Source organism: Equus asinus, chromosome 3 (genome assembly GCF_041296235.1).
Source record: "Equus asinus isolate D_3611 breed Donkey chromosome 3, EquAss-T2T_v2, whole genome shotgun sequence".
NCBI classification, from domain to species: domain Eukaryota; kingdom Metazoa; phylum Chordata; class Mammalia; order Perissodactyla; family Equidae; genus Equus; species Equus asinus.
In genome coordinates this window covers 3,681,646-3,825,824 of record NC_091792.1, presented here as the reverse complement: position 1 = coordinate 3,825,824, position 144,179 = coordinate 3,681,646, and the positions used below count along the sequence as shown (strand labels likewise).

Below are 144,179 nucleotides of genomic sequence, written 5' to 3'. Positions count from 1 at the left end.
TAATTGCCTGCCTCTGCCCCACTACCCAACTCGGCCCCATTGCTCCTTTCCGCATGTCAAAATCCCGACTGAAGATGGGCGAGTTTACATACCCTCTCTAGGCCTCGGTTTTCTCGAAAGTCTTAGAATAAAGGTAATGAGCTTGTTTTGCTTCAGGTAGCTTGAGTTGATTCTGCAACTTAGAAGGAGTCTAGTTAATAAATAAATTAGGATGTATTCATATGATGGAATATATAGAATTTAAATGATGCAATATAACCAAAAATGTCTTAAGACATGGGGAAAATATTACACCGTGCTTGTTAAGTGAAAAGAGCAAAGATTTTGAAGAGTCAATGAGACAATCCATGTCAAATGATTAGGATAGTGTACCCCATGGGCAGCGCTTAAAACATTTAGGTCATTATCACTCTTACCTCTCCTTTGTGCCCAGATCAAATCCATTGCCCCTGAGAAGCTTTATCCAGTGTCCCAGACAGAGATCTTCTCTTCCTACAGCTCCACACAGTCACCTGTCTTTGGGGCCTACCACCATATAACTTGGGTTAAACTCATTTCTGTCATGCTTTATAGAGCCTTATAATAAGTAGTCCCCCTTCTTGTTTTGCTTCGGTTAGGTTAAGCTGGACATGCAACTTGAAAGGGAACCTAACTAATAAACACAGTAAGGTGTAGTCACATGATGGAATAGAATATAACCAAAAATGTCTTAAGACATGGGGGAAATGTTATATTGTAACTGTTAAGTGAAAAAAGTGGCATGGAAAACTAATGCAGTATGTTTGCAAGCAGTAAAACAGACGCCCCCCAATTGTGTGTGTATACACACACACAGACACACATGCACAGAAAAAGCACTGCAAGGAAACATGCCAAATACTAATGGTGGATATTATTTGGGCATAAGTTTGTGGCTGATTTTTTTATTGCTTTGCTTCATATTTTTTTGAATTTTCCCATTTCTACTAATCAGGAAAACAAAAAGTAATATGCTCTTTTTTAAAGGACAAAGTGTGAGATACGAATATGGGGTAAAAAGGAAAGCAAGGAGTTTGGGAGAATTTCATCAGTTTCCAACTTCATCTGTTCATCAAAAAAACATTTTTAGAACGAGAAGTCTACATATGAGGCTCTGATAAATAGTACAGGAGAGAACAGATGGGAGACAAGTCTTGACCTCAAGAGACTTCACATTTAACCGGGGAGATGAGACATACAGATGGGATGATGTCTAAGGAGCAGCAGAGGAAGAGATGAGAGGGACGATTTGACAGCAGGCATGGCCTGCGGGGTCCCCACGTGTCCACTGTGCTGGGGTGTGGGTCACAAAGAGGAGTCTTGAGGGTTCCTTAAAGGTGGGACAGGCTCCTTGGCCACGCTGATTCCTACCCGACTGAAGAAGTCAGGGATGAAATGACTAAATTAAATCCATATAATCTAACATCTTTATTTAAATCACTGATTTCAAATATTTTCCCCACTGATTTTTTTCCAGAGTTGCTAGCAAATAGCAAAATAGCTTGAGCGTGAATTCCATCAACTTTTCGTTGACTTACAGTGACATGCCAAAAAGGCAGCAGCAGACGGAGGAAAAGGAGGCCTGAACATCCTCAACTAGATTCTTCCCCTCAAAGACCACTAAGAGTTACAAAATTTGATTTTCTTAAATGCCAAAATATTTTCAATTCTGGGTGAATTTTATGGAAGTTAAACTTTTCCTGTATTGTTTCTGAATAGGACATTTATCTGATTTTCTCAAGGCTAGTAGAAGTAATTTAATCCTCTACTTCATTCTAGCCAAAAATCTCCATAGTCTCTGCAAAGCTCCTTAGTGGAATTTAGTGTCAAGATATCCAAATTTACCTCATATATAAAGGTGAAGAAACACAACGGTTTCACCTTGGTGGAAATGTTGTCCATGTCTAAAGTGTCTAGAGTCTTCATTCTACTAACAAATGGACAAGTTGATCATCTCAAACCATGGCAAATCCAAACAGGAGGTTATTCCGTGTGAACATACATAGGTAGGGTGATCAGGCTGAGGCAGGGATCCTAAGGAGCCGTCAGAAAGGAGAAATCGCATCAGCGCCGCGCTGTCAGAGGTGGGCACAGGGTGCAGAGCAAACATACAGGTCAGTTAGAAACCTTACCTAACATGACCTCCTACATCAAATTAGTCAAAGGTGACATTCAGGCCAGAACTTCACTGTCGAGAAAGTAAGAGGCTTCCTTGGCCAAGGCCGGAACTTTTTGATACTTCCCACTAACTCTCAAAACAGAGACTGGATCTCAGAAGGCTCTCCACAGCAAGCAGTTTACCAAGGAAACACGTATTTCTGGGTTCTGGAGAAAACCCAGCTCCAAGGCTTAAATGAAGTCATTGATGCCACCATGAGCAACGGTTTTTTTCACATTCTTAGATGCAATATTCGAAGGTGGGTACTCTCCATGAAGCCTCATCTTTATGTGTAGTCAGGGGTCAACAATGACATTCCAATGCTGAATTTACTCCAGCCCACAGTGCCAAACGGCCTCCAAACAGATTTAGGCCATGGAGGCCAATGCCAGCAACAGCCGAATCCTGGCTGCGCTTCAGGACCAGTCCAGCTTTTTGCGCTTCCTGGGGCTTCCCCAAAACTTCTGTTTCAAAGACAAGGACAGAGGCTGCCTAGCACTCAGCCAGAAGCTTGGCAGATGCTGGAGGTGTCTCAGACCAAGAAAGCATGGATTTGCCGGGTTTAATCTTAGCACCCCTTGACTTATGGAACTGGAACTGGAGCCTCCAACGCAGTTTTCGGAAGACATGTTTTCAAGTCATTAAAAATACGCATAATATTATCAGTTACCATTTATAGCTTCTGCATTTCTAGTAACTGGCATTGTTGTTACTTCAGGCAAGCAAGAAAGTAAGCCTGCCAGGAACTGACAAGGTGTGTTATGTCACCAAAACAAAAAGAGCTCACGCTGATAAATGTCAGGCCGGCCTCTTTGTGGGTTTCCCCCTTCCTTCTGCAAGGTGTAGCTTTTGTCTTCTTTTCCACTCAACACGGGGTGAGGGCCTGAGCAATGCAAGAAGCTGGAGTCTCTTTCAAAGATATCTGTGTTCTTAAGGTGGTAGGTTTATCAAATGGCCGTCCACCACTTAAGCAGATGCAGGAGCTGCAGCCATGTCCTTTGTCTTAGATCTAGTGACCTAGTTATGTCCTAAATAATTGATATTCCTGGGACTCGTGCTCATCTGGCATATTCATCATGCAGAGAGGAAAACACATGATCTTTTCTTGCCGCTAGAGCCCTGGGTGGTCAGCGCTGCTTGAAGGAAGGGAGGCCGGACAGACTTGCTCAAGTGGCAACGAACAACCGGAAATGGATGTTCAAGGAGGACCCGTGGACAAAACTCAGGAAGGCAAGGGGCAGGAGCCCTCTCCCTTCAGTTTTCTCACCCACTGATCGCTCTCTCTTGGCATCTGTTTCTTTTCCTGGCTGATTTAAAGCTAATACAGGCAAAATCGGAAAAGGCGTTCTCTGCTGGGGCCATTTTCACGGGTTTTCGTCTGCCCTAAACCTAGTACACATTACTGCTTTTGTAAAAGGGGAGCTAGTATTATTCTCGGGTTTACATATGTGTGTGTGTGATCTGTTTATACTGATTTCTGCTCTGGGCAGAGGTCCGAGTGCTGCCTGCAGTGTAAATGAGTGTGCACATATGTTAGACGCCACTTCCCAAGGCCGTAGCCTGCGGGATATTGACCCCGAATCTCTTTGCTCTTGTTTCTGGACACACAGCTAGAATCCCTTTGGAGGAAAGCCACTCACTGATAGGGACACTCACCTTAGTCTCCCACAAGAGCAAGAAATTAACTCCCATTGTATTTAAACCATAAGACATTTTTGGTTCTACTTGTGACGGCAGCTTAGACTAACGAACATACCCACGGCCACGTTTTAGATGAACACACACACACACACTCCCCCATCACATAGGCACAGTTACCTTCAAAGATTAAGCAAGTTCTTTTGAAAGTTAGAAAAACATTTAGTGCTCTAAGGATGCATTACATCTGAGGAGTATTTTTCAGTTGTCAAAGCGCTTTCATGTATATTCTCGCATATAATCTTTCTAGCAATTTTGCAAGGCAGGGATTACAGTTTACAGGTGAGAAAATTTGGCTACAGTAGTGAAGTGGCTCTCCCAACGTCACCCAGCCGGTGGGAGACCGTTCCAGGTGGGGCCTCCATCAGCTCCCCCTCTGGATGCCCCCTTCCCCCGGCGACCAGTGAACGTCTGCATGTCTTCGCAAAGCTCGGCTCCAGCTCACCTCCTGCAGACTTTCCTGGCCGCCTCCACCCCAGTCAGAACTGACTGCCTGTTCTTTGGGACCCACCCAGCCCTGTTCAGACGTCCAGTGAGGGGCTCCCCACATTTTATTCAACCTCTTTGTTTACGTGCACTCGAAGCCTCTGAGTGAAGGAAGCAGGTCTTATTCCTTCTCAGACCCACCGCAGCACCTGACTGCAAGTCCAGCCATGAGCACAGCAAGATGGTAATTTATGTGGCTCCAAAAGCATGAGAACAGTCTGTAAGGAGGCTTGTAATGGTGCAAAAGCAACGTTTCCTCTGATAGAATTGAAGCATGATTAATAAGCCAAGGAAATTTTTAGAAGTTACATATGAATCAACTAGGCCTTCCTCATTTTGAAACCTAGCTGGAGCACGGGTAATTCCCGTTTAGGCCAGAATTGTTTTAACCTGCTTAGATCAAGTAAGTTGTGACAATGGGAATGATATTAAATATTCCTAAATAATTCCAAAATGCAACTCTGAGTGAGCAAAAGTGACATAATACACATAAACACATCTAGCCACATATTAATGAGGAGAAAAAGACACTGTCTATTCTCTCCATTTTTTCTTCTAATCTCACTCTTTTAATATGTTTATGTCTGTTAAAGGAGCCAAGTGAAGATGGAAACGGGATGCTGCACGTGGCCCCACACCTGCGCAAGTCTGGAGCAATGGGATTAACGCAGTGTCCACTTGCCTATATAGTAATGCACTTGGGTAGAGACTCATTATGGCTCCATGAGCCAGGCAAACAGTCAGGCTTCAATCCTGTAGGCTTCAATCGCGGCAGCAAATTATCAGAAATGACTCGCACCTCCTCCCGTCGGAGATCTAAGACTTTGAAGTAAGGCTCCAGCTCCGTGAAGGCAGAGGAGAGTGGAGGAGGGGTACCTGTCCGCTGGAACTACACGGGGAATTCTAAAAGACCCACCGTTTGTCATGCCCAGGAATAAAGCTGGGAAGGGGGAACAGAACTCTTGCCAATGTTAGTTTTCTAGAACATGCCTCAGGCATAGTTAGTGAGAAAGAAAGAGGGAGAAAAATCAAGTGGTGAGCATTCCTGGCCAAGAGACAAGATTGAAATAAGCTGTGTAGCTTTTGGTTTCAGCGTTCCCAAACACCATAAAGATTTCAGCTCTTGTAAAAGGGGAGCCAGTTGTTTACAATGGACTCTTCTGGAGGGGGTGGGTGTGTCTCACAAGGCAAATGTCTGCCCATAGGAGGTAATAAAATTGTTTTAAGCTCCTACCCCACTGCTGTACGTGGTCATCAATGCAATTAGCTCACTCGAATCTATTTTCAGATCCTGTCAGGCACAAACATTAACAAGAACCTGGCATTTCTCCTTAAGAATATATCATCGACCTTTCAAGTCTGTAATCTCGTTTATCAGAGCGGATGGCAGGGATTTATGCAGAGTAGTTTGCACACCTCTTTGATTTCAGCCCCCTGAGAACCCAAATATGCATCCCACCCAATCCTGTTTGATTTTCGCCATATCCTGTGTTGCTGAATGGGCCTCTTGTACAGATGCAGAGTAATCGCCCCCAACTCTAGTTTTTTCTGAAGTTCTAAACAAATCTCACATCAGTTTTGTAAAACGTGCAGGTCTCTTACTTTCCTCAGCGTACGTTAAAGGTCACGGTTCTGAAGAGTTGGGGAGATCCGTTTGCATAGACAAGGACCCGCAAGGGTGAAAGCAAGAGATCAGTTTAACTGATGGTTGAGCAAGCTGTTCTGGCAAACTCGCCCTCCAGAAAAGGAAGGATGGAGGTGGGCAGGCATACACAGAGCTGGAGTTTTCTCCGTCAGTCACCCTCGGCTACGTTACATCTTTCAGCTAAACCTTCTTGCAAAAAGGGTGCCGACCAACAGTGCTCTTTCTCATCACAGCAACGGTGAAGTGAGCCAGGGAAATGCTGGCCAGCTATTCAGGATGAACCAAAGGACAGCGGAAGAGCTGGAAAGCAAAACAAGATGGGGGCCTCATGGCCCCAGCAAAGCTGAATCCAGACATTAAAACTCCCCTCAGCATTTTCAACTCTGTGCTTTAGCTGAGCTCCACTCTTCTGCTCTCCGAGTCTCTCCAAGCACCACCATGAGAAATACTTGTCTCTGTTCAAAAACATTCATGAAATGGTGTCCGTTAACATCCACGCTTTCCCTCTAAATTACTTTCTAGTCAGTTCAGGCGCTAACAAGAATCCCAACCACTCTTTGTGTGGGGCTGAGGGACGTGCACCGTCCACAGAAAGACACCACAGACGCGCTCGGCTCTGCTGCTATAAAACTAATAAACAGTGCAATAAACACAGAAGGCATTCCAGAGGAAGCCTGTGCTCGGAGGCAGGACGCACGACTCAAAGCAGCAGGCTCCCAATATCAAGAGTCGTCGGAAGATTGGGGTGTGAGGCTCGGAAAAGGATTACATGTCGTAAGAAAAAGGAAATTATGTTGATAATGATTCCTGGAGTCACTGCCAGCAACTTCAGCCAACTTGCCTGCAGCTTCATCAAAATGTGCCAAACTCAGGTCCAAGGCTGTCAGGACTGAGAGCATTCTTCATGCAGATCAAAGGAAGACCCTCAGAATATACTTTCTTTTTTTATTCAGTACAAATATAGCCCCCCAAATATGAGATCTCCAGACTGTTGGACTTAACACATATTAGAACAATTTCCCAGGTTACTGTTTTTATATGAACCTGAGCCTGATCCTTAATGTCACCTGAGGCTCACTCATTCATTCATTCATTGACTGTATTTGTTGGGCGCTTACACTGTGCAATGCATTATGCTATGTCTGTGCAGGATCCAGAGTGGGGAGGCAGGATAGCCTCATGCTGAAAAACACAGGCTCTGGCGGAGTTCAGATCTTCACCTGGTCTTGGCTAGGTGTGTCATTTAACCTCTCGAAGCCACACCCACCTCACAGGGTCGTGGTAAAGATTAAATGATAATGCGTGTAAAGACCTGGCAGAGCCCCTGCACACAGCAGTGCCCAGTCCATGCTGGCCATTATTTAAAACCAAACTCTCTAGAGTATGGCCAACGTTTCTGAAGAAGAAAAAATGTTGACTAGGGTGTTCATCCAGATCCTTAACACTCACACATATTCCATCTACATACACACGCACAATACCCACGGAACTCTCAGACTTTCTCCAGGTAAATATTTGCAATTAGGTTTATTTACACATTTGTGCTCAGAATGTTTTTTCTTAAACAGTCTGGGAGAGGCTCAAGCAGGGTGGGAGGTTGTGTGGGGCCCACTCTGGACTGGCCTTTGAGCCCCAACAAACACCACATTGTGCCAAAAAGAAGCTGCTGCTGGCGTCTCTAGGAGAGTGTTTACTTGCCTCTAAATTACGCCATTGTCCATCTGGGGAGAAAGTCAATGCACGACCAAGGGGGAAGCAGAGGACAAGGAAAGAGGCCTTTGTTCAGCAGAGAGGGTCCTCACAGCCCCTGGTGTCTGCAGACCAATAGGAGCCATGGCTCTGTCCAGTAATGAACTTTTCCAGCAAAGCCCTGGGCCCCCTGAGCTCCGTCCTCGCAGAGCTACCTGCAAAACCTCCTCCTCGAGCGATGGACTTGTCTTTTGCAACCAGTTACCACCTGCTCTCAAAACCTGAGGCCTCCCTGATTTGTTTCAAGTGGAGCCAGGGGATCAGGACTTAATTAGCAGTGATATATCTCGTACTGATCAGTTCCACCCAGCTTCCCCGGGGCCCCAGATCTGTGTCTAGTTGGAATTCCCATGCCTGCTGGGCGGCTTGTGTGTGCAGTTAACTGCAGACATGTCCCAGGGGCATGGGCAGGAACCCCCTGGTGGTGGGGCGGGTAGGGGGTACGCTTGGCCCCGAGCCAGCGCCGACCGTCCCTCCCCAGAGCAGGGCATCCACTGGGCCCAGGCCCCCTCGCCCGCTGGAGGAGGGCCTTGGAGGCGTCAGCCCCTTGTGTGTGCACATGGTCCTTGGGCTGCTGAAGGAGGATTTTTTTCATGAGGGGAAAACGCCTCCTGCTCTGTACCAGCTTAAAGCCAAAATAACATGTTTTGGCAACCATTATTTGGCAATTAGGGCCCCAGCTCACTGAAAGCATTCTTCCATGCAAAATATGCCTTGGAAAGAAAACACTAAACCACATCTGAGTAAAACTATCGGAAGTGAACAAAGGGATGACAGAGCAGTGAGAGTCGGGGGTGGGGGCGGCACACTCGCCGAGGCTAGACAACGACTGGACGCCTGGATGTTCCACAGCCCTGGCTCCGACTCTGGCCCAGCCAGGGAAGGCCAGAGGCCAGGCCAGGCGGGATCCTGCATGTCCACATGGGCTCGCCTTTCATTGGTCCTCAAAGGCGCCTTGAGCAGGATTTAAGCTAAGGCGAAGGCAAAGCAGAGCAGTGAAGCTGTGCCTGGGACCATGCTGTCCCAGCGGTGCACACCTCTGCCTCGCCTCGCCGCGTGGGCACAGGGAGGGAATGGGGCTCAGAGACTCTCAGAATTGAGCCAGCCTCCCTTTCGGCCCCGCATCACCCCTTTTGAGGGGAGGATATGGCAGGAAAAGAGGCTCCTCTTCCCACCATCCCAGGGCGCCCACATTCTTGGACAGAGAGAGAGCAATCAAGCAGAATATATTGCTTTAGGGTGCAATTGACAGAAATAAAGGGAGGGCATGACACATGGCACGTTGTTTCCCATCAATGTGCAGTTGTTTCTGTGTGTTGATTGAGATGTCACAGACACGCATGTCACCACATGCTATAGTCTTCTCTCTCACATGGAGCACCTCCTTTCTTCCCTTTGCCTGCCCAACTCCCCAGTTGTTTTGGTGGAAAGCTTAGGGTAAGGTTTCGAAGGCAGGAAACCATCCCCAGCCGAACCTCCTGCACAATAACGCTGCTCCGCAGTGAGCCCAACAAAAGCCCACCCTCGGGTGCAGTGGCGGCCGATGGTGACAGAGTGAGGACCAGGAGGCCTGGTCCCACCTCCCTATGACCCCAAAGTACCATCTGAATTACACTAAAGGAAGGGTAAGTGGATTTCATTGGTGGCTCTGATATCACCAAAGAGGTTATTTATTACCTTATCAATGTGCAAATATCCCATGAACACAGTTTGGTTTAATTCTAACTACTTTTCCCTCACTTCAGTTAATTTTCGGATCATTCTTCTAACAATGCTGAATGTCAGCACAGGAACTTGTTAATACCGGGTCACTTAGGCACAGCCACTGGGCGAACCATTTTCAGTTTAATCAGAGAGCTCTGTCCATTTCTGCATGACCCACTTCTGTATAGTCATTCACTCGATAAATGTGATTTAGTTATTGCGATAGCATTTCTGAATTCAGCTTTCATAATATAGATATAGTACTGGCATTTTAAAGTCAGAATATTATTTATCTTGCTTAGCATATCAAATTTAAAGTTTCTAGGCTGAGATATTTAAATAAGATATGAATAATGTCTGGTGCACCATCTTTCAAACCGCATGTGATCCATAATTTTGCATAGATAATATCCTCACCTATGTTTGAGCGAATGAAATCAGAACATTATCAACTTTTTTCAGTTTCTGCATCATCCTTCTAACTTACTTAAGGTTATGGGGTGGCAAGGTAACCAGACCATGCAGACTTGGAATTAAAGGCCTGTCAGCTTGGCCCCGGTCTTGCCAACTCTCTGTCCCTCTTTTTCTGGGCCCCTTTGCTCTGTCTCAATGCCCACAATCTGGAAAAGTTATAGAAGCTTGGTGGTATGCCTGCACATTTTGGCTTGCCTTTCTTTTGAAATTTTTAGAAAGAGCTCTGCCTACAACTGAGTTTGGACCTTGAAAAAAGTAAGTACCTAACATTTTCCCTCTGGGTACTTATTAGGAAAAATATTTATCTCCACTCTTGAGGTCTCAGGGTTCTGAAAGCGTTGGTGCCTTTCCAAGGAGCCTATCAGGACTCCATCCCCTCCGAAGCCTGCGACCTGAGTCACGTGGCGGTATCCTGCTCACGAAGGTGCGGCTGGGTCTTGGAGGGCAACACGTATCCACTGCCAGGAGGATAGGAAGACCATGTGACATGTCTAGAAATTTGCTACATACATGTTTCAATAGAAATTTCCGTTGCCTTTGGAGATGGCAGCTAGAACATTATGGCAGAATGTGGCTCTACCCTTGAATCAAAGCTATTCCTACTCCAGCAGAAAGAAAGTAAGCTCATTTTTGCCAATATTTGAAAGGATCATGGGAGTAGAACAGATGACATAGATTCTTTTCAGAATAATTTTTCAAGTCAGTTACTTTTTTAATGTCAAAAGCCAGGTAAGATCCATATTGCATATTGTGGGAGCTAAATAAATAACTGTTACTGAACAAATGAATATTAGCATCTGACAGACCTCACACACGTAGCTTCTACCCAAGCTTTTGAGGCCCTAGATTTTTGCAGGAGCATAAATCTTGCTGGATCATTGAACAGCATTCTAGTGTATTCACCCCTTAAATAATTCAATACATGGGTTTGAAGAAAAATGTCCCTCAGCTGATTCTCCTTCTTATTAATTGGATTGCAAAGTGCACTTGCCTTTTTCTTAACGAGCTTGTTGGTGGGTTACCTGCAAGGATTTTCCTTTGTCCCCTTTCACAGTTAAGAACTTTACTCTAATAACACAGAGCGTGACGTTACTTGCCTTTTGCAGTCACCTTGCCGTATGCTTTTTCCTTGCCTGAAGTCACTACGCTTCAGGATGACAGTCGAACACTTTGCTAATGAGGTATTATAGTTTAGATTAGGTTAGTGAAAGGCTGCAACCGTCTTAAAAATTCAGCTAAAGAAAGAGAGGAATGATGAATCCCAGACCCATCCAGTGAGCATGGTGGGGACGTGGGCCATCTTCGCTAGCTGGTAAAACTCTCCAAAATTCAACCAAGCAAGATCGTGGCTAAAGAAGAGAAGGACTTCCGAGAAGGACTCGGGAAAGTACCTTATTAGAACAGTGATGGAATTGAACTCCCAAGATCGGGCACTGAATTCTTCTCCAGTAGAAGGGCTCCGGAAGAATGTAAGCATACGAGTGAATCTCTTGAAAAGTTTTGACAACTCTGGTCTGCCCTGGGAGAAGCCGATTTTGCTGAGGGCCAGCAGCACCTCATGAACGGCTGCACACGAGGGTGTCTGTCTGGGCGGGGAGATCGCTGTTTCTGCGATTGGAATTCACATGTACAAAAAACCAAACCCCACACCGTGTTGCTCTTAATTCAGAGGCTGGTGCACTTAGCATGCTAGAATGGTATGTCACACTCTTTACTCACTGGAAACAAGCTCCTCTGGTGGTGACCCCACAGTGTCTCTGCGCACTCCCCACGCTGGTCAGAGGCTCGGGGGTCCTGGCTCCTGAAGCTGGGGCATGTCTGGTCTGCCTGTGGGAACAGCAGCATTTAACTCTCGACACAGAGTAGAGAGTTGTCTCCTTTATTTCCTGTTGACTCAGCTATCTTCTTCCCACATTTTGGGGTTTGTGGTAAATGAAGAATTTGTATTTGGCCACTGGAAACAAGGCCTTTGAATAAGCTGAGAATTGTATGGACTCTGTGATTCTTCTAAATGATCTGAAATTCCCCTTTTCTCGTAGACCCATCACAGTGAGTAAGAATCGTGTGTGCATTTGCTGACAGTGGGACCTCAGCGATAGGAGAAAGCTTAACTAAATACTATGTAAAACACAGCTTTAAGACTCCTCACTTCCTTGAAATTCTTTCAAAAACAAATCAGCCCTTGTGAATGAGGCACAAAGCCTTGTCTTGTTTCTACCACTTCTCTCTCTCAGCAATAGGCCTGCCCCACGGGGAGAAATACTTAAACTCATAGTGGCAAAAATAGACCTTGTCTATGCAAATCCAGGCGAACACTGCAAAGGACTTAATGTCCATTTGACCCAATTCATTTGATAATTCCGCAGGATTTTACAAATACTTTTTCCTCTTTCCATTTTCTATTTCTCTTTCTTTGTTCCTTACGTAGCTGCAAAAAAAAATTCTTTAAATTTATGTAAATGTTTACAATTTTCACTTTAAATGTCCTGAATTGAAAGAGTTAACTCATTTTAATCATTTGCCATTTTCTCTTCCTTTCTTTCTTTTCTACCATTTTAACCATTTTTAGATGTACAGTTCAGTGTTGTACAATCATCACCACCATTCATCTCTGGAATGCCATTTTCTTTTAAACATCAAATTTTAAAACTATAATCCGAAAGAATTGTTGTTACTCCCAATACGAGACTGGGAATTCCTGGATCCCAGTACAAGATTAGGAGGCTTGCTGGGGGCTGAGTCTGGTTTGGGGTGATTAGAGTTTGGGCCCCACTGGTGGAGGCCTGTCTTGGGCAGAAGGAAGAGGCAACGTGTGGGCAGACACAGGCAAGGCTCTACCCAGCACACGCACAAGATGTGTGAAGGCTGACGGACACGCAGACTGGGATGGGGGAACAAACAGGGAAGCTGTGCAGAGATCTCCAGGGAGACAGAGGACAAGGCAGGAGGTGCCGCAGCGTCAGGAAGCTCTGCAGGTAGACCTTGGCGAGTAGGCGTCCAGGAGACCTTCTGAGGTTCATTCTCTGTGTGGCTGCAGGACAAAGGTGTCTTTTAAGATAGGATTTCCAAGCTATTTTTCTTCTTCACGCTTCTGGCTCCCATTTCCCCCCAGGTTTACTAGGGAACTCCTTTTCCACCAGTCACGAATCTGTATTTCATCATATTCAAAGTATTCTGAATTTTGGGTTGGAAGAACTGGTCCCCAATTCCACTAGTGAAGACAGCAGTCTTTCTTCTTCCTTCTCTCCCCCACCCCATTAAATTTATCTTTTTGCTTCTGTTACTAGGCAATTGGAGTTGCAACATTGTTCTTGTTGTTTGATCCTGGAAAAAGAGACAGGAATTTTGGTGCCAGCTTGGCCAGAAAGGTTCAAAGGGGATGGTGTAGGATTCATTTCCTGACCTTTTCCATAGTGTCTTTTTTCATGAAAGAGAATAACCAGAAACTTACAAATCTGTGAGATCAGAGGCTTAGGAGCTCAGTGACCAAATGTGGCCCAGAATTGTGGAGAAAGCTCTTCTCTGCCTTTGCACAGGAGCTGGCATTACTTTGATATCCCAAAGATAGAAAACTTCGTGGCTTTGTCACGGGCAGTGCTGTTCACATCATGGGGAGTAGCAGAGGCAACACTTTGAAATGGCTTCATGGCCAGCACACGTGGACATGCCGGAGCCAAAGACGGAGGAGAGTGGAATGGGTGTCACGCAGTAACACTGTCTGACTACCCAATTTGTAGGCACAAGGAAGGTACCCCCTAGGGATTTCCACAAGTAACCTGTGGACACTCTGAGGAAGGGCGAGGAACCCACTATCACAAGGGGGGAAGCTCTGAGCTAGCTGACCTGGGGGTTACATTATATTATGCCAAGGAATTACATTATTTATTCCTAAATTTCCTCTGCCAAATGGAAAATAAACCAGTTATGGTCTAAAACATGAAACAACATTCTATGGGACAATAATATCTCAACAGAAGTACTGAGATCCTTCCAGTCAGAAGTATCTTATAAGGATTTGCAAGGCAAAGACACTACATTATTTTAAAGTGGCAAAGATGCTGAAAAATTTCAATTCAGTGTAGGAACCACAAAAGTTAATTCATTTAACCTAGAAACATATTCTGAGATTCAGTCACGACCTAGGCTCTGGGGGGTAAAACTATGAAGCAGGGTCTATTCTTTCAACTCAGAGACACAACAATGAGAACAGTCTGTGGAAGACACGAGCTGAGTGTCAGGCTAGAAGAGAGGAAGCCTGGAGAAAACGTCGGCATTCAAGAACCGTGCAGAGGAGGAGTCCTCATGGGACGACTGAGAAGTTGGAGAAGAGCATCTTTCACATCCCGACTCCAGCTTCCCTCTGCACTTCATCTTCCTGTGAGGGCACTGGGACATCTGGGTATCTTCCAAGCATGTGGGGGAACTTGGGGGGACCCAGCCCGTGTCAGGGCTCCCCTCTACTTAAACATGGCATTTTTCCCTAACCGTGGCCATTCCACACTACCAGGACCACTGTACTAGGAGCAGTGTTCTCTCAGAGTCCCATGTGAGATGGATCACACAGATTCTCTCAGCTCCAGGATTCCCAGATCTCCCTGAGATCTCTCCACTCTTCCTCCTTCTCCCTCCACCACTGTCCCACTCAGGTTTCTATCTACACAGACGCCTCGGTGCCCGTGTGCCTCTGCCTCTCAGCAGCTCACAGCCCCAGTTAGGGCGGGTTTCTGTTTTGTTTTGTTTTGTCTTGTTGCCCTCTGGTATGACAGGAAACCACCGTGCCTCACAGTATATCATCCATCCTCTCTACCCTATGGTTTTCTCTATCAACTATGTCAGTTCTCTATTTTGTTTCCTCGGAACCCAGAAATTCTCTCTTCTCTCAACAAAGCTCAGCTCTCGCGAATGAAAATCTTGGCTTTCAGATCTATTTTCCCTGAAATGAGCTTCAAGATCCAATTTTGGAGAAGCTCAACACTGACTCCTTTGTCCTTGCCTGGTTACTACTGCCTTCTCTCTGAAGCAAGGGACGCCCTCAGCCTCGATGGGTGGCAGCAGGAATTACCAGGAAGGAAAAATACATCCCATAATATTTTTAAATATTGTCTTGTAGTAGAAGGACGGGAGGCAGCCGCTGAGGTGGGAAACCTTGAATTTGCAGCAGCGCTAATCTCACAGTTGCGTGGTTTTCTCTAGCAACGCTCAGAAGACTGAGTTTAAGCAGGCAGCTAGCTGGCTGGGGCGTTGAGAAGTAGGTTCTTTGAAAGACAAAGGACAAACAAGTTGAGACTATTGAGAAGACAGTGATTCCTGAATAATGGAAAAGCAAAGTCAGGCAGGGGCTGGAGGAAACATAGGGTCATGAGGGTAGAAGTTTTGGTAAATTTGAAGATAAGCTGATTGGGAAGTGACTGAGTGGGAGGGCGGGACATTCTTCAATTTACGCTTATAGAAATGGAACAGGGGGCTGGCCCCGTAGCTGAGTAGTTGGGTTCACCATCTCTGCTTCGGCGGCCCGGGGTTCACTGGTTCAGATCCTGGGCACAGACCTACGCACTGCTCGTCAAGCCATGCTGAGGCAGCGTCCCACATAGAAGAACTAGAAGGACCTGCAACTAGAATACACAAATATGTACTGGGGCTCTGGGGAGAAAAAAAGAAAAGAAATAGAACAGTTTATGGAAGTTCAACTCAGATAGGGTCGTGCCCAAGTGTGCAGAAACACATCTTGCTGCTCCCCAAATTAGGTTATGAATAGTAGAAGTCCCCTAAAACCGAGCGCATTCTTCCTTTTGCATTTCTGTTAGAATTCCTCTGTGTACCCTGGGTGGATGCTGCCAGCAAGAAGGGCTGCACCACAGGCTGCCCAGTCCCGGCCCTCTCACTGCTCCCACTGGAACTTGGCTTTGCCATGGGAGGGCTCTGGAAAACAAAGCCAGGGGAAGAGCAAAACGTTGGCAACCTGATGCCAGCCCTCCTGAGGCTTACACATCGCATCTTCACTGGTTACTTTATAGAAAACAATTCGAAGATACAAGGAATAATTGATATTTATAAAGCATTTTATAATTTACAAAATTGTTTTATTTATCTATTTTACTAACCCTATGTCATCAGGATATCTATTTTTACAGTTGAGGGAAATGGAGGTTCGGTGAGGTGACATCCAAGTTCAGAAAGCTAGTCCATCCTCCTCGTCCCTCACACCCGGCCCAGGGACCATCTCCTTCTCTCCACTCACCATCCTCTCAACTGTACCCCACAATTCATCTTGTCTCCGAGCTACCCCTTCACCTGTACACACCCTGTAAACAGCTCTTTCTATTTGACTCAAGGCCCTCTTCTGTGAGTAATAACCCACCTGTGTGTGCACTATACCAGGCCGTGGCAGAAAGGCCAGCACCTAGCACAGAGCGTGGCTCCTGATGAGGCCTCACGGGTGGTTCTTCAGTGAGGAAGTGGATGACACTGGGAAGAATGCAGAAGCTGAAGAGCATCTGTGATTAACCAGTGGTTCCCCTAGTCCATTGGCTGACAACCCTCAAGCTGTTGGGGTTTTCCAGCCTGCATGCTCACAAATCGATTTGTGAAAAGGGAAGGCCCAAGGGCTTGGCTTGCTCGGCCCAGATACATTGCAGGTAATACTCCAGGGAGACTGGCATTTAGGAAATGGAAGTTTCACAGGCAGATAATCTCTCCTGGACCTTTGAGTTTGAGGAAGAAAAGGGCAGGAAGGAGAGCAGAATTTTTACAGCCTTGTATATAAAGATCTGCTTATAAAGCCAAACTTCAAAGGGAGAGAGCACATCGCTCTTTTCCAAGGAGGCTCATTAGCTATCACTGCACCTCTGCAAGGGAAGCACATGGGGACGAATAGTTCTCAAATGAGGAAACTGAGTGCAAAATGGCTTGATTACCGGCAAACCAGAAAAATACAGCCCCGTGCATTTCCTCTTCTAAAGTGCCGGCAACGTCCACCAGGCCATTTAGCCACTCTTTCAAGAAACATTTATGAGCACCCTGCTTTGTGCTAGGCACCATGCCAGGAGCCAGGAAATACAGTCCCTGACCCTGGGGATGTCATACATCACCTGATCACCAGTGAAGTTTGCAAAGAAGCTAAACAGGCAAACAAATGTGTGTGACAACGTGCTAAGTGCAGGGACGGAAGTGCGAGCAAAGAGCAAGGGGGTCAGGAAGAGCAGAGAGCTCTCCCCCGGGAGATTACTGGAGACTTTAACTGACATCTTCAGCTCATCATAAGATGCGGAGAGCCAGCATGAGCAAAGTTCTGGATTAATACTTTGAAGAGAGCCGTTACGTGAGGAGAAGCCCTCCCTTCACAAGACCATTTCCATAATCCTACAGAATCAGTTCTCCACACCGCGACCCCACCAGCAGTGGACACGAACTCCACAGGGAGTTGTCACAATCCCCAATATGTATGCAGTACTCACCATCGACTATGCTAATGCTGTCACATGAATTATCTCCTTTAATTCTCACAACAAAATCTCTAAGCAAAAAGTATTCATAGCCCCATTTTACGGATGAAGTTTAGAGGGATTAAGTAACATGCCCAACAGTTTACACTAAGACAGGCAGATGACTGTGTTATTTTGAGAAGAATTGTCCCTGCTTGAATGAATGAGGGTGATTTTAGTTGTTTTGGTCACATGCATATTGAGCTACACAAATTAGCATTCATTTTTGAGGTTCAAAATTAACAGCATTCACTTAAATAAAATAAACTTAGACCTTTCCTGTAAAGTTTCTCCTCCTCCTCTCTTGGCAACACCTAAAGTGCCCCTCCCTCCAAAACCCTCTAAATAGAAATGGAGGTAAAATAACTACTCGTACGTCGTGTTATGGGCTACATAGTTGAGCGAATGGACAATGGTCCCTCAAGTTCAGAACACCTTTCATCCAAGTATCAATGGTGAGTTATACTTAAAGAGGCAGCATTTTTTTTAAGCTTCAGCTCAAAATATCCTTGACTGGATGTGTTAAACCAAAGCTCCTAATTAGAGACGACTTAGAGTAATACCTTCCTTTGTCACTTAATATCCTCTAACCACGAAAATCCAGAGGTTTTTACCTGTGCCGCAGAAGGCTCACCTCCAAGGGCAGGATAATCACTCTGTGGGCTTTCAGCCTCCTGAACTCCGACAACGGGAACTTCAGGGCTCATCCCCACTGTCCCGTGATGGCTAACTCCTGACCACCGTGCTCTGCCTGCAGAGTTAAGGAGAACCCCCATAACACACACTCATTTAAAGAAAAGTGACTTGTCGATGAACTAATTATTCAGTGTAGCTGTCAGCATAGACGGTACTTAAATGCTCAGCTTTCAGCCTCAAATTGCCCGGGTTTCAATCCCATTGCCTCTACTTAGCAAGAGTGTGACATTGGGCTAGTTCTTTAAGCTTGCTCAATCTAACCTGCCTCGTTAGTACAACGCAGTTGGAAACCGGTAGAGACTACAAGCTGCCCAGGGACTTGATGGTTTCCGTCTAGTTAAGATTTCAAAGAAACCTGAACATCTATAAACAAACTACCAGTGCCGGAGCTGAAACCCGTTCTCCACCTTCCACACAGAAGTACACTGAGAGCTGAGCAGGTGACTGCTCAGCAAGACTTTATCTCCTTGTCTCCCTTGTAACCAGGCGTGGCCACAAGTAAATTGTCTCTAATGGAATATGAAGTGAAATTCGGTGGGTCCCTTCTAGGCCAGGACGCAGGGGTGCTGGAGGAGCACTCCGCCATGCTGTCCCTCCCCTTCCCCCTGCTGGAAATGGCAACAATCAAGAGGAAACACCCCGCCATCTTGGGTCCCTGGGTGATATGTGGAACAGACTTCTCTCTTGTTGAAGTCATTACATTTTCGGGTATTCATCCAATAATAGTTTCTAAATCATAAAATAGTTATAAGGATTGAACAAGATAATGCACCAGCTCCTTGCACACGCCTAGCGTGTAACATCACCAAGCATCAGCCAGTAATGTGAGACGATAGTGTAGCAGTTAAAAATGGAAGCTTTGCTCCCAGAGTGTGTGTTCAAAATTCTGGCTATGTTTTCTGAGAACCTGTTTAAATGGAGAAACATTTTGCAATAGGGAGAGAAAGAAATGAGAGAGCTCCTTTCTATTAGGGTCTGTCTGAGAAAACCTGGGGGCAAAGCCGGAGATTCTTTGCATGATCCCCGTGAAGCTAGCTCCCTTAAGCAGGGAAGGCAAGCGCCTGCAGAGGCCTGAGTCAGTGACTCAGAAGCCCTCTTTTGACCCGGAAAACCTCCAGCCCGATGATAGAAGGCACAAGGTCAAACAGATAAGGATCTCAAGGCTCAGGAGAAGGCTCTAATTAGCGCCAACAATCCGCCCTTTGAGCTTCAGTTGGGTCACTAGTTGACCGTCAAATTAACTACAGTCCATTTCCTAGTACAGTCAACTTACAATTCCGCATAATAATAAGGGAAGTAGTGACTCTCATGATTTACAATAGCAAGTGCTACAGAAATCGTGTGATCTGGCTTCGGAATTGTGCGCAGGTAGCTTGCACGTGTATGTCCACCATTTTATCATCTACATGGGGACTTCCTCTTCCCAAAAGAACCCGGCACAATTGGTCCATATCTCTTTTTTGTTGTTACTTTTCTATTCCTGCGATTAACTTTACACAGAACTAAAATAAAATTATTTGCTACCTTACTAGTATAATTCTGTAAAACCATTTCTGGACCGAGATCTTATCTACAGAAGTTCAGCCGTCTTTTACATCTGAACTGACCCCGGGTTTCTGGAGAATGGAGATGTGTCTCCTGCAGCACAGTCATAAGCTCTGTGTCCAGAGGGCTGTGCTGTGGTCTGCTCCTCTACCCCACTGCCCTCCGCGTGTGGGCCTTGTTGTCACAGGGGCATCATCTGGAGACCTGAATGTCTTTAATGCATCATTTTCAGTCTGGTTGTTTTCTTTCTGGGCGCTTCGTTTTAGTGGGGCTTCTCAGGAAGAAGAGTGTTTAAGGACTACAGGCGACTACTTGTTTCCCAACCTTTTGACCCAAGTGAGTGTCTGGTTTTCTCCAGGCACGTTCTATTATCAACAATGGGCTCTGCCAGGACCACAGTACAGAGGGGTTAATTAACCCCGGGAGGGAAAAAATAACCTGTGCTCCGTGGCTACTGATAAGAAAGCAGCAGCATCACCCCCTAAATCAGTTCCTGGAACCTCGAAGAAAGCGAGTTAATAAACATTATTTAATATATTCCCTTCCATTTAAACACCTCCCCAAGCACTCATATTCTGTTGATGTTAAAAGCAATTTGGTGATATCTAATAAAGAGGAAGATGTAGACCTCTAAGGACCTGGCGATTCCACCCCTGGATCTGCACCGTAGACAAGCACTCACGTACACACGGGAGCAGGCACAGATGTGAGCTCATGGCGGAACTGTTTAAAAAGAGAAAACTGGAAATAGCCCAAATGTCTACCAACAGAACATGGAAAAATAAATGCGTGCAATGGAAAACTATACTGCAATAAAAATCTATCCATTTTTATTTATAAAGAATTTATAAGTATGAGTAAACACAAAAACATAATATTAAATGAAAAAAGTCCTTGGTAAGCTTATATGTTCAATATACCATTCATATAAAAACCAAAAATACAAAACAAAATTAAGTATTGTTTATGGATACATATATAGCCATTGCTGTAGCTATATATAAATTTCAAAACATGTCTGGGAATAATTAAAGCTCAAATTCAGGATAGTGGTTATCTAGGATCAGAGTTAGGAAGGTGGGAAGAACGGGCTCAAAGAGGGTATCAAGTTACTCAACCAACTCTCCAATGGTTTATTTCTTACAAAAAGATCGGAGTAAATATGGCAAAATATTAAAATTTGTCAAAGCTCTGTGGTGCATCCACGAGTGTTCACGATATTATTTTCTAGATTTTGCTTATGCCTGAAATATAGGACTTTCCCAAGTCATCTCTTGAGGGACGGATGTGACTGGGAGTCGTTGCGTCATTTATGTTTAAGGGAACGTCGGTCATTACTTTTCCAGACAGCTACAGCTAAGAATAAGACGGCATGTGGTGCAGTGAGCTCCCAGACCATCCTTAACTGCCATGGAATTGCAAGCAGCAGCTAACAATATCATACATCAAGCATTTATTATGGGCCAGATTGAGTGATTAACATGCACCATCTCCTGTACTCCTTGCAACAATTCCGGGGAGAAGATACTATTATTATCCCAATTTTATAGATGAGGAAACAGTCGTGGAGAGTAATCTGGCCCAGGTCTCCTGGTGCCTGGAAGAGCCAAGAGTCAAACCAGGCCCTCCTGGACTCTTACCACCACTCGTGCTACCTGCCCAAGATTGGTGTCCAGGGTCTTTACAATTCACTATTTTCCAGAATTTTCAGGTGCAAAAGGTCACTGAAGTTGCCAGTATAGGAGGTGTGGGAATCACTGCGTAGCAACTGCTGACACTGGCTGAGGCCCGGGAACCATCCATGCTGCACACCTGTCCTGCCCAGCTGCCGCTGCACACTCAGGACAGCACCTCGGTGAACTGGAAAGCTGTCCTGTCAGGAAGACCGTGACTTGGGAGTCAGGTGGGCCGAGGCCTCGCCTCATGACAGCTCTGGAGGCAGCAGTGTTCATCCACAGTTCTCATCTGTTCAGCAGCAGGCCTGAAACAGAGACGTCGTAAATCCCATAGAAATCTCCTCCATTATGTGACACACTTTGTTAGAACAGAATAAAGGGTTCGGCTCTGTTGGACCAAATCAAGTGGGTCTACATCGAGTATCACATTTTAGATTCAAATCCCTGATAAAGCCTCTGCTTGGGCTAATGGTTAACAATATTTTTATATCTGTCTGCAGAGATGACAGGCAGCCCTGCTCTCGAGCGGGCCCAGTGGCCGGTGCGGCTGCTTTCAGAGGCAGGCTCCGGAGATGAAAGGCAGCCATCCCACCGGCCCAGTGTCTCCTGATTAGCCTGGAGAAAAGCTGAGTGACAAACATGTTTCCAATCTGCCCGGCCCACGCAGGGAAATGGGGCAATCTGGCCTGAAAAGGGATTTAGACTTTTGTTGTGTGCAAGGGAGGGGGGATGGAGTAAGAGGCTGATTTAAATCCATTGACAATGCTTCCCCACTTGGTGATCTCTCAGATAAGAAACAGCCTGGCTGCGGTTCAGACCCCTGCCATGCCCGCATCTCCCCCGCCCGCCCTGCCACGAGGTCACGCTGGCCCTCCCCCATAAAGTCAAATGCTGCAGACGGAATTGCAACTGGTCGCTCCCGGGCACTCGCTCTTTTGGCCAGAATCTTATGATATGTTTGTTGGTTAATAAAATTGGCCTAAAGGAAAATTCTCTATAGAAATTCTGAGTTAAAATAAGCATCAGGAACTGTGTACGCATTACCTAGTTAGCCCCCCCATCACTGACACGAATCACATTACCCTACACTAGCTTCAACGTCATATAAAATGCTACGTAAGATGTTCGCAAGGCTCAGGTGGCAAGCGCTCAATATTCAATATGTGATTTATTTATTGGAGACACTGCATGAAGACAGAGTATTTCAGCTTCTCTCTTCCCATGAGAGAGAAGAGCCCCACAGATATTGAAAGGATGCATAGCTGACACAGCTTCTTTCAACTCCGTTAAATCACTAAATTGTTCATCGCTTTTTATTACATAATTGTATGTTCAGGGGGGCAGGGTTTGGGCCTTAAATATTTTTGAAAAATCCACAAGTCACATAGATGGAAAGACTCTCCTCTAAGAACATATATTCTGGCTTCAAGCAAATCATCTTTTTCCTTTTTCAGTGCATACACTTGGACATTGTTGCTGTGATGCTGATGAAATGAAGGGCAGGGTTCAGGGAAATGTATCTCCCTGGAGTCCCTTTGCCAGGGGTGGACATGAGAGGAGCCCTGGAAGATGGCTGCCAGCCGCATCTCCCAGCCCTGGGTGGGTCCAGGCGTCTGCTCTGGGGCATCAGCACCACACTTCCTCAAACACAGCTATCCAGACAGTCTTCAGTGATCTCTCACTGCTGCCGCAATGGGGAAACTGCATTCAGATGCAGATGGACCTAAATCCTATGACCCCATTCAGCCATGCGTCTGAGTGTGCCTGTGTGTGTGTGCGTGCACACGTTTGTGAACACACATCCCACACGTATCTGCACTTATATAAATTCTCCCTAGGGCAGTTATATCTAAAATTTCCAAATGAGGAGAAATGCTTATTTTCCCAGGCAGGTCTGTCGATTGCTCTTGTGCTCTTCTTATAAATATTTCATAGCAAATATTTAACATGATTCTTTCCTCAATCGGATCAGCTTTGAAATGCTCCTCAAAGTGAATTCTCCCCTAACAATAGCTTGATGCAAAAGCTTTTTTTCTTCTCTTAAGCACAGGGTCTGCTGCCATAGCAGCACGAATAGTTCTTATTTAAAGGAAAAGAAAAGATACTTTACGAGGATGGATTCAGCAGTCAGCAAAGGCGGGGGCTCTGGAAGGCGCAGCACATGCGTACCTAGGCTTCCAGCGCGAGGCACAGCCCACCGCGACCTCCCCTCCCCCAGCGCTTGGCGATTATTACCCAGCCTACATTAGAACTGTAATGGGAAGTGACAAGTTTATGTAAATGATCCACGGACGGATTTTGCTCTTGTAAAACAGAGCAGTTACTTTGGGCTTTCTAATTATTTCATGCCTTGTGGTTCTCTGATGGGGCAGAGATGACTATACTTGAAAAGTACCCTGTGATTGACAGACTTCTGTCCCCCTGGAGCTCATTAGGGCTCCGGCTTTGGAAGATGGGAAATAACCCTACCAGGCACCAAAAAAGAAATAAAGAATTCACCGCAGCACCAGTGATTCTGTACATTCATTTGTTCAGATTTATGTTTTGTTAAGAAAACAGTGTTATCTGGAAAGTGCACTATTGCCTTCCTGATCCAAACACACTCTCTGCTTTGGTGCTTTGATTTTTAAAACCTGCATTTAGAGTCACACAGGCTGTATGATCTAGAGCTTGAAGGGTATGAAATGGCAATAGGATTTTTCACAAGGAAGTGGGGAAGAGAGTCGGGTGAGAGGAGCAATAAGGCCTGTGGAGCAGCTCTAAGCAGACACTAAGCCCTGTGTTCACTTTGCAGACTCATCATGACCTGTTCCCAAGTCAAACTGGCAGGGAAACCAACGAAGGGAGGAAATAAAATGGAATAAGTGATTAGAGGAGTCTGACTGCCCCCTCAGGTTAAATATACCTTGGTGAGAAGGAGAAGTGCTGCAATGGGGCAAGATGGTGGAAAGTAATCCAGAAAGCTGGAAAAACTTTGAAGTTCATTTATTTTAGTCTTCTCATCTTATGGGTTAGAAAATTAAGAGACAGGATTGTCACACAGCCAGAACTAGACAGCAGCTCTCTATCCAACACCCATTCTCTGGGACAGAACCAGGAAGGGAGTAGGATTGGGGAAGCCCAGGTGACTTGAAGGCTGCCAGTGGATGAGGTTCCAAGAGGAAGCCAAAATCTGTTAGTCCAAATATAGCGGGTCAGAGGTCTATGCGCTATACTTAAATGTGTAAAAATTGGAGCATTCTTTATGTTTCCATAGCTGATCTCGCTTTCGAGCCACATAACACTGGGTAATAGGGAAAATAAATACTTAAACCCCCTAATTAAAGTAAGTCCGGCGTCTCTCAGTTTCAAAGTCTCATTCAGCTTGGTTTATTTCCTTTTGGTAAATATTCAATCAAGTCCTATGTCCAAACTTCCTACCAGGGCCATTTGTCTTCTTCAAAAGTTCCCCATCCACATGCTTGCTTCCCCAAGGAGGCACCCGAGTGTGTTATTCGTCTTTGTAGTGATGACAGGAGCCAACCGCTTTAAATTCAGGTGTGCGGGCTTTTCCTGGTTCCTTGATGCCTCGTCAGCTGGTCCACTGTCAAGGAGAGGCATGCGCAGATAAGCCAGCTTCCCTTCCCCTCGTCACCACGCATATAAGTAAGTGTCCCTTGACCCCAAGATGTCATCCTGGAACCTAAGAGGGAGAGGGGAGACTATTTCTTTAAAATGAGATTGTTCTAAGGTGCTTTTTTAATATTGGTCAAATTTCAGTACAACCACATATCCTTTTAGTATTGCCCTTCTGTACCTCTGTCATTGACAAGAAGGGCTCATGAGGAAGTCTGAGTCAGTTATGAAAAATAAAGTAGTTACCATTAATTACACATCTAAGCCAAATAATATAAATTTTGACCCTCTGCTATATATAAGCAACACAGAGCCAGAAGTGAAGGCACAAACTATGAACTGGAGAGAAGGCAGTAAGTCAGAGGCCAGAGGAGCAAGTAAACCAAACCAGGTATAAGTAGATAGATGTGTGGGAAGGAAGAGAAAGCCAGCCTTCAACAGAGACAGCCACAAAGTGTCCAAGTAGATGAGAGCAGAAAAGGAGGAAAGCTGCCCAACTCATTTTAGGAGGCTAATAAATCATTGATTCTAAAATTGGTATGGACAGCACAAGAAAAAGAGTGCAGGCCTATTTAACCTATGAATCCAGACTGGAAAATCCTACCTAAATTACTATCTAACTGAAACTAACAATGTTTGAAAAACAAACCTGAATGAGGTTCATCTCAGGAATGCCACAATGGTTTAATATCAGAAAACCTATTTTAAAAAACACAACAAAGAAAAGAAGAGAAAACCTATCAATTCAAAAGTATTTCATGAAGTTTAATTGTTACTTACGATGAAATAATAAGAATACTCTCAGTTGCCAGGAACAGAAGGGAACTGCTTTATCTGATATAGACTTTATAGCGAAAAACTGAGGTCAATGGGAGAATTGATGGAGAAACCTTAGAAACTTACAGTTCCTTTAAGATCTGGAACAAAGGAAGTTCTCATGAGCCCCACCACCAGTGAACCTCTTATTGGATGTCTTGCCAATACAAATTTAAAAATAGAAGACAAGAAGAAAAACAGATTGTAAGATGTGGTGGTTTAAAATATGTCCATAAATTCTCTGATAGTCCCTTCAAAAAGCTGAGGCTAGTTTCCCTCCCCTTGGGTTTGGGCTGGACTTAGTGAACTGCTTCTAACGAATAGAGCGAGGTAAAGTAGTGCTGTGAGATTTCTGACACCAGGTCAGACTCCTGAACTCACAGGTTGTGTGATAATAAATGTCTTTTATTTTAAGTTGCGAAATTTTGGCATGATTTGTTTAAACTAATTGATAACTGATACACAAGCATTGGAATAAAACGTATTAAATCATCATTCCTTGCTGAGGGTATCTACATAGAAAGTCCAACAGCATCAACAAACTATAAAACTAGTGAGACTGCAACAAGTTTGCCTTAATGCCAGATCAACTTACAAAAATCAATAGTGTTTTTCTATCCCAGCAATAACCAACTAGAAAATAAAGCAGCATTCACAGTAGTAGCAGAACCGTAACGTATCTGGGAGTCAATCTTACAGGGAATATACAAGACATCTTTATGGAAAAAATATTAAAGTTCTATTAAAAGATAAAAGAGGACTGAATAAATAGAAACGTACCACATTCACAGTCACTGACTTAATACCGAAGATATTCCAATTCTTCCCAGATTAATGTATAATTTCAATGCAGGGACAATAAAAACTTCCAGCCAGATTGCCCACCTGCCAGGATGGCTTACCATCACCTATCACTGTGTCCTCTAAACATCAAGTACCTTAAACACCATGCTCTGCCTCTGTCTAGAGTGCCTCAGGTTGCCTTTAGCTGGGTCTGTATCCAGGGCCTATCTCACCCCAGCAGCCATGGCTTTTTTCCAAGTCTCAGCCCTGCGTTCTCTGGCTCACCTTGTTCTTTACTGAGCTCCAAGCTTCTGTTGTGAGTTGGGCTGTGATAAGAGAGGGCAAAAGAGGAAAGAGGAGGAGGAGGAAGAGGAGGGCACAACAACAACAAGAACATTTGGATCCCGTGAAGATAGGACCCCTTTGAAGGCAGTTTCATTATGAAGCCAAGAGACTGTAAGAAGGGAGCTTGATTATCAGTTCATTTGAATAAACCCAGGGGGCATATTTATTTGCATTAATGAAAACCACTAGAAATGAAGACTTTCATGCAAAGTTTAGAAAACATATCAGAAGAAAAGATGCCGGAACTGTGTGGTTATTCTAGTTAACAGACCAATGCAAACAACATTTTTAATTGCCTTCATAAACAAAATAGTAGGTTAAAAAATTAAGACTAGTTTAGACTTGGTGTGGAGGAGGGGAAAGATAAATATGAAATAAGGCTCTATCAAAAGAGAACACAGGATCACCAAACCAGTTGTTCTTTTCATTCATTAGCCAAGAAAGGCTATAAGTGATAAAGAATGCCGTCAAAAAAAGCCATCTTGTAGCTATGTTTTCAGGAATCATCTGGACACACTGAGTAGTCAAGTGATTCAGCTGTGAAAATGCAAAGGCAAGTGTTGGCCCCTTACCTAGAATCTGCACTCCTCTAACATAGTGACACCCCACTTCTCCTGACCTACTCCTATTCATGCTTCAAAATTCAACTCTGATGTCAACAGCTGTGGAATGCTTTCCTTTATACCTCTCCCTTCCACCTCAATTGCCCCTTCTCAATTCACCCTGCATTGCCCCTTTCATAGGCTTGTCACCCAAATGGGATTTGTTTATTCATCTCTTTCCCCACCAGATTTTGAGCTCTTTAAGGGTAGGGACTGTGTCTTTGCTTTCTGTCTTCCAAAGACCCAATCCAACGCCTTAAAGATAGTTGGCTCTCAATAATATAATATTCACTCAATCAATGAATGACTGATTGGATGCCTTGCTCTCTATAAAAAGATAATTAGATGTGATCTCTACAAAAATAAAGAGAGTATGTATGCATAAGAGAATAGCATCACTGAGCCAGATGTGAAGGACAAGCCAGAAGAAGAAAAGAAATAACGTAAGTGCCCAAAGGCATGGAGGGAAGTCATCAGAGACTGGAAGAGAAGAAAGAGGTGGAGAGCATGAATTTAAAAATAAAGAAGATATAGTTCAGGCTGCGATGGGGGAAAGGCAAAGAAAAATATTTCCAAAAGCTAAAGATAAACAGGAGAGTGCAATGGGAAGACAGGAGGAAGAAAGACCTGTGCAGAAGTGAAGATAGGTGGGCAGGCTTCCCATCTTATCTGAGAGGTTCCTGTCGAGGGAAGGTGAGGGGTGAGGAAATTGGGGAAACTAGGGAATGGAAGGATGAAGGGAAGTAAGACAGTGATGCCCAAGAAGCTGCAAAAAGAACAGCAATGCCAAATGAGGAGCAGAATAACAGTGAACGCTGTTGGGCATTTCCTCAGGCCACTGAGCTAACTCATGGATGATTTTCTTTACTCTTCATGACGGTAGGCACTGTTTACAGATGAGGAAACAACGGCCCAGGAAAGTACAGTTTCACGTTTAAATTCACACATCAGTAAGTGGTGGAAACGGGACTCCAGTTCAGATCTTTCGACTCCTGAAGCTCAGAACTGAGGACAAATAAACCAGTGGAGGAGAGAGAAGGAGGAAAAGACTTGGAGGAAGCCGGAGGTAGCAAGCACAGTCATCCAACGCAGCTAACGCACAACGCCAAGTTGGATCCCCACCACAAATGGCGAGAGAATGTTCAGATTCAGCCTTCCGTGCTCTGAGGGAGTGACCTAAGGGGAAAAAAACCCAAACAAACCCAAGAAGGAATGTTTTCTTTTATGCATTAGAGTCTGAGAATTTCTCTGTAAGAAGAGCCCCAAAACTTGTTGAGACTTAAAAGAAGGCAGGACAAGCTAAAAGCAAACTGCTGCATCTCCGCACGGGCCCCGGGCCCATAGGAAAGCGGGCAGTTCTCTCTGTGATAAAGTGTGTGTGTGTTGGGGGTGGGGAGGTTAAGTTTTGGGAGAGAAAATGCATGAAGGAGGAGGAGGGAATGAGTAGACAAGGATGTGACTCTATGGAGGAAAAAGGTTCCCCAGCCAGGGAGCATCCTGACAGAGATGAAATGGAGAACTGAAATGTCTGATGGGATTTATGACATGTCGCCATGGGGCTGGGTTAGAATTAGGGTCAGAGACCCCACACAATCTTCAGCAAAAGAATGAAAAATAAATGTTAACATTTTGAATATGGTTGGATCTCTTATATAAAGTGTTGAAGGGTGCCGGGTCAGAGTATGGTTTTATATGGAGTCAAGACAGCCTGTTTGCCAAGAAGAGAGGTAAATCTGAATTGTATATATGATAATACTCTTAAAACAAATCCATGAAGCATCACCTATCAAAAACCTGGGAAACTGAAAGTCATACCACGTGCTAGCAAATTGTACCACTCGGAATTCTTCTTATAGGAATAATAGATGATATCCATGAGGATTTTGCCTCCCATTATTTCACTGGAGAAAGAATGTTGAGGAAGATGAACTGCCCAGCAACACGTGACTGGTTAAATAAAAGATGATGAATATTTACTATTGAATACTACCCACTCACAAAAAAACTGCGTTGTAGAGTCATTCACTCATTTGGCAAATATTTACTAAATGCCTTCAAATGGCCACCACTGTCCTGGGCAGGGATCAGCTGAAACCAAGTAAATGTCTCTCCCCTCCTGGAATTTACATTCTATTGGAGGAGAGAGAAAGACAATATGCAAGTAAACAAAGAAATAAGTAATATAATTCAGGTGGTGATAAGTGCCAGGGAGAGTAAAGAAGGAAAGAAGATAGAGATTGACTCGAGTATAGAAGTTACAGCCATTTTATAAGGGTGCTCAAGGAAAGTCTCGTTGAGCAAAGAACCGGTAACATTACAGGGCAGTGTGTCCTCTGACCACCAGAAGTGGCCTCCTTTGGGAATCAGGATCTCTACACCTAAACAGCTCAGAGTTGAGAGGACAGGAAGCACAAAACGCCCAGTGTGTACCTCGGAGTGCTGGTAAGAGGGACCACTCCTACTTCCACCCATCGGATCCTAGATTCGTGTATTCTACCCATTGAGACACTAATCAGTTAAGGTTGTTGATTTAAAGTGAGCTCTGCATTCTCAAGGATAGTCTCCATCCTCGAAAGCGCCTCCAAGCTGATGTGTCAGCTGTGACTTCAACTTGTTCCATCATTCTATCAGGCTGGCAACTTCTGGGCAGCGCAGTTTGTAATATGACTGTGTGGATCACATGCTTAGTAAAGTGGGTTCCTTGGTCTGATGTGATGTTATTTGGGATCCTGCAGAGGTGGATCAAACACACATAAGCTTTTGGGATATGATACTGGCTGAGGTGCTGAAGGCAAACCCCTATTCCCAACACCTGTCTCTTCCAGTTAGGATGAATGCTGCCCTTTCTGGGGTAGAAAGGGCAAGGGATCAACTTGCCACAGGTGGCCAGCACTACGTCTGGGATTCAGAATTGGTCTGTTACAGATGGCTCGGATGTCTGGCAACAGGGGATATATCATCTTTGGTTGGTGAGATTGTGGAGGGATCCCCAGCCCTCACCCAGGTCCACAGCAAAGCACTTCACAACTTTCAGCTCAGTTCAGAGACATTTAATTCTCTCCAGCATCTCTCCAAGGCTGCTTTCTTAGCCAGGGAAACTTTTCTCCCCAGCCCTCCCTCCATAAAGGCTTATTCCTGCTTGCTCACTCCTCCTTTCCACTCTTAGCCTCCATGGCTGCTCAGTTGGTGCATTCACTGTGCCAGCACCAGGGTGATGACAGACGCTGGCTGGTGTTCGTTGGCAGAGCCATTCTGCCCATTTGGTTGCTTAGCTCCTCTTCTATGGTGGGTGCTCTCCAGTGGACACTCATTAAGATGCAATATGAAGGTCTTCACACTGCGTGCTCATTCCCATGTCGACCTACATGCCTCTCCTCCTTGTCTCCTTTCTTCCAAGCTTTCTCCTTCTAGGATCCTAACCAGCTGGCTAAGCTATTTGCCACTGCCTACGAGTCTGTGTATATTCTAAACTCAGGCCACTCTCTCTCCACACAAAGTGGGCGACAGGTGCACCACCCTAGTCTCCACCACTGGGAGAATTTTCTGCCACCCCTGAGTGGGCGGTCGTGCAGCTGCCATCCCTTTTCAGTTTGCACACACATACCAGACTGACACATCCATGAACCAAAGGGGGCTTTTTCCTCCTCGGTCAGTTGGTCATAAAGGATCCCAGGGGGTCATCAATGTGAGCTGAGGGAGCATGACCTGATGGATGGAGAGAAGAGAACAGCGGTGGATGACAGGGAGCCTGGGCTACCTGGTGCTGCTCCCTCGTGCTCTCTGCCTTACTCCTGCTGGATCCCGGACGCGCCACTTGCATCATATGATGGTGTGAGCTGGGCCCATCTGACCTTATGATCTGGTGGTCTGACAGGGCCCAGCTCAAGATGAGCTGTTCTGGTGGCCTAGTCAATTGGTGTCCTATAGCCAAGCACTCCCTCTCCAACAGGGCACAAGGCTGGGAACTGCTTTCAAAAGATGCATAATGCTCCACTGCAGATGGCGTACCCCTGCTCCAGAAACCCAGGGCCCTGTGTTGTGATTCTTCCTTCCACTGGGCCTGCTATAAACTCCACGTTGGTGTCCTTTCCCAGCATGACATCTCTAAAACCATAGGTTCTGCTGGAGTGTAGGGCCCAAGTGTCAGGGCTGCCTGCACCACAGCCTGGATCTGCTACAGAACTCTTTGTGTGTGTGTGTGTGTGTGTGTGTGTGTGTGTGTGTGAGGAATTTTGGCCCTGAGCTAACATCTGTTGCCAATCTTTGTCTTTTTGCTTGAGGAAGATTGTTGCTGAGCTAACATCTGTCCCAATCTTCCTCTATTTTATGTGTGCGATGCTGCCACAGCATGGCTTGGTGAGTGGTGCTAGGTCCGCACCAGGGATCTGAAACTGCAGACCCTGGGCCACCAAAGCAGAACACACAAACTTAACCACTACACCACTGGGCGGGCCCCTGCAGAACTCTTTCTTGATTCCTACTCAAAGCCAGTAGCCTTTTGCGTCATCTGACATAGGGGTCACAGCAGTATTCACAGTGTGGAATATGCTACCTTCAGTACCCAAAGAGGCCTATGAGGTGTTCTGCTTTCTTCTTTGTGCTAGCAGATGCAAGATGCAATAATTTGTTCTCTGTTTTGGAGGGGATTAGGAGACCCATACACAGACCACTGGATCCTCAAACACTTCAGTAGGTGGACACCTCCGAGTCTTTGTAAGATGTATCTCTCACCCTCTGGAGGGCATGTGTCTCACCAAAAGACTAGCCATTTCTTGCTCATTTATCTGATTAACACGATGCCATCACTCTAGTGGACAAGTGTGTTGTTCAGCATCCAAGACTCTTTGGACTACGTTATGATAGAGGACAAGAGAGTTAATATACCCCTAGGTTAAGACTGTAAATGTAATCCGGAGTCCACTTCAAATGGATGTGAATTTTTTTTTATCATCTTTCCTTATAGAGATGGGAAAGGACATACGTGCCAGATCAATGGCCCCATATCATGTATAGTCATGCATTGCTTAATGATGGAGATATGTTCTGAGAAATCCATTGTTAGGCAATGTTGTCATTGTGGGAACATCACAGAGTGTTCACACCTATGATGGTACAGCCTACGACACACCTAGATGGTCCAGCCTACTACACACCTGGGCTATATAGTACGTATGGGACCACCATCATATACGTAGTCTGTCATTGACCGAAAAGTCATTATGTGGGGCATGACTGTACTTGAGACCTTGTTAATCTGCTGTAGCAGAGATACCACATCTGGCATAGCAGCTGCAAATGTGGCTACTATGCCCCTGAGTTTGCAGTAGTCCCTTGTCATCCTCTAACATCCATCTGGTTTTTTCAGGGGCCTGACCGATGAATTAAATAAAGATATGGTGAAGCCCACCAACTCAGCACCTTTTAGTCTTTAAAGGTGACTGGGATGTGATTTTGGCTTTAATTTATTACACTGGTTGGGAGTTGGGAGTGGGTTGCATGATTAGGAGCTTCCACTTAGCCTTACTACTATAATACGTCTTATTCCAAAGGCAAGGGAACCAATGTGGGAATTGTGCTAAATATAAACTATTTAGACATTTGGGGACAGAGAAATGACCACCGGATGGGTCCATGAACCCAGCGGACCCATGAGGAGCCAAAGTTGGGCCAGGATTTTGCTTATTACTTGGCCTCCATATGCCCTAATGATGATGCTTTAGGTCTCCGGTATCAACGTTAACTTCACCCCTGCAGGAGAAAGGCCTCCAAAGCATCTTCAAGCAAAGAGGGAATGCTCACCTTAAAGACTGATGAGTCTACTTCTGCTTGTTCTAAGAGTTCAGAGGAATCTGAAATCCAAGCCTTTGGGTTCATCAACCCAAAGGTCCCCATCCCGTGTGTTGGGGACCCATTCTTTCCTAGCCTAGCTGCCTCAGTTGAGAGTTAAACTGTCTTTAGAGCTTTGTGAATTTTGTGATGACGTTCTGGTCTTGATCCTTAGCTTTCTGTAGCCTCTGGCTATAGAAGACTAGAGTACTTTATAAGCTACCAAGGAAGTCCTCTGGCTATCGCTTTTAGCATTTAACTGTCAAATAATCATTCTCAGCCTTTTACTATTTTTTTCTCCTAAGTGTCAGTTGAGCTTAGCAATAGCCACCCACTTCCACTGGCTTTTTGTTATTTCTCCTGTATTTATTAACACCTGATACATCTCACCAGCTGGTGCATTTTCTTCCACCAGTTTCCCACCCCAGTTCACCATCAGTGAAAGCTTTAACAATGCTCTGCTTCCTTAGGCCAGGGGTTGTCTATGTCCCACCCATCACCACTGATGGGGTCCTCACAGCCAACTAGGGGGCATGTGATCCAGCTCCATACTTCTGTCTTAGTGTCTGCTTTCTCAGACCACTCCCAGTACCAACTGTTACAGACCAGGTTCCCCAGAAAGGAATCTCTGAGACGAAGGTGAGCACCTGGGAGGCTGATAAGGGAGTACTCTTGGAACTGGGTCTCTGGAAAGAAAGTAATGGCTTGGGTGGGACTCCCAAGAGAGGTGGGGCTGTGATGCAGTCCTGAATGAGGACTCAACCATCCCACAGGGAGTTCTGAACTCCTTACCCTTCAGAATTGTCTAGAGTCGGGGCATGGGAGCCTGGCCTGTATAGCCCTGTGTCTGCCAGTTACTGGAAGCCAGCAGCTGATGGAAAGGGGTTTGCCCTTGGGCAAGGGGAATACCTTCATCCAAGAGTTCTAAAGAGAGCTGAGGGCCAAGGGCTGTCTGCCAGCACTCACCAGCTGGGTAAATAAGTCTTCTAGTTCTGAAGGGGGATCTGGTTGGTACATCACAGCATCTGCTACAATTACTGTGGATGAATCAGAAAGATGTTCAAAACAGATTAATCAGTGAAAAGAAAAATTAGGTTATAAAAGGCTATGTCTAGAGGATCTCTTCTGGAAGGACATACTAAGATATTAGCAATGGTTCTGCCTCAGTAGTGATGGGATTCTGATTTGTCTTTCTTGTTGTTTATCTACATTTTTAAATATTCCTTTAATTGATTATTTGTAAAATAAGAGGTTACTTTTAACTTTAAAAATTTCTGAAGATAAACTTGGACATTATATAAGAAATTAGAAATAAAGTATTTAAATTTCCATTATTATTTTAACCTATTTAATTAAAAAAATTTAAGTTGTGACCGTTTGTTGCTTTAAGTAGGTAAATGTATAAAAGTGAGCCTAAGGAGAATATATTGGATTTCATAATTCACAAAAATATTCACAGTGCCTAGTTCTTATAAAATTAAAAGTTATATTGCTACCATATTGTGGCTTTCATCTGGACGCTCATAAACTCTTAATGAGAAATTCTTGTAAGTCCTACTTAGCTGATGGACAAAATAAAATACGAGAGGTAAAGAGATCCAGCCAAAGCTGTACAAATTACTGGCAGAGAAGATGCCCTCGGCTTCTGATTTAGAATCCTATTTTCTAATTATTCAGCTATCCTTTCTCCAAGTAAAGTTTAGGTCAAGGGCATTCAATACCCAACTCTCTTGTTCTAAAATGGCCCTCTTAATTACCAGTGCTCATTAACTCTATGTGTCGTTATTAGAGCAAGAAGGTCGGCAGGGAGGTGGGGGATGTGAAGGAAACAGGAAGTAATAAATTAATCCCTAACCAAGGTCAGCTGTTCCCCAGAGCGCACAGCAATGGAGGGTGGATGGCTCCAGGGGCTTATATTGGCACGAAAGTTATTTTGACAAAGTTCTTAGGAAATGGACAGAAAATTCTGTCAAAGATACAAAATATTCACCAGTTAAAAACTATGGTGAAAAAAGAGATTTGAGTTTAAATGTTTCCCTACAAGTCCTTTCTTCTACATGTCTGTTCTTTCCAGAGTAAGGTGAGACTGAAGCAACCTACAGGGAAGCAGAACGAGATGGGCTTGATGAAAGGGCTCCGAAAGAGACCGAGAGAGAGTTCTCCAAGCATTCTTTCAGTTTGCCAGGCAGATTGGACAAGAATTTCAATTTTCGTAGTTGCTTTCAAGCCGCCTTCAATCCTTTGGAGAGTCACACATTACCAAAGTCATCAGAAAATCATCGTTCATCAGTTGAAAAGTAAATAAAACAAACCCGTTTGACACAAGCTAATAACACTTTGGCATACGAGATACATAGATAGCCAAGACTTACAAGATTTTTCTTTGTAGTCAGATGCTGCAAACTTCACAGATTTTGTGGACAAGGACAGAAAACACTTTCAAAAACTAAAGTTGATGAGAATCAACACAAAACACCTTAAACAAGTGATCAAGCTTAACATCAAACTGACATTAAGAGCCTCCTGACGCGACCCAAAGGAAGCCGCTCCCCCTGTGTAGCAGGCCAGGTTTCAGGATTCCAGGATCCAGGCGTCACCTGCATCCATCAGCAGCCACCTCCAAAATGCTGGTCTGGTCTCTTAAATGTCAGCGTCATGAGAGAGAATTCAGAGGTGAGGACGGGGAACTGCTCTAGACTGAAGTTGACTAGAGAGACCTGACCCCTAAACGTAATGAAGGATATTTGAGAGGGTCCTGGATTTTTTTAAAGTTACAAAGAAGAATTTTAATTGGGTAAATTTGAATTTGGATTGTGTATTATATAAGATTATTATTGTTATAACAATATTTTATTTCTTGTTTGTGATAAATAGAGGAGAACATCGTTGTTCTCAGGAGCTGTGTGTGATGTATTTAGGGAAGAAATGTCATGACATCTGCAACTTACTCTAAAATGGTCAGGAAATAAAGAAATGCTCATATATAAAAGAGAAATGCTTATATATGCATGTTTATGTATGCATACATAGAATATATACATCTACATAGAAATGTTTATGGGTGTATGGAGTGAGAGAGAGAGAGAGACAGAAACTGACAAAAGTGAACAGTCAGTGAGTCTAGGTAATGTACTGTTCTTTCAAGTTTTCTATAGGTTTGACTTTTTTTTTTTCCCCAAAAAGAAATAAGGAATGAACTCAAAATGGAGGTGATTATTCATCCACGGGAGTGACCCACCCAGCGAAGGAAGAGTGAGCGGTTTCTACGCTGGGCATTTGCATCACGTTCTCCCCCTTTATGCCCATGGTCGCAGATGGAGGGGAAGACGCAGCTCTTAATCCTCAGGTTGGAGCCTTTTCAAAGGTTTAGTGTTCAAAGCGTTAAGTCTAATCTTTTAATTTTACTGTTTAGTGGAAGGAGATATATTTTAAAACAACTTTTTAATCTGTATGAAGTGCTACCTATCAGACACACTCTCTCATAATTTCTTTTTATTCTAAAGAAACTAACAAAGTCTGAGCTTCAGTTGCTTCCTCTGGGGACTATGCAAGGAGACTTTAGAAATACAAGGCTTATGATCAAAAAGCAGCTTGCAACCTGGCTATAGAAATTCAAATTTCGAACCATTGAATAAATATCCAAGACTAGTACTTCATTTAAACGCATTGTTCTAACTCATGATGTTACAGAAAAATAATTCAATGAAGTTGAACATATGAATTTGGTATTTTTATAGGTCAAAAACAGCTGAGTAGAGGCAATTTCGTATGGTTTCACTATACATTTTCTATTTATCATGCAGATTCAATTATAATGTGAGGTGCTTTTATCTGTTCAAAAAATTATTCTTCTAAAAAGAAAGAAAGAGTTTATTCAAGTCATCGAAAATTCTCTCGATTTATAGGGAACTCTTCAATGACTTTATTTTGAACGACAAAATATTTTGAGGGAAAGACATATTTGCCTGAACTGACCTCACCCAGTGCCTACTTCGGGTGTTTTTCGTGGTTACCTGGCAGAATCAGTTTTTTAAAAAGAATTTTTAAATGTTAACACAGATTTAGTAATTATTTCAAAGGAGTTGATCCCACAATTAAAAATGTTTGACTTTATTTTGTTTCATTTCATTTTATTTGTATTTATTTAATTGTGGTGAAATACACGAAGCATAAAATTTACCATCTTAACCATTTTAAATGTTCAGTTCAGTGGCATTAATCACATTCACATTCTTGTGCAACCATCACCACCATCCATCTCCAGAAAGTTTTCGTCCTGTAAAACGGAAACTCTGTAACATTTAAATCATAGCTCCTCATTCCCCACCACCCCCCCACCAGTCCCTGGCAACCACCATTCTTTCTGTCTCTTTGAATTCGACTACTCTAAGTGCCTCCTATAAGGGGAATCATGCAGTATTTGTCCTTTTGTGACTGATGTATCTCACTTAGCATAATGCCCTCAAAATTTATCAATTATAGCATGTCAGCATTTCCTTCCTTTTCAAGGCATAATAATATTCCATTGTACGTATATACCATATTTTGTTTATCCATTCATCCATCGATGGACACGTGGGTTGCTTCCATCTTTTGGCTATTGTGAATAATGCTGCAGCGAACATGGGTAGACAAATATTTCTTTGTGATCTTGCTTTCAGATCTTTTGTGTGTATACCCAGAAGTGGAATTGCCGTATTATATGGTAATTTATTTTTAATTTTTTGAGGCACCACCATGCTGTTTTCCACAGTGTCTATACCATTTTATAGTCCCACCAACAGTGCCCAAGGGTTCCAATCTCTCCACATCTTCACCAACACTTGTTATTTCATTATTTTGTTTTGTTTTTTATATTAGCCATCCTGATGGGTGTGAGGTGGTCAGTTTTATTTTGAACAAGATTTTTAAAGCATATTTAAAACGGTTACTTTACAAGAACACAAATATATATCTTTGAAAAGGTTGTGGGGAAAAAAACTATTATTAAGTAAACGGGTCCCCATGGCTTATAATATGATGTACAGTGACAACGTCAACGTTGAATTTAAAAATGGACAGAAGATGATATGCTCTGAAAACCATATTTAAGCAATTAAAAGAAGCTCTATAAAGAAAATAACACTCATGTCAAAATTGCCTATGATGAATCTGAATAAAATTGTACCATGAAATGTATGAATGGAATAAAGCAGTATTTCTAAATTGGTATTTTATGTGTATAATTTTCCATACGCATATGTATCTAAATTAATAAATTCTAAGTAGGCTATTGCCTGTTTTAATCATATCCCAAAAGTTTCTATATTCAGATTGGCAAAAAAAATTGGCTTAAAAGTTATATATTCAAAACAACCAAAAATATGAGACCCACTTGTGTCGGGGGCCACCTTCTATCACGTGTGTACAGTGCAGGATGCCGAATGGCTCTCAAAGCACTTGTGACTGTCGCTGTCTTTGCAGAAAGAAACTGGCAGCCTGGGCACATCCTCTGAACAGAGATCAGTGTGTGATAAAGGTGAACTTGAAAATGACCAACTAAATTTTTAATGGAAAATAACACAAAGAGGTTGTATGTTAGTGCCTGGGAGTCAGACTATGAGAGTATCACACAGCAGCTCTTCCGAGGTCACCGAATGTCATTATTCCACCGTATGACATGCAGAGTGGTGGTGGTCCCGTCCAGGAATAGGGGTGAGCTTGTGGCAGACCCCATCACAGGCCTCCGGGCACCACAGAGCTGGACTGGGCATGAGACGAGATCAGTTAAACAGACATGGTTCTTCATTCTCTGAGAGCTGATTAACCTGAAACAGGTGCAGATGGAGATTTCGGAGTCTGCTGCACACCAAAACAAAACAAAAAACCACATACACAACAGTGAAATAACTAAGGACGTATATGTTTAGTTCAGCAAACAAGTATTGAGCGCCTACCGTATACCAGGGCTTGTGTTAGATGCAAGGAGTGTGAAGCTAACACAGTCACACAGAGCGATGACGACAGTGACAGCAGTTTATGTGAATCACTGCAAGTCGTTCTCCCGCTGCTCCTGACCGTGGCCAGGAAGCCCTGCAGGATCCAGCCCACGGCTCCATCCCGACTTCATTCCCAGCACTCTCCCCATTGGCCGTCCCTCTTCAGCCATGCTGGCCTTGGATCCCCTGACCACATCAAGGACATTCCATCCTGGGGCCTTAGCACTTCCTGGTCCCCCTGCCTGGTGTGCTCTCTCCCAGGACATCTGCAAGGCTCAATCCTCACTTCCTTCAGGCTCTGCTCAAATGTCATATCAGAGAAAGCTTCCCTCATCACCGTGTGTGAAATAGCACATCCCTTCCCCCCGCAGTGGACATGGTGACACACTGCCCACACCTCCTTCAGGACACGTCCAGTGATTCCCCACGTGCTGGATGACGACAGCTGACAGCCCCAGGCTCTCAGCCCTCTCTAGAAATTGCCCTCAGCTGAAGAGAACCTCCTCCCTAGAGGCGGCCCCTGCCCTGTGGCTGACGGAAGCAGGGTTACAAATGCCCAAACCCCTCACCCCAGCTGGGGTCTGTTCTGAAAGGCCATCCCAGCTTCAGGGCTCCCTCGGGCCAGCTGCAGCCCTTACCCTCCTGTGCCTTTCTGCCCTGCAGGTGCTAAGTTGCATGTACTCCCTAACGCGCCCTTTCACAGTCTCCATCTCAGAATCTGCTTCCTGGGGAGCCACACTGCTACCCCTGTCGTTCTCCTCCTCCCCTCCCTGCTCTGTTCTCCCTCGAACACCGAGCACACGGGACCACACTGCATAGCTCTTTGCTTATGTTTCTCTAACCTCTATAGGCTAACTCCATGACGGGTGGATTTTGTGTTCACTGCTCTATCCCTGCCTGGGGCACCTGGAGGAGCACCTGGCACATAGAAGGAGCTCAAGAAACACCTGTTGAATGGATGCGGATGAATTAACAACCACCACCAGGAAGGAGATATTATTGTTGTCACTGGCATTTTACGGTTGAGGAAACCAAGCCTCAGAAAGGTCAACTGACTTGCCCAAGGTCACACGGCTGATTGGTGAGGTCGGTAGAAAGATTTATGAATGGGACCACAGACGGTAAGACAAGTGCATAATGTGCTAAGGAAACTGGAAGCAAGCCAAATAAAAAGACACGGTGGTGGCGCAGGGTCAAGGCAGAAAAGGGAAAAGTAATTTTTTCCTCATCAAAACTTGGAAAGAATCAGGGTGTGAAACTTACTTTTTAAAAAGTTCAGAAAGCAAAAAGAAGCATTTCACCCCACTGGCGAATGGGTAAATATTCTGGACTCCAGGTAAGACCGATCTATGCCCAACCCAACCCTTTCTCCTGACCCAAAGCCGTCCGAAAGGAGGTGTTTCCACTAAATTTTCATTTTTTCCTAAACCATCAGTCACTTATCATTTAGATAAGGTTTGCATCAAAATGGATTAATAATCACATTCGTTCTGTCATTGACTGCATTGCTGGCTGCCCCAAGGTGGCAGGGGCTGGGGGTAAGGAAGAATAGGCCCTCGTCACACTCCCCCAGGACTTCAGTGATACCAACAGCTGACGGATGACAAAGCTGTGAAAAATGGACCCTACAGAAGCCCCTACATCTCGATTATAAAACCCTGTCTCCAGACACCTGAATCATTCCTCAAAAAGTCACCACTTCTTCATCTTTTTTTTTTCTCTTGTAAGAAGAAAAGAAGATTAAACAAGCAAACCAACAAAAAACACATCGTGAGTCTCTGCCCCAGAGAGAAGGAGTAGAAAGTCACATTATGTTTTGGAAGCAAAACAAGGAGCCCCGAGGACCTGCGTGCACACGACGCTGGGGTGGGGAGGGGCACGGGTGCCGAAGGCAAGCTCGGCATCCAGCCTCCAAGAGAGAGTCCCGGCTTTCTTTTTCCCAGCAAAGAAACAAGAAGCAGTCACTTTGACCTTGTGGGGGATATTTCAAAGATCACAAGTGAAAAATTTACAATACAGGAACACAGAACCATAGAAGAAAATCAGAGAAGAGCACGTGACTTCCAGTGGCTCACGGAAGAAGAGAAAAAGGAAACAAGGAGAGAAAATGAGCTCCACCAGAGAGTTAGGGAAAAAATAATGCTTTTACAAGTCTATCAAAGGGAATAAAACCACCAAAGGGAAGAGTACCACTAAATAAAGGAGGAAGAGATGAGATGAAATCCCAAATTATTAAAGTACTTACCATACCACACTGCAAACTGAAAGCTCATGTGCTCATTAGAAATGTCTAGCAGTGTATTTTTCTCTAATGATTGAGATCTCAAGGTTGACCATCAGGGAATTAAATTCAACATGATTAAACTTGGCTCATTCACTGTCTCCCTTCAGCAAATGCTAGTCTGGAGCTGAGCTGGCTTCAGGTTGGGGGCAGTGGGTGTGTAAGTCTGGAAGGCACAGCCAGCTTTGCTCCAGCTCTTTCCAGAAGCTACCTCCCCACCCCCGGCCCACTTCCCACCTCCACCTTCCTCCACTTCCTTGCACAAGCATCCCCGGGGAGGACTCCTGGGGCCTCTGCCTCATGCTTCCACTGCACAGCTCTTTAGTGAGTGCCTGCTGAGCTCCCGGCACTGTGCTAGACTTGAACCTACAAAAGTCAACAGAACAAACGGGGTCCCTGCCTGACGCAGAATCACAGGGAAGTGGAGACAGAATCAGAGGGCTAAAGGAGCCCTGAGGGAATGCACCACCGCTCCGCAGAGCCGGGAGCCTCTCTCAGGAATTCAGGTCTGTGCTTAGAACTGAAGGACAAGCAGTGGGAGCTGGATGTAGGGGTGGGGTGGGGCCTGGAAAGAGTATTCCAGGCACAGGAACAGCCATTGCAAAGGCCCTGAAGCCAGACGGCGTGTGGAGCAGCTGAGGACCACGAGAAGAACAGCGTGTGGACAGAAGGAAGGGGCCGCAGCACGGGGCCGGAGAGGCGGCCCAGGCAGGCTCGGTCGGCTATTTTAGGGAACCGTGTCGACTCCGAGAATGGTCAGCAAGGGTTTCAAAGCGCCTGGGGGGTTGACAGACCGGGTATTTTTATCTATTCTGTTAAGTGGAGCCAGGACCAGCTGGAACTCAATGCAAAAGAAAAATACAGGGCCCCTTGTTAAAAACTGACTAAGAACATCAAGGCTGTGACAGCAGAGCATTAACCCCAGCATGGGGCCATGCGGGTGGCCGGAGCAGCCCCTGGGTCCCCGGGATCCATCTGGTCCTGGGTGAGTCCGCAGGCCTCTGGGACAGGTCTCAGCCCTCGTGTCAGCCAGGCGCCCTCTGAAGTCTGTGAGACGGCAAGGTGCCCCTCGCTGTGCATTTTTAAATGCCATGCTCGCTGTCTGGGCTTCAGAGTCTTTAGACTAACCCGTAAAAAGAAAGAGAAGTCTGCTGAGGTGAACGGATATGAGAAGAGCCACGGGGCTGTATGAGAGGCCTGGGGCAAGGTATAAACTCATACACTGCCTCCATCTCGCTCCAGAGCACAAGGCAGCTCTCTCCAGGCCAGGGCGGGGACTGGTGGGAGGCAATGAGGCTCCCAGGGTGCAAATTTAAGGCGACACATTTTCAAGGTCATGCCAGTGCAGGGCCCGCACCTGAGACTGAGTGCCTCTGTGGAGTGCGCGCCCCCGGTGTCTGGCTTGCCTCATCCAAACTTGGATCAGGGTCATTCGCCAGATGTGTGAATCAAAGACCCTTTGTGAGACCAGTAGGCAGCAAGCCACCCTGTGCCAGGGTTGGACAGAGGCCTGAAGATTAGAAGAGCCATCTTCGGGTTGGGGACACTTTCTGGAATTCCGTGACAGGGAGCTGGCCCTTTGGAGCTGTCCTATTGCCAACTCTGGACAGGTAAGCTTGAGCCAGGTAAAGGTTTGGGGATCCCACAGATGTCTTTGCAGCGTTACACTCTACACATGACAGTGACCTGTGTGGGCTCCGGTCCGTCAGAAACAGTTCAGTCCACTGACCTGTCTAGGAGTTCAGACAGTCAACCGCAGATGTGACAACAGCCCCACTAGGTTAACCCAGCCTCGTTGCCTCCACGCTGTATTCATTTCAGTACCATCTCAACAACACCCAGGCTCTCACTATTTTAACTGCAGAGAAATGAAATGGTGATTTGGTCGATGCTGTCTTCTTTTCTGCTTTCACTTCCCTGCAATCTCACCTTGCATGTTCTCCGACCTTCCTCTTACTGCCTCTCCCTGCCCCTAACGTAGCTTCTTCATGCCCCACGGACCTTACAAAGTGTCAAAGGTGTTTCATTGGTGGCCAGGTAAAGCCTCTGCAGTTTCCACCGCAGCTGGCTGGGCTCAGAGATAAGAGGTTCCAGAAGAGCAGACGAGCTTCCTAAGGCACTTTGACTCTGGAACCCTGTCTGACCTCGTCTTTCTTCTGTCTATTGCTTTGTCTGGAGTTTTGCTCCTCTTTGCCTTGAAAAGTGCAATTATTCCACAGCGACTGATTTTCTTGGTAGAGGATGGAAAGGCCGTTATTAATTTGTCCTCACGTTAATATACTTCATCTCCTTTCATCTCTATTACCCATCTGCATCTTCCGCAGAGGGCTTGTTTACATAAAACAGGACTCTTGGACACAGAGAGTGCTTAATGAGTCTCAGCATAACCACTACAGAGCAGACACAGTACGCGCACCCTTTGTAATTATGAATCATTGGACAGTATTAAAAACGTCTCCAACAAATGGTGCCAGGCAGCTTCTTTCTAGATTTTTTTTATTACTATAAAGATCAGCCATAAACTAAATTATGAGCTTGGACTATGAGATTCTGGCATTCGGCTCTAACAGTCAGGACGCGGATCTTGAACTGTGCTCAGATTACACGCTTGAATAATTGGGCTCTTCTTACTTTCACAAGTCCCTCCCTCCCTCCCTCCCATCCTTCCTCCCTTCCCCTCCTCCCTCCCTGCCCTTCCACCCTCCTCTCTCTCTTCCCTCCCCTCCCTCCCTTCCCTTCTTCCTTCTTGTTTTAGCCATTTGCACACAGTCAGAGCACTATGCACAGAGAATAAGACTTCAGGGGCATCAGCCGCCTCAATCCTACTCACACCCTATTTCCTCACCAAAGGATCTCTGTTTCAGCAAGACCGATACAAGAGCCTAAGTTACTGACCAGTGGATTCCCCTCTCACTGAGAGTGTATCATGAACAAAGAGCTGGGAGCAAGTCGTTTAGTTTCGACAATTAGTTATTAAGCACCTGCCATGCGCCTATCATTGTTTTAAGTATTGATGAAAACCAGACGTGGGAGCAATTGATTCTGTCTTGGCGGGATGAGAAAGCCTATGGAGTTCAGGAGATATTTGATCTGGGCTTTGAAGGATGACTAGGAGTTTGCTAGATAGATAAGGAGAAAGGACATGTCAGAGAGAAGGTCCAGGATAATAAAGACATGGAAATGTGAAAGTACACCAGGGTTTGTGGAAGGCTGCTACAGCCTGTTATGATTGGTTTATAGGGATTCCAGGAAGGCATGACAGGATCAGAAGACGAAACTGGAAGTGAGGGATAGATGGCTTGTGAAGGGACTAACAAATATATGGTAACAAGTTGCTCAGTCACACAGAGGTGATCTCCCTTAGTCTTTGTGAACCTATGGGGAAATTCAAAGGTGAATAATGCAGGACACTTCATTCTTTCAGACAGACACTTTTTGAGTGCCTTCTGCATGCATGGCACTGAACTCAGCACTCGAGCAGGATAGAAAAATGTAGTCCTCATTCTTCAGGGGCTCACAGTCACCTGGGACTACAAGGCCACATAAATAGCTACAGCTCAAGGGAGCGATAGGGGTGCAAGGAATGACATTAAACAAGGGCAAGGGCATTCCAGGCAGAAGGAATGACCTGAGTAAAATGAACAGCATGTGAGAGACCAATTTGTGTTTAGGAAAAGGGAGAGTATAGAGGCTAGCTCTGAGGAAGAACATGATGGTAGGAAAATGGGCTGGGCTGGGCTCAGGGAAAGCCTTGAATGCCATAACAAGAAGGCAAGGCTTTACCCAGTAGAAAACGGAGATCAATAAAAGGTTACTGAACAGTGATATTAGATCAAAAGCATAGTCTAGACAGATATATTTCATCTCGAGACCCTACTTCTTTTGATGCAGTAATTGCTGCGAGGAATATTGTCTCGGGAAGGATTCTGGGCTCAGTGAGGAAGGAATGGATTCGTTTACCCATTTGGGTACATAGCTAGCCTAAAGAGTACTCCTTCTATTTGAATAGTAGAGGACTTCTTGGAACAATGGTTTAATTGTCCTTGGGCATATCTCCCTTTTGTTCACCTCAATAAGCTTCCAGGGATACTGGACAACATTCATCAGAGACCTTTGTAAGAAGCAATCCTGCCTAATCAACTCAACAGCAGAACTGAGACAGCATTAGTTAATCACACTGGCCGAGTCCTTTGAAGTTCAAAAGTACCATAAACACACTACAAATTGTTATTAGTAGCTACTGAAGGAGAGCCATCGTTCCAGCACCGAACATAAAAGACCAGCTAGCAGGTTTGAAGATTCCACTGGTGGCACGCCCTCCTTTCCTCACTCACTACAACTTCTCACGGCATTGCTTCAGCTGCTGTCAAGGGCAACTCTGCTTTCCTGAAGATCAGAGGACACAGAGAACAAGCAGGCTCAGCTGGCTCTAGAAAATACTGGCATCACCTGCCAAAAACAAAGAGAAAGCCAATGCAGATCAGTGGGGAAACCTTAGAAGACAATAATGGGGCAGAGCCCTGGAATCTGTGAGATGCGATTGGACTGACTGCATTCTAGGGTCTAGATAAGGTGCCCGTAATCAGGGATCCACAGGCCGCCCCTCTCCCCAAAGGGTCCCAAGGATGAAGTTTGAGGGGAGGAATCTTTAAACTTCCATGGAGAATAATTGACATCTTTATTGTCAATGATCCATAATTAAAATTTAGAATTTCCCTTACTTAGGAATGTAATCAAGAGACCACAGTAGCGTTAGCAGTACCTGTGATGTTTTCACTGATAGACATCAGCGATTTTCACATCATATTATGGTGAGTGCATGTATCTTGAGATATTGCTTATGGTCATCGCGACTTTGGCTTTCGGTAGTCACTAGATTCAGTGCTAGATGTTCCGTGTTAATAAAGAAGTGCATATATTACTATTTCACAAATGTAGGGTTTTTTAAATATATAGGCTATTTTTTTTAGAGCAGTTTTGGTTTCACAGTAAAATTGAATAGAAAGTACAGAGTTCCCACATGGCCATGTTCCCCCCACCCCCCCCACACACAGCCTCCCCCACTATCAACATCCCCCACCAGAGTGGTACTCTTGTCACAATCGATGAACCAACACTGACACATCATTATCACCCAAAGTCTGTAGTTTACATTAGGGTTCACTCTTGGCGTTGTACATTCTTGGGTTTTGACAAATGTATAATGATATATACCCACCATTACAGTGTCATATGGAGTAGTGTCACTGCCCTGTGCTCCTCCTATCTCACTCAGAATTCAAGGAAAGTTAGAGGTGTGTATGGAGTATAAGAAGAATAAAAAGAAAAAGTATTATCTTATTAAAACCAAAAAAAAAAAAAGGAATTTGAGGAAAACTTACAGCAGAAATTCGAGGCCAGCGCATAGAGGATGGGAACTGGGGAGCAGAGGAGACAAGACTATGATGTAGGTCAGGTAAGTGGATGGGTGGTGAGCAGTGGGAGTTGTATAATCCCTCACTCTTTGCTTATCATCACCAGGCAGCTCAGAGGCAAATTTACTCTGTGATAACAGCAACTGTATCAGCTCTCATAACCAGGCTGTTTGCTCTCACCTCGCTTTAGAGGCTTGTTTTTTTGTTTTGTTTGAAAAATATGAGGTGTGTCTAAATACACAGACGTTATATATGTATTAATTTTTGCATTTTCCATTTACAATAAGAATGGATCAGTCCCATTTTGAAAATCCTAGCCGAAAGCCCACAGCACCTTAGACGTCCATCTGGAAGGAGAAACAAAACAGGGAGCAAGAAATGAAAGGCACACAGTCTGTCGATCCTCCTCTCTCAGTACAGCTCCACAAGTCTCTGTTGGGTACTGAACATGTGTTGAGCTCTGAACTGGATGCTGTGAAGGACATAAAATTGAAGAGGTGACCCTTGCCCTTAAGAGGTCACCATCTTCTGGGGGAGATCGACTATACGGAAATGTGATACTGTATAGGAAACATCGGACTCATAATGGGTATGTAGTGTGAGTGGGAGGTAAACTTCTGCCGTCTCTGCCATTGAGATTTTTGCAGTTGCCAGTTACACGGTGACCAGAACCCAGTGGTTCTCAAAGTGTGGGGTCCAGACCAGCACATCAGCATACCCAAGCCTTTGTTAGGAATGCAGATTCCAAGGCCCCACCCCAGCCCTCCTGAATCGGAAACTCTGGAGTGCGGCTCAGGAATCTGTTTTTAAGCAGCACTCCAGGTGATTCTGGTGCACTAAAATTTGAGAAACTCCAACCACAACGTTCTCCCCCATGGAGACCTCCTCATTTCCCTCTCTCCCTCCTCCTGTAGCAAAGGACCAGATCATGGATCCCTGCATACTCCTGAAGAACGCAATTCAAAATGAAGCCGCCTTGCTCAAGTTCTAAACTGACAGTTCCCCTTACAAAAGTTTCAGTCTCGAATATTTAAGCAAGAGGCCTTGTTTAAAATGGTATCAACTCAAATGAAGATGGCCCACGCATCTTTAAAGAGGTGAATACCAAGAACAAAATGACCACAATATCGATCATTTCTTCTATGTTAGTTGGTCCACCATCCCTAAACCACTCCATCCTCCAAAAAAAAGCTACAAAGAAGACAAATTTATCATTCCCAATTTACAGAGGAAAACATGGAAGCTGAGAGCAGTCAATAAGTCTCTTGAGAACCCACAGTTTGTAAATGGTAGAGTCAGATTTGAACCCAAATGTGCTTGACCCCAGAGCCCGTGCCCTTCACCACACGCCTTCATTAAAGAAAGTAACCCTTTTCTGAGAGTGCCTGAGAACACGGAGTCCCAAGTAATCAGCCAGCCCCATCTTCACATTACCAGCCCTGCTACCAATTTGCTGGGCGTCACTTCGTCATTACGCCTTCAGTGCTTTTCACTTGAAAAATGAGGGATTCTGCTACTTACCACCCACTTACCCGTGAGCTGGAATGAATCGAGGGATGTAAAACTTAGAGAACTAAGGATGAAAAGTGTTATAAATAGTATTATTACAAGTAGCAATAAATCAGGTAAAGAATGTAATGTGCAAGTTGGAACATAAATGGGAATTAAGCCTCATAAATATGAAAGGACCCAAGGCATGCGGTTCTTTGAATCCTAACAGTAAAATGCTGAACCTAAATTTTAGATTAACAAGGCACCCAAAGAGCCACCTCAGAAAGGCATAATTTGAGAAGATTGGGCAAGATAATCACCAGGAACATTTTGAAAAGGTAGCTACTCTGATGTATATCTTTAATGTTTTTTAGGAAAAATTATAGTAGTAAAATCCAAAGGTTTACTATGTGCCAGGGATAGTTTCTAAACTCTCTTCATTAGCTTATTTCCTCTTCACAACAAGCCTATGAAGTTAAGTCCTATTATTATCCTCGATTTTAAAGACGAGGAAACTGAGGAACAAAGTTCACATAACTGCTCAGTGGCGAAGCCACGATAAGGATTTAGGCAGCCTGGCCGCCGAGTGTACAGCCCTTCACTGCAGTATTCGTGCTTGCGCTTATTTGTTGATAAATGACGATTTTCTAAATCTCTTCCCCTTCTCTCAGTGGCTTGTTCCACGTGTCCCTCTTCTCTGCCCTTTTACCGTCATTGTCTCTGGCTGGGCTCACTACTCAGAGCTCCAGCAGTAGGTCAACAATGAACTACAACAAAACCAACCACCACAATGACAGTGACCCTTTCCTTCTTTTCAAATGATGCCATCTAGACAGGAATGTGCCTTAAGCAGGTTGATGTCAAGGAACCTCAAAACAAGAAGTGAGTATTTTGCCCTGGCACACAGCATAACAAGGAAAATCGGATAAAAATCTCTCAGTTCCTTGTACTCAGTGACAACCGTTGCTCTCTGCAGCCTTGCGTGCTTCCTTCCTCTGGCAATTCTCAGTCGATTTCTCTTATCTAAAAACTCTGCCCCAGACCGATGCCTTCTAGATAACTTTCTCCATGTAATTCCATTTCAAAGTATTTTAGAAGTTGGTCAGATTCTTAGAAATCAACTAAACTGATCCCACGAACCCCCGAGAAGGAAGCAACCTGCCGAGCGTGAGGCAGTGGGTCAGTGCTCAGCCCGGCTCTGAACCCCAGACCCGCCCTGGACCTGCCTTCCTGGAAACATCCCTGAATCTGAACAGGTGGCTGGACATGGGCTCTGCTCTCCAGCAGAGCCTGCTGCCAGGCCGTTTCACTGCTTACAGGAGGTGTGATCTTAAGAACTATTTAATCAGTCATTACTATCAGAAAGAGAGTAAACGACAGTAACTCGCACAAGAGTCCATGACTGTACACTGGAAAAGCCAAAGAAATTCGCTAAAAAGCTATTTACATTCAGTCTTTGTATCTCTCCTGATGCATGATAAATGTGCAAAAATTAATAATATCTCTATATACCAATAATAACCAATTATGATATTTAATTAATTTCTTCTCGAATAACTACTAAAAACACAAAATATTTACAGATTTAGAAAATGATGTACGTTATTTATATTTTGAGAGACAACTTAATTGGTTTGGTACGAAGAGAAATATTTCTTCTTCTAAACGGAAAAATTAGATATATAAAGTATGCCTGATTCTTCAGACAAAAAAATACATTTTTAATGCAATGCCAATCAAAAGACCCCAAGATTTTTACTAGTATTCTGGAAAATTAAAATACAATTCACCTCAAAAAGCAAATCAGTAAAACTGTAAGTAATACTTTGAAAGACATGAGCAAAGGTAACAGACAACTTTTTAGATATTAAAATATAGTATAAAGCAAAATGAGAACAGTGTATTAGTTCTAATACAAAATTGGACACACACACTGATGACCTATATAGGAAATTTGTTATATATAGAATATAATCTGTAATATAGAAATTTTAAATATTTTTATAAATGTGTACTGTCTTACCACACCAAACCCAAATGAGTTCCAAATGCTGTTAAGAATTAAAGAAAAAATAAAAACTAGCACAAAAAAAGATCTAATATCAAGAGGAATAATCAAATATCAAGAGGAATAATAACTTCATAAGTTTGAGAAGAAAATAGATGAAATTTCCCCGTAAAAGGACAGCTTTTAAAAAAATGTAAACTGTAAACATTAAAATAAAAAGACAAATAGACTGAGAAAAACAATTTCAGTAAAAATGGCAAATCATCATTTTTATGTCATCTTTACAATATAAAAAGCCTGTTCAAATCAATTTTTTGAATCATGTCAAAATAAAACTAAAATAAATTATATAAAGAGCTCTCACACATAGACAAGAAAATAAGACCTTAATAGATAACTGCATCAGGAGAGATACAAAGACGGTGAATGTATATAGCTTTTCAGCGAATTTCTTTGGCTTTTCCAGTGTACAGTCATGGACTCTTGTGCGAGTTACTGTCGTTTACTCTCTTTCTGATAGCAATGACTGATTAAAGGACAAACACAGACAATTCATACAAAAAGACATGCAATTAATAAGCCTATGCAAAAATGTTCACATCGATTTTCAGCAGAGAAATGCAAACTAAAGCAACAATGGGGCACCATTTTCCAACTGTAAAATTAGCAAACATTGTCTTTCCATAAACACACTTGGTGTTGATGAGGTCATAATGAAACTGTGCAGTCATGTATTTCTGGTATCAAGGTAGGGGAACACAAATACTTAAGCCATAAAAATGGAATTCACTTGTGTAAAAGAAAACATAAATCTTTCCATGGAAAAACTGTAAGACAAAGGTGTTTACAGCAGTGCGATATTTTTTAATAAAAATCTTGGTGATGATCTAAATGTCTCAGCATATACTTCCTCCCGGAAGCTCAGCCTCCCTCCCTGACCCGCCGCTTCCCCACCCTCAGGCGCCTCAGAGTCTCTCCCGTGGGCGTGCCTGTCACTGACATGTCCCCAGCCTTTGGCACAGGGCCTGGCACATAGTAGGGGTCTAGTAATTATTGAATGAATGAATGAATGAAATCCATGTTAAATAGTAGCAGATTGAGTTAGTTTGGCTCTTGATGAAATATGAACCTATCGATTTGCTAATTATGAAAATTATGTTGCAGCTCAGAAAATGCTTCAGGACAGCAGCACAAAGTTGGGAGAAAACAGAATACATAATTGCACATATATTAAGATTGTAACTAGATAATAGTTGTAGGCATATGGACAGACTCTGGAAGATACCATGTAAATTTAATAATGTTTTTTGTTGGAGTTATGGGATTATGAATGTTTCAGTCTTTTTCTTTTTTTAAAAAAAGCATATTAATTTTTCTCTTTTTACGGTTATAAAAAGGCAGGGGGAAAAATTCACAGGCCTTGAGTCAGAATGCTTAGTACCCATCCTGGCTCTCCTATTTAACAGCTTCCCGACCTCGGACAAGCTACTGGAACTCTCTGAGCCTCAGTTTCCTCACCTGTTAAATGGGAACTATACAAGCTCCCTCCCAGAGCTGTTGTGAGGCGTAAGTGGCCTGATGCATGTGAAAGGATTTTATAAGCTATAAAGAACTGTATAAATGTGACGCCATTATTATTAAAGTAACCTCTGTTTCCTAAGAGAAACCACTTTTTATTTCTTCCAAATTGTGGACATTTAGTCATTTACATACGATGTCAAACGATTTCAAAGTGACTGAAGCACGCCATCCCACCCGTGTTTCACAAGCTGATACTCACCCAGCCCCAAACACTGGGCGTCAGGCCGTAGTGGGTGTCCAGCTGGGTAAGTTGAAGGGACCTCTGAGATGCTGGGAATGAATGGGAAATAAACCCAAAATGAAAGGCTTCCCCAGGTGATCAAATAAGGAAAGCCACAGAAAATCCATCACCAACTTTTAAATGTTAATCATTTAATTTTCAAAAACTAAAAAAATGCAAGAGAAACAAGTGTCCTTCACATTCCTGTCCTTGGGCACCCAGTGCTCTTCCTCCCTCCTTCCTGCCCGGGGCGGCCACCCCAGCGTATCCCACGTGGCATATTGATCATTTTCAATTAAAGCTACTTGTTTTGACTTAAAGTTTTGACCCTCCTCTGCGAGAAGCCTGTATAAACAAACCTTGCTACTTTTACCAATTACTGCCTCAGACCCAAACTCTGCCTAAATTCCTCACTAATTACACACCTGAAACCTAAGTTTCCTTGGCCTGTCAAGTCTTCACGAATTTATGGTCTCTTTGTGTAAAAAAATATGTAAACTGCCTGCTTTGTTCACACTCTGAATGGGTTTTTTATGATCTCCCATGCACATGTATTAAATTGATTTTTCTGCTGTTAATCTGGTCTCGTGTCAATTTTATAATTAGTCCAGACATAGAACTCAACAAGGGTAGAGAGGGGGAATTTCCTCCTCCCCAACAGTGACTATTATTGCTTTATTATCTGTCCTTTTAGGATATTTTATGCATATGTAAGCAAACATAAATGGGTTATTTATTCCTTTTAAAAAATGTATTCGTCTTGCTGCTATTTACATATTGGTACATAAAGAGTTTCCTTATTCTTTCTTTTGCATCTGTATTCTATTTCATTGAATGGCTGTGCCGTTATTTATTTGTTTTATCAGTCCCCTTGGAAAGAACATCTGGGTTGTTTGCAGTTATTTACTCTGCCCTCTGAGGAAGGAAGGTTTCATTCTGCCTTAAGCAGTGACAATGAGGCACTCAGGGGAGTGGGTCCAGAGTGACCCCAGTCCAGAGAGCCCACCATTTGCTTCTCTTACGAACAATTAGACAGGCCTTTGGAATCTTATCAGTTATTTTTCCTGCCCTGGATCAAAACCACATGGTTGGGAGGATCTATTCCAGTTAGCCCTTTTCTTAAAAGTCAGGATAATGATGTAGTTAAGAGTCTGAAGCCAGACTACCTGGTTTCAAGTGCTGGTTCTTCCGCTTACTGTTCAATGGTATACACCTCACAGGGTTTTATAAGGCACAAGTGCATTAATAGATGTTTCAATGGCTCTTACGTTCAGCATCTTTCAGAGGGTGTTTGGGAAAGTGACCCAAAACAATCAAAGGTATCTTTATCTCAAGAAATTATGTCCTAAATCAGTGGTTCTCAAAGCGTGGTCTGTGGACCAATAGAATCAGCTGGGAATGTGTGAGAAATGCTAACCTACTGAACCAGACACTCTGAGAGCGGGACCCAGCAATCAGGGTTTACCAAGCCTTCTGGGTAATTCTGATGCATGCTATGGTCTAAGAACTACTGCTCTAAAATGCAGGGTTTGGCAGGAGAGGGTGGCTTTAACTCCTGAAAATCGTGTTCTTTGTGGGACCATGAATTGGTGACATAGAATTCCGTGCATTTTACTAGTGGAAAAATATGTGCATGAGATTTGTATGCTATTCCTGTATCTCAAAAAGTATCTATGGAACTGTTTTCTTTTAAATCACATTCCTCAAGTTTTCTCTTAGCATGTGTTTGCGACTAGTTCAGCACCGCTGATAGATTAAATAGTAGCAGGTATCATTATTTAATTGAAAATATAGAGGAGAAAAAATCAAAATTGAAAAAAATTCTAACTCTTAAACTCACTCTATAATTACAAAATGAGGCTTAAGCATTATGATTTAACTAGAGCCATTGTTTTCACGTTTATTCATTCAGCAAGCATTTACTGAGCATTGACTACATCATCAAAACTGTGCTGAGCACTTGGAATCCTAGTGAATAAGACTGGCAGGAGGAAGCTACGACCCATCCGTTGATCCATCATATGATCTATTCAGCGAAAACCACAGTCCAACTTGTACCACACCCAAGTTTCCATGCCGTTGGGATGAGTTTCCAGAAAGAAACAATCCATTACTGTTCCTATTCTCCCTGGATCCAGCACAATGGTTTCTCCAATGAAGAAATGCTACTATCCTGGAGCATAAACCAGGATGTCAAAGAGGTCTGAGGTCAATTCCAGCCAGTGGGCAGGGCCTCCCTGGAGCGTTATTTTGAGAAAGATTCTGAGACAATATTCTGGCTGGGCAGCAAAGTGCTGTGCCCAAGAAGGAAGGGAATAGCAACATAAGGGTCTTTCATTTGCACCCCTTGGGGAGGGCAGCTTTCCCTTCCCTTTGAGATATGGAAGGCCATTTCTCAGCATTTCTTGGATTAGAAAATCAGAACTTTTCTCCTGTCTTCTCCTGAGGCTACTAATTTTGCTGGCCGTCTCTTTTCCTCTTGTACTTTCCTTCTCCAAGAACCACTGGGAACGGCCTGGACAAGTTCAGAGTCAGGGAGCAGTGGTTTCCTGGTGTCAAATGCTTTAGCATGGGATGATTTCCTCCGTGGTGTTTGGGCTGAGGCCCAGGCGCCCAGCCCTGATGCCGCCTTCCGCTGGCTTTAAGACACCTGGCTTGCTCCTAAGTGTAAGGCAGCAGGATTCGCTTTCCAGAATGAGAGCGCACACACTTTCCCTTTACAGCTTGGTTGGTGTTACACAGTTGTGAACAAATGGCCTGTCACCCTCCACCTCCATGGCAACCAACGTCTTGGACTGAACAGATAGAAGATTTCTAGCGTCAGCCGGGTGAAGAGAGGACGAGAGGAGACCCAGCCGGCTTTCTAGCCAAGAATCCACTGGTTGGGTCGGCTCCCATTTGTTGCACAATTAAAAGGTGTGTATGGCATTTCTAGGTTACTCTTTATTTGATTACATGCCTCTCTCACGAGGAAGTGATGAATCCCTATTTAGCACCCATTAGGCTCACAGTTCTAGGCATGTCTGAACCAGATGGATCTGGCTCGTATGGTCAGCTAGAACCATGATTTGGAATGTGTGGTGCAGAAAACCTGTCCCATGCTTTAAGAAGTGACAAAAACCCCAGAACTCCAAAGTCTTTTTCCCAACCAATTTCTTTCAAGAAGAGCCAATATGGAAACATTCCCAGGAGATTTTTCAATTAGCTCTATTGACAATAAATGGAGATTTCATATATCCTGATTTATTGAAGACATTAGAAATCATTTTTCTCTCTCCCAAAAAATGTGTTTTCCTCCTCTTTCCTCATAAAATTTTGCCTCTTTATTCAAATCCAAACAAGGTCACATACTTGCTGGTCACTTGATTATTTTCAGGTATTATTTGGATATCCTTTTCTTGGCCTTCCCTTCTAGATGTTTCTATTTTCTTTATAAGTTTCCTCAGGTGCCTCAAACATACTGTTTTTAAGCTCTTGCTTTATTTTTCTTTCCACTCATAAGGAAGTGCATAGACGTTCTGGGATTACCTAATTCTGAAGCCGATGACAAAATGATGCTTTACAACTCGTGAAAAGTTGTAAACTTAGAATCAGGTCAATGTTTCCCACAAGATGATTAATTGTAAAAACTATTAGATCTTCATCTGACTGATTCTAATTTTAGACCCCTGAGACATCTGATTAACAGATGGCCAGCTTTCAATCAGCCCTAATAATAATGGATAAGAAGAGTGCTGTGTGTTAGGTTAAATCTCAGATTACTGTTTTTATAAGAATACCGATTTCTCTCCTCACCAGAATGCAGAACTGATACTGGAGAGGAAAATTAGCTCGCTTACCTTTCGTTGTTTTTCTTCCCCATCTTCTTTTGGACAAAAATGAGCAAAGACAAGGGAAAAAAACAGAGTCAAGGATGAATATGAAGAGATGTGAAAATACCATGAACTATCCCTAGAGAGTAAAAAAATGGGCTTCTGTTGGGACTTTCAAGATTGTGGACATAATGTGCCACGTCCATTCACTGGCTGTAAGCAGTTTTTACAGCCAGTCATAAAATGGAAAGGAAAGATTCATTGTGAAACGGTTGGCACATATTTAACAAAGGTAAGACAAGCTGGCACCACTATAATTTATACCCATTAGCATGGGGTGCAGTGGGGATCCTAAGGTGGAGGGCACAGCTAGTAAAGAACTTCAAAAGGAGAGAGAACAAATTATGAAATGTGGATTTGTGTAAGCAGTTAATATTTTCAACTATGATGAAACTAAATTTAACTCGGAAAAAGTAGCAAGTATCACGATTAGTGCATATAAATAACCCAGCAATTCTGTGAATGGATACAGATTTCACACAATAAGTTTTGCCATAAAAAAGACCCATTTATCGTACCTAAAATCTATACTACTTAACTTTTAAAAGAAATAAAATGATAGCTCTTGAAAGCACTTAAGAGAGGTTATCAGTCAAATCTACACTTGTAAAAATTTTCCTTGTGAAAACAGAGAATAAGTGACCCCTTTGCCTTGTAATAAGCCTACATATTTCTAAAAATGGGAATTAACTGACTCGATCCTTGCTTTGACAGGTAAAACAACTCCATCCCCATCAGCTTTTTCTTGAAGAACCCATTTTCCATATCCTTGGTTATTTTGGTTACTTTTCTCTGGATATTTTCCCTACTCCAGCTTTCCTCTTCAAATAAGAAAAGTTGTCAGGCCTTAGTAAAGAGTCTTCCACACCTCACCCAGAAGCATTTCTGCTTCTTCTAACTCTTGCGTTCTTTTCTCTAGTTTGGGCAATTCCATCAAAAACCTAACCAGACACTTTTGAATTCCTACGAGAGGAGATTTGAACACAAATCAAAGATGGCAACTAACCTTTAAAATTATAATAGCGCGAATCCCTCTGTTAGGTGTGGGGAGGGTTTGCAGACCACATGAACTCACTAGAGAACTGGCCCGTTACCTGTGAACGCATAGCATCACTCCAAGACGGGCTCTCTGCCCCTCCTCTGTCCTGCCCTAGGAGCTTACACGGTAACGCACAATATGGAAGAGGGCTGAGCAGGATGCCGGGATGTTGCTTTTTAGTGCATAATTAGTCATGAGAAAGTTGGATAAGTCAAGCTTTTTCTGAGACCCCAGAGATCAAAGAGAATTCAGTGAAGGGCATTCATTTGAAGAGCAACAACTATATTATTCTTCACCAGAAGTTCTGTGAAACGTAGGTTTGGCACACTTATTTCTGTATTTCTTTTGCACGTTTCAAAGCCAAGGAAATCTGTTGAAAAGTGTAGTTTTGACAAATTAAAACTTGTGCGGCCTGTCATTTTGTTTCAGGATAGCAGGTCACATGGTGGTGCAAACTGACGGTATATCCTGATGCCATTTACCAGGATCACAATGGTGGCACCAGTCATGCCCCTCAAAGGCTCCGGAATAAATACACCCAAGTGTGAAATGTGTGGCAGTCAGACTAAAACAGAGACTGTACTTTGTCCAACCAGAGGGACTACACTTCAGAGCTGAGAGGCGTGCTTGAGCCCACAGTTCACACCGTTGCCCTTTAGTCCTTGCTCCTCAGAGCGTGGTCCCCAGCACAGCAGCGTGGGCATCACTCAGGAGCTTGTTAGAAATGTAGACCCTCCGGCCCCACCTCGCATCTGTTAAGTCTGCATTTTAACAAGATTCCCAAGAGATCTGTATGCACATTAAAGTTTGAGGAACACTGCTTAATAGATGACATTTTTAAAAATAAATATTAGCCATAAAATTAGTTTGTCCTCTCAAGCTCCCTTACCAGGAATTTAAAAGCAGCAATCTAACAAAATACAGCAATTCCAACTCTTTTGTGAAGCCATCAGCAAAGCCTTCTGTCTCTAGACTCATAGGACGGCCTAATTCACTGGAGCACCAAGGCCAGGGAGAAAAAGAGAGCCAGAAGATGGGCTCGGCAAGACAGGCTGTATTCCCCGCCGCGTCTGACCTCGTCTAGCGGGGAATCTCCCTAGAATCAGCTTCTTTATTTCACACTCTTTTGTACCATTTAGGGTCTAGAAAAACTTCAAAGGAGGACCAGGTGCTCTGAGATTAGTGGCTGTTCACGATTCCAATTAATTTACTGAAAGAGTTCGGTTGCACGGGAGTCCTGAGGAGGTTTGGAACATAACCGGAAGAGCTGACGTGCACACTCACCACAGATCAACTCTACCCTGCAGCTCCCAGCAAGCGAACCTTACAAAGGGGTGGCGGGGAGATTCTATCACAGAAAGCTCCCGGAACCTTCTCTCACCTGTTCACACTGACAGGAGGATGGAACTGTGGGACCTAAGTTGAGGCGAATTGCCTTTCTTTGCAATGCTGCGCAACTTCCAGACAAGCCTGTGGGTTAGCTTCCCCGATGTCAGGCCCTGGGCAGGACTGCCAAGGATACAACATTTCAGGAGGAGAGGTGTGGGTTCTAACGGAACAGGGCAGATACCTAAAGACTAGGCTTCAAAGGACATGGGAAATAATTTCTCACAATTCGAGGTTATTTTCACGGGGACACAGCAGCAATTGGTGGCCATTCCTGCTAGGCCCCTAACCTATCCCTTTCCGGAGAGTACTTAGATATTTCAGGATCTTAGGAATCATTTATAAAAAGGCTCTTAAACTCCCTGTGCCTTGTTTTTTCTGCCCAGCATCCATTGTGCAGCAGGATGTGGAGAGAGGAGTCTGCAGACAAGCACTGTGCATGATTCCTGAGAGTGCTTCCTGAAAAGTGCACCGGAGGGCACCTGTCAGAATCCTCTGGAGTGCTGGTTAAAATGCAGGCTGGGAGGTCTCCAGATCTACTAAATCAGAATCCACGGAGAATCTACCTTTTTAACAAGCTCTTGGGTGATTTTTACGCCTGTAAACTACCGCTTACGGTTTAAAATGAGTTGAATTTTGGACGATAGGAGCACTGCATCCTGCACAGTCTTCCATAATGATCTCCAGCATTTGGGAGGGGTATGAGTGAGCCTGAGCTGTCTTAGCATCTTGGGAAAGAACCGGCCTAGGTTATTTCTCCATACAGAGTGCTAGGGAAAGCGGCACAGTCTACGAGAGGATGCCTGACACTGTGGTGCTTCCCTGGGGATCCGAATTGAGGCTTGGTGGATCTCCAACCCGGAGATCTTTTAACCCTCTGCCCGGTTAGAAGATGTTTCTACCACCAACTAGCTTGCAGCAGGTTCTCTTGACCTGTGGACAAGCACAGTCACTGCAGGAAAGAAGCAGTATGTCAGCTGGCTGGATGGTAGAAAAGCCTAAAGTTTTACCTAGACTACCTAGGAACACATGGCATTCCAATGATGTGTCTCATTGGTCCATGCCTGAACTCACCTTCAACTGACTGATCAGATCTTGGGTTGTTTTAGAACTTGTAGTGCCACCAGAATTATGCTCCCATTTCTTAATTTCTTCACGGGGAAATGATTAGGTTTTCATTTTCCATCAGAACGAGCAGTAGACAGTTCTGGTTGAGCATGCCTATTCACCAAGCTCTAAATTCACTGCATTCCTCTCATGTTATTGGTGTTTCTTTTGCCTTTCCCTGATAGAAAGGGAACATTTATGTGAAGAGCAGGATAAGAAGGTGAGCTAGAAAGCGAGCCATTATGACATTCAACGTTTATAAATGGATAGTAATGCACATTTTAATTTAAACTCCCAAGACAACAAGCGAATCAACTAGTACACATTCTAAACCACTTTGATAGTAAAAGAGTTCTCTGAATTCTATGTTTCTTCTCAACATAGGTTCACTCTTCCACTGAAGTCAGTAATGATGTAACAAATTTCTGGCAGGTTTTTCCCACCAGCCCATATGCCCAGCCCAGATTCATAAGCCATCATCCGGACACCTACATATTATCATCAGCAGTTAACTGTCTCATGTTTCACTTAATGTGAGATTTCCTCTCTGAGGTTCTGTATTTAAAAAAAATACACAAAGAATTAGGTTTCACTTCAAAGGAGTAATAAAAGGAATGTTATGGTTGGCCCAAGAACTAAATGATTTCCATCCTCATGAAAAGCAGACAGCCATAGGTATATGACCAGGCTCCTAAAAGTTAGCCATCAATTCCTTTTCCCTAAAACGACTGACTTTTGCCCCTATAAACGACTCAGAACTAAGCACACTCAGAATGAGGGAAGCTTTGCATCTGCGTGACAGGAAGTGAACATGTGAACTCTGAGTGACATGGAGCCACTCTCACATTTTAACCCTTTGTTCTCTGTGCTCTCAACATCATTGATATGTGAACAGAGATTTGTTCTGGATGACTCAAGAGAAGTTTTAGTCACCGCAATGGGCTGCCTATTTAGTGTCTGGGTTTCTGGATCTGAAGCATCCCCATGACTGGCCAATTCATCTAGAATACGTAACACAAATTCGCACAAGAAGGTAAATGGCGGGTGATAGCTAGGCAGAGGTCTGGGGGAAATGGCTCTTTTCAACATGAGCTTTGTGAAGCACCGCTCCCAGTCAGACGCGCACGAAGAAGCCGGCGCTGAGCATTCGTGAAGCTACGTGGAGACAGGTGAGGGCTCAGTCCAGCTCGCACTGCTCCCAGCAAAGCCGTGCCGTTCTCATTGATCATCAGCTTAGGGAATTACTAGGGACCTGTTTGCCCTTTATTTCCTAGAGGGTTGGTAGGAAATAAAATCAAAGATTGTCACTATTTAATAGCTCAAAAATAGAGAACTTTTCACATAAGTTGGACAATTTGCCTAGGTTATGTGACAGTTCCATGCTGAGGCTAGATTAAAACTCAGAATATGGAGAAGCCCAGGCAGAGGGCATGGAGGGTGTTCTCTGGCTCACACCTTATCAGACGGGCGCTCACACCGTTCCTCCAAGAATCCTACAAGGTAAGTTTTCTTATACCCGTTTAGAAATGAGGACCTAGGGAGTTAGTTTACATCATTTGGCTACCTCCACACACTTGGAAAGTATCAGAGCCAGGAACCAAACATGAGCCTTCTTTCTTCAAAGCCCAAGCTCGTTAAGCTGTAAATCCAGTGTTTCGCAAAGTCTGATGTTCACGCCGCTCCTTCAGGCTGGACCTGTAAGAAACCTTCACTAGTGCGTAGTTCTCAAACTGCACCCTGAGTGAGAATAGCCAGGGGAGCTCGTTAAACCGCAGAACCCCACGGCCTCCCCAGGAGCTCTGAGTCAGCCCCCCTGACTGAGGCCCTGAGGCCGGGCTTCTGATGGTCTCCCTGTGAGAAACGCACAACGGAGGGAAACGTGATTGCTGCTATGAAGGCACTTCACACGCATTTTCCTTTTTTAGATAAACTTAAGTAAATAAAAGAGAGGGGGATTTTAAATCCACTCATATTATTTTTTAAATTTCACTTTATTTAAAGAAGAAAACATTAAGGAAACGATGGAAGAGGCAGAGGCAGACCTGCCAAGGATTGTGGGGCTGGTTCTCTAAAGACTGCCATCTGGGAAGCCAGAGACTCCACATCCTGAGATGGAGAGGAAAGGTCTGAGCCTGGCTGCCCAGACACAGGCATACGCTGAAAAGAAAGCTGTCCAGGAGCTCGGGGACCCTCTGCTGCTTCCAGGGCCCCATCCTGCCCCTGGGGAGAGCCTGGGGGTGAGTCCAGAGAGTGGGACCTTCTCCCCACTCAGCCAACATCACAAAGGAGCATCCTGCATCACCACAGCTGTCCAGCAGCTGGAGGGGCATTACAGCTTCTTCAGTTCTCCCGACCGTTTGAGGTCACAGACTACTTTGATAATTAATTAAAGCTTTGCACCCTTTCCCCAGAAAAATGCTCATATATTCACACAAAATATGCCAAACTATTTCAGCGGTTTCTCAGGCCCCTCAAAGTTCACTCACAGACTCCAATTTAAAAACTCCTTCTTTATATGGAAACAAAGAGTTCATAACAGTTCACGGCAATCCTGTTCCAATTCGACTTCTCCTTCCGCTGAGTAAAATCTGTTCCAAACAGGAGCTGTTCATCTGCAGTTCACGGCTCCCAGTGGGGTGCAGTGGGGAGGGGGTGCCAGAGTCGCACACGGGTGCCTGGACTCTCCGAGAAGTATTCAGGCGTTGGTACATGTTTCAGGGTTACTTTCATCAGAATGTCAAAGGAGCTCAAAACTCAGAAACAGGTTTTTTTTAAACATCTTTTTAAAAAGTTTATAAATGTAAAATAAAACACGGATAACAGAAAACCCCCTCAAAACGAACCTACAGTGTAGTAAATGATTATCAGGTGCACAGCCTGTGACAACCACTCAGGACGAGAAATAGAACTTGGCCAGCCACCCAGCAGCCCCTCCGCATCTCTCAGCCCATCACAGCCCCTCCCTCCCTTCAGAAATGACCACTACTGGGACATGAACAGCAATCGTCGCCTTCTAATTCTTTCTGGCTCTATCACTCAAGCATCCACCCCCAGACTCCATCATTTAACCTTACGCATTCTTTAAAATCGGATACATATTTTCAGTCTCTTTTAATCTACAAGTTATGCTCCATGCCTTATTTTTTTTCTTATAATTTATCTTTGGAAAAAAATCTCAGTCTGTTTAGCTGTAGAGCTTCCCACAGGCTGGACTGTACTGATCGCACACCCTTGGTGCAGGTCACTACGTTCCTCTGCTCCTGGTATTTCCTGCAAATGGGCAGCTGGGTCCAGAGACTGGATCAGGTTCAGTCTGGCAGAGCTCGAGGTGGTGTCTTCCATCAAGAGGTATGTAACGTCTGGTTTTCACTCCTTTTCGTGTAAGCGGCCGTGGATTCAATGTCTGCCTCTATTAATTCATTAGGACTTACAAATTGTGTCATTCTAATGGTATCGTTTTGTTTCCATTTGTTAGTTGTAATAATTTTATAAGGAGATACCTAGTGGTATGGTTCACAAAGAAAAGGCAGATAAATATTTGATTCTTCCCTTTTATCTACCCAGTTTTGGTTTTTGGTTTTGCTTTTTTTTTTTTGGTGAGGAAGATTCACCCTGAGCTAACATCCATTGCCAAGCCTCCTCTTTTTTTTGCAAGAGGAAGATTGTCCCTGAGCTACCATCTGCGCCAATCTTCCTCTACTTTGTTCAAGGGATGCCTCCACAGCATGGTTGATGAGTGGAATAAGTCCTCACCTGGGGTCCCAACCTGGGAATCCCAGGCCACCAACCACTCGGCCACGGGTCCAGCCCCTTTACCCAGTTTTGTTTGTTGGTTGGTTTTTTGTGGTTTTTTTTGTGAGGAAGATTGTCTCTGAGCTAACACCTGTGCCAATCTTCCTCTATTTTATGTGGGATGCCACCACAGCATTGGTGCTAGGTCCACGCCCAGGATCTGAGAACCTGTGAACCCTGGGCCATCAAAGCGGAGCAGGTAAACTTAACCACCAACTCGCCGGGCGAGCCCCTCTACCTGGTTGTTGACGCAACACAGTAGCCTCTGTTATCTTCAGAAGGTAACCGGCTAGTGCTATATATAAATCTACACGCAATTACGAACTCACAGATTTAGACATATTTGATGGATTTCAAGCCTTTGCAATTCTTAACTATTTTGAAGTTCAGATTGGTTGGTGGGAACCTTGTCTTCAAGTTGGTTCCCAAGTCCATTAGACGTGACCCTACTAGACTTCCATAGCATCTTTGCTATCTGGTAATACAAGATGTTCCAGGCTCACCTTGTATGTCTCCTGCCCCGGACTTGGGATCAGCCATTTTCTGATAAATCCTGTTGCTTTTACAGAGAAATGGTATTTCAAGACCTCATCTGGGCTCTGAGGGTATTTTCATTGTTTCTGAGTTCGTTACTGCTTTTAGATCTTTCCAGTGAACAGAGTTAGGAAATATGTACACTAGATATGCATATATGTTTTAAAAAATACAATATCTAATAAGTTCATACTAATATTTCCAATAGAAATCTAGGACAGCAGGATTTTTACAAGGCTTGTGGAACAATATTTCTTGGGTTCTTCTATGCTGATTACAAATTTGTATGTCCTTTTGACTTGAAAGTCACTTTTGCTGGATATGAAATCTTGGCACACATTTTCTTTCCTTGAATGTCTTAAATATTTTATACCGTTTTCCTCTGACATAAAGCATGACCGTTGGAAAGTCTGATGATAACCTAATTGGATTTTTCCCCATATATCATATGCTTTCTTTGTCTATACACACAAAGGGTTAGGATTTTTCTTTCCTTTTTCTTTTAAGTTCAGCATCTTGTAAGAATTTTTTGGGTGTTGGTCATCCTGGGTCAATATTCTTTGGTTCACAGTGTGCTTTTTAAAACGCAGTTTCAGGGGTTTTTTTTTTTGCTATTTCAGAAACGTTTTCTGGAATTTTAGAATCTGTTCTATTCCCATGCGTTGATTTTCTTCCTTAGGGACTTCTGTTATCTGCATATTTTATTTTCTTTGCCTATTTTTAAATATCTGTCTCATTGTCTTGAATCTTTTTTATTTCTCTCATTTCCTTTTGAACTTTAAAATTTTTCTCCTTTTCATCCTCCATTTATCTGAAGGAATTATCTGTTATATTTATTCACTTTTGCATTTCTTCTAATTTAGTCTTCACCTTTTATTTTTAATCATTTTTTGACATCTGTTCCCTGACTTCTGTGTTTTTCAAGTTGTGATTTTTGCTCTTCCTTCATGTCTTGAATAATTTTCTCAAAATATTTGCTTGTTTTGAAATAATACATTATAGTTTTTATCTTTTGTTCATCTGTCTTTCTTGTATGTTTTATTGCCTGCAGAGAATTATTCTGCTCTCAATTCTCTTTTTTCTTATAGTAACTTTGTATAGAATTTGACCTCAATAATGTTTTGTTGCCAATTTTTATGTAAGATTAGTTTTTCTGAACTTTTAAGAAGAGTTTTTGTTCATCCAACTTTTCTAAGTGCACAGAGATCTCTCTCCTGTTGTTTTTGTAGATTGTTTAAAATATGTATATATGGCAGTTACAAATACCTGACCGGGACTCCTCAAAACTGTCAAGGTCTTCAAAAACAAGGGAAGCTTGAGATGTTGTCACAGCCAAGAGGAGCCTAGGGAGACATGACAACTAAATGTAATGTGGTGACCTGGATGGGGCCCTGGAACAGAAAAGGACATTAGGTAAAAACTAAGGAAATCTGAATAAAGTATGGATTTTAGTCAATAATAATGTATTAATATTTGCTCATTAATTAAATATATAATTATAGTGCATTCTAACTGCACTATACTAAGATGTTAAAGATGTTAATAATAGGAGAAGCCGGGTAAGGAGTATATGGGAATTTTCTGTACTCTCTTCCCAATTTTCCATAAATCTAAAACTGTTCTAAAAAATAAAGTCTATTACACACACGCACACACAGCAGCTTGCTTTCTAAGACCCCTCGGCTCTGTTTTCCGCCCCCATCCACTTTCATCTGAGCCTTCTCTTGATCTCTTTGGCATGAGGCCTGTGCTGGAACATCGTGGGTCAGTGTCAAGAGCTTGCAGAGGCCACTCTGCTGCACTCACTTTAAGCCTTAACATGGGACCTGGCTCACTAACCATGAGGCTGGGTAAACCCCGACCATTTCAGCTGTTATCAGACTGACCCGCTTGAGTTCCCAGTTTCATCTATTTTGGGTTCTCCCATTCTCACTTTCAACAAGTCAGCCCCATGGCTTCCTCTCTGCTCTCAGACGCAGATGCCGAAGGGTCAGGTCTTGTGGCTCGTATTTTAGGATGCTCTGGGTGACCTTGTTCTCTGGTTTTTTCGTACCTTACTGTCCACGGATTTTTGATTTTATGATCCAGTTGCTCTGGTTTTTTCCTTATAGTCTAGATCATGAGCTTTTACATATATAGTGCATACCTACAATTCACCCTGTGTTTTTTGTGGGGAATTTAGGAAGACCCAAAACTCATGCTGCCACCATTTTCCCAGCATTCTAAAACCAAACTTTAAGGCAATCATCGACCTTATAGACTACTGAGAGAATGAGGATGTTATTGTGGTAGAAGACCTTTGTTTAACTACAGACAGGCTAGAATGTGTTGTGGGTGGTAGAGAGATGGTGCCATGTTTTCCCACGTGTTCAAAAGCAGGAACTCAAGGGCTTCCTGTCGTGTGTGGGACAGAAGCAGTTCACAGTTGTTACTAGTGCTCTGATGGCAGCATTGGCAAGGATATTTGAAATCCATCAATCACCCCAATAATCTCCTTAATTTTACTTTCTTTATTGCCTGAATTTCTCCTAGTGGATCAGTCTTTGAGGAGTAAAAAGAAAATCCAAAATATACACAAGTGTCATTTCGCCATCTTCTGCCAGGGCATGCATACCTGTGTGGAATTTTCCTCCTCTCACCCAAGAAGCACAGCTCGGCTCTGGAGGAGGTCTCAAGGATGCAAAATCTAGGTGACATTGGAACAATCAATATGCTATGAAACAATCCACCTTATTTCCAGGGGCCCATTTTTTTAAAAATTCTTTAAAAAAATACCCCAAACTCTCAAGGTCTCATCTGAGGTTCTTTCTACCTTTCGTGACTTGGGAGGCACACAGAGACTGTGATATCATCTTGAAGCATGTTTTCCAGGCCTATCTAACAAGAAGGCTGTATTTTTGGCCTGGGCTCCATAAGCCTGATTACTAAGTCTGATAGACACTGTTAGCAGGGCCTGCTCATGCAACAGTCTGTAAACTGATAACTAAGCAAAATTAAACTTGTTAGAAAGAATCCACTGAACCTCCAACAATCTGTTCCCCCAGATGTTAGTAAGTCTCCTATGAACATTTATAAATATCGTTTCTTCTGTCTGCCCCTGCCCTTCTTTAGACAAAGTACTAAAAGGCAGCCAAGGAGAGGAAGCAACAGGGATCCTCACAGACTCCATAGCCTGGACAGTGAAGCCCTCAATAAAGGACGGCAGGCTTCAGAATGTTCTATTTTAAAGCTGCAGCTAGACCTTGTTGGAATTAGACAGCAGCTCTTTCTCCCCAGAACATTCTCAGGATGAAGCCCCCTCAGAAGGCCACCCTAACGCAAACTGATCCCCACGCACACCACTAGTTGTGGTTTGTTTTCTTAAACAGCAAAAGTTTATTTTATTTCACTGCTCCATCAAAATTATTTATCTCATTTATCATACAGTTCCTGCCTAGAGCGTTGTGCCAGAACTAACATGCATGAAAATTATGTTAATGGGCCTTGGACTGGTTTTAATGTACTTCATATAATCAAGAAACTAAACAAACAGAAAGGGTTCTGAAAGGTGGTCATTCTACTCAGAAGAACCGCTTGCTCTTGTAAGACACGTTTTCGAGGAGAGTCACTGCCAAGGATCAAACCACCAGCAGAGCCTTAGAAAAGACCTGTTTATTCACAGAAGAAGCAGACCAAGGGACTTATCATTGTATCCCACTCCATCAAGTACCCTAGCTTTCCATCAACCAGTGGTGGTTTCATGGCGAGAGACTGGGAAGTGATTGGGAAAGGATTCTTAACACGAAAACTAGCCGAGAGAAAAATTAAGTCTCCATTTTTGAGAAGGAGCCAGCTTGGTGAAAATTATCCATCGCTTGAGGAAATCACTGTGTGTATACACAGGGATGTCACTATCATGCAGGCCCGGTGGTCCACTTCCAGATCTGCACTGACGCAGGGAAAAGCCATCTCATAAAGAGGTCTTTCTGCAACTTCTGAGAAATGAATATCCCAGGATTTAGTACAAGATGGACCCACATTATCATAAATTTTCCTCCGTAAATAGGTCTTATAGAAAAACTCCACTAAATTTGCTAAAGAACTGAAATTTTAAGGAGCACTTTTAAATAGTTTTGTGATATTGCTTTGAATGTTTATATGTACATGCTAATTTTTTATAAACAACTGCAAAAACTTTCTTGAGAGCCAGGAATTGGGCTAGCCTCTGGGATGCAACCGCCATACACACACAAAAGCCCTTATTAGCAATATCGAAAGAATTCTAAAACCAGATAGAATCTCTGTGTCTGAAATGAAAACAGAGACATTGATCTGCTATTTTTGTCATTTAAGTGACAGTGTCAGGTGGATTGATTGACCAGTCACACCTGTGGAGTTGGACTTAGTGTTAAAATGGCCAAAGAACGTGATCTCAAAAGAACCGCAAAACATAAAATGGGTGACATCCATTCTTATCTCAGACACCGTCCAGGAAACAGCGTCGTCTCTGTCCCAGTGACAGGAGGATCTTTGCTCACTTCTTAGGAGAGGTGGAGCCAGCTTCCAAGGTTTGTTTTGGTTTTGTTTTGTTATTGTCTAATCTGCCTTCCATTGAGAACAAGAAGTTTTTTGCTTCTTTAAGAATAAGAAGGCAAAAAACACAGCTGGACACCCCCAAACTCAGAGGAGCAGCCTGGGAATGAGAGGCAGTGGCAGCAGGCTGCTGGAGCCGGGCCCTGGAGACTGCAGGCTGGACAAGAGTCTGTGAGCAAAGTCAGGGCCTGAAACAGGCTGTAATTTCAGTAAAGCACCTTCCCAGTGTGGTTCACCAACAGTTCACACTCCACAACTGGAACTTTTGCTCTTTGACTTAAATTAAATAAGTTTCGGTTTTGGGAAATACGAATATATACCCCGGAAGAGAGGTGGCACATTAAACTTATCATTTGTTTTGCACTTCAACTCAATATCTGAGTCCAGTTCTTTCCTTGCCACTCGTTGTACAAGGAGCAGCTTGGGTGGGGAGAGCAGGGGTGGAGGCACAGTAGTGATGCAGAGGACAAAGTGTGAGAGGATCCCTGGGGTGGAAAGAGAAAACAAACCCTGAAGGGGTGAAATAATAGAAACAGAAGTAGGGGTAAAAACAGAAATGGAAACCCAACCTTAACCATACACTCTCCCCGTCAGGCATTCGCTTACAGCCGGTCCTGCAGGGTGAACAAGATAAGGCTCCCTCTCTACGCTGCTCAACCCTGTGATCAATGAGAGGTCTATGTGTATGCCACATTTTAAAAAAGATGTTGACCAACTGCTGTGCATCCAGAAGAGCATGACTAGGAAGATGAGAATCATGCGGGCTCTTCGAGAAGACAAGTATGTTTCGCTAGAGAAGATTTAGCAGAAGCTTGATAGTTAACTCAGAGTCTGTGAAGGACAGGAAGGCAGATAAAGATGTATACTGACAAGGGTTGCACTTGATAACACATATAGGACCAATGAAAGGAGGTAGATTTGGGATTTTTTTGTAGAATTTTCTAATATTCAGAATCATCGAAAAGCAAATGAACTGGTTCACAAAAGAGTGAGGGCCCTATCTGTAGATGTATTCAAGAGTCAGCTGCTGAGAATTCACGAAAGTTCCTGTACAAAGGAATCGTGTTAGTGAGAGCTCTCAATTGCAAGTGACAAAACTAATTTAAAGGGCTTAAGGCAAAAGGAAATGAATTGGCTCACTGTCATTCTAGATTCAGCATGGACGGATCTAGAAGCTCCAATGATAATGATCAGGAATCTCTCCATCACTCAGTTCTGCCTGCCTTGTCTTTGGCTTCATACTCAGGCAGGTTATCTTTGAGGTGGTGGCAAAGAGAGCAACCTACAGCTTCAGTCTTACACTTCGCCAACTAAACAACAGGAGTGGAAAGAGTTTCTTCTTTCTTCGGTGCCAGCGACTGCTGGAATTCACACTAGCTTGGGCCAGTTGTCTCCCCTGAACCCATTGCTATGGCCATGGGAGGACAGTAATCCCATTAGCCAGAACTAAGTCATGTGCTCACCCCTGCACAAATCTTGGTGGTCATGGGCATGTAGCACTCTCTTTGGCCAGGTCTGGTTGTTCGTACGCCCTTAGAGCAGAAGAGGAGGGTGGGCATGGAGTTGACAATCCCTCCCTCCTAAACCATGTGGACTGAGAGTTTCCTGGGGAAAATCAACATACTATTGTCAGAAAAAAAGGGAAGAGTTTCAGAGCAGATGAAAACAACAGCTATCCTGTAATAAAGATTCTTCATAGGATAGGAGACAGGCCTACAAAATTTTTACAGCCTTTTCCAGTTGAAATTTTATTTTTTAATGTCATACTTGCTAAGTCAAGAACTGAGTACTCATTCTGTAATTTAAAACCAAACTGTTGACTTTTTAGTTACTTAATCCCTTAGATATTTGATAATATCAACACAGAAAGTAAGTTATTCAAGTCATAGCCTGTTATTTACCTCCCTTTGTAAGACGTGTGTAGATAGAAAGCAATGGTGTGCTGGTAGGATGGCTCTCTGTAAAACAAAGCCTGATATATAGTATTTGCCAATTCCCATGGCATCACTATTCCCATAATGGCCAATTTCAAGCCATCAACACGCAGTCACTAAAACACAGAGCTGGGAAGAGATGCACACATTTGTCGCTCCTGAGTTGGCGTCATCCAGCTCCAGCATACCACTTGACAAGACTTAATGAATGTTCAAGCCTGTGAAAAGTGATCTCAGATGATGGAGTCCAGTTTGTTTTTTTTTTTCATTTCCTTTCAAGTATATCAATTTCCTTACAGTGGATGCTATTATCTATTACCGTGGAGTTTTTCAAACTGATATGGAATTTCCCAGTGAGGTCTTCACAAAACAGTCCTCATTTCTTACAGTTTGATTTGCATCATCTTGAAAGGAGACAGAGGCATTGCTAATTGGCGACTTATTACAATACCTCCAGACCTGCCTGAAAGCTAAGACCCCTCTCCACCTAATGAAAACTGGTATACTATTTGGCAAGAAGAACCAAATCTAATGGGAAATAAAATGTATGTCTATAATAGCTTGTCAATGACTTGACCTGTTCTGTGATAAATGCAAAAAAATCCCACAAAAACAAATACAACTGTGTATGAATGTCACATGCCAGGCGTTTGGCAAGAAGGGAAGAGCGTATGAGGACCTGATGCAGAAACTCAACAGGAGGTCGTTCCTTACGGTGTGAGGACACCTTAAATGTGCCTCTAGCAAAGCTTCTTCTCATATTTCCTCCTCAAAGGCCTCAGTTCAAACTTCAAGCATCGTGTGTCCCAGAAAGACAATGGCAGTTATTTAAAAGGAACAGCTTATAATTCAACCTTCTCAAATATTGTAAAATAGAAGATAGCTAACTATATATTTCTTAGTTTGTTTACAGTATCCTGTTAAACTCTAGAAATTGATTTTTTTCTCGCGATCAGCAACCTCAATCATTTAACCATTTTTGAACTGTAAAAAGGCACTTTCAGCTCAACATTTGGAAACAGTGAGAGTTAACAATGATCTGACCCTTACTTATCCCGGCGTCTGTTCTGTTTAATACAGGCCCTTTGACGCATTCACTCAGAAAACAGTACAGCACCAGACAGAGGTCTACAGGCCCAATAAGTGGGTTCCAACACGCCATCCAAGCAAGTGCAGCCTGAGTCAGGGATCAGGAGCTGAGGCCAAAACCAGAGGTGCGCGAGGGAAGCGCGAGGCTGCTGGGGAGGCCAGGAACGGGGTCTTCCCTGCTCTCTGAGGTTGTGTGGGTTGCTTGTTCCACTTACATGTCATTGAAAGAACAAATATAGAACATCCTTTTGAAAATTAGAAATCTGAATTTTAAAACGGGTGGATTTTAAAAATTCTGTGGAGAGGGTATTTTTAAGGAAATAATAAAACCCAGAAATCATAAAAGAAAAGATTGATCTATTGAATTTGTCTCAAAATTTAAAACTTCTGTAGAAAAAAAAGACCACAAATAAAGTAAAAAGACAAACTTGAACAAAACATTTGCAATACATACTGCTTGGTATAAAAAAAAAAGATCTGTTATAAATCAGTAGAAAGAAAGAGAGAAAGAGGGAGGCAGGGAAGAAAGAAAGGAAGAAGTAAGAAAGAAAGGCAAAAAGAGAAATAAGCAAAGGAAAACATGAAAAGTTTCTCATAATTTTATATACATCACTCACAATTAAAAAATCTAGACATCAGTCTGAGTTTTAAAAACACAAATTGACACAACAATGAAGTATCCTATTTTAACCTACATGTCTAAAATTAAAGCAAGCATGTCAGCAAGTGTGTGACAAGAGATAAATTATGCAATTTTTCTTGAGGACAATTTGACAAAACATCAAAATTTAAAATGCATATATCCTGTGACTTTGCAATTTGATAGAAATATAGAATCCAGAAAAATAAATGAAATCAGGATTTTTATTAATGAAGAAGCAAGCCACCTAAAAATGAACACTGTTGTTCCTAGCTGATTAATGATAAGATTTGTAATATGAGAGAATGTGAGCTTTCTTGGATTGGCCTGATGGATAGTAGGTCAACTTAGAAGGATATTTATGAGCAGAGCTAACAACAAATCCCGAGCTTGCTTTGATCTGTGACTTGCTTGCATTGGTTTTACCTTTGCCCTCCCCAAGACTGATCATCTCCTAGGAACCGAGGCCACTCATCACCCAGCGTATGGCTTAGGTGAGCTATGAGCAGCACGGTTCCAGGGGCTGAGAGGAGAGAGTGCAGGGTAGGGCAACAGAGAAACCAAATGTGACTGTGTAGTGGGAATGACTTCATATAAGAATATTACCTCTAATGGTCCTTGAACAACAGGAAGAAGTTGGAGAGCTGCAGAAGATTGGAAAAGGCATCCCAAGGGTGAGGAAGAGCAAGACCAAGAGTCAGGAATGAGCAGGAACATTTGAGACTTGAAGACAAATTTAGAAGATACTGGAACAAGAGCAATAAGATTCTTTACCCTGATCTACAACCATCAATAGACAAAGGAACAGAGCCCATGGGTCTCAAGGTGTCCTGTATTGATGTGTCCCAAACTTCAGACATTCATGACTCTCCTTCAAAATTCTTTACATGTTGGCCAATAGGCATATTTACTCTAAATTTTTCCTCCAAGTCTACTCCTTTTGTCTTTAGCCTCATCTTAAGGCTTAAGGGATATAACGGGTTTGGAATGCTAGAAATAGTTGCTTTAATACATGTTAAGTAAATATATAGCCAATAAACTGTTTTTTGAACGTTCATTGTATACCACTTAATGCCATACTATGAACCAACACAGGGACACACATCCCCTCTTGAGAAATGCCAGTCTTCAGAGATGGTCACTTCAAACTGAGCACCCTGGAAGCCGTCATTTCTTCATATTTACGTCTCATGTGACAACTCAGACCAAACACGAAGTGTGAACGCGAGGAGACCAGATGGCATTTGTACACCGTGCTGAAGCATGAGGTGACGTGCTACAGGAGAACGAAAAACCGGCATTTCGGGGGCAGCCATTGTGTGCAGTGTGTGTGCTGGTTATTTAAAAATCTTATGGATGGACGTGAAATTTACACAGAATCAAATAATGTAACCCAGCAAGTAACCTCCTAACGCAGACACCTTCATATTCCAAACCCCTGACAACCTGATGTTAAATATCAGTTCAAATTAGTCTTGGCTCAGTTTTCACTTCCAACCTTTGAGGAAGGTTGTTGGATCCCACTTAAAAGGATGACTATCCTCTAAGGGGGAAGACCACAATACCACAAGAAACAAGAAAAAAATACAACCATCAATTATCTTACAACATTTACTAAAGGCAGGAGAGGTTTCAAAATAGTGTGGCAGCCGGTTGGAGTCGTAGCATGGTTTCTCCTTTATCTGTTTATTGGCTTAAGATACATGTATTCATGTCTCTCACCAGCATGGCTTTCTGGGCGACCAAGGAAGGTTTTTAACTAGGATCGTAATTATGCCAGTATGGACCTGTCTTCAAGGAAAACTAAATGACTTAGCTTCCCCTGGTCACGGAAAGGAACGGGGACTCGTTGCCTTACTCTCCTGGTTAATGGGCTATGGCTTTGGGGATTCTGGCAGAGTCTATTTCTACTCCCTGTTTATCCCTAAACCATAACTCAAACCCTCTTCATGCAGCCAGTGAGGCTGACGTGGGATGGGCTGAAGATACCAGCTGAAGCATGCTCTGTATGCTTGGAGAGAACAATCAACAGGATTCAATGTTTGGGAAACAGTCCTCACAACAAAAGCAGTGAAAGAATTTAGGTATACTGTGCCGTAGGAGAAGACAGCTGAGGGCAGAGATGTGACTCTATTCCTGAGGGATGGGGATGGTTATTGACAGGCAGATGACAAGGATCTGTCAGCTATATGCAAGCAAGTGGAGCAACACTGAACTTGACAGATGTTTCTTGTGAGCTGCAATTCCCTTGTTGCTTTCTAGAACATTGCCAGTATGTGAGAGGCAGGGCAGCAGACCACGCAGGCACACGCTCTAGAGCCAGACTCTGAGCCTCCGCGCCCTTGCCTGTAAAATGATAACACTAACAGCGCCCACCTCACGGAGTTTTTGTGAGGGTTGTATTTGTCACTATGTGTAAAATGCTTGAACTCGTGCCTGGCACACAGTCAGTGCCGTGTGTTTGCTATCGTTGTTGTTCTGTTAGTGTTGCATTAACCGTAAGCACTTGCTCTATTTCCATCAAGATTAAGAAGTTTGAGGATTAAATTAAAGGGCATGAAATTGAGGTAAGATGTCGAGTAGAACAAAATTGTTGCTAAGGAGGACTAGGAATTCTATCCTTTGGGGTTGGCCTATTTTTGTTGTCTGAGATGGCGTTTCTGGGTTGATGTGAACTTAGTCGTTCCTAGAGCGTAAGGTGAACACAAGATGACCCCTTGAGTTCTTTGCAGCCAGCTGATTTGGTATAAAAAATGTGACCACACCAGCTCTAGATAGAGAAATTCTTCCTAAATGCAGCTGAGAAGAAACATCTCCTGTCAAGGTCTGTGTTGCTTTACTCGTGTGCATATGGTGGACAGATCTTTGCTGTCTACCAGTCAATAAACATGTGTGGTGGCGTCTCTCCCCATGGCAGGAGGGGGGTGAAGAAGTAATCTCTGAATACAAACTTTACAAAGGATGTGAGCAGGCTCTGTGTGTCTCTATTGCCCATGTCAGTCAATAAAATTAGATGCTTACATCTCCCTTTTCTTGAAGGCATTTAATGAGTTACATGTTCACTGTTTTAAGAAGCACACTTGAGCAACAATACAGCTTGTGGGCAGAAAAAAAGAACTACTCAGCCTGGGATCTGATGCCATAAAAACTTGGTGATAGGAAGTAACCTCAAACACTGGTGCAGTCTTCTGAACCGAGTGGGAGTCTGCCTGCTGAAAGATGCGGGGTCGCACGCGAGGGGAGCTGCTTAGCGGTAGACAGATGTGCCTCGGCGGGTGTTTAAATTCTGGAGAGCCTTGCCATTTGCAGATTCAGCTCTTTATAGTAGCCCCTTGGGGAGCAACCTCAATTGTCTATACCACGTAATCATTCGTAATTCTGCTGCATGGCTGGAGTTCTTGAGAGACCACATAGAGAGTAATAGACAAGGTGGACCTCCTTATGGCAGTCTGACATACTGTCAAAACTGGGACAAGTGACTTACTGTACAAATTGGGACAACTTTTGAGAGTAAAAGAGGGTGCTATTAATAATCACAATAGGACAACTGGCATAAACTGAGTCTGTCCTGGGCAAATAGAATCATAGGACCACCCCACCCAATGTCCAGCATTTGGATCCTCTATTAGATGTATAAGCCACATCTCTAATTATTTTTGGAAAAAATATTTCTGTATTTAAAATAGGAATTAAGTGAGAAATGAATTTTTATTTCGGGTTGGTTAACTTGTGCGAAGGTTTGCAGACAAAACAGATAACTGGAGGAAAGCGAGGGGGCAGAGAAAACATGTCCATTTTGGAGATTCATCAAAATTTTGCCCTAGAACCCTTGTGAGACTCCCAAGCACTTGCTGAATTGTCAAACAGAGAATATATCTGAAGATTATGTGTCCTAACCCTATTTCCATCAAATTGGGTCAGGGCATTTAAGGAGATAACCACCTGAGCACAATTCCCCCAGGCTTTGTCATTCAGATCACTAGAGGAAGTGATCAAGAGGGTCGCTGGTGGTACTGACTTCTAAGGCGGTTGCTGATAGCTGAAATTAATTGTTTAACTTACAAAATTTGGGAATCAGTAGCGTCATATAAAAGCAGCCCTACTAAGACTTCTGGGTGAGAGAAAATAGGCAAATCATTAACATGAGCGTACACTCAGGACATGCCAGGCTCCTTACTAGATTCTATGTCTGTGCTCTCATTTAATCTTCACAACTCTATGAGGAAGATATCATCCTCATTTAGCAGCTTGAGAACTCAGAAAGTTTGCATAACTTGCTCAAAGAAAGTCATTTGTGTCTTCAGTGTTTTTACACAATTGTGGTCAGGAGGCGTGCTTCAAGTTGGCAGCAGAAAAATCAACTTTCATCTTCTATTCATCTGGGAAGGGAAAGAGGAATTAATCCTTTGCTGCCTCCAAGAAACCGCTACTATTCAATCTATCATGCTCAGACAAAATTCTAGGGACTCATTAGGCTAAGATCAGTGCTGCCTACAAACCAAGCTGTCGACTCATTGCTGGTGGCTTTGTTGCTGCATGCAACTCGCAGGAGATCTGGAGGAATTCTGGGGCAGCCCAAGTGACATAAACAGGGCAGTGCTTTGCAAATATTTTACTATCAATAGTAAGAAAGCCCCATTTGGGGTAATCTCTTTGCTAGCCTTCAATTCAACATCTGTTTTGAGCCATTAAAATGAAGAGGAAGAAATTGGCATTAACGGGTATAACTAGAAGAGATTATAGCTACAAACTGCAGCCAAGAAGCGGCTGAGAGGGATTTTGTTACAAATGGCAATGATAAGGAAGGATAGAGACACCAGGCTGTTCAAGAGCTGGGCACCACGCTGCAGTGTGGGACTCGCAGAGGGACTCGCCTTGGGGTGGAAGGTGAGCAGACTGACACTTACACTGTAGTAATTACCAATAATTATCAGTTTGTGTCTATTTTTTACATAAGAGGAAATGGATTACAGTTATGCTGCAATAAGCCACTTATGTACAGTTTTTGTTAATTCCGTCTATGAGAAGAGATGGGAGAGTGTGAGAAAGAATACTCTCCAGTCAAAGCTTTAAATGAAAGGGGTTTTGTGTCACCGGAAGTCGGGTAAATGCAATGATCTGGGATGTTTCATGCATACATGAGACATTGGAAGTCTGGCACCCACAGATTTCAAAAGTTAAAGAACAGCTCGACTAGCCCAGCAAAGACGACCCAGATCGGTCTGTGTTCAGCTGGGCAGTGCGTTCAAAGCTGAAAACGTGTTCTTGGCTGATTTCTCCAGCACACCTCTTCACTCTGGAAAACTCCTCTGGTAGAAACAGCCTTCCCACTGCTCCCAAGCCCCCTAGTAGACTCCTGATCATCATTCAAGTTGCATCTGGAACGTCACCTCAGCCTTGAAGCCTGCCCCCAGCCCCAAGGCCAAGGTTTGTGACCTCTTAGCGGCTCTTTTGGCCCCTTGTGCAGACACACCTTTCACGCCCATTGCACACTGTGAGAGTGTCCCAGAGTGGTCTGCTTCCAGCATGTCACCCCACTGACCCCAGGGCTGATTCTAGTGACCTGAAGGATTAGACACGGGATCTCCTCCTCATTCAGTATCCAAGCAAACGCTGTGCGCACCTGGTGGACGGCTTCTGTCCAGCAGCGGGCAGAAGTGGCTCGCAAATAAGTGTCTGCTCGTGTGTGTTTGTCCCGCAGGCTGTGAGTTCCTCGAGCCCAGGTATCAGGTCTCACTGACTGATTGTAATCTGTGCTTATATATACAGATTACATGTGCCTCATACACCAATACGTGTTCATGCAACAAACTACAATGAAAACAACGCAACCACTCTCCTCTCCTAAAAATGCCGTCTCCCAAGTTATTTTTGCGGATCCATGTGGATTTTTAAATGTCTTTATTTTTACTGTAGTTGGGGTCGACTCAAATTGGCAAAGGGATTCTAAGTTAGATTTCCAGCCCCGAACTCCAGACACATACAAGCAACTTCCAGCTTGACTCTCCACCCGATATCGAACAGGCATCTCAAGACCATCCTGGCCAAGTCAGAGCCGTGGCTTGACCCCCACTCCGTCCCCATGAGCAGTCCTCCCCATCCTTCCCGCCTCACTATCTTCCACGTGCGTCTCGTATCTTCAGGCTCAGCCTGACCACTCTCTGACCCTGGTCCAGCCATCGTCATCTCACCTACCTGACTTCCACCTAGTCTCCCGTTCCCATTCTTGTCCCCCTACACACAGCAACACTTAGAGTGTTCTTCTTAAAATAGTGACCATAACGTGTTACTCCTGCACTCAAAAGTCTGCAATGGTTTCTCAAGATACTTAGAACAAAGATTCCTTCTTAGGGGCCTCCAGCGTTCAGCATGATCTGCGCCCCGCCTCCCTCTCGGATCTCATCTCCTACCCTCTCCCCCATATTCCTGGGGTAGGTGCTCCTTTCTGCTCAGGAACCTGTCAGGTCGCTCTCCTCTCAGGACGTGGCGTCTGGCCTCTGCCTGCAATGCCCTGCCAGGTCTTCTCCTGGCCAGCTTCATGTGTCATTCCAGCCCAAGCCTAAGCATTGGCCCCTCAGAGAAGCCCTCCAGACCAACCCTCGAAAGTAGATCCACAAGCCTCTCCAGACCATCTCCCTGTTCTGTTTGCTTTGAGAATTATCTTGTCTATCTCTCCCACCAGAACGCAAACTCCGTGAGAGCAGGGGCTCGCCTCGTCTCGCTCACTATTGCATCCCCAAATCCCATGACAGGACAGGCCTCACCTGAGGAAGTAAGAAGCAGGAATTCTGGGGAAAAAAATGACATCAACGAGAATGTGAATTTCAGTAGCGTACCCCGGAAGCGGCTGTTGTGTAGACACATGATGCTGGCTTTGCTGTCAGCCACAGAGTAAACACAGACTCCACACAAAGAACAATCTAGTGACAAATGTGCAGAGTTTGCTCCGTGACGACACCCCAACATGGAAGTCTGTCAGTGAGCCGGTGCAACAGATGTTACCCAAACTGCCTGAAGGGCCAGCACAGCTGTGTCGGACACGTGGCCTGCTCAGAAGAGAGCGGGCAGGACTCTCACCTCTTGGAACACACTCTCACTGACGGAAAGCACACCAGCAGATCCCAAACACGCAGTACCAAGTGGGTAGCCCAACTTTCAGTACTCTGGAGAGAAGCTGAAGAAGCGACCTAGTTTATAAATTACAAACCTTGACCCAACCCTGACCCCAGTCGGCTCACTGTGATTAATCAGCTCCCACCTTGGATACACACATTTGCCTCTGGTCTCTCCAACTGTGACCTCCGGATACCAATCCCACACCTCCAACCCACTTGTCACCCAGCTAAGATGGGGTTTATATATGAAAAATACCCCGAGGCCATCCCACAATGAATTTCATTACTTTTGGCCATTTTAATGGCCAATACGAAAGATGACATAATCTGTGTAATGAACATGTGATAACTGCTCGTCATTGCAGAGTTATCAAGAGCCACCAGCATGGCACCAGCCACGCGGAGGTTAATGTGGCCGAAACTCCTTGCAGATTCATCCAGCCTCCTCTGTACTCGCAGAAGCACATGATCTGCAAGGCTCACTACTGTCTCTGCAAGACTTAGCCACCTCCTCAAGATATCCAGCCTCTTGCTTCCAGTCATTTCTTGGGGAATTAGAAATCCTTATCCTGTTTCTGGTTGAGCTTTTGCTTTTATGTGGTGTGGAGGAAGCCCACGGGCTTCGGAATCACGCACATCAAGTTAGGAACTTCTGCCACCCGTGACGGCCTCTGAGGTTTAACATCCCTGTTTCAGGCCCTTTCATGATCAGCAAGTCATAGTTTGGCCATCCTCTATCACAAGCAGGAAATGCTGCTCGTCTCAGGACACCCTGCTCTGTGAAGTTTCTTGTGGCACACGCACACACACCTGCTTGTGACAGGTGCTACTGTGGGAGAGCCCATCTCAAGGTTCTGTGAGTGATGCACTTATTGGAGAAGAGGAACAGAGGGCCCAGCCCATTTCTTTAGTGGCTGTGAGTGAAACGAAGGACAACATCCAACAGAGCTGAGTTCAGAGATGAGATGGTTAGGAATTCAAGCTCTGGCATAAAAGCATACCAGATTTTGCCATTTACTGGCTGTGTGATAGCAGATGCCAAACAATGACTAACATTTCTCTTAAATGAGAAAAAATACAGCACCTACCTTGCAGGCTGCCGGAAGGATTAAATTAGGTGATATACACAAAGGGTTGAACATAGTTCCTGGCATGTGGTAAGCGTGTTGATAAATCTTGGCTTTTAGTTCAGCAGGATGGAGAATTTGAGCTTCCAGATGCCGTTTACTGATAGGTGGTGATCAAATGCATCTTCAGTTATATTTATGGCTGACTTTATTCGGAGGGTTCAGGCAAGAAAGTCAGAGGCCCTTTCTGTCCTGTACTTCCAATATTCCTAGAGGAGTCAGAGGGAGGAGGAAAAGTCCCAGCAGAGGGATTTTTCCACAAAACTGATTACCTGGGAGTCTAACACAGAGAAGCCCTGGCCTGGGTACTACATGAAAAGGTAATGAGAGAAATATCCGCTTCACAGGATAATTAAGTGAGATAAGTTATGTGAAACTACCTAGAGTCTAAGAAATCATTTTTTTTCCTTCTTGCCTTTGCATGGTTTGGAAAATGTTTAAAGTTTTTATTTAGCAACTTACAAAAAAATTTTTTTACCTAAAATCTAGAAAGAGATTGTTTCCATGATAAATTCTTGGAATGCTACATGTTTATTAAACATTTTTCAATAATCTCCCCTTCCTTTCTCATTCTTTGATCCTTTCTTTCCCTCATCCATCGTCCCTCCATTTCTCGCATTCCTTTAATTTACACTTTGTCGCAGAGTCCTGGTCCAGGAGCTTTATTGTGGCACCAGTCATAGAGTGGCTTTTCTAAATGGTCGGCTTCTACAGAAAAGAGCAGAATCCTAGCAGGATGCATCCTGCCACACTGTGATAGATACTCTTTCTTTCTGAATTAAAAAAAATGGCTCTTTTGGTATTCTATGCAAATGAACTTTGACTATAAGTTGGAAACACATTCAGCTGCCTCCTCAAGCAAAGATGTCTTTTCAATGTCAGAATTCTTGAGAGTCTTTGAATAAAAACTCACTTCCCTCTAGAGCTGTATTGATGTATTTTTAATATTGCCATTTTTCTTTTATTGTGGCATAGAGATAGATTCTAATTTTGTTTGTAGTTTATAATAAAAAGGAACCAAGGGGAAAACTAGTAAGGGTCTATTGAAAGAGTTAAACCATTTCCCCACAGCTTTCCTAAGCGGAACTGATAGTCTTAGTCTGACTTAGAGAGCTGGAATAGAAAGGCTGCCAACATCTGTTTTGGTCAGAGACAGATAAAAGAGACTAATTCATAGTGGGAACAACCCATGTATGGCATTCTGTATTCCATTACCCTTTTCACAAAAAAACACCCATGATATAGATAAACTGATATATTTCTACCTAAACTTTTCCACCGTGGAAATAAAAGGAAGGTGAGAGGCTCCAAAGCATTACGATTGGTTTATTTCCCGAGAACGAGGCCAGGAGGCAGAGCACATCATCACCACCAGCAGCTTGCAGGGGTGGGGGTCAGCCATTTGACCGAACTGGTCCTCAAATTCGAAAGTACAGAAATGAAAATAACTTCTCAAATACTCATAGAAATCTAGGTTAGGGCTGGCATGGATAACAGACAGGCAAGAATAATGCAAATCTTCATTTTACACATTAGTTGCAACCTTCTCTCCATTAAAACTAACTCGAGAACTGATAACGTGTAGCCAGATGAACTAGTTTGAGACCTATTTCTCTCCTAATTAGCAGAGATGCTCACAGGTAGGCAAGAGAAGTGGTAAGCTATCTGGATAATTGATGAAAGGAGTGAGCCACACGGAAATAATCAGGACGTGGTTGTATCAAGAAATCAACAGCGGAAAAAGTCTCGCCATTGGGTGGGCGTGCAGCTGTGGGGGCGGGCGAGGGGGATTTGTGTTCTTTGGTTGGTCGATTGATTGGTTTAAACTTGTTTAACTCTGAATTACTTCAGACAAGTAGCTCAAGCTTAAGATCTATTTTCCTTTTTGACACGAACCTTTGCATGATCGAAGCAATGTTGTGATAGGCAGAGGGTTCTACAATGCACTTTTGATAGTGAACAGGGGAATCTCGAGTCAAAGCAGCCAGCAGACGAACGACACGCCACAGCTCTGACACCGAGCCTGTGAGCCCTGTGAGAGGACAGCCCCTCCTCGGAAACTCTGACATGGAGGGACGGGCGCTCCTCTTCTTCTTGAGATTTGAATCTCTCCTCCTGCTTAAAAAGTAAGCTTGTTGGGAGCTGAGACTGTACAACAAGGACACACAGAAGGTACTCAAATAAGCACTGTGTGTGTGTGTGTGTGAGGAAGATTGGCCCTGAGCTAACTCTGTTGCCCATCTTCCTCTACTTTACGTTGGACGCCGCCACAGCATGGCCTGCCCAGCGGTGCTAGGTCCGTGCCCAGGATCCAAACCTGTGAACCCCAGGGCTGCTACACCACCGGGCCGGCCCCTTAAATAGTCTCTTTTAATTAAATAGAGTAAAAACAGGACCACCCCAAGGCCCCATACAAAGGAGGGAGCTGTGTCTGTGGGGAACCACTGCTGCACAGGGAGCGGAGGGCTGATGCGCATATCCTTTCCTATCGCTCAGAAGCTGAAAACATTTGTTTATCAGCAACTGTCTTGGTAAATAACAACTGTAGTCTTTGATACTCAGGACATAGTACACATTTCCCATGTTTCTGAATTCTTTAAACATCTTAGATCCTTAATTAACGAGAACTCAATGAAATGGAACACTATCACCAGCCCACAAAAATATTTAAAACTCTCTTGTCATCCCACTTTTATGAGAAAGATTTAAACTTTAAGTGACTCCCAGAGACTACAGATATAACTGATAAAAATGTCCCCGCGTCCACCTAAGACAGTACACACTCAGGCCGATCTCTTAAATCGTCTACAGGCAGAGCACGCAGTACTGAATGCATAATGATCACGTGTATTCAGAATCTTAATCCTGAAGCTGAACAGAGCCATGATAATGGAAGAAATACTGTTATGTTCTCTGCTCTTACTAAAGCAAGAAAAACTGCTACTGCCCTTCAGAAAGATTTTCAACAAGAGAGAATATGCTTTTTTTCATTGCATTCCAGATAACTGAATTTCTTTTTTCATCTGCCAAAGAATGTCAGGGCTCTGATCCTTAAGAAATCTGGGGGCCGTAGCCTGGAATCATTTATGATTTATGCCTACTGCCATAATGGATCTGAGTCCTGGATTCAAAGAACTGATATGCCCAATATGCTAGACTCTGCCCTTGACTTTTTGACAAAGACACGTGCTTCATTTACTCAAACTGTAAAACAGAGACCAGGAGTCATAGGAAGACAGCTAGAAGAGACCTTTCCTACTGGAAACCGTAGATCATTTTACAGAGCAGCAAGTCCCTGAGAAGTAAAAAAACCTGTCCAAGACCAAAGGGCTCGTCAGGAACAGAACTGGGAGTAGAACCAGGTCCCCTGACTCCAGATCTTTCCCACTGGCCCAGATAGCCCCCTCTGTGCAGGAGTCGTGAGGAGGACTCTGCTATCACCATGAGACCACTTTGTAAGGGCTGTGAATGTTGGAACGCCCTGTGACTACAAAAACACTAAGTCCGGTCTTCCTCTAAACACCAATTCCACCCTGATACTTAGACTAGTCTAAGGGACACCTCAAATGGGTCACAACTAGCATCTCAGCTACCACCTGCCCATGGCCATGATCCTCCTTTCCCTGCCATTGTCCCTGGGGTTACTGTCCCTGGCAAAGCCACTGATCAATGGAGTCCAAGGAGCTCCTGCCTCTGAAAGCACCAATGCACACCACTGGGCTCCCAGATTGCCCTCCCGGGGTGGTGGGAGTGGGGAGTGGTGGGTAGAGTGTGCCTCACGTGCTGTAGGCCAGAGCTTGTGGTTAGCAGATACCAGACCATTAGGCTGAGAGCAGGGGTGCCTAAAAGAGAAGGACGTATAATAGGTTGCCAGACTAAAGAGTGCTTGGGGCGGGCGCTGGGAGATGGAACATGGCTCCACGGGGTCAGAGTGCTAGAGAAAAGGAAGGCAGTCTAAGCAAATAACGGGATTGTTTGCCTTTCACACGTAGTTTCTTGATGAATCAGGTCCACAGTTAGGGCCTGGAGAGGGATGACTAGAAAGGCCTCCTGTTTCTTCTTCTCTCTGGCAAAGCTGTGGCTGGATTGTGGAGGTCCTGAGAGCCATCTCAAGCAGGCCAAGCACCCGTCTCCCTCACCTGTGCCATAGCATCTAACGCAGAAGAGACTCTGCCTCTGGGAAAACAGGGCCAAAGCCCAAGCAGAAATAGGCAACTCAACTTTAGTTATGGGCAGCGGTGTGCTAGTAAATCCACAATCGGCTCTCCAGGAAAAAAACGTATGCACAAATGCATGCATAAATTTTACTGAGAGAAGGAATGTGTAGCTACGATTTGTAATTATGATAAAATATACAAACCTCTGTATCACAAATTCTATAGTCAATTGACTTCTCACAGAATGCTTGCCTTGATTTTTACCCAACGCTGTGTCCTTAGCCAACCTGTGGTTGCAATTATCAAACAAGTATAATTCCCCCATGAATGTTGGTTAATATTTTCATTTATGTTGAGTAATAAACAACAAAGATATATGTCAGAACACTTGTTCACTAATGACGTAAGCAACTTTTGCTGAATCAGATAATAATTTTTGAATACTGGAAGAATATTTCCTCAACTTTCTGAGCTACTTACAATACGACTATAGGCACAACACACGTTTAAACGTATTATGCGTTATTAACATTTTCTCCATCACTTTCTTAAGTCTAGATAGTCAAAAAAATAAGAAATCAGGCCCTGATTTGCAGCTAATTTCCATGATGTAAATACTCTAATTTCAACTACCAATGTAATGTCACTGAACTGGGGTTGCGAAGAGACACACAGTAGTACACCGTTATATCACAGGTCCACGGTACAGGTGTGATAGATGCAAATAACCTTAAGAGCAAGATCATATTAAAATGCAGCAAAATAATTAGAAAGTGGTGAATTTGGAGTATTTGCTACCTTTGTTTTTAATATAACATATATAATTGTAAGCTTTCATAATTTAATTTTTAATAGCAGCTGTGTTCAACAACTAGCTCACAAAATTCCTAAAAACTTAACAATCAGCTCTCACAAGCTGGTACGAGCTGGCTCCAGCACTCCACTAGGGGAAAAGACATTCTTCTGAAAATGAATTATCAGGAAAAAGATTACTGTTTCATAAGATATGTGTTCGTATTAAGTTATAAAGCAATTTATTAAGAAACTGAATTTTCAGGACCCTTGTCCAGTCAGTAGATCTGGCGTCTCCATCCAAGTGTGTGGGGTTGGCTTCTCCCACTTCCCCCGCAGCCTTTAACCACCCCACCATCTCGCCCACAGGCACCCACTGCACAGAAGGGATTCATTTAACAGACCTCATGAGAGCTTCACCTTGTCCCATCCAAAATAACTCTTTCTGGAGCCAATTTTTTAGTGTAATTTATTCCAAACCTTTGATGGGGAAACTTGTACTCTTGAAGCTGTTCAGATGTGCAGCCAGCGGGGAGCTCCTGGACCACACTGGCCTGTACAGCTGCAGATGCTGCGGCCAACCCCGACGCCCAGGGACACCATGTGGATTTATAACATTCCTTGAGGGATGGCGATGCATAGCCTCTAAATGAATGCATTATGCTGATCCACGTACGTGTTTTTCATCTGTGACAGGTATTTTATGGATGGGAGCCTTCATTTAAATGTTACATAATCCTCCTTTAATAAATAATGTGAATATTCAACATAATTGAAACAAGAAAGACTGCCTTTGTCTCAGCATAACTGGTTGAAAAATAAAAGGATTCACCAGAGACTAGAGATTGATCATCAAAAAGATCAGTTACAGTAGAAGGTATGGTCACATGTCTACCTGAGTTTAATCATGATGAAAGAAGCATAAGTGATAGAAGGATTTTTGCCTTTTTATAGGGTCATTCTGAATGCCTCAGACATAAGAAGCTAGAGCAATGCACCATTTGGTCCAATTACTCATTAGGCTTAACTAAAAGCAAAGCCAGGATGAACCAATTAAAAATGCTAAGTTAGAAAATACTTTTCACAAAACACTTTTTAAAGAAATTAAGTTGCCTTGCTCTGCGGTATAATTTCTATCCACAGTGTCAAGTCACACTCTTACTTCAACAGCTTTCATGTGTGGGAGACTTGTGTCAAGTAGGGAGCTGGAACCTCATCTTAAGGCAATGGTACCTGTAGCACTTAGCACAATGCCTGGTCAAACACTCAAACGGAGTTTCTAGAATGAATGAATTAATTAATGTCTTAATGACTGAAGACAATTTATTAGCATTAATAGAAAAGTTTCTTCTGTTATATAGACTAAAAAATATGTTTGTAATTTTACTCATGATGCTAATTTTTTGAATAAACATTTTCTCTATTAATACTATTAAAATTTAGGCCTTCACCAAATTACCATGTTTTCGACATGGGAGTCAATAATTAAGAAGTTTTAGCCGTCCTCTGTTGTTTTTTTCTGTCCAAGATCCATTTCCCTTCTGCCATTGAAAGCACCCTATTTTTCTCCTGGGAAACCATCTCTTCCCTTCTCACAGTCTATCAAGATACATTGAAGTTGACCCCAACCCCAGCCCACAGATGGGCATGTGGTCCAAATCTGGTAGTCAGAGCATTCCATCCTGCTGTCCCCAGCAACTGATGTGGGGATGGGCATGTGACCGACTCCAGACCAATAAAATACACTCCTAAGACTTGTGCTGGAACCATAAGGAGAGAGACGCTCTCTCTCTGCTAGTGTGCTAATCTGGGTGTAAGCCTGTGTTGATGGCAGCCACATTAAGCTTACACAGAGAGCCAGACCAGGAATGAGGCCAGTGAAGGACAATGTGGAGCTGAGAGACACAGGCTCCTGATGGACGCCATTACCTGCACATTACAGGCTGCTCTAGTCTTGTACTTTTCGATTTCATAACCCTGTAATTGAGTTGGGTTTCTGTCGTTAACAGCCAGATGAGTCTATTCTGCAACTTTCTTCTATGCTTGTTTTCAAAGCACATTCTCCTTGGTTATATTTTAAATCCCAATGAAAGTACTTAGGTTTCTTCAGCTGACAATATGCATAATTTGACATCCTGTTAACCCTACCAAAAATTTTAATTAAAGACTTCAGTAATTCAGAAAGCCAAGAGCTAAGTTTTAACAGAACCTACGAGAAAAAGGTTTTTCTGTGTACCTTGAAGCTAAGACGGGTACCTTGCTTTCAGAAAATACCTCAAATCTTGGAGGACTATGATGCAACAAGTCCTTTCTCTATACAGAGCTTTGTGTCCTGGTTACATAACACCCATCACTGCCAAGGGACAGGGATTGAGAAATACAGCGTTCTGAAGCAATTCTCATCCTCCCAAATACTGTGCCGTGGAATCAAAGGGGAGTGGAAGGGCCTGGGAAGAGGAGCCCTGATGTGGGTGTGGGGCCCATTCTGGTACCTGCCACCTGTGTGACCCGGTGAGCTAGCTTCAGTCCCTCCATCTAGAAGCGGTTAGTATTCAGAGGTTTATCCACAGTTCCCCTGTCTAGGTGCTTGAGACTGACTTCCGCTAGGGTCTAAGTCCCCTGCAACGAGAAGATAAACAGCACGGGCACTCCTCTGCTTCGAGAACTGTGCTTAACTCTGGGCAGCCTAATGAACCCCGCATCTCCATGCAAGACCGTGTGCAAGGCACTCTCAGAGTTAGAAAGCTGTGTAAGACAGCCTCTACCTTCCGAATACGGAGGCCAGCTGTGGAACCGAACAGACCCCACACCGAGCACAGCACGAGTGCCAGAACAGTCGGGCCAGCAAAGGGCTATCTCAGGGGCCAGCAAGAAGTGATTAAATCTAGTTTACCTTCATCAAAAAGGGGCATTTCTGCACAATTTCAAAAATGGCTTGGGTTTTAACAGGTGCTATGGAAGAGGATTCACAAGAAAATGGAAAAATATGTGGAAAAGCAATGAATAGTGAAAATGCATAAGGGAATCATGAGAGGCTGGAGTCGGGGAGGAAACTGTGAATGAAGGGTCTGTCGGATTGGGTAGGGCTTTGAATACCTAGCAAAGAAGCTGGGCTTTATTCCACAGGCAGTAAAGAGTCACTGCGGTTTTTAAATGAATAAGCTATAAAAACCAAGCTCGAATTTAGGAAGAAATCTCAAGCATCAGCGTGAAGGATATCTTGGATAGGAGAAAGTATGTTGGCAGGTGGAAAAAGTAGGGAGCTACTGTAACTGATCCACGGGAGGGAACGTCAGAACCCGAGTTATGCAAGTGCCAGTGGGTGTGAAAACGAAGGAAGATATTTTAGAGACTTCTGCACAGAATAGGCTAAAAATATTATGTGCTAAATAATTGGATATGGGAAATAAGGGGCACGAGCACTTCTTAATAGAATGGCTGGGAAGTTGATAACAATACTGACCAAGTAGGAAATTCTAGTATAGGAACACTGTTGGAAAAGAAGGCCCATTTTGTACTTTTGGGGTTTGAGGTGCTGGTGACGTAGTCTAAGAGCTATGGAAAGGCAGTGGAAATGAAGATGTCCAGTCAGGTGAAGGTCAGAGCTAGGGAGAGAGATTTAGAAATCATGAGATCCCCCAAGGAATGACAGTAGAGGGGTACATGGGGCTGTGTGGGCAACGAGGGGCCAGAAGTGGTTCTCCTTTCAGAAGTGAAGGGATAGAGCGTTTCAAGAAGAACGGGGTGGTCTCCACACAACACGCTGCAGAAGGAAGACAGATGAAGAAGAGCATCCACCCATTAAAAGCTCAGGTTTCGAACGATGGGGTCTTACTTCTCTCACTCTGTTCAAAGAACCTTGTATGTATAAATACTAGTAAATATTTATTGAACTCACTGGGGAGAAAAAAAGCTCAAGTTTCCTCATTTGACTCTAACTAAAAGCTTGCAATTTTTAAAAAATCCCATTTTATATACACAAATATTTTAGAGTTTTTTCATCCCCAGGACCAGGGCTAGTTAACATCCTAGCTGTAAACCAGCTATTATAGAAAGGTGGTTTAAATAAGAATAATTATTTACATTTCTTAAATCCCAACACTCTCTCAAATGTTAATTCCCTGGTTTTTCTCTCCCCAAATTACTCCTTTTACCCAAAACAAAGGGAAAAAGTAACATAAGGGACTTGGGTGGGTTTTTTTTTAGTTTCGCTCTTTTAAATATTTTTCTATTTTAAAAAATATTTTAAACTTTGTTTACAAAGTACTAACCTAGGAATCATAATTCTGCAAATTTTCCATTTGAAAAAATATGTCATCACTTAGATAATGATAGACAATTCAAACTTATTTTCGAAGACGGGCTAAAGAGTCTTCAGTTTCTTGCTGTGTTCTGGAAGCTCAGCAATGGGAGGAAATCCAACCTATGGAGAGGAAAATGAAGAGAATTCTTTGGTGGAGGGGTATTTGTTTTGACAGAGGATGTTACAGGCCAGAAAAACTGCTTGGCAGGAAAGATCGTTGTGGTGGTCCACACAAGCTTCCTGGGGAAGCAGGACAAGGTCCTGATGTCATGAACGTCCCCTTGGATCCACCAGCACCACAGAAACGTAACTGGAGCTGGAGGTGGAAGAGCAAAACCTAGACACAGGTGAGAATCTGAGAGGAGGGAGGGAAAGGTCCTCTCTCTGATGAGAGCTGACCCTTTGGGGAACCATACCGGACGAGTCTCAGCCGGTCCCCTAATGGGAGAAGCCGCTGCTGACTTCATGCTCTTGACTTTTGTCCTAGTGACTCTACATTTCCAGAAATATCAGTCTTCAACGTCTCTAGGTCTGACTGTTTAGATTTCTTTGCTTAGTTCTTCTACTACAAAATCCATTTCACTCTGAAGTGTAAGAATTGGTTAAATGGAAGGGTTAAATGGAATTAACTTTCACCAGCCAGTCACCTCCTGTCTAGCTCTTTGTGATCACTTATGATTAAGGCTGACATCCTTTAAGGATAACTTGAGGTCACTAAATGTTCATCTAAGTTTAAACATGTCAAAAATTTTACATTTTCTTTCAAATACTTTAGAAAGTTGCATAGCAAAATGTTTCTCCCTTTCTCTATGCAGTTGATTTTTAACTGAGGGAAAACTTTTGCTCCAAAGAAGAGAATTTTCAAAATTCAAGGACTGCTGCCCATGCCATCACTTCCCAAGGAAACCTCCAGTCTTGAGGACCCGGACTCAAGTTTTTGGCTGCCATAGTCTTACACAGCTTCCTTAGAAGAAGCCCAAGGTACGAACCCAGGGCAGAGACAGCCTCTTCCTGGCTCTGACAGCCAATACAGCTCTGCTCCTGGTTGCCAGTGTCTCAGGAGCCACAACAAACCAAGCAGAGCACTCCACAGAACTCGGCCCGGATCCAAACCTGCCCCTGGTAAATGGGGAAGCCCAGCAGTTGAGCAGGCCAGTGTCAAAAGAGAGCACAGCAAAGATGGAGTTGCCAAGTGCCCCTTCTTTTCCCTCCCTCTCTCCCTCCCTCCCTTCTTTCCTTCCTTCCTTCTTTCCCTCCTTCCTTCCTCCTTTTCTTCCTTTCTTCCTTCCTCCCTTCCTCTCTCTTTACAACTTCACTGAAGGATAACTGACATATAATAAACTGCCATATTTAAAGTATACAATTTGGCGAGCTTTGACATACGTATATACCTATAAAACCATCACTACAATAAAGATAACAGACATTTCCATCACCCCCAAAAGTTTCCTTGTGGCCCTTTGTAATCCATTCTTTCCTCCACTCTATTCCCAGACAACCACTGAGCTGCTTCCTGTCATTGTAGATTTGGTTGCATTTTCCAGAATTTTGTGTAAATGGCATCATGCAGTACGTATTCCTTTTTGTCTAGCTTCTTTCAACATAGTGATTTTGAGGTTCACTCATGTGGTTATGTGTACTAATACTTTGTTCCTTTTATAGCAGTATTCAATTACCTGCATATACCACAATGTGTTTAACTGTTCACCTATTGATGAGCCCACAGGTTGTTTCCAGTTTTATAAGCAAAGTTGCTATGAACATTTGTATATGAGTATTTGCATAGAAATATGCTTTCCCTTCTCTGAGAGGAATATGACTGGGTCATATGATGTTTAACTTTTTAATAAATTGCCAAATTGTTTGTGTAGAATTGGTATTACATTTTCCCTAAATGTTTGGTGTAATTCACAAGCAAAGTCATCTGGGCCTGGGGTTATCTTTGTGGGAAGATTTTTAACTACTAATTCAATATCTTTAATAGGTATAGGACCATTTAATGTTGTCCCAAGGCTCAATGATGCTCTGTTTTGGTCTTTTCCTCTCTCTTTTTTTCTGCTTTGTTTTTTGCTGTCTTTTTTCTTTCTGTGTTTCATTTTGGATAGTTTCAATTGCTATGCCTTCAAACTCACTAATCTTTTCTTCTGTAGTGTTTAATCTACTATCAGTCCCATCTGGTGTATTTCCCATCTTTAGAAGTTTGATTTGGGTCTTTTTTATCTCTTCCATGTCTCTCCTTATCGTGCTCATGCTTTCCTCTATTTTCTTGAACACATGAAGCATATTTATAATAGCTCTTTTAATGCCTTATCTATTAGTCTTATGATCCATGTCATTTCTGGGTCTGTTTCTATTGATTGATTTTTCTCCTCCTTATATTGTGTGTTTTCCCATTTCTTTGCATGCCTACTCATTTTTTAGTAGATGCCAGACATTGTGAGTTTTTGGTTGTGGAGTGATGGATTTTTATTGTTGTGTTCCTTTATACATTCTTGACCACTGTTCTGGGAAAATTAAATTCCTTAGAAACAGGTTGATCCTTTCAAGGTTTGCTTTTAATGTTTGCTGACAGGTCCACAGCCACATTTAGTGTGGAGCTTGACCTCACAGGTAAGGAAATAGCTTTCTGAGGACTCTGCTGAGTGTCCTATGTGTCAAGAAGTCTTTCCACTTTGAACAGTGGGAAGATGAACTGTTCTTCGCTCTGTATGGGCTGCAAGGATTCTTCTACTTACTTCTTCCCACTGATTCTTTCCCTGGCCTCAGAGTTCTCTTCACATACATCCCTGATCAGTGCTCAGCTAAAGACTTGAGGGCGCCCTTGGTGTATCTCCAGAGCATCTTCCCTGCCTCTGCAGCTCTCTCCTCTCTAGTACTCTGCCCTGTGAATTCTAGCCACCTTGGCCTCGTCTTTCTCATCAACTCAGGGAGGACTGTGCTGCAGCCTGGAAACGTTCCACGGGTAGTGAGCTGGGCCACGAGTAGGGCTCACTGCTTTGTCCCCTTCGCTCAGAGATCACTGTCCTATTCTGTCTATTTTAAAAGAACTAAACACTACTGTTTCACATATTTTTGTCCTTTTGTTTTAGTTGTTTAAGGCAGAAGGGTAAACCCAGTCCCTGTCACTCCATCACAGCACAATGTGACACTCTGATTCAGGGGACTTAATGTCAGGCTCAGAGATCTGAACTACAAATTCCAAGGATTAATACTGAACAATTTCTACAAATTTCTTAGTCCAACCCAGAGCCACACAACCCATATAGGGACCAAGTGGAATCAGTCTTCCTGAGAGGAACCCTACTTTCATTTCTGTAAATTAAGACTCAAAGTATTAGAGTGTGTTGCTCCACGTTTTCAGGTTCTGGCCCGATGATATGGAGATACTTTCTCTCTAGCTCTGCGCATGTGTGCACGTAGGGGGATGTTCCTGTAAACACACATGCATGTATGTTTTGTATGCAGCTGTGTGACTGGATTTAGGCTTAAAATAAAATTTATGAGTAAACTTTGTTTAATGCGCATAAACAGGAAATAGCTACTTGTGAATTCATTAATTAGAATCCTGTTTACAGAAATGTGAAGAATAATCCTTTGTTCACATGAATGAGATCCTGCTGTCAGTATGAAAAACTATGGAGTGAAGCCGGTTAAGGAACCACCTTGGAGCTTCACTGCCCAGCCAGCAGCTTCACTCAAGAGCCCTTTCTGTTTCCCGGGTCCTAAGACTGGGTGGTACTCTCAGAGGAGGAAGCCCTCGACTGCACTGGAGCCTTGCATGGGACTCAGTTGCCCGCTCCCCTGTGCTCCCCCTTCCTCTGACTGTTCCAGAGCCGCCCTGGCTGCCTGCACAGACCCTGAACTCCTTCTCAATTTGGGACCCAGCTTGTTTCTCAGGCCTGAACCCAAGGCCAGCCACCTTTCCTTGACCTTTGATATAAACTTTCTAGGGTTCTGTCTGCCTGTCCACCTGGCCATTGCTGGCCTGATGCCCAGTATATGGTAAAAGCAAAAGACAGGATATAGGAATCCACTTGTTTCCCCTGAACTACGGAAAGGCAGCCAGCGGCCAAGAGAGATGGATATGGTATGTATTTCTAAAGTTAAATGAGCCAAGGACGTAGCTACAATATTAATGCAACTTCCTAAGCCAGGCATTGTGCAAAGGTCTGGAAGACAAGCCGAATAAGACATTAGCCCTGCTGATGGGGCTCACCTTCTAGTTTGGAAGACAGGCAAGAAAAGAGATTGTAATATAGCATGTGATGGAACCACAGCTTCTCCTTGCCTGTCTAGTGTCTAACTCTCTACTTTTATTTACATATCTATTCAGAAAACAGACTATATATATTACTACTAGATGACACAGACACCACATCCAGACTGCTTTTCACAAACAGTTTATGTCTGTCTTTCTGACTGAATTGTAAATTCCCGAAGGATAAGGGCCATGTCTTATTCCTCCCTTGTCACTCCCAGTGACTAACATAAATTGTACTTGAATTGAAATAGATGCAACCCACATATATGAGTCTATTATAAAGTAAGAAATTAGTTATACAAGCAATACAATAAACAAAAGCCTTCTTCTTGATAAATAGTAATGATTCTAATTATCTAAGAAAATATAGATGGTTACAATTCACAATGGGAAGCTAATAGGTTAATTAACTAAATGGTTAAAAGATTAATAAAGAAAATGTATTAAAGTGGCTCACTGATTGTCCCCCTTACCCTAAGCTTCATCTTTAATACATGTGTGTAATAAGGTTACATCCACACATAAGCACAACTATGGCACCGCTGGCACCAAGCATTTGGGTGATTGACAAGATGGCAACTGCAATTCATATTTTCAAATACGAAAAACTCTAGATCCTGCCCTTGTTATCATTGTCCAGTCTTTTGGCCACTACTTTCATCTACCACATCTGCACTCTATAGAAAGTTGCCTGGAGGAAAGAAGATAACCCTAGGCAGTGGTGCCTGGGAACGTTAGTACTTTGTAAATAAAGTTATTTAAAATATTTTTTAAAATAGAAAAATATTTAAAAGAGTAAAACTAAAAGGGAAGAGGTAGTCAGCGTTTAGCCAGCAGCCAAGGAGGGGCAGGAGGAGGGGGGAGGGGCCCCACTGACTCTATTGGGTAGGACTCCTCCACGTGACAAAACGTCAGACTCAAACTGCATAACAATAAGTAAATAATAAAGGAAAAATGCTTATGCTTCAGGTACAGAGAGCTTCAGAGGCTCAAACAAGTCGTTAGAAGCCCGTCTCCCCACCTCACAGTTCTGCTCTCCTCCCTGCCAACTTCCTTCTCAGCCCGCATGCGGTTCACTGAACAGCTCCACCTTTGGTAGAAGCTGAATGCAACGACACGTTTTCTAGAAACTCAACACAGTGTCTGATAGTGAATAAAGGATGAATGAAATTGTTCAACCACTCTCTGCTTTGGTATATTGCAATGCCAAGCTCACTTGACAAAAGCATTAAAATCTGATCTAACCGAGGGAGGGGCAGACCTTCTACGTCAGTAGTTCCCAAACTCAGCGGTAGCCTCAAGTCTCGTAAACACATACCGTGTGACACAAAATGACAGACACACAATTCTGTAGGTCTCTCTATGGATCTGAAACTCAGCAAGCAGTACTTACTCACTTTATCTCAAAGACCGTGATGTGATTTAGAGCCCAGCTTTTAATTACATTTTATGTCCTCAGTTACCCATTTGTCATGGTAAAATAATATCATTTAGTTCTGGCCTTTGTCTCTACATTGGCCTAGCTTAGCACGTATAATTTGCAAGGTCAGATTGTGTTTTATTCAAGTATTTATTCCCAGCAGAGTGCTTAGTCCAAAATCGGTGGGTAATAAGCACATTTTAAATGAATGGGCTCCATCTCCAACAGTCTGACTGTGGGGCTCTGGCATTTGCTGACTCTGCCAGACCCTGCATGCCTGCCTGCTAACTCATCCACAGAGTGCAGCGCCCATATCTCTCAGGATTCTGGACCATATGCACTGGGTGTGCATGTGTGTGTGTGTGTTTTAATTAAGGTATAACTTACATACAGTGAAGTACACCAATCTCAACTGCTCAAGTATACAACTTGATGAATTGTTAGCAGGTGAATGGATTTGCGTGGCCATCAACGAGCTCAATAAATAAAACATTTCCAGAAGTCTTCCCTATGTCCCTCTGTCAGTCAGCACCCCACCACTGACAATGCTATTCTGACCTCTGTCGCTATAGATTAGCCTGCTTTTGAACTTCATATAAATAAAATCTACACTGTTATCAGTTATCTTTGCTGTGTGACAAACCACCCAAAAACTTATTCGCTTTTCTAGATTTTCATATGGACTACCTAGCATTGTATGAAATAGCTGTGAACTAAACATCTTCAAGAGGAGCAAGATTTATGAATTGCAGCAGACCAGACTGAAACAACACCATGTCATTTGCTCACAGTTCTCTGGGCCAGCAATGTGGCCTGGGCTTAGCTGGGCAGTTCTGTTTGTCTCACGCTAGGTCACTCATGTGGCTGCAGTCATCTGGCAACTCAGTTATGATCTGACAGGGCCAAAGAAACATCTGGTGGGTTTTGCTGGCTGGCAACTGGGCTGTACGTGTCCCTCGGGGCAGCCTCAGCTTCATCACAGGGCATCCGTGAGCCCAGAGGCTGAGAGCTGTGAGCCTCTGAGGCTCAGGCTGAGAAGTCATGCCACGTCACTGCCTCCACATTCTGTTGGTCACAGCAAGTCACAACAGCAGATGATACTCAAGGGAAGAGTATACAGATTCCGTCTCCTGCGGAAAGCAGTCGCCAAAACAATATAGCCATTTTCAATTCACCACATTCAACATGTACTATTTGATACCTGACTTCTTTTACTCAACATTATATCTACAAGACACATGATACTGTGTGCATTACTAGGTTGTTCCTTTTTACTGCTGTGCAGTATTCTACTATATGAAAATACCACAAACTACTTACCCATTCTACTATTGATGGACAGATGGATTGTCTTCAATCGAGGGCTATTATGAATAAAGCTGCCAGGACGTCCCCAGGCGTGTCTTCCGACGCAGGGACTTATTTATATTGGGTACAGACCCAGGAGTGAAAGTATTGGGTCACAGGGTATTCGTATGTTTAGCTTTAGCTGTATTGACAAAGAGTTTTCCAAGTGGTTACTGCAAAGTGCTGTGATCTAGAAGTTTCACAGTGGCTTGAAGACTATTTTGACACCACTGCCCATGTGTCTTCTTGGGTTCTCATACAAAACTGTGGATTTTTTTTCCTCTGCCATGTACTTCTGTTATTCCTTTAATGGTAAAAATGATTTCAACATAGCCATTTCTTAGTTCATTTGATCTAAACAAATTTCCTTGAGCAATCAAAATACCAGTCCATTTTTCTGAATGGTCTAGAGACAAGTGGCAAACCGAGTATGTCTAATTGACAGGGTCTGCAGCAGCTGAGTCGGACAGACACGACCAGAATCCCACCAACACTGAGTGGGGAGAGACGGGACGGTAGTGGGGTTTGGGGCTGAGTCATGTTTATGAGACACCTGCTGTGTGACCCACACTGTGCTGTGTCTGCCTATGGACTGGCATTGAATCCTCACAATATTGTAAGGTGGCCTTGATTATTCCCATTCTATAGATGTCAGTGAGACTCAACGAGGCCACCTAAGGTCACACTCACCTGCTAAGTGGCTGAGTGTGGATCTAGACTTTCATATGGGCTACCTAGCATTGTATCAAGGAACTGTGAACTAAATAATCTCAAGAGGAGCAAGATTTTTGAATTGCAGCAGATCAGACTGAAACCAACTCCTCAATCAGCACTCAAATATATGGAGGCTCAGAGAAAGCCAAGATGACAGGTATTACGAACTCCTCAGCATGTCCTCAAAACACACACTAAAAATGTCTCACACAGTGTGTTAGGAATCATTGTTCAAACCAAATCCCCATCCCCACCCCACCTTGGGGATCAGTGCTTTGCACGTGCCCAGGAGTGAGGACCACTGAAACAACCCGGGGTGCGTAAAAAAACATGTCAGAGCCCACCTTCATCCATTCTGTTTCCTGACAGCGCGCTCCTAGTTCCAAATTCTTCTGTGCCCCTAGATGGCATCTTCCGAGCTCCAGGATGAAGCTCTCCAAGCTCCGCTGGAGTCCTGTTCCTCCCCGCTCATCCCTGACTCAGTCTCCCCAGACACTGGACAAGTCTGTCTCTCTCCTGCACACACCAGATAGTGGCTCCAAGGCCCTTCTGTCTTTGCTCGGCCCTCTCACCAGCATCAAACATATATGGGGGCACAATTTACGACTGAAGAATCTATAGTCTGTGCTTCCTACTGTCTTGTTGCAGAAGGAAAACACGTGGTCCTGCATCACATGCTATCAAAACAATGTGTCTCCACTTACAACTGTCAATTCTCCCGTTCTTCAAAATGCACAGACACGCATGCACGCACACCCCACACGACGATCTCCTCATGGAGGTTCAACAATCCCCTTTTCTTTTTCCATCTGTTATTAAACAAGGCATCATTTCCTTTCAACAAAGCTAAATATTTTCCATCTAGGCCTTTCTTAAGAAAGAAAAAACCAAAATCAATCATCTATCCGGGCTGCAGTGTCTCCGTCTTTGAGGTGCTTTTCGAGGCTGTGACTCACCGTGGAGCCTTGACAATCACCCACCCCAGGCCAAACAGCAATGAGTGTCCGTCTCTGGATTACTGCCTCGAAGAACACAGGCCAGAAATCTCCCGCATTCTTAGAACTTTCACCCCTGGATGACATGTGGAAGGGCCTGTGACAAAGCCACACTACTTGCTGGAACTTGGGGTTTATTCTGAGGCTGGATGTGTAACCATGGGGAGGACAAGCTCTAATGTTTGAACCCTGGGTCTGTTACTGGCCAACGGTGTGAGCTGGGGGAGGTGACTTCATCTTCTAGAAAATAGCAATGATATTATCTCACTCATATTACTGCTGTGGGACTCAATGAAAGTGCCTAGCACGTAACAGTCCTCCATAAATGTTGGCTATTATTATTTCAACAAATTCTGTCAGGACCACCACTGCACCTTCAGCCTGACGCCCAACCTCCTTCCTCCTCTCTATTACCGGAAGATTGCCCTAGATGGAAGTTTCCACTCTGTCACCACTTCCCATACTCTCATTCCAGTTTGGCCCAGCCTCGTCCCTCCCCACAACATGAACTCCCGCACACCCTCCAGCTCTCCCATTGTGCCCTGGGAACCTCTGCCCCACTGTAAACACACACCCTCTTTGTCCTTCCTTCTCAGTGCGGGCTTGTCCCTGAAGACACCATTTCCCTTACAAGCCTTTCTAATGGTGACAACCCATCCCACCACCCATCACCTTTGAGAAGAGCATACTCCAATCAAAACCCAGCTCTTCAGTCATCTCCCAACATCTACTTACTCTCCAAACCAAAGACGTCCATCTCTACCATCTTTCTCCATTTTTGTTGCTGTCATGTTTCTGAGCTTTTTCGTAAATTATACCTGGTTCAAATTTTGCTCTTACTCATGTGTTTACCAATTGGGCTGCGTTAATAGGTGCATGAAACCCTCCACCAGGCACTGGGAATACAAAGGCAAATACAACTTTATTCAAGTTCTATGAATTAGCAGTCTAGTGGGAAGGAAGACACTTAATAATAAGAGAACAGAGTAATGAGTGCTACCAAGGAGATAAACACTGGTGCAGTGGAAGCTCAAACCCTGTAGGCACCTCAATGTCCATTATGTCATCCTTTCCAAGCCCCTGATCACCTCCACTTTTCTGCTTGCCCTGCCCAGAAACAGACCCCCACTTTAGATCTGGCCATGCGTAATTTAGAATTGCTCACCTTCAAGATCTTGAACTCTTAAATTCCCGTCTTTGATAACAATCTCCAATCCTTGCTAAACCTGCTCTCTGCCTCATTTTCCTGCAATTCCCAAAACATTCCCTATTCTCTCTACTCTTTGGTCCCTTTTAGACCTTTTTGCAATCTCTGTCTAGTGCCATTCATTCTACTAGCCCGTGTTCTCCAGTCTTAACTTATTTAAGAATCTCTAACCTGAGTCTTCAAACCATCCAGATACACATCTTCTGCTCCCAAGGTACTAACCATTACTGGAGACATTAAAAATAAAAATAACTTAAAAACTGAATAGTTCCACTAAAACTTCTATCTCCAATCTCCAATTTTCAACTGGCCCCTTCCTACTCAATAGTTCTTTTATTCAGTAAAACCCAATCACATTCCCTATAAAGCCAATTCCATACCATCCCCTTCCTTCATATCCATCCTCCTAAATACTTTGCATCAGCTGGTGCCATAAGCTAGCTCTTTCAGCTTCCCCCATTCTTCCTCAAAAAATATTTAAATGTTCACACATTTTGTCTTCTTTCCTTCCCAGCACAGAGAATGGTTTCCTGGTCTCCAAGGTTGACCACTATACTGTGACCTTGATCTTACCCATCTGTCTTCCTCAAGCATCCACATCAATTGTCAGCTCACTCGCTTCTTCTCTTTCTCCCTCTCCACTGGACTATCCCCTCAGCCTATAAGCAGACTGAAACCTCTCTTCCTATCCCAGGAGAACATGCCCCTGATGGACTAGCCCTCGAGCCACCATCCATTCTCTTTTCTTCTCTTCACTGCCAACTTCTTAAAAGAAACCTATACTCACTGATTTCCACTTCCTGACCACCCACTAGCATCTTATGCCTGCGCAAACTGGCTGTCAGCCATGTGGCTCTAAGAACAGTGCTTTAGCACAGATCACCAAGGAAAATACAGGATACCAGAGAAATTACTTGAAACCAAGGTTAAAATAGAATAGGCCTTTTCAGTGGAACTCTCACAAGAACTAAACACCACCCAATTCTCACGGTTGTGTGTTGTTGATTCAAAAAGAAAAAAAATGTTCTTAATTGTTTTTCTGAAAGAGGAAGAAACTACAGGATGTAAATTACAAACCATGTGGCCTCTTTTTCCTCTTCCTTAAAATACTTTAGCTTTTAGAGCATAATGTCAATATATGGTGTTTCTTATAACCATCTCGATTTATAATGTTCAACTTTTCCATTTTGCATGAAATGAATCATGTAAGGTCTTATGGTTCATACGGTACTCTTTATTTATGAAAGTAGTTCCCAGGAATAGCAATGAATCAATTTAACTAATTCTTTTGTTATTCTGAAGGCAGGAAAGATAAGGAATAAAAATTTGGGGAAAACATTTCTGGAATGCAGATATAATATGTCTATCATCTCCAGTCCTTGCAATCAAGGACCATGATACGCTCCTTTCTAACCACAGCAGAAACCAATTCAAACTTAATATTATGTTCCTGTGAGTTTTAGGTGTTTACATGGTGCTGGTTCTGTCCACGCCTTTGCCGTGACTCACTTTCACAGGGTTCTACCAGCAATCTATTCTAAGGCATTCTTGCCTTGCAAAGTGTATCATTACTTCTGCCTTGACATATCTGTATTAGTGTCATCAGTTAACCCTGTGCTTGCCACTTCCACAATATAAATGCTTTATAATTATTATAATGACATTCAATCATAGTATAAGCATCAACTGAGCCTTCAGAAAACTGAAGGTGTGGCCTCTCTGGTCTCCCAGATTTCAGACAACTAAGGACATTTCTATTTCTGTCTTTTGCTTTATATCTCATGCTGTACAGGATGATATCTGAGAGTATCTACAGAGTGAGAGTCTTTCTGTCATTTTAAACAGATAAAAAAATGTTAAGGTTTTGGGGCCGGCCCTGTGGCCGACTGGGTAAGTGTGTGTGCTCCACTTCAGCAGTTCGGATCCTGGGCGCGGACATGGCACGGCTCCTCAGGCCACACTGAGGCGGCGTCCCACATGCCACAACTAGAGGGACCCACAACTAAGATATACAACTATGTACTGGGGGGATTTGGGGAGAAAAAGCAGAAGGAAAAGAAAGAAGATTGGCAACAGTTGTTAGCTCAGGTGCCAATCTTTAAAAGAACAAGTGTTAAGGTTTAATTATGTTAGAAGAAAAGTGGGAGGGGAGTATGACTTGGAGTGTGTTAAGAATTCTTGGTCCATAGATTTCATTTCTTAGAGTGCTGCTTTCTGGGTATGTTCTGAAGTGGAAGGAGCTCATTGCAATGACTATTCACCGCCACATCGTCAAGCAGGAAGGAGGTGAGTGCTGCTTGCAAGTTCCTAAAAAATGCTAGAGCCAGAGAGCCAAGTTGTGTGGAGGTCGTGCTCTCTCCTGCAGAATCACAACGAGCCAGGGCTGCCTGCTAGTTTCAAAGATCTAAGAATTCAGAGTTGAAAAATTTGCCTTTCTCTTACAGTTCATCAAGAGTATATTCAGTTAAGAACCTTAATTCTGTTAACTGTGGAACAACAATGTACCTTTCCAGGGCTATTTCATGGCAAGTGAGTAAGAAGCCGAAGGTAAGCCTCCTCTGCACCATAATTAAGGCTGGAATATATCTCATCCTTTGTCCAACACTCTGAGCTATACCACGCTATTTACACACCAAAGGGAATTCTAGTTACCACGAAAAACAAGCCACAGGGACACTACAGAAATTTCCCACAATTATTTGTTCCAAAGTAAATACGTTTCCTTTGATTGTGACAAAACCATAAAACACAGCAGTGTGTTGTGAGGATCTGTTTAGCTGCGTGTTTACCAACACCCTGGAGGCTTCACTCCTTGAAACTCAACAAGATTACATCATGCTGGCTCATCTCTCATCACTTGGCATTCCTGTACGTTATACCTACCAATCAGACAACAGCAGGGAAAAACAATGAGCTAATTCATGAATCAGGGTTCTGTTTTATACTCCGTTTGCACAGGATAGTCATGACTTAGCTTAAATAAGACTCTCTGCCTTAACTACAGTTTCAAAGCATGAACGTGTTGACCGAGCCTAGGTCCCTGATATGACACATGAACAAAGAATACTCATACGATCTTTGCTGAAGGACCGCAGAAGCATTAATTCATGCACAAGATACGAACAAACAACAGGGTATACAGAGGACCATCATTTCTCAATTGAATCACACTTCCCCTCAGCCAGCATAACAATAATTTTATTTTCACTGAACTTTCTTTTCTCTTCCAATCAAAAAGGCCCCTATAAATCTACTTTCCAAAATCAGATAGTCACTTCAATGGAGCACTTTGTTTTCATTTAGATGGCAAACTTCTTTTCTCTGTCTTCACCTATCTCACTAGATTGTGGGTAAGGTGGGATGGTAAGAGAGACAAATGCTCACAAACCACACAAGTAAAGAAGCCCCACTACTTTATAGTTTCTCTTTTGGATATTCTTTTATTTATTCATTTATTAAATATTGAGCATCTAAAATATGCCAGGCATTAACCTTCCAAGAAACAAAATAGAAGGATCTTATAGTTCCATGACCGCCTTCATTCTGGTTCGTTCGCGTCCATTCTCACGGCCACACCTTAGCTTTATCACCACTTGGAACTGGGTCACTCTGAACTCATGAACACAAAACGCATCTTCCTGTCTATGCTCTTCTGCTAGTCCTTTATTCTTTTTAAATCTATTCTTTGATATCGCTGACACCTTTACTTTCTTACCACTTGGAGGTCCCCACACATGCCCGGATTCAGGTACTGGCTCACCCAGAGCCACAGTTAGCCCTTCCAACAGCACGCGAGCCTGTCCCCTTCTTCCTAGTCTCCTTTGTCCTTTCACTGCCTTCGCCATGACCATCCCCAGCTCAGTTCAACCCAACTGGACCCAGAGAAGGATCAGCGGAATGTCAAGGCCCCAGACAAAGTCCTGGTCTTTGATGTCAGTCTGTGATTTCCACCTGCTACTGCCAATTGCCAGCTGTGTGGTTTATTAAGTTATTAACCTCCATAAGCCTCAGTTTCTCCATCCACATGACAGGAATAATGTTACCTATGTCACAGGCTTTGTTATAAGGAATAGAGAATGGGCATTGTCACCACATAGCATAGATCCTGGCATATAGGAGGCATGAATAAATAGTAACCAGCATTATTTTGTCCATTTCTGGTTCAGGTCTGCTAAGCCCTTCCAGAGAAAATTGCATATTCATGTTGCAGGGCTCCACTGTAAATTTATGAGCTCCAACCCCAACTGGGCCCTCAAGGGTTTCTCATCTACTGCATTTCCGTTCTCCATAACAGCTGTTGCAAACCTTTATGGCTTTCCTCCAGGGTCCTCCCAGCTCCCTGCCTCCCTTGCTCTCCGCAGGTGGCTTGACCTCCTCCTTCACTGAGATAGCAGATGCTGTGACCAAGTACAACGTCGGCTTCTGTCCTGACTTCTCCAATCAGCTCCATGGTCGCCATGCCACCTTTCCCACTTCACTCACATCTCAGAAAGAGGGGTATCCCAGCCCCCTCGACCATTAACCAAATGACTCAGGAAGCATTCACTGCAGCCAACCAACCGTGTGCCAGGCCCTGGGCTGGGGGCCAATGTGCCCTCAAACAGCTCTAGCCTCACAGAGGAGTCAGACCAGTCAACAAACAAGAAGCAAACAATCGTGCTACAATAGTTGCAAAGACAAGCACTAGCCAAGACTCACAAGGTCAGCTAGGACAGCTTCCCGTAGGAGGTAGCATCTGAGCTGCAACTGAAGAAGAAAGAGCGGTAGCCAGGCTGGCAGGAAGGGGAGGGCCTTTCAGGAAAAGCAAGCAGGATGTGTAAATGTCCTCCATGTGGAAACGTGGAGGAGTCGGATGCCGGGCCTAGATCTCATTCTAGAGGGAGGGAGGCTGGAGCAGCACAGCTGCTGGATACCGCAGGTGGACTAGGAACGCAGTTTGTGGCACCAAGTGGGTAGGAATGGAGAAGCAGACAGTTCCTCCCGCCTTGCTCCAGATCAAAGTATCTAGCGTATAGAAGATGGTCAGGACCCCTAATTCGGGAAGGCGCTCCTGTGCTGGACACAGAATGTCTCTCTCTACACATGGCTCAGATAAGACTAATGAATTATGACCGTGGTCCTTAGAAGGATGGACCAAAGTCCCCACACCATTCTCCGTCTGCACTGAAAGAAACTGTAGTTGGAACCGCTTTTGTTTAGAAATCCCCTTGGCTTCCTTTTTTGCTATGTGTACCTCCACAAATAGAGAGAAACTTGTCCTTTTGTATCCAAAATAAGGCAAAAGGAAATTATAAGTAGCTTTCAAAATGTGGGCCACAGTTCCTTCTTTGGAAAGCGTAAGAAAAATTGGAAACTCCTAGAAGAAAACATAGACAGCAAGATCCTAGATATTGCTCTTGGCGATGATTTTTTGGATTTGATACCAAAAGCAAAGGCAATAAAAGCAAAAACAAACAAGTTGGATTGCATCAAACTAAAGAGCTTCTGCGCAGCAAAGGAAACATCAACAAAGTGAAATTTCTACCAAATGGGAGAAAATAATTGCAAATCACATCTCTGATAAGGGGCTAATATCCAAAATACGTAAAGAACTCATACAACTCAATAGCGAAAAAATAAACAATCTGATTAAAAAATGGGCAATCTGAATAGACATTTTTCCAAAGAAGACATACAGACAGCCAACAGGTACATGAAAAGATGCTCAACATCACTAATCATCAGAGAAATGCAAATCAAAACCACAATGAAATATCACCTCACACCTGTCAGAATGACTGTTCTCAAAAAGACAAGAAATAACAAGTGTTGGTGAGGATGTGGAGAAAAGGGAAACCTTGTGCACTCTTGGTGGGAATGGAAATTGGTGCAGCCACTGTGGAAAACAGTATAGAGGGTCCTCAAAACACTAAAAATAGAACTACCATACGATCCAACAATTCCACTTCTGGGTATATATCCAAAGGAAACGAGAACACTAACTTGAAAAGATATAAGAACCCCCATGTTCATTGCAGTGTTATTTACAATAGTCGAGACAGGGAAACAACCTAAGCGTCCATCAATAGATGAATGGATAAAGAAATTGTGATATATACATATATCATGTATATATATACATACACATATAATAGAATATTATTCAGTCATAAAAAAAGAAGAAAATCCTGCCATTTGCAACAACATGGAGGGATCTTGAGAGCATTATGCTAAGTGAAATATGACAGACAGAAAAAGACAAATATGATATTATCTCACTTACTTATAGAATGTAAAAAACGATAACAACAAAAAAAACCCAAGCTCACGGATACAGAAAACGAATTGGTGGCTGCTGGGGGTGGAGGGAGTGGGGGGGTGGAATGGGTGAAGGGTTTAAAAAGTACAAACTTCCAGCTATAAAATAAATGAGTCATGGAGATGTATTGTACAGCAAGGTGACTCTGGTTAATAATACTGTATTGTATATTTGAGAGTTGCTTAGACAGTAGATCTTAAAAGTTTTTATCACAGGAAAAAATAATGTAATAATGTGTGGTGATGGATATAACCAGACTTATTGTAGTCTTATTCTGGTGATCATTTTGCAATATATACAAATATGGAGGAAAAAAACAGATTGGAGACCTTCACGATTTACTAGAAAGACGTCCTGGACAAGCTTCAGTGACCCTATCATGTGCCATGGTGATACTCTGCCATCCACCCTCAGGTACTGAGAGACGAGTGCCTGCACTGAGGTCTGGGCCCTTCTAGATAGCTGTGATTCTCATCTTCAGGCAGAGGGCTCAACGCAGTGTGGGTTGCATCAGAACGTTGTTTAGATATTACTTTTGAAAGGAATAAAAGGATATGAAGTCATTTGACTGGTTTCTACCCCTTGATGCACAGAACTTTGTCTCATTACACTTAGAACTGAAGACACTCATTCCCTTGGTGGTTGTCTCATGGCTTTAATAGTACCTATATTCCAATAGCTCCTGCGAAATTGTGATTTATAATAAGAAATATACATTAGGTCTTCATCCCCATTTCTGGCACTAGGCTCCTAAACCCTTGGAATTTCCCAAGTGAGGAGAGGATATAAAGGTGTCTTTTGTTAAGTTAATGAGATGACTTCTGGACCACACCTAAGGATGGGGCTGCTTGCCAGGAGAACCAACCATGTGATTAGAGGGTTGAAACTTTCAGTCCTATCCCCTGACCTCTGGGGAGGGGAGACAGGCTGGAGGTTGAATCAGTGGCCAATGATTTAATTAATCATGCCCATGTAATAAAGCCTCCATAACACCCCAAAAGAACAGGTTTTGGAGAGCTTCCAGGTTGGCGAACACGTGGGGATTCAGGAGAGCAGTGCACCTGGAGAGAGCGTGGAAGTTCTTCGCCCCTTCCCCGCACCTGTCCTGTGCATCTCTTCTATCTGGCTGTTCCTGAGTTACATCCTTTCACAATAAACCGAGACTCTATAAAGTAAAATGTTTCTCTGAGTTTTGTGAGCTGCTCTAGCAAATTAATTGAACCCAAGTAGGGGGCTGTGGGAAGCTCTGATCTACAGCCAGTGCCACAGAAGCCCAGGTACAAACCTGAGCTTGCAACTGGCATCTGAAGTGGGGGGCGGTCTCGGGGGACTGAGCCCTTGACCTGTGGGATCTCACGCGCTCTCCCGGTAGGTCGTGTCAGAACTGAGTTGAGCTGTAAGCCACCCCTCGGGTGTCTGAGACACACTGGGATGTGTGCTCTTCGGTCCTCAAGTACTGAGATGTGTGCACTCCACGCTGTTGAGAGCCTCCTCTGTTGGACTTCCACACTCCTCAAGGTTCAGCATGATTGTTATTTTGAATTACCTAAAGAGGTACACTGTGATCTTTTCCATGCTAAGGGCCTCTCAAGAAAGAAATTGTCCCAATAGTCATCTTTGTGTCCCCAAGACCAAGTGCAGCGCTGAGCAGAAAGTAGGCACCCAGTGGTTTTTCATGGGTGGATGGATAAGTAGATGATTGGGACAGTAGAGGCAGGCCTGGTTTCCTACCCTTAAATGTTCATGCCTCAGAGGTTTCCATTCTTGCACTTTTCTCTCCTCACTCTCTCTGGCCTTGAGCAATCTCCATCAATTCCACGGTTTGAACCCATCTTCAGAGATAACCATTGTTACCAGTTTCTCAGAATTTTCTGCACTTTTTACAATGTATAAACAAACAAAAAAGGTTCAACATATACAATATATGAAATTTGTTTGTTTTTTCGATATTTTGTCATGGAAGTTATCCCATATCATTGCATGCCTCATTCTTCTTAATAGCTGCATAGTATTCCACTGTAGGGAAGTGCTAAAATTTAATTTCTGCTGATGAACATACAGGTTATCTCTAATTTTTTTTTAGCACAAATAATGCCATACTGAATATCTTTATAAATATGTCTTTGTGCGTGTGTGTGAATGTTTCTGAAGGATAATCCTAGAAATAGGCCCGTTTTAAGTTTCTCATGAATACCGACAAATTGCTCTCCAAAAATAAATATTTTATCAATCCACATTTCCATCAAGAGTTGCTTGAGAGGACCACTTGCCCCACATCCTTACAGACACTGAATATTGTAACTCTTTTTAAAATCTTCGCCAATTGGATATGTGAAAAATATCTCATTGTGGCTTTAATTTGAATTAATTGACTATAAAGAGGTCAAGGACCTTTCAATACATTTAATGGACATTTGTATTTATTCTCTTATGAACTACTTATTAGTACAATTTGCTTTTGGAGTGTTGATATTTTTCTAATTAATTTGTGAGAACCTTTGTAAGTTTTGGTTTGCCATATTTGTTGCAAATCGTTTTCAATTCAATGAAGCATTTTTCAGTGCATAAAAATTTTACGTTCTTGGTGGATTTTAGTTTTTATTAATATTACAGTAGTCCTCTGTTCTGTTGAATGCATTTTGTCTTAAATTCTTCTTTTCTCTTATAAATATTTCTATTTCTAATTTCCTTTCCATGCATTTACCTGATATATCTTCTCAGATCTCTTTCTAGACATGATTCTTTGTCACCTATTTTTAAGTATGTCTCTTAAAAATAAAAAATAGTGGTCTTGCTCTTTCATTTTGTCTGTTGGGGTGTGTGTTGCTGAGTGGCGTGGGAGAGGAGAACCACCTCATTACGTTCATTCTGACCACTGATACATTCTACTACTGATTCAGTCTTGTTGCTGCCATCCTCATTTGTACTTCAATTCAATGCTTTTTGCTTCCCTTATTACGTATTAGATTTTGCCTATTTCACTCTAACAAATACAAATGAACTTATATTTCTCTATCCAACTCAAGAATTAGAATCTGTAACCTATCTCCACTCAACCATCAAGATCAGATCTTCTGCAGAATTTTAATTCCTCTCCCCATTCTTGGACTTCATTGAAGTAAAATGAAATTTTAGTTACAGATTTTTCTTTTTGCTATAATTTGTTTCTTCTGGTATAAAAATTCTTAAAATATGCATTAAACTTTACAATGACATCATCAGTTTGTTACTACAAATGTGTACACACCATTCCATCTTGTACACCTTGGCTTCCCTTTTTGACTTCTTTGTTTTGATTTAATTGTCATTTGCCTGGAGTACTTCCCTGAGTCACTTTTTTAATAAAGGTAGGTAGGTGGCATGTTTTCTGTGTTTTTTCACATCTTCACAATTGAATGACGGCTTGGCTGTGTGTAGAATGCTGGGGCCATCCTCCTTTTTCCCTTGGAATCCATCATCTCATAGCATTAGTGTTTGCCTATGGAAAGTCAGATTCCAATCTGATTCTCTTCTTTAGCAAGCAACCTGCTTTTTCTGCCTGGAAACTAGGATTGAGAATTTTCAAAGGATATGAGGTAAAAAGTTACTCAAAAAGAAAACTTTAATGTCTGTCCCAAGGATTTAATGATTTCATAAAAGTTATTTAACAGTAATTTATATTCTATTAGAAGAATAATGGCTAATTTTTACCAAAGGCATAATAATCAGGTTTTTTTTTTTTTAACTGAGTAGCAAAAGAGCAAATGTGATTAGCCTCCACCATGATTAAACAAAAAAAAGGTTATGCAGAATGAAACATTTCCTAATGGCAATGATTTGGGGAAAGGCTTGTAAAATTGAGTGCAGTGGAAGAGGACGCGTCAGGCGTTCGCCTCACTATTTTCTTGTTTTTTAAGATTGGCACCTGAGCTAACATCTGTTGCCAATGTCTTTTTTTCCTTCTTCTTCTTCTCCCCGAAATTCCCCAGTACTTAGTTGTACATCCTTTTAGCTGTGGCATGTGGGACGCCACCTCAGCACGGACCAGTGGCGCCATGTCCGGGTCTGGGATCCGAACCGGTGAAACCCTGGCCGCCCAAGCGGAGGGTGCAAACTTAACCGCTCGGGCACGGGCGGCCCCGCCTTCGCCATTTTCTTCAGAACCAGTTCTCAAAGGAGTTAAACACTTTCTCAAGACCCCACACTAAAGTCAACAAGTGGCAGAAGCAGGATTTGAACGCAGGACCCGTGGCCCCACTGCACAGCCTCCTTGCCGTACACCGCGTTATCCGGAGTGTCTCCATGTTCGTGGCTGGGAGCCCCGAGGGACGCAGAGGCAAAGGCCGTGAGCCCCACCCCCACGTTGGTAGCTAAGTACACTTTACTTAATACCTTAGTTTAAAAAAATAAAACTAGCATTTTCCTTCTTGTTAGTAAAAATGTCCTCATCCAGGTGCATTTTTATACATTAGCATTTAGGGCAAATTGCCCAGAAATCCAACACTAACTTACCCCCAGGATCCCAGCCCATAGTTACTGTTGGACTTTTTGGCAAGTAGATTTCCCTGAGGGTAATAGTCAGATTAAGTAGTCTTCTTAAAGAAAAGGTGTGAAAGTCTTAGGCAACTGTTCAAAGCTTGGTGTTCAAAGTGGGGAGGGTAGGCAGCCAGCAGTGCTCCAGCGGTGAGGGAGTGAGAGGTTGTGCCGTCCCCTAGGCCCCTGCTTAAGGGGCCAGTCGTGGAGTTGGATGTGCAGTGGTGACAATCTTTACTTTGCACTCATAATTAGAGTGGACCATATTTTAACTTCTAACTTTAGGTTATTACAGCAGATTTGGAGGTGAACATTTCCAGGGTCAAACTTGAACTCTCTGCAAGGAAGAAACACCAGCGGGAGTCTGGCAGTCCAGACAGGCACTTCCCACACCCGCCACTCTCACGGCAGAACCCAAATAACAAGTTCTGTTCCCAATGAACTGAGAGGCCCCATAGATCAACCAGGAAAAAAATAGTAGTAACAATAACAGCTGCCTTTATTGATCATTCACTATGTGACATGTACTATTCCAAGGGTTTTACCATTCACTTAACCCTCACAACAACTCTATGAGCCTGTACACTGATGTTATTAGATGAGAAAACTGAGGCCCAGTGAGATTAAGTGATTTGCTGAAGATTATACCGCTGGGAAGTGGCAGACCCAGGATTTGAACCCACATAGACTGGCCCCTGAGTATGTGTGACTAACCACTGCCATTTACAAGGTTTCATGTGGTCACATTAGATCTTTCGAGAAAATTTTCTTTATCACTTAGGTCAGTCTTGCTCGGGTTGAGTGTGAGTTTGGTTGAGGAAACCGACCTGCTATAGGACTAACTCCTACAGAGTTAAGCAGTACCCTTTGCAAACCTCAAAGGGACCCAGAAGAAGGAATGCCAAGGAAATTTAAACATCAAGATGGGATGGGGTGGAAATCAGTGGGAAGACAATATTAGGGGAAGCTACAACTGAACAGGCAGGTCACTACTCATCCCAAACCACAGTCTGTGGCACCAGGACTAAGTCATGTCCCGTGACCTGCTAAGCCAAAGGTCCTGACTGCTCACTGTCCTGACAGGAACTGAGCTAAGAACTGGGTATGGCTGAGCCAACTGGAGGGCATTATGGCCAAGGGGCTAAGCAGGCAGAGGCTGGAAACTAGAAGAAACATAAAAGGGACAATATTCAGGTCCGTGTCCAGTCCAAACTTGGAAAAACATCTACTTATAATTTCCCAGTTTAAACTAAATTTCTATTGTCAAGATACCTGACCTGCCTTAAAATCCCCTTCTTTTCCACTTGTGTAAATGAAATGTTCAGTACAAGAGTGTTGATGGATGTCACGCGTGAGAGAGAAGGAGGGGTCGCTCTCCACGTCCTCCCCGCTCCCAGTGCTCCTCTTGGGGAGTCACCTCCTCCATCTCCAGTGAACTACTCCCCAGGACAGAACACCTACTGAGACCTAGCAGTGGCTGTCCACGTTCCAGCTGGCCCAGAGGAGCTGGACCGGAAGACACAGCACGTGGCAAACCAAGGAATCAGCTGTCCTGCATAAGACAGTCAATCTGCCTTTTCTTCTTTAAGACCCACAAAAGAGTGCCTCACACTGACTAAAACTCCTCTCTAGCAAAGTGTGACCGACCAGGAACCGAGAGATAAGCACCTCAAGGACGGGCTCTCCTGGGTGGCCTTCTCACTTATGTGGCTGTGAAAGTCCTCAGTTTCTTAGTTACTTGCATCTTCCCACATTTGAGGTTTTCACTCAGGGATCTCTCCCACTGTCAGGGGAAAATATTGGCAGCAGGAAGGGGAGATTGACCACCTTTTATTTCCATCAACCTCGCATTGTTTTTTGCCAAACTGCCCACCCCACATGAAAGGATTCTCTTTCTTCTGGTTTTAATCTAGTCTCTAGGAAGATGGCTATGCTTTTTCTTAAGCACAGACGTCCACCAGCCAAGGCACAGGCTTTTGGTCTCATTCCTATAGTCCTTTAACCTACAGGAGACTTGCGCACCAGAGTTGATGGCAGGTGTGTTGGGGCTCCATTTGGAACAGATGAGGAATCGGGGCATCACATGTCTAGAGGAAGACATCAGCTCCACATGTCAGTCTTGTGCAGCCCCCTGTTCCCAGGACTGCTCAAAATGCCTGGCACGTGCTGGGCAGTCAGTCAATGTGAGTGGGTGCTCAGTAACGTCTTCTATGTGAACTTCTCAATAAACTGACTTTTGTACTGTCAAGTGATGCTAAATGGCACTATATGGGAAAATCTGGAAGAAATTTATCCCCTCTGTATTCTGAGCGGCAACATAATAGATTATAATAGATTATAACATCTTTTCCCAAAGTATTTCTTAGGACTCTAGACCAAAAGGTGCTTGGCAAAAAACTGATTTTGTGATCAAGCGAGCTTGAAAAATACTGCACACCAGAGTGCCTTTCAAGAATCCCCATTCACATTAACCTACTAAAGAGACTTTTCCATTTTTTTCTGTAAAGAAACATGTTTAACTTTAACCGAGAATTGCTTAAATTTTTTCTGACTGTGGACTCTTCATCTCACGCCCATTACTATCCATGGAACTCGTGCTCCTCTGAACTTCCCTGGGAATGGATTTGGAAACACTGAGTTATGTCATGATTGATCCCCCATTGCTCCCAACAGTGCTTCCTGTGGATATTCTAGACTCTCCTCTGAAATCATTAATTACATGAGCCTGAGGAACTGTAATTTCCAAAACATCCTGCATGAAAATAGGGACAAGGAGCTCCCCCTGCCTTCCTGTGAGGAGAGGCTAGCACCCCTTCTCTCAGAAGGAGAGGAGTTGGCTAAGGGCAGCTCTCCATCAGCTCAGAAATCGTGTGCACTGCCGGGCATGGAGCTCCAAGGGGGCTCCCAGGTGGGAGCAGGAGGCAGACCACTGCTCACAAATGCTGGCTTCTTCTTGTGACTGCCTGTGATGTGTCAACATGACTTGGCTAATGGCTCCAGTTATTAGATTAAACACTAACCTGGGTGCTACTGTGAGGGTATCCTGTAGACGAGACGTGGTTAACATCTACAATCAGTTGACTTTAGGTAAAGGAGAGCAGCCTAGATAATCTGAGCAGGCCTCTTCCAATAAGTTGAAAGGCCTTAAAGGCAAACTGAGGTTCCTCCGGAGGAAGAAGAAATCCCAGCTGTGGAGAGCGGCTTCAGCTCCTACCTGAGAGTCACAGTGACCTGCTGGTTCTGGTTCTCTGGTAGACCCCCTGAAGGGTACACACCCCACGGCAGCTTTCCCTCATCAACGCCTCATCAGGCTGTGCATGATTTGTGCTAAGACACTTTTCAAGCACAGTAAGCAGCCAGCAGAGACGGGCACAGGAGCTTCCTCTCAGGCTGCATAAAGGGTCTGCCTCCGAGCCGAGCCATTGGGAAGTGTCAGAATCTGCAGCAACAAGAAGGTGGGAAAGGAGAGACAGGAAGGCCCTCTTCCTCCACCCTGGGGAGCAGTGCTCCCTGATGAAGATTCTGTCTCTTTCCCTGGCGCCCAGCAGTGGGGCCGGGGGTGAACCGCTCAACACTCATGTATTTCCACGCCTAGGTACAAATAGGTGAATTGATTCGTGGAAAAGAATGCTTGCCTTCAATTTAATTAATTTTCACAGTTTAATAGTATCTCAGGGCATTTATTTTGCATTTAAGATGAAGAGCATAGATCTGTATATATTATGGAAATAGACTATAGTTGCCATTTTGATAAGGAAAAGCCCAACGTATCCACCAGCATGGACAGGAGGAGAGGTGGGACACGTGTGTGCACTTGCATGGATGTTCTTTAGGCTGTGTATAAGGAGGACTTTAGTTTTCATAATATATATTTAAAACCTTAAAATGTGCATACTCAGCAGTTCCAGGTCTAAGAATTTATCCTGAGGATATGTAGAAAGTTATAACTTATAGGAGATTTCATCTCAGTTGAGAAAAATTAGAAGCTGCTTAAATAGCCAATAGTAAGAGGTTAGTAAACTACAGTACATCAATATGCAATAGAATAAAATAAAAATAGCTATCACTCACTGAGTGGCATGCCAGGCACTGTTCTGTAAGAGTTTCACAGGTATTAACTCACTTAATCCTCACAACAAACCTACAAGGCGGGTTCTATCATTCTCTTTACAGATGAGTAAACTGAGGTACAGAGGGCAGCATAAACCGCACAGGGCACACAGTTAGTGGGTGGACAGGATTCCAGCCTGAGCTTGCTGGCTCCAGAGCCCACATTCATGAGTCTATGCTGTGCCTCTCTCGAGAGAGGATGATGTCATTTCAGACACCCATATGTTCGTATAGATAGCTACAAAAATGGAAAGTTTTACACTAAAATCAGTGATCTTCCTTTTTTCTGTATTGCTCATCTTTATTTATTAAATCTTTTACAATAAATGTCTAATATTTTATAGTTTAAAAGTAAAAACAATAAAAATCCATGTTATTATTTTGATTGGGAGCCAAACTCCTAATCTGCCTGCTTGGAGACTAGAGCCAGCTCAGCACAGACTGATGCTCAGGGCTGCTAGTCAAGCCGATACGTTCCAGAAGAACACGAACCAGGCCCTGTGAGGAGGGCTCAGCGTTCCAGGCCCCCTGGTCGCACACCCCGTCAACGAGCCAGTAGACTGACGAGCTCTCTGCTAGGAGGAGAGCCAATCCGAGAACATCTCCTGGGCCTGCCTTCAGCTGGGCTCCAAATCTGTTTTCTCAACCCAGCGAACTCTGACGGTTACCAACAGGGACCAGGAGTTTCAAGTCCAGAATCTTTTGAAAAGTCAGGAAACAAAATAGTAACAAACGTGCTGAGTTGGGACTTCACAGACCTCTCTGTGGGCATGCTCTGGATCGCGGGAGACAGCAGACGTATGGAATGACACGAGGAGTGGTCAGCAATGTTAAGGCCAGAACCGTGTGGAGTCTGAGAGACAAGACCCACATATCTGCATTTGACAAGCTCCCAAGGCTTGGGGAGGCTAAATAACTCGCTTTCTGTTACACAGCCTGCCAGGAGTAAGAGCCAGGTTCTTAGTGCCCAATCCAGTACTCTCTCCACTGAGCCACACTAACAGCGGTTGGGCTCAGTCGAAAGGAGGGAAGGAGGGACTGGTACGAAAACAAGAGGTATTTTATAAAAACCATTTTCTCTTCGCTCTTACTACACCAGCAGGATATACAAAAGAGGAGCACAGAGTATATGGAGAAGGTCCCGCCCACACACCACGACTCCGCCCAGGAGGGGACTGACACAGTCAGTAACTTGGGGTGTGGTCTTCTAAACCCCTCTCCAGGAATGTCGCACGTGTATTCAGTCGTGTGCTGGAACCAAGTCACACTGGCTCCTGAGAGCCAGCTTAAGTTTCCAGGAAAGTTGTGAGTTGGTTGTTAAACACGGTTATTATTAAAAATTAATTTATACAAAATTCAATTAAATTATATTAAAAACAAAGATAATTACTCAAAACTCATCACTACCCTTTTTCACCCCATTTCACTATTGTCTATGTTCTTGGGGTTATTTACATTCATCGTACCTGTATGATGGAAAGACTAGCGGTGTGTTCCTGCACTTCTCCTCCCAGCCTGGTGTTGGAGACATCACATGGGCAGAGTCCGCCTGGCGGGAGCATTTACGCCCAGGAAATTGACAAACACTCAAATCAGTGCCTGCCCTCCCCTCCCCCACACAGCCAGATTTTAAGCATTCTCTAGCATACCATAATGACACATTATTTCAAGTATTTTTTTTCTTTACATAAATAGACTATTGAAAACTTTTAAAAGTCTGTTAAATACATTTCTTTTCCTTGCTGGAAATAGAGAAGAAGCACTCACTGAAACATGTAAAACATCTTTGCCATCAACCTGTCTTTTTAAACTTCTACTCATCTCTCCCCCAATAACCTGCTCCCTTGATAACCTGGCCTGTTTGAACTAAATCCCGGTTCCTTGGTCGCCTCCCCACCTCAGTGCATCTCCACACCTTCCAAGCTTCCTTAAAGAGAGAAAGAGCATTTTTAATGGTAAAGGTGGAGTTTTGTGAAGGTAATTACCTAATGGGTAACAAAACAGGAAGGGCTGGATTTGCTCTGCCAGGAAAGCACGAGCTGCTGCTCCTGCAACCTCCACTCTCCTAGGCTCCTGAGCGTCAGAAGGAAAGCAATACACTTAGTCCCTTTTGTTTACACACCAGAAGATTAGGTTTCCTTAAATTCCTGAGGAATTTCAGAAGATTAACTTTTAGATAGGAAACTTCATAGCCTGAGCAGGCTAAGAGAAGAATAAAGAAAAAAATCGTGTCCCCCTCAAGCAGTTTCATCAAGGGATGAAATTTTAAATCACGTCATGTCTCACACCAGTTTCTTAGTGCAAAATAAATCACTCGAACAGAGTGGGAGCCAATTTTTACTTTAAAAATGTTGTGTCCTAAGGCTGTCTTCTTGAACTTCAAAAGCACACTTTGTAATTACTCTACCTATCAAAGGAAACTTGCAACATTTCACCCCAATCTACTTCAGCTGTGTTATCACTTTTAATTGTTAATAAACCACATTAATTTTAAACTGATTACTCTGTTTGGGAATTCAATGTTTTTGAACAGAATACGTTGAATATATATAAACGAACTTATTAACGTATGAGCTAAAGTTAAGTGGCGCTTTTTCTCGCTACCCATCATTGGTTTTATTTTTAGTAATTTCTGTCATTTTGTAGGCTCACAGCAATACTCGTCCCTCATTTTTTAGAGGAATAGTTTTCTGAAAATGAGAAGGATAAAAGATGCCAGAGATTTTATCAGGATTTACGCTCAATGTTGATATCATTTGATCGTGGGTTGTGAGTCAGCCGTGATTTAGTTTTTTTTGAAGAAATGTGAAGGCTAAAAAGTAATTTGCCAAAGTCAGACCCCATTACCAACCTGTATGATTCATTCAGATTTGTTTAAACCTTTCATTTTCTTAACAAGTTTTTCCCCAGCCTGGAATTAACTAGATAAGTTTTCTCGTTATCAATCTCCCTTTCTCTGCAGACACTGACCACGTCTATTTGACAAAAGCATTGCTCACAGAGCATTTTTTTCCAGTCCGGTCCATTTTCTCTCATGGTTACAAACAAAATGTTCTTAAGATGGAAACATGCCGTGTTTGTTTCCACTTTGGCACCAAGCTCAGAATTCAGGAGTTGAAAGCAGTCCCTGCCCGGCTAAGAAGTCCTCGGAACAGCCTTCTCCCCACCCTCTCTGTGCCCATGGTGCCGACCCCTCCACCTGGAGGTTCCTTCTCCTCTACCAAGCAAGACCAATTCTGCAGCATGCTCCTCAGCCTCCCGCATGCCTTCTTCCAGCTCCCACACTGGAGCATCCATCACCACCGCCCCCTCCATCATCATCACCGTCATCCTCCTCTATGGAGAGCTTCCTATGGTGCCAGGCAGTGTTCTACGTGTTTTACATGTGCCAACTTACGTAACCTCACCGCAACCCCATTAATAAGTGCCATTATTATTCCCACTTTACAGACAAGAACACTGAGGTACTGAGAGGTGGGTCCCCAAAGTCCCTCAGCCAGTAGATGAGAGAGCAGACTAGCTCCCGGGACTGTGCACGCAAGCACTCTAGCTATCTCCCTATTGCATAGAGCTACATGGTTGCTCCTGCACTGGCCCAAGCACTCCCAGAGGGCAGGGACCATCCCTCGTCCTTTCCTACATCTTCCAGAGAGGCTGCCACAGCGCCTGACCGGCTGGGAGAGGCTCAATAACTGTTCATGGATTGAACAAGTGGATTGTTCCTACCATTTCGGGTACGTGAATTGGGAGATGTCTCTACAAGAAGACAGCCTGTGGCGGCACCAAGAAAGAGCTCACCGAGCTGGTGGCCTTGGCCTGTACATGGCCTGAAGCCAAGATCCGTCTACCCCTGAGCTATATAAGGTGAGCAACATAACTGACCCTGTCAGTTGGGCAAACGCTGGTCAAGTGTCACCGCCCCTCAAAAGTTACAGCAAGTTTTGGCCCGCGGGTGCCTGGCGCTCTCCGTCAGCAATGGGGCTGACATGACTGACAGTGCCAGTCCTGGGTGGGCAGTACAGTCAGGAAAGCCGGCATTAGCATGTTTTTCTGATTCTTTCAGCACTCCACTAACAAAGTCATAATTTAATTTATTCAGTTCTTTACACATACCCTATCTTTCCCACAAAATGGTTTATATATTCAGCAGATGTATAAATTGGAAGTGGAAAGAAATAAAAAAGCAAAAATAGGGACAATAAATGGAACTCAGGATGAGGCTAACACAAAAAAACAATGTGTAAACAGAGTCGTTATATATTTGCTATGGCTGGGGCAAAAGGTTGAGAGATATGAATATTGAAATACGTGTATAGTACTTTAGAATGCAGACTCACAGAGGTTCTCGTGTTGGCTCTTCCAAGCGGCCCCTCCCTATAGCTGATGTTCTCGTGTGCAGGTCACAGGTGAGGACCTTGAGGCTCAAAGAGATCAAGAACCTGGATGGAGTTTGTACGGACAGTGCGTGTGACCAGAGCGGATGCTGAAAGGAACCCGGTGGGGTGAGGCACTGACTCTGAAGCCTGTTGTCTGAGAGGCCTCACAAATTGGCCACACCTCAGCCATGTTTTCCAAATGGGAGAGAATAATCAACCAGAGTTTGGGTAAAATATTTATTTGTCCATTTAACCTACAATTATTAGAGTATAATAAGAAGAGCTGCAGCTGTGTGAAATCTGAGTTCGATTCTAAACCAGCATTGGTGCATCCTCCTATACTCTTGCTGACGTAAGCCACTCTCTCCCCTCACCGCTCAGTCCAGGCACTATTTTCCTGAACCTGCTTTCTGGGTTAAGACCAGAAGCTCCACCTCCAGCCCTTTCCTGGAAAATCCTTGGGTTTCAGTGAAACCTCTTGGGAGGGCTGCTGGGGAGTGGTGCCGTCCCTGCTCAGACATGAGGAGACACGTGGACCCAAGGCCAGACACCCTGGCATAACCCCACGGCTGCCTCCCCGCCTCTGGTTAGATGGGGACCACAATGTGAATCACAAGAGGTTCAGACATAGGAGCCTGAAAATGCAAAAAGCAAGCAAAAGAGATTTGTGAGGATGCGGAAAGAGTGCTCACAGGCAGGTGACTTCTGGGAGGCTGGTGTCCAAAGAGTGACCCACATCTTACCAGCCTCCGTGGCCTCTCTTACCCCTGCCCCTCCAGCCTCAGTACTCCCTCCGTCACTCTGCCCCACCGCCTGCCTCAGGACAGCTCCCCACCTGACCCACCCCACGGACGGTGCTTCACACACTGCCTTTCCAGAAGTGTGTTTCTGAGCCTCGGCTGCTGCCGTCAACGTCTCCAGAAGGCCTCGCTGTGGGGTACGTGGTCGACACAATGAAGAAACGTAATACTACCACTTAGACATGGGATTAGTGGTAGCCAGACACACTGAGAAACAAAAATTCCGTAGCCTCCTGGTGACTTACTGTGTGGGGGAAGTACCAGCTGATGTGCTGGCAATCCTCCCAAACAGTAACCCACTCCTGTGCTCTCTGTCTGGAGACAGAATCTCCACTGACGGATTTACCATGACACGAACACCTGCTGTGCTCACTTTTCTTGACTTTCCTTACGTGCCCCTCTGGCTGTGATAACACGCCAGCATCTGCAAATGTAGACACTCCTCTTCAGAAGACTAATCACCATCCTAGGGGGAACCCCAAGCTCATCTTGAGACTATCTGGAGTTACTTTGTCTACCTGTAAACCCATCTATAACCAACAGACTGTGGGTTTAAAAAAAAAAAAATGCTTGTAGAAGAACATGAAACAAAAGCCAAAGACATCTCAAAAAAAGAAAAGGCGTTTTAGGAAATAATTTAATCACCTTCCTGGTCAACTATGCTGACAAGAAAACAACAAAATAGCAGATGACTCATTTACAGGAACAAAATTTGGAGATAACGTAGTACACCTTCATTTTACAGATGAAGAAAGTGAGGCTCAAAGAAATTAATGAATGTCCCAAGGTCACAGCACAAGCTAGTGGCAGGACAAGAAATGAAGGGAGCAAGAGGGGCAGCGGGAGAAGAGTAGTAGCTAAAAGAAAGCAGCTTTGAGAATCCCAGACTCCCCAGCACATCAGAGACACACACCCCTTGCAGTCTCCAGCTGTCCCATCCATTCCCTTGAGCCCCCTGGCCATTCCCACCCACCCTAGAGGGTGTGCCGTTTCATCTTACAGCAGGGGACGCTATCACAGATGATAAGACCAGAGTAGCTGACAAGTCATTTGAGCCCCTTGCTGCACTCAGGAAGCCCACTTCCCACCGCAGGACGGGGCGCAGCAAGATCGCAGCTCCAGGAGCAGCAGCAGCTGCTTTATGCATTCTTATTTATATAGGCCCCCTCCCCCGCAAGGAAACTTGCTGCAGAAAGATTTTAAGATAACTTATTTTTCTAAGGCTTAAGCAACAGAATGATATGACCTTCAGTGTTAAAAAAAAAAAAAAAGTGCCACAATGAAAAATGAGTTTGAATGTCATGGTCGTAGTGCAAGCGGAGAGCTAAAACACCCTTTTGAACTTGCTTACAAAAATAAGTTAAAGAGGAATTAGGAAGAAGACTACAGCAAATGCTACTGAGTTTTAGGGCTTTACTGTTATCTCTTACGAACCAACTTCCTTTGCTCTTCAGTCTGGTGCTGGTAGCTTGGAGTAAGAGTTGGCCCTTGGTAACGAGCAAGCCACATCTGCCACTAACCGTCCTCCTGGAGGCTGGAGGCCCAGGCTGGAGCCTCAACGGAGTCCTCAAGACTGGATTCTGATTTGTTCATTGCTGACTTTTTTTCTAAGCTTCTTTGGGATGTTTAATAATACAAAGAGAGAAGTTTTACCACACAGACAAAACTGATCAGCACTGGCAGCTGGACCACAGACGACTGCTGAACTGTGAATCTCTGCAAAGAGGGGGAGTGTCTGGAGCCTGGACATGCAAACCGGCATCCAGTATCGCACATTAAGAGCAACAGAGCACATCTGGGAAAAGGAAGCCACTGTAGCTTAAAACACCGACTCTCTTCTCCAGCACATCTGTGGTGCAATTAAAGGACCTAGCACACAATTAAAATGCAGGTCAGCACACAGCAACAATGGGGCTCTTTGATGTGGGGTCAGCTTCGGTCATTCTCATCTACTCATTAAACAGGTTAATCAACTTACTGCAGGATCCAGGACAGGAGCAACCAAACATCTATTTAATTACCGTTACCCTGAAAGCATCGCAGAGAGGCCTGTCTCATTTGTTTGTCGCAGCCGCTGCCGTCTCACCGTCAGCGCAGGCTGGAGCCACAGGCACCATTTCTGGCACCGTGTGTTTCTTCTCCAGCTAATGAAGTGTAGATATGACACAAATAGTTGTTTGTATTTATTAATTAATATATTATCAAATTAGACGGTCTGGTGTGTGCCCTTCATCTTTCCTCCCCTGCACGTCTCTTTCGTGGCGAGAGTAACAAAGCGGGGGTCACATCTGTGGCCTATGTCTTGTGCTTTTTACACCTGTCTGCCTTCCCTTGAATCAAGAAGGTGCAGATGTGACACATTCAGTTCAGATGAGTAAACCGGATTCACATCCTCCTAACGTGTGTGATGCAGTCCCCACGAGGAAGAACAGTTAACTTGAGCAAACAGTGCCCACTATGAACGCTTCAGTAGAAGGACCTGGACAGACCTGGGCTTCAGGTCAGATCGACTTGGATTTGAGTCCAGCTCCTGATCTGCAGATGCTCATTTGTGAAATGAAGACAACGAGACCTCCTTTGCAGGGCTGTCCTGAGCAGGTAAGACTGATGCACAAAGAGCGCTTACCGTGGTGCTTGGCGCATGGTACAACTTAATGGGGCCGATTTCCATCACTAAGAAAATGCTTTCCTAAGTCACCGAGGAATCTGCAACATCGTTATTCAGGGTACAATTTTCTTTTCCTCCCTAAAAACAGCTTTCAGTGTTTCTCAGTACAAACCACTGTTTTGGTTTTCTTGAAACAATGAAACTGAACATACAATGTATAATGTTAAGTAAATAAGGAAAATCCTTCACTAGACTTTTAAATAACAGGGTCTAAATGACCTCAAGACAAAGGCATCGTGAGTTGGTGTCACAGGCATCCAAATGCTTCCTGTGTCATGCCAAATAAGATGCAGGAGCCCCCTCTTGGAGGGGAGCAGGAGGTGACACGGGAACACTCAGGGTTAAAAAATCACACATGGCCCCCAAAACCCTCGAATACCCCTCAGGAAATTGGTTCTCATCTTTCATGGTGGTTATGTTCTATAAAGTCACCGCAAACACCGAATTAGCGAGTACAGACCCGGTGCGCTGAGGGAACCACAGGGTGAGGTTCCTGCGAGGCTCTGGCCACAGCATGTTTGTCAACTGATCAATGCACAACCTTGTTTTATGTGTGTTTCTGCTTAAAGACCCATGATTTAACACATATCATTGATTCGTGAACAGCGAGCTCATAGTCAGCAGCACTTCAACTCAGGCCTGAACGAAGCTCATCTAACACACGTGTTTTCTCCTTAAGTCACGTCACGGCTTTCGTGCACACGGGAACAGTGCACAGCAACTCAGCACTGTGCTTGGCAGCCATCTTAAATGGTAAAATCACCAAAAAAAGCACAAAAATCTGAAAAATATGGCACTAAACTGACCACAAAAAGGACACTGTTTACAGCATGAAAGCAGACACAAGAACACAGAGTGTCCTCCTGCTAGACCTCAGCCGGGAAACGTGCACTGGGCAACTCCGCCTTTTCACCGTTCTTAGCATGTCTGTGAGTTAGCGGGAAAGCATCACCAATATTGATTTCGGGGGTACAAATAAATTTTCACTAGTAGGTATACTCACAAATACAGAATTCGTGAATAATGAGAAGCAGCTACGTCAACTGGAAAACTGACAAACCACCTCTCAGTGAGTTCAGCACAGCCAGTCTCTTCCTCAGTGCTCGAAGGAGAGCTGTTTCTTTGAGGAAGCCCCAGAGGAAGTCACTGACTTGCATTTAGGGGCCACACTGCATGAAAAACACTGGGAGAAAACTCTGGAGTGTCTCAGAGTGAGGAGATTCTAACTCTATGAGAAGCAAGCATGAACTGGACCAACTGAAGGATCAGCAGATTCAGGCCTCCCATCTCCCATTTATGACGGAATAGGAAATAAAAGAACAACAACAAAAACTGATGGCTAGCAATTAAGTGGTCTTTACTATGTGCTAGGCGTAGGTCTAAGTTTCATTTATTGAATATAGTAATTTAACATAGAAATTTATTAAATACTTTCACTATTATTGTTTAATGGTTCAGGTTGTTGTTTTCCTCTATTTTTCCTTTAGAAAAGTTGGTTTGGGTGCCCCAGGAAGGAAGCTGTCCCAGGTGGTTAGAAACAGCAAGGTGTACTAAAGCCATGGACTTCTGGAAAGGCTCTCTCACCTCACCTCTTACATAAAAGCATCCATTGATTCCTGCAGAAAGAGCCACTATTAGGTTCGACAGGGTCAGCCTAGTGGAATCTTCTCCAGAGAGCAGATAATTGCTAGTGTGATAAATATTAGACGTGGGTGGGAGTCTAACAGTCGCCTGATTGAACCCTTTCTTCTTCAGGGGAGAAAAATGAAGCTCACAGATACTAACTGACAGAGCTAATTAATAATATACATATGAACTGATCGGCTAGAGAAATTATATGATAAACAGACGTTGAAGGTAATTTGATGAAACCCACTACTGATTTAAAAGAAGAGAATGAGGATGGGTGCTTGTCCTATTACAATTAAAATATGTTATAAAAGCATACTATTTTGAAAATGTGGCACTGGAGAAGGCATAAGCAGACAGATCAGTGGAGTGGAATGCACAACCCACAGACACACACAGTGTCCTTGCACGGATGGACAGGTAATCATCCACAGCATCACCTGAAATTACTCACCAAGTAACTTACAAATTAAAGACCTAAATATTCGTATAAACCAGGAAATACAATAAAATATAGGCTGATATTTATCAGATCTCTGTTTAAGAAGGGCATTGTAATTTCACAGGAGTGAAAGAAATTACAAAAGAAAATATCTACTCTATAAAAATTTTAGTCTTCTGTTTAAGAAAAATCACCAGAAGTTTAAGTAAGCAAAAAGAGAAATCTGTTTTAGCAGCCTCTGATGGTTGCCTACCCAATACCCATTCTCTCCTTTTTACTTATAAAATTCCAATTCTGTCAAAGTATCAATGTAACCAAAGAAAAGTCCTGTTTGAGACAACTTTGCAGCTAGGAGTGGCTATGTGACATTTGGATGGAAGGAACGTATTGGATGGCTACCCAGGGCATCCAGAGAAGCTTTGTAACTGAGGCAAACGGCATCAAAAGCTTGTGCTTGTTGAGAAACCCTCAGAAACCCTCTGTCTGCTCGGGGCACCCATGCCTCATTCTGTGGGTTCTGAGCCTAACAGCTTGCACCTGTCCTTTTCCTCAGACAACTAGTTTTGGGCCGTTAGAGTCTCTTTGCCTACGTGCCAGAAGGGCCTGGTCTTCACATCCCCATCCCTCCTCCACTGACTGGGGCAGGAGTCTGAACACCGAGCTACTTTCCTTCAAGACAACTCAGACTTGTGTAATTTATGCTCGGAGCCCCCTTGAAATCAGGCTGAAGTACCCCCTTTCTTGGCTTCACCCTCTTCTCTGTGCTGCTTTGCTCACTCCATTTACCAATTTCTCCCAGAATTACTTCCTCAGAAAATCACTAACACGTGAACGGGCCAGGGTCTGCTTCTGGGGAATCTGATCTAAGACATATTCTCACCTGGCATGGCCTTCCATCTTTTTCTCCTTTGCCCTTCACACTGCCACCTTTTTCCTTTCTGGAGCAGCGAAGAAATGCCTGGAGGTGCAGCAGCCATCTGGCAACCATGAGCAGTAAGCACAAAGGGCCATAAGCTAAGGATGATATAGGAGAAAGATGGAAAGAGCCTGAATACCTATGGTATAATTAAGTTGTCACACTAGCCCTGGACTGACACCTCTAGTCTTATTTTTGCATAAGACAAGTAAACACCTTACTCGTTTATGTGCCTGGTGTAGAATATAATAATGTCCCCCCAAAGACATGCATATCCTAATCTTGTGAACCTCTGTCTATGTTTCATTACATAACAAAGAGGAATTAAAGGTGTAGATGGAATTAAGATTGCTAGTCTGCTAACCTTAAAACAGGGAGACTATTCTGGATAATACAGGTGGGCCCATGTAATCACAAGAGTCTTTAAAAGCAGAATAAGGAAGCGGAAGAAAGATCCAAGCCAGAGAAGGATATTTGATGAAGAAGTGGGAGTGACTATCTGTGAGAATCACTCAACCTGCTCTCACTGACTTGAAAGGTGGAGGCAGGGGTCCTCAGCCAAGGATGTGCACAGACTCTGGAAACTGGAGAAGGCAAGAAAACAGACTGTCCCCCCACCCAGCCCCTCCAAAGGGGAACATGGCCCTGCCAACACCTTGATTTTTGCCTGACAAGACCCATCTGGACCTCTGACCTTCAGAACTATAGGAGAACACATTTGTGTTGGTTAAGCCACCAAGTGTGTTATAATTTGTTACAGCAACAATAGAAAGCTAATACATTTATGTATACTTGAAATTTGCTAAGAGAATAGGTCTTAAGCGTTCTCATAAAAAAAGTAACTACATGAGGTGATGGATGTGTTAACTTGATTAAGGTGATCATTTGACAATGTATATATAAATCAAATCAGCACACTGTACCCTTCAAACATACACAATTTTATTTGCTAATAATACCTCAATAAAGCTGAGGTGGGGGAGTGGAGAAAACTAATACCTGGTTCTCTGTTACTTGCAGCCTAATGCAGTCCTAAATGGCATTTTTAAACTGAAAAAATGGATTATATTTTTGATATAGAAAAATCTTACACAAATCAATAAAAAACACTAAATCAATTGATGGGCAAATAGCACATGTGAAACAAAGCACACAGACGAGGAAGTAAATGTGCTAAGAAACAACATGGAAATGGGTTTTTCATAAAATTATATGAAACATTTTTAAATATCAAGAGAAAATCATTGCTATAATATTACCTGAAGAAGCAAGACACAGAGTTTATATTGTATGTTTCTAACTATACTTTTAAAATAAGCATTGAAAAAAGACTGAAAGCAAAGAAGAATAAAAAGAATAAAAGGAAAGATGTTTTAAATGATGAGATGTGGGATGCTTTTTCCTTCTTTCTATTAGTTTTTTGTATGGGTCATATCCAAATGGCTAGTTCTTTCACTTTATTCAGGCCTCTTTAATAGGAAAAAGAAAATAAACTTTGCCTTAAAAATAATTACAATACCGAATGCTTGTAATAATACAGGGAAGGAAGGGAGAGGCCAAGCGCAGGCACCAGGACGGGGGGTTGCTCTGCCTGGGAAGCCTCGCAGATAGGCAGGTAGTTGAGTGGGGACTTCCCCAGGCCCCTGGGGCCAAAGGGCCCTCCAGGTACAGGATCAGCTGTGCACAAGCCCAGGGCATTGAGTCAACTGCACACAGCTGTGATGGCTATAATACAGATGGGAAGGAGAGACCAGTAGAAGATTAGGTACAGACAGGTGGAAGCCTACTCCCGAAAGTGTTTTCACCATGTTAGAGTTTGACCTTTATCCTATGGGGAAGTAATTTTTGGCAGGAAAGAGCCATAACTGTATTTGTTTTTCATAAAGATTTTTCTGCCCCAGCGTGAGGATGGACAGGGGACCAGAGGCAGTGGGATAAGTTAGCTCTATTGCAATTGTCCAGGCAAGAGGTCTGAACCCAACAAGGAGATGGAGAGAAAGAAGAAATTCAACAGACGCTTGAGTCCATGAGCCAAGGGGAATGAAGGAGAGGAAACAGTGAGGTTGACTCCCAACGTTTATGGATCATCTTTCTACCAGTTCTTCCTAGTTTTTAAAATGAGAGATAATATGCATACAGAAAGCCACACAAATAAATGCATGGCACATACAGCTCCATGAGTTATCGCCCAGTGAAGACATCCATGCAATCCCCATGTAACCCTTCACTTCTTGGACTGTTTAGGCCTCAAGGGACGTGACATCCACTTGCTCAGGCCGGAAACCCACAAGTCATTTTTGATTCCTTCCTAGCCCTCATAACATACATCTAAGCCATCAGCAGGTCCTGTCAGCTCCACCTTCAAAATAGTTCTGGAGCTCAAGCCGTTGTCCTCTCTCCACTGCTACTACCCTCCTCCAAGCCATCCTCACGTCCAACCTGGGCTGTGGCCACAGCCTCCTGCCTGTTTTCTCTCAGTCCACTCTTGCCCACTGCAATCTAGTCTCCATGCAGCTACTGGAGTGGTCCCTTCAACACGGGAATTGTATCACGTTACCCCTGGTGCTGGATTACGTTAATGGCCCTCATTCTTCACCCCTCTCTGTATTGGTGGCCTTTACCATGTAACTTGTAAAGGGGGTGACCTGCATCACCCTCTTTGATTCTGGGCTCAGCTATGTGATTTGCATAGTGGATACCGTGCAAGCACAGGCTTGAACTGGGTTTTGGCATTAACACTTTTTCTTTGCAAAATTGTGCCAGACTCCATGCTTCTCCCAACTTAACTCAAGTCTGAAATTGAGTCTCACGAGATGCATCTGATGGGTGGACCCTAATTCACATCCAGAACTGTAGCAGTAGGGGCATCTGTGAACAGTAGGCTCTGCCATCCAGGAAGGAGCGTGAGAATGACGTTGCCATGAATGGAGAATGAGCCGCTTCCTGGAATCACCACATCCTCCTACTCCAATGTGCTTTCCAGATTACCTTGCATGCCTTGCCCCTATGCCTGCCATTACCCCAGGCTGCCCCGCTTTACTCTCTGGCTCTCAGGGTCCTGGCCAGGATCTCCCCTCCCCCTGGGCCCTTCTCTACCCATACTGGTTCACGTTGGTCTCTGTCCACCCGCACAGTGCCTTCTAGCAATCTCCTCCCAAACTCTGCAGCTGGCATCAGATAAAGGGGAATCTCCAGTCTCTCTCACTGTCTCCCTTCCTTCCCACTGCACTGAGGGTTTTATTCAGCTGCCCATTCCATTTTCACCTTGTCCTGGAAACTGACCGCTTAGCTTCATATTTTTGGCTAACTCTGAATCCTCTAGAGCCATAGGTCAGATCGAAACAATCTATTCCCCTTCTGATTTCTTTCTCACTTGTCACTTGTTTGCAAACAGGAACAGCTTATCCATTAGGCACAAAGGCATAGTACCTAGAGGCTCACAAGAATGTCTTCATGTTGATTTCTTTTAAAATCAAAAGAAAATAATAATACGAACATATAATAATGAATCCAGCCTGAGTATATTCATCTTCATACCCCACATTTGTAGAAAATATTTTTACATATTCTTTTAATAGAGGAGGGGACCCACAAAGGCAAGCAAAAGTCGTAATATGATCCTGGTGGCTCTTGAGTATGTTGTTATCCCTCGTGGGTGCATGTGTGCTTCAACTTAACTATAAAGTTCTTAAAAATGAGAATGGCCTTTTTTACATATTTGTTTTCCCTACAGAAAGTATCTTTTTCTAAATATTGGCACCTGAGCTAACATCTGTTGCCAGTCTTCTTTTTTTTCACTTCTTCTCCTTCTCCCCAAAGTCCCCAGTACACAGTTGTACATTCTTGGTTGTAGATCCTCTGGTTGTGCTATGTGGGATGCCACCTCAGTGTGGGCTGACGAGTGGTGCCATGTCCACACCCAGGATGGGAACCTGAGAAACCCTGGGCCGCTGAAGAGGAGTGCACGAACTTAACCACTCAGCCACGGGGCCAACCCCCAGAAACTATCTTCTTATTAGAAACTTGTGTTAACTGGCTGACCAAGTGCAACATGCTCCCCACAACATAGAAAGATCAGGGGTTGCATTTTCCTTTCTCCATCCCAGGGTCAAAGCCACAGAGGGCAGACTGAGTGAGCCCCACACGCTGCTTAGTCTACGTGAAGACTGTGGAGACCATCCACTGCTGGTCGGAAGCTCACGATCAGGCAGCATTCTCCCCTGTTCTTAGAGGCCAAGGAGAGGAGGCTCTAAGTTTCGCTCACTCGTTTACTGATTCATTCATACAGCGGAATCCCGGCTTCTCTCCTCTTACTAGTTATGTGGCCCAGGCAAGTAATTTAAGCTCTCTTTGCCTCGGCTTCCTGAACTAGAAACTGGGGAATAAATAAGTTCTGGCTTCAGAGGGTCCTGATGAAGAGTAAGTGAGATCGTCCATGTCAAGGCCGACGGTGCTACTGAGCACTCTAGCAATGGTGGCTGGCAATTAATTGGACAAAAGTTGGAGTACCAACATGGTTACCAAATTGACACATGTAGACTGAATGAACCAACAGTGATCAGACATCTGAAGGCCTTCTCTCCGGGCTCGCCCCTCCCCTGTGGCCCCAGTTGAGCTCACTGGCTGCTGGAGCTTCAGAGCAGCCTGTCAGAGCCACGGAAATCAAGCACATTTGTGTTCTCTGGCCTGTTGTGGGATGAAGGTGCTTTGCCCACATCTCACCACACCGAGCGTGTGCTGACTAGGAGAGAGCTGGTCACCAGCCCAGGGTTACAGAGGAAGTGTCCCCCGTGGCTGTGGACTGTGGCAGCACCACCCTCCGCTCTCCCAGCCCAGTTTCACCTCCACTCAGGACATTCCCCACAGAGCAGCCACACATCTTTCTGAAGGTGCATGTTCAGTTGCAGCCTGTCCCTGATCATCCTGTACAAGCTTCTCCTTGAGTTTCAAGCACAGACTCTCAGTGGCTTCCCGAACCTCCATGTCTTCCCTGCCTGCTCTCCCCTCTCCCTCCAGCTCCGCCCCCAGCCCTGACCCCAGCTTTTGGCTCCTGAAGGAGCACATCCTCTTTCTCTCACAGACCTCCCGCCTCGAGTCCCCTCGCCCAGCGCAGCTTTCTCTTTCTCTTCATTTGGCCGATTCCCACTCCACCCTGGGAAACAAGCAGGTTGGAGCCCCTGCTTCGCTCTCCCACAGCACCTGGTACCCCAACCATCACTGCAATTGTAACTACCTGTTTAATGTCTGTCTTTCCCAACAGACAGTAAGCTTCCTTGGGCCACCGCTGTGCCTGTCGTGTTCACGACCATACCTTCAGCACCTGACGCAGGGCGGGCTCCTAGAATCTCTCAGCGCACATCTGTTGGCTGAAATAATGAACTAAGAGGCTAAAGAATAAGGTCCCAAGGAGCAAAACCAAGAGTGAATGTCAATGCCCAGAATCGGTGTGCATCCACTGAACCAACACAGGGATGGGGCCAGAGAAAAACAGGCTCATGGGAACCACGCTGGCCCTCAGGTTCCTCCCTGTAAATCGGGGATACTGACAAGCCTGTCTCACAGGGCCATTGTGAGGATCAAGTGAGTTAACAGAAAGAGAGCACTTAGAACAAGATGTGACATATGCTGGCTGTGTGTGTGACTGTTCTTTTTATCAGCCTCGTTGGGCATTGTTCCTCGGTACTGGCCCTCATGCCACACAGTGAACATGGAGGGCAGTTGACTGAGGCAAGCGTGTGCAGGAAGGGACATCTGTGGACGGGTGACGTTCAATGGCCCATCTGAGAGGGGCATAGAGCAGGAATGGCTGGGGCCGCCTTTCCCCGAAGTGTCCCGTTCTCTACAACGTGCAGCGGATTAGCGAGTTCTGACCCCGCTCCGAGGACGGCACACAACCCCATGCTGCCTCCTCAGCCCATCTGCAGAGCTGGGCCCGATGAGTATTCCATCTTTATCCCCAAGTCCCCAAGAACAACACATCAAAGAGCATGTTTGCATCCCTACAGCAGATAACAGCACTGCCATGAGCTTCAGGGTCCACATGTGCCACAGATAGAATGAATTAATAATTTCACATATTTATAAAATATAAATTAACCCAAGAAATATATAACTCCAAGTAAAATTCCTGCTTTTTAAAGCTGAGCAGAGAAAGACACTTCATAAACTAAAGCCTAGTAGGTTTTCATTATATGGCATCACCAAATTGGCATTTATCACATGGAACAAATCACTCCTCTCTGATGCAAAGATGTTGACACAACAGAAGCATCAGGCTATTTAGGGTCCGGGGAGGGGTATATCCAGATAGCTGACTTTTTACATTACATTTGATTATTTGGCTTTTTTTTAACAATAGAAAATCAGGTAACATGATCAGTGAGAATTCTAGAGGCTCTTGTGCATTTAAACGAGCACAGTAAATTACTTGTAAAACCATGCAGCAGTTACCTTGGTCTTTGTGTGTAACATACCATGTCTGTGTGGAACCCCATCTGCTTTGATGGTAGACAGCGATTCGCTCTGAAACCTGCCTTCTCTTGCTCTGCTCTGTGTGAAGAGGGGCCTTTAATAGCCCAGCTGGTTTTCCTGGAAGAAGAAAAAAGAAGCAGGGTGAGAAATGTATGTATCAGACTTCTTTCTTTTCTATAATATGTAAGGATAATTTATATTCATATTCAAAGATGTAAAGAGCCACACACCAACTTTATAGAGAAGTGGTAAAAATGTAAAGCAGGATCCTATATCGAATATACTGTAGCAAAGAAAAAAAGCTGTCAGTCTATTCTACAAGAACATAATCTACTAAAAACCAACCTTTTCTCTTCTTGGGCCCCAACCCTGAAACAGAGCAGCATGTATATCTGCAAGAATTCTGTAGGCATGCGGATTATTTATTACTGAGTTTGGGGATTATTTTATTGCTAAATAGGCTTGAGGGAGGCCATGTATTATCTATGAAATATTTCCAAATATTATTAAGGATACATCATTAGAAAAGAGAGCAACTTTTTAACTTAAGGTTCCATTTTCCTCATAAAGAATTTTTTCCATTCAGAACCTGAAATAATGCTACACACACACACATGCATATAAACATAAAAAATACATATATATTTTTGGCAAGATTTTATAACCACAATAGAAAAAAGAAGAATAAAAAAAGAAGAAATCATTAGCATCACCTGCAGGTAAAGAAATGCGTGAGCTGAGATGGAAGGCCTTTATATGTAAAGCCAAGAATACTTATTTCCATATTGCAAAATGTGTCAAGTTTTGCAGAGATAATAGCATTGACTGGAGAATGTTAATTACAATAAATCTCCCAGAAACCCCCAGAGCTAGCATCTCTCCCTCTAGCTCTGGGTAGTCTGTAGAGCAGATCCAGGAGCTCACCTCTGCCTTCCTCTCCTGTCCTCTGGCCTTTTCTGAATACTCCCAGCTGAACTAGAAAATTTCTGTTTGGCAGCAGTCTGGAAGGAGCATCCAGAAGGACCCAAAGTTACCCCAGCTCTGTAGGGGCCCCCACAGCCACAGCCACGGAACAGCCAGCCAGAGATTCACCCAGAATCAGGCCTGCACTCCGCCCCAGCGGGGGCCACCCTGCCTCTTGGCAATGCCCCCTGGGCAGATGCTCAAACACTGCAGCCACACACGGAGCCACCTGAGAGAAGGGAGGATAGTCGGCCAGCTCCGCTTCTCCACCTCTGTGTGTACCTGAGCCAGTTCCATCCTTCCCTCTAGCACACCCAGGGAAAACCACGTGAAGGATAAAATAAAACAGCAATGCATAGAGAAAGGAGAGGCCACCATAGTGCGTGGGATCTGTGCTTGACAGAACGCTCATGACTGCAAGATCTTCCCCGACCTGTTCCTTCACAGCATAAAAACCACGTTGCTAAATTCCAAGCTGTGGTGCTGAAGGATCTGTTGGACATAAAGCTTATTTGAGAACAGGGAGGAGGGGAGATGGGTAGTATATAAAAATCACCTTTTATTAGAAATCTCTCTTTTCCTGAGGAATCTGCTTGCATTGTCTCTGACCATTCCATCCTACAGAGGACAAAACCGAAGCTCAGAGACATGAAGTAACTTGCCAAGATTACACAGCTGGTAGATTATGCCTCTGAGCTGGGTCTGAATCCAAATTTTTAAGACCTCATGCTTTTAACCCCTCAACCAAACCACACTGCTTATCTTTGTAGATTCAGCAAATGTGGACAGTATGAATAAGAACCCATTTCTTGATTTAACAACCAATGGTTTCATCAAAATACGTATGACAATCTTATCAATAGCGTTTGAAGGAGAGACATTATAAAGTCCTAAAGCAACGTTGATGTGTCTTATATTACACACACATACAGTACATTCAGGTTAAATTAATGGAACAGTGCAAATACAAGAAGGCACACGTATGGCAGAAAGGCTGTATCATCTGATCGCATGATCTGATTCTGTGGTCGTAAGGGTTTTCCTGCAGCCGTAAGACAAGCACCTGCACGGTTCACCCCAGAACCTGCAGAGACCGAGCTTGCTGCCTCCCTCCGTGGGCTAATCAAACAGCAACACTGCTAAGTGCAGTGCAGCTTCCTGATTGGATCCTGGAACAGAAAAATGACGTGAACGGAAAAACCTGTGAGACCTGAATAAAGTCGAGGGCCTAGTTAAGAGTAATGTCCCAATGATGGGGCCGGCCCAATGACTGAGTGGTTAGGTCCGTGCTCCGCTTCCACAGCCCAGGGTTTTGCAGGTTTGGATCCTGGGCGCGGATCCAGCACTGCTCGTGGGGCCATACTGGGGTGGTGTCCCACATAGTGAGGCCAGAGGGACCCACAACTAGAGTGTGCAACTCTGTACTGGGGGGCTTTGGGGAGAAGAAGAAGAAGAAGAAAAAAAAAAGATAGGCAACAGATGTTAGCTCAGGTGCCATTCTTTAAAAAAAGAAAGTAATGTACCCATGTTACTTTCTCAGTTTGGACAAATGCCCCACAGTTATCTAAAATATTAACATCAGGGCAAACTGGATGGAGGGAACACAGTGTTCGCTTTGGAACTTTTCTGTGAATCTAAAATTATCTTGGGCCAGCCCCGTGGCCGAGTGGTTAAGTTCACGCACTCTGCTTCGGTGGCCCAGGGTTCGGATCCTGGGCGCAGACATGGCACCGCTCATTAGGCCATGTTGAGGCAGCATCCCACATGCCACAACTAGAAGGATCCACAACTAAAAAAATATATATACAACTATGCACTGGGGGGATTTGGAGAGAAAAGCAGGAAAAAAAAAAAAAAGAAGATTGGCAAGAGTCGTTAGCTCAGGTGCCAACCTAAAATAAAATAAAATAAAATAATCTCAAAATGAAAAATTTGGTTTAAAAAGTTAAGTAAAATTTAAATATAAAAATAAGAGAGAGCGAGAGAGAGAGACAACACTATGCCAGAGGCAGGAAGACCATCTTGCTGGCCTCTTATCCTATCCAAAGGGAAAAAACATGTAGGATAATTTTTAAAATGTTTTTACTGTTTTTTATATGTCACTAATATGATCACACAGATGCAAAATCACTGACTGTGTATATTTAAATAAAGAGAAAGTTGAGTCTCAAAGATTGGAAATAGATGTCAGTTAAGCCAAAACCTTGCTTTGTCTGAGTCACTCCCCCGGGAGCCCGTGCTCTCGCTAGTACTTCATTAGGAGGCATTCTCTTTGCTGGAGTGAGTAACAAGGAAACTGCCACTAGACGCAAAAGAAGACTTGAAATAAATAGCAAAAAATACCGGGTTCTTGGATAAAGACTTAACATCCTAAAATTCAGTTCTCCCTGTGTCAATCCGTAAACTTGTTTCCAACAAGAAGGCTAACTCCTTTTGTGGGGGAACTAGACGAGCTGTTTGCAACATCTGTAAGCAAGCAAGAATAGCCATGAAAATTTGGGGAAAAAAGAGTAATAGGAAAGAACAAGCTGTGCCAGATTGTACAGTGCATAATAAAACTACCGTTTTAAAAACAAAGTGGCACTGTGCATGACCAGAAAACTGATCAATAGAATGAAGCAGACTATCCAGAAATAGATCTAAATACATGAAGCAATTTAATATATAACAGTAATGAAAAGATGTATTACTCAATAAATGGTGTTGAGGCAAGCAGATGTTGATATGGAAAATATCAGTAAGGTTGGCTTTTTACCTTGTACCTTCCACCAAAATAAATTCCAGATGTATCAAATATGAATTCAGAGACAAATAGATAAAAACATGGAAAGATTTTTTGAAATAACCTATTTTTGGAAAAGCTCTTTAAATGTAATATGAAATTTTTAAGTCATAAAAGATAGAGACCTGGATATTTGACTACTTAAAAACTTTCTGCATGGGGGTTACTAAACAAAATAAAATACAAACAACAAACTGGTAAATATGTTTGTGATTCGTATCCCAGAAAAAAAACCACTAACATTATTAATATATAAAGAGCTATAACAAATCAATAAGAAAAAGAATAACAACCCAATAGAAACATAGGCAAGGGATATGAACATACAGTTCACAGAGCAGGAAATACAAAGAGCTCTTTAAACAGGCAAAGATGTTCATCCTTACTTAGAAGTACACATTAACCACACTGAGGCACTATTTTCACCTTCCAGATTGGCAGAGATACAGAAGTTTGATATGACACTGTGTTATCAAGGATTTGAGGAAACAGACCCTGTCATCTATGGCTGGTGGGAGCATACAACGGTATGATCTTTACAGCAAACGAGGCAATACAATTTCAATCAAAACCACCCATGCTCATACTTTCTGACCTAGCAATTCCAATTCTAGTTATTTACCCTCCAGGCATACTCTCACAATTGGAAAACCCCACAACTACCAGAATATTAATTGCCAAATTATTGGTGACAGCAAAAGATTAGAAACTACCTAAATATCCAACAATAGAGGATGGATTAAATAAACCAGGGAACATCCATATAATGGAATACGATGCTCTAATTAAAAAGAATGAAGAAATTCCATAGGACTGAGAGTGGAAAGCCTCCAGAACATATTAAGTAAGAAAAGCACACAATGAAACGATGAATGATGTTATCGTTGTTGGGGTGGTGGGTACAGCCGTGTGCTGCATAATGACATTTCGGTCAACGCTGGACCGCATATACCACAGTGATTCCATAAGTTTAGTACCGTACATGCATAGTAGGCTCTACCACCTAGGTTTGTGTAGGTGTGCTGTATGATGTTCGTACAATGACGACATCATTGCCTGATGACAGATTTCTCAGAACGTGTCCCTGTCCTTAAGTGATACGTGACTGTCTTGATAAACGGATATAAAATTTGCATAGGGGAAGGGTTGGTTGGGGGGACAAATGTCAGAAGAGATGGTGACAGTTTTGTGGGTTTTCTCTTTTGGCCTCTCTATTTTCTGATGAACATTAATTCCATTTTATATAAGGAAAATAAACAAAGTTAATTTTATAGGAAACACAGTCAAATGCCCCGTAACGACTCAACGCATTTCTGAGAAGAAAGTGAAAACAAATAAAACCACCTGGTTCTTCAGGCCCCTCGCCTGATCCTCCGCCGGCCCCACCCTCTCCCCAGGAAAACAATGTCGTGTTAAACCCTCAAAGCCTCCCAGCTCAGTTGTTAAGGTAATTGTGTTTACTCTTTTCCAAACAGAGTAATTTGAATCAGAAAAGCAAATGTGCTCAGTCTTCAGGTTCTTTGAAGTTGTCTTCCTCCTTGCTCCCACGTGTGCAGCCGCCCACGGCCGGCCGGCTGCCCAGGGCAGGACACACAGCTTCTGCAAGCATTGCCTTAGCTACTCCATTCTGCTTGTGATGATGATGTGAAACAAAACGTAAAGAAAATCACATTTGAAATAAAACAATAGGCCCTGAAAAACACAAGCCCTGGGGTTTTTTCTGCCCTTTGAACTCTTGTGGAAATTATGAAACTTTGGAGTATTTTAAAATTTCAGAACAATTTTTAGCGTGGCAGAGTCCCAGAGACAAGACTATTTTCCTCCCTGAAAATAACATCTGATGGAGGCAAATGGTATGTCTGAGACATTAAGAGCCAGCGTCCGTCCCTCCTGAGCCTATCACGTGCCTTCCCTCCAGATGACCCTCGGTAAACATCACAAAGCCCTAAATGTGATTTTCGGATTTTAGGTTCCTAAGACTCCGGAGCTGTGGCTGTTGAGTCATGCCGGCTGGATCTGCGCAGGGAAGGGCAGAGCAGTCCACAACGTGTCAGACGAACCATCGAGTCATCCAGATAAAACCTTCTAGTCTAGAGACCTCTTGTGTCCCCTCCACCCCAAACCTCCCAGCTGGTCTCCTCTTCAATCTGTGGGGTCCTGCGTCTCCTCCCTGGAGCTCCTAGTCCTTTTACCATTTCCTCCTTTTTAACACTCCTTTCCCTGCTTTTCCTTGTCACAACAAATTTGAAATTGGAAGGTATTTAAGAAGAAAAAAATAGAAAAAGATTCAAAAGAAATCTGTTGGAATATCCTTTGCTCATTAACACCCTGAGGTTAAGTGTCTCTAAAGGCATTTGAATCCTTGGGGGTTGTTTTTTTTCATTACTTTATGTACTTGCAATAAAAACATTCCTTCAGACTTTAGAAATTCTAAATAAAACAAGAACAAAAGAGTGTTCCCTTTTTTCAGCTCTCCACCCAAATGTTACCACTGTAAATCAAGGTAAAAAAGTGAACTAACTACTGGCATTTAAACGTTTGCTGTCCCAAATATTTATTCCTTCCTACTCCCCCGAATTTGTTTTATAGAAAACAATGCTCATAAAACAATAAATATTCATTCTTTATCTACTAAAATTTTTAGATCAAAGTGCCGTGTGGCCCAAATCCTGAAGAGCAAAAAGTAACCATATTTGTTCAGCAGAGAGCCTCCAGCTTCAAACTCCCCATAGCTGCCTGACCAAGTCGGGTTTCCATTTCTCTCTCAGTGCTGGCCCTGCAGACACAGTAATATGATTACCACCCCACATTTGCATAATACACTTTGCAGCTAGAGTTCCACTTACCCCTCAAATGTTCGCTGGGCTAGAATGGAACACATTTTGGCATGAGACCTGGACCTGAATCCAGGTGCTGTCACTTAACTAGCAACACACTCCCACAGCTGGATTCAGTTTTGTCATGGGTAGGACCAGAGCACGTGCCTACTTCCCTGGGATGTCGCCATGACCGAATGAAATAATCGATCCACGGTTGCTGCCCATGAGCAGCCCGGCCGCTGTTGCAGCACCTCGCCATGTGGTCTTTCGGTGTTTGCATATTTGCCTCCCAGTACTAGATGGTAAACGCCAGGGAGGAGCTGTGTCTCTACCTCTGTAGCCTCAGAGCAGGTTCCAGGCACATTTTGAAAACTGGCTTAAGCATACTGGTTTTTTATTCCTTCTTCGGGCTCACAAAACTGCTACAGTCCCCCCCACCCCCACACACACCAACACCACGTCCACCAGCAAGAGGGAGCTAGAGCCGCCATTCCCCTGCCACATTCCCACAGCTCCTGCAGTCCCATTCAGGCTGAACATTCATGGGAGCCACCAGAAGCACAGAGAAGAGGCCCCCCTACCCCCAGCTGCGAACCAGGCTAGGCTGGCATGAACCGCCCCACCATTGCCAGCCCCAACTTGCCCAAAGCCTCCCTGTGCCCCATCAGCAGTGCTCTGCCCTGATACTCCCCCCACACACAACACACAGGCACACGCATGCACACACATGCACACGCACACAGCTCCCAGGCTCAGGGTGCCAGGCAGCCTGTGGCTTTCTATCCAGACCTGCAAGACTCCCACGGCATTCACGTTTCTGCTGGTCCCCTTCCCTCGGCCCATACGGATGTGTTTCCCTGAGGCCGAGTCCCCACCCCAGAGCCTTCGTCTTATTGTTGACAAAGCGGTTCAGTGACAAAGTTGTTGTTCCTGGGGACATGCTCTTGTGTAATGAACTTGGCAAACAACTTTAAAATGACTACCAACATCCACCCCAGGGCAGATACATTCTGCCCAGCCCTGCAAACTGCTCTGTGGTCCTCGAAGTGCCCTCGGGCATCCCCTTCAGAGAGTACACTGAGGTAGGACTGGGTTTCATTCATAGACCTGGTGATGGACTACTGTCTACTAAATTATGCAGTGACATGTTTATTGATGGGCCATCTTTGTGCTCCTTGCTAAGACTGAGACACTATGCCTTCAGTGCCCTTCATTAGAGGTGACACAGGGCACAATTTCCAGATCCCAGCTCTGCCACAAACCATGTGGGTGACTGTTAGCCTGGCCCTGAGCCTCAGTGTTCCTTCTGCAAGATGGAGATGTTCTGCTTTACAAATTGCTTCCAGGATTAGAAGGGACATACGTGACACACGGCGTGCAGCAGTGGCGAGGTCCAGTAAATGACTGGTCTTGTCTTGTGTTTTGAATGCTTGCTCAGAGGCAGTCATGCTCAAGGGGCTGATGGACACAGGAGGCGGGGAAAACGTGTAAACACATCACTTGGGCACCAGGGTAGACATCTCCGTGGGGTGACCTTCCAGGGGGCTGAAAAAAGGGAGTGTGGTCATGCCTTCTGGGGTGGGGATTCCTTTACAGACGAGGGGACACAACGCAGTGAAGGAAGTTTAAGTGCAGGACCAGTGGTGAAGACTGGAATGGCAGTGCCGATGGAAGGAACGGCGTGAGTTCTGACTCCCTGGAGCCCACGGGATAAACCTGGGCCGCGCGGCCTCAGACCGCGGTGTGGGAGAAATGCAGCCTGAGGGAGGTGCGGCTGCAGAGCACAGGGAATTTTTAGCCTCCTGGCTTGTAAGCAACAGGGGCTGTTCATCGAATGTGTTTTCCTCTTGAAAATCTTTATCTCTATTCATTTTAATTGGAAAAATAATAGCACATGCTCATTGTTAAAGAAAAATCAAGCAGTACAAAAGGACACAGCATAAAAAGCAAATGATCCTGCCCCATTCCCCAGCGGTAACAGTTTAGTGTTTATCCTTCTGGACTTTTCTCTGAAGAGTGTTTTAAGCAAGAAAGTGTCATGATCAGATCTTGTATGAAAAAGCCACTTTGAGTATAAGGTGGCATGGGGTGATGGAGGTGGGAGGCGTGCCAGGTGGCTGAGGCAGTGCTTTCCGAGGCAATGAGAGCCTGCAGGAGGCAGTGCTGGGGGTGCGGGGCACCTGGGTCCTCATCAGGGGCAAGGGTGACAGAGAGGGAGGAGTCAAAGATGACATCTTTATTTTGGCTCAAGTTAATGAGATTGGAAATACAGAAGAAACACAGGTTTGTGGGGGGAAGTTATGAGTATAATTTTGGACCTGGTGGGTCTCATGCGGCTGTGGGACAGCCAGGAAAGGATGTGCTGGGTCCCGGGCTGAGGAGAGGAATCTGCCTTAAAGGAGTAGACGTCATGTGATGGTGAGATCACTCAGGGAGAGCCAGAGGAAGGCCTACATTTAAGAGAACAGCAGAGAAAGGGGATCTTTACAAGGAGCCAGAGAAGGAGCAGACCCAGGAGGGGAGAGAGGAGAGCAGTGTCACCGTCAGCCCGGCAGGATCCCATGTCAGACGCCATGGAGGGAACAAGTAATTTGACTCAGGCAAAAACCAGCTTTGTTCTTCATGGTCATCAGGGAGCTTTACCAGAATGGGTTCAGCACATCATTTATGTACATTATTACAAAGGAACGGGAAGGAAATAGAACACAATGTCAATAGGAATTATTTCTGGGCATTGAGATTATGGGTGATTGCTATTTCCTTCTGTTCCTAGAAGAGAGACGAGGGGTAAGGGAGGAAGAAGAAGGTGCAATATTCCAAAAGGAAACATTTAAAAATTATATGGGGCCAGCCCTGGTGGCCTAGTGGTTAAGCTGGTATGCTCTGCTTCAGTGGCCTAGGTTCGGTTCCTGGGTGCAGATCTACGCTACTTCTCACTGGCCATGCTGTGGTGGCAGCTCACATACAAAAAGAGGAAGATTGGCAACAGATGTTAGCTCAGGGCAAATCGTCCTCAGGAAAAAAAAAAAAAAATTATATGGATGAAGCAAATTTATTCAACATGTTCAAGCATTTAGTATAAGGGAAGATACCAATTTTATGGAGTATGGCACAGAATAATATTGCTATTACATATTACTGCTTGTTATTTGGTAAAGGCGCCACGTGGAGCATGGTGGGAAACTCTCTGGCTCCCTGAAAGACCCCACGAAGACAACTCAGGAACCCACTGTAGGGTATTCCCCAAACTTTAGCTACTGAAGTCCACGATTTTCATCAAATCTCTTCACCATCAGTCCTATTATTTAGTAAACATTGTATTTAAAGCAACCACTTTTTAAACTTAAATAGATGCATATAATTGTTGTTACAATAATAATGAAAAGTAAGTATAATGAAACAAAATAGCTATTAGTAATTCTAGCAAGATGCTCTCAGCAACCCAAGGCTTGCAGCCTGCGGCCTGAACTGGCTCTCTGGTAGAAAGGACAACCCACAGGCACCAGAGGTGGTTAAAGCCTTACTGGTACTTAGTTGTAGTTTGGATTTCTCCAGAAGTGAACCCTGTGACAAGAGTTCAGTTGCAAGCAGCTTACTTCAAAAGGTGAAGGAAACATTGGAACACAAATAAGAGAGCTGGGAAGTGAGGTAAGAAAAAGGGAAGGAAGCCAGTAAATGATGTGTCACCAAGCTAGCAACCACTCTGGGCAACTGGAGCTGAATGCCACTGGGAAAGGCCTGGAGCCTGCACAGAACACACCTCAGAATCAGCCACACAAAGGGCGAGAGAGCTGGGGTATTGTCACACCAACAGCCGGTGGAAGCTAATTCTGGGCACATTAACTCCCCAGCGTTGCAAGGTGCCTTGTGGGCAGCAAGAGCAGGCCCCAGAGGCAAGAGAGGACCCCAGGCAGAGAACAGAGGTGCTGCCTGGAAGGCTGGCAGGAGCACAGTGACTTGATAAAGAGAAGAGGTATGCATAGGGCCCAACGGGGGCTGCGAGACACTCAACCGGGATGGAAAGAAGAGACAAGGAAATCGCTCTCACTATTTGAGGCAAAGGAATTTATGCTGTGCCTGGTAATCATGTGAAATCATCTCCCATACCACCAAGCTGAGGTTCCTCCACCCCAGGACCCTTCAGACACTGGAGGCCTGAAGCAGCCCAGGAGGGAGATCGCCTAACCCCACAACCGTCCTGAGGGGCCTGGCCGGATCTCAGCCACGGAAAAACAGGCCTTTTAAAATACTGTTAAATTTAAATCTACTTTTCTCCCTACCAATTAGAAAAAGCCTCATCATATCTGCCTGGCAATACAGTCGTCAAAAGTATTCTCCATGGAAGCAAGCCACTAGGAGGAAAACCTATATGGACCACATAGACGAATGAGAGTGCGATTGGTCATTTTAAAAAGGAATCTTTACCCTTATAAAAGGACCGTCAAATCCCTTCAAGTAATAGCTTCCCTGATTCACTTAAAATATGGTTTATTTACAAATATCAAGCTACACTCACCTATAGCTCACGACTATGACAAGGACGTAATTTTATACGTCTCCTGTGCTACCAAACTGGGTGTGCGTATTTTTGTAGATATTCTTTCATTCAACAAACATTTACTGGAGTTTTTCTATACACCAGGAGCTGTTCTAGGCACCTGGAAGAGAGAGTCATGAGGGAAACACAAAAATCCCTCCCCTCCAGGGCACTCTGTTCCAGTGGGGCAGACCGTCAGTAGATAGGTGAATAATACACACAGACGTCAGCTGGCAGTAAGCGCTACAGAAAAGCAGGAAAAGAGGTGAGGGAGTGCTGGTAGCCAGGAGAGGTTGTAATTTTACATAGGGTGATCGGAGAGGACCTTATGACAGGGACATAGGAAAGACCCAAAGGAGGTAAGGGAGGAAGCCATGTGAAGAGCTGGAGAAAGATCACCACAGAGAGAGGAATAGCCTGCGCCAAGGTCCCGGGGCAAGAACACACCTGAGATGTGAGAAACAAGAGGGACACTAGTGCGGCTGCTGCAGAGCAAGCGGGGGAGGGCAGAAGGTGAGGCCAGAAAAGTCGGGGCGGAGCAGAGGTCACATAGGGTCTTGTAGACCAACATGAAATGGTGACTCCTGGAGAGCTCTGAGCAGAGGAGAGGCCTGAACGACTTGGGTTTAAGAGGATCTCTCTGGCAGCTTTGCAGACAACAGGCAGGTGCGACAAGGGCAGAAACGAGGAGGCCGGTGAGGAGGCTACTGCCAAAACCCAGAGGAAAGACGACGGCAGCTTGAACCAGGCTGTGCATAGCTGGTTCTGGGTTATGTTTTGCAGGTGAAGGATTTGTAGATAGATTAGATGTGGGGAGTGAGAGAAAGAGAAGAGTGAAGGACGGCTCTAAGGCAGAAGAACTGACCTGCCATTTCCAGAGACAGAGACGGTGGAGGAGCAAATTTAGGGGAAGATCAGAAGCTGGACTTTGAACATGCTAAGTTTCAGACACCTATTAGACATCAAGTGGAGAGGTCTGGTGGTAGCTGGAGATGCAAGTCTCTGAGTCAGGGACTAGGTCTGGCCAAAGACAGAACTTGGAGTTGTCGGCATCTACTATGTATTTACAGGCATGAGAATGGATGAGGTCATCAAGGGAATGAACAGATAGAAGAGAAGGGGCTGAGAGGCTGAGAAAAAGGGCCCCTCCACCAACCAGAGGT

General features: G+C 43.9%; 1 long non-coding RNA gene across 2 annotated transcripts; it reads right to left on the bottom strand.

Annotated features, from left to right (window-relative positions):
* Positions 1-45,887: 45,887 nt before the first annotated feature.
* On the bottom strand, positions 45,888-139,367 carry LOC123284595 (uncharacterized). 2 transcript variants are annotated; one of them, XR_011501823.1, is made up of 3 exons: positions 139,269-139,367; positions 131,918-132,032; positions 45,888-46,025 (listed from the first exon to the last, which is right to left on the bottom strand). It is a non-coding gene; the product is annotated as an uncharacterized lncRNA (long non-coding RNA). The 2 variants fall into 2 exon arrangements; XR_011501824.1 differs by lacking the exon at positions 139,269-139,367 and adding an exon at positions 138,507-138,638.
* Between the last annotated feature and the right edge of the window lie 4,812 nt (positions 139,368-144,179).